Source organism: Podarcis tiliguerta (assembly GCF_965153285.1).
Source record: "Podarcis tiliguerta genome assembly, chromosome: 1".
In the NCBI taxonomy this organism is placed as follows: domain Eukaryota; kingdom Metazoa; phylum Chordata; class Lepidosauria; order Squamata; family Lacertidae; genus Podarcis; species Podarcis tiliguerta.
Window position 1 is genome coordinate 4,608,463 of NC_139534.1, and position 101,493 is coordinate 4,709,955.

At 45.5% G+C, this 101,493-nt stretch overlaps 4 protein-coding genes across 7 annotated transcripts; 3 read left to right on the forward strand and 1 right to left on the reverse strand.

Moving 5' to 3' along the window:
- Positions 1-2,473: 2,473 nt before the first annotated feature.
- SPATC1L (spermatogenesis and centriole associated 1 like) lies at positions 2,474-9,953 on the forward strand. Its single transcript, XM_083402154.1, has 5 exons — positions 2,474-2,913; positions 4,822-5,121; positions 5,756-6,088; positions 7,219-7,370; positions 9,533-9,953. Exons 1-5 carry the CDS (start codon positions 2,718-2,720, stop codon positions 9,857-9,859), a joined length of 1,308 nt encoding a protein of 435 aa, XP_083258280.1. The 5' UTR covers positions 2,474-2,717; the 3' UTR covers positions 9,860-9,953.
- A 1,498-nt stretch (positions 9,954-11,451) lies between these two features.
- FTCD (formimidoyltransferase cyclodeaminase) lies at positions 11,452-33,140 on the forward strand. 3 transcript variants are annotated; one of them, XR_014502599.1, is made up of 15 exons: positions 11,452-11,989; positions 14,012-14,195; positions 17,206-17,334; positions 19,530-19,618; positions 20,699-20,878; positions 21,605-21,742; positions 22,579-22,710; positions 23,694-23,755; positions 24,486-24,615; positions 26,181-26,342; positions 27,575-27,618; positions 28,464-28,602; positions 29,767-29,862; positions 31,319-31,694; positions 32,942-33,140. XR_014502599.1 is itself a non-coding variant. In XM_083401866.1 (14 exons), exons 1-14 carry the CDS (start codon positions 11,936-11,938, stop codon positions 31,403-31,405), a joined length of 1,626 nt encoding a protein of 541 aa, XP_083257992.1. In that variant the 5' UTR covers positions 11,452-11,935; the 3' UTR covers positions 31,406-33,140. The 3 variants fall into 3 exon arrangements, 2 of the variants coding, with proteins under 2 accessions (XP_083257992.1, XP_083257991.1); XM_083401866.1 differs by having other exon boundaries at positions 31,319-33,140; XM_083401865.1 differs by having other exon boundaries at positions 11,849-11,989; positions 13,958-14,195; positions 31,319-33,140.
- A 5,540-nt stretch (positions 33,141-38,680) lies between these two features.
- LOC310659522 (uncharacterized protein) lies at positions 38,681-45,361 on the forward strand. Its single transcript, XM_083403199.1, has 4 exons — positions 38,681-38,800; positions 43,245-43,284; positions 44,110-44,429; positions 45,078-45,361. Exons 2-4 carry the CDS (start codon positions 43,266-43,268, stop codon positions 45,114-45,116), a joined length of 378 nt encoding a protein of 125 aa, XP_083259325.1. The 5' UTR covers positions 38,681-38,800; positions 43,245-43,265; the 3' UTR covers positions 45,117-45,361.
- Positions 45,362-45,567: 206 nt separating this feature from the next.
- COL6A2 (collagen type VI alpha 2 chain) lies at positions 45,568-88,724 on the reverse strand. 2 transcript variants are annotated; one of them, XM_083401258.1, is made up of 28 exons: positions 88,210-88,380; positions 85,137-85,265; positions 83,664-84,283; positions 81,864-81,884; positions 81,020-81,085; positions 76,849-76,902; positions 76,358-76,402; positions 75,405-75,431; positions 74,696-74,722; positions 74,556-74,600; positions 73,599-73,652; positions 72,708-72,770; positions 70,585-70,647; positions 69,062-69,151; positions 67,766-67,828; positions 66,879-66,941; positions 66,417-66,479; positions 65,394-65,456; positions 64,941-64,991; positions 63,655-63,690; positions 62,854-62,916; positions 61,276-61,338; positions 60,313-60,348; positions 59,931-59,976; positions 58,882-59,034; positions 57,570-58,022; positions 56,576-56,614; positions 45,568-47,449 (listed from the first exon to the last, which is right to left on the reverse strand). In XM_083401258.1, exons 2-28 carry the CDS (start codon positions 85,234-85,236, stop codon positions 46,842-46,844), a joined length of 3,075 nt encoding a protein of 1,024 aa, XP_083257384.1. In that variant the 5' UTR covers positions 85,237-85,265; positions 88,210-88,380; the 3' UTR covers positions 45,568-46,841. The 2 variants fall into 2 exon arrangements, with proteins under 2 accessions (XP_083257384.1, XP_083257383.1); XM_083401257.1 differs by lacking the exon at positions 45,568-47,449 and adding an exon at positions 52,125-53,934 and having other exon boundaries at positions 88,210-88,724.
- Between the last annotated feature and the right edge of the window lie 12,769 nt (positions 88,725-101,493).

Genomic DNA, 101,493 nt, shown 5'->3' on the forward strand with positions numbered 1-101,493 from the left:
CAGGGGAAAGGTTTGCACAAGGCCTTAACTTGTGGTTGCTGGAAGGCAAGTAAAACCCTCCACACAATCTGAAGGCTCTACTGAAATTTGGTACTTTTCTCCTGAAAGTCAGGCATACCTCATGTGGGAGGGCATTCTGCAAACAGGGAACCACCACTGAGAAGACCCTGTCATGGTAAACACTAAGCAGCCAGAAGTGGCATCTCCAACAGGACCCGGGTTGCTCCTTTAGGCTCTGGGATCCCAAGACATGTAGGGCTTTGCATGCTGGTACTCACACCTGGATTTGGGCTTGGTAGCTCACTGACAGGCAGTGCAGAGCTTTCTGGATTCGTGACCCTTGGTTCTACCAGGCTGTCCCATTTACCAATCTAGCAGCTGCATTCTGTGTGAGCTGCAGCCTCCAGACTGTTCAAGGGTAGCCCCGTGTGGAGTGCATTGTAGTAATCTATATGGGAGGTCAGTAGAACATGGGCAACTGAGGCCAGGATATCCTGGTCCTGGAATGACTGTGACTGGAATATTAATATTATGCCACAGGGTTACAGTCCCCCCCCCCCACTCCATCCCAATAAAGGGCATCCGTCAGGGCAACACAAGTGCTAAAACAGGGCCTGGAGCCAGATTGAAATGGCTCCAGATAATCTGCTTCCTCCAAGAACACTCTGCAGCTGCTGCCCCCCATCACCTTGCCCAAGAAGTAAATGATAAGAGGCGGGACTAAACTTCTGGATCCAGGGACAGTCTCTTCAAGAGAGGTTTATCGCCACCCCTTTGAAGGCAGAGAACATAACTCACTCTCACAACAAGGCACCAGCTGCTCCTAGACCCATCCAGTCAGTCTTGCTAGTGTTTGTCAGCCTTGATGGGCAGGGAGCAAGGTATGCAGTAGGCCTCAGCACCACAAGGGTGCTGTCTGTCACCAGGCTGCAACAATGGAAACTGACCCCACAGGTTGGAATCTTAACTGTTCTCCCAGGACTCCTAATGAGCCTGGACTGTGATGTTGGGTTTGGCGTGGATCCAATGAATTTTGCCCTCAAAGTGCTTTTGCAGCAGGCTAATAATGGGGAGGCACCGGTCAGCACCAGCCCATTTGTCAGCTCTGCTGCTGGAGACGGTCAGAAATTATTTAGAAGATGGGTCTGCCTTCTGAATGTGCTTAAACTTCTATTGAAAAAGAGCTAGCATGTTCAGAACAATTGGGCTTACTGGGGAAATGGGGAGGCTAAACCTGGAGTGAATTGTGCATTAGACCCGTGGCCTCTTTCTGCTCAGGAATTTCCAGAGACTAGATTCCAATATAGGGGTTTGTGACATTGGAGGCTCCCCATCATTGAAACGTGGCCTTCTCCATGTCCCAGAAGTTATTGCAGTGGGGCTGCTGCATGTAGGAACCAGACCCATGTGCTGAATAGATGCAGAGGGTTCATGGGATGCTGAATAGATGCAGAGGGTTCATGGGATCTGGCAGAGGGTTCATGGGAAAACCATTTCCTACCCGGGCAGCTTGTATCTGTAACTACATTTACCATTAACCACCACCTCCCCCCCGCCAAGCTACTGAAAAACTGGCTGGAGCATTCAAAGGCACAATGGTAAGTAGAAACTGGGTTGTGAGATGGGTGCATGACAGAGCAATGATGTGCCTGCATGTGCCTTGCCTTTTGTGACCAGCAGTGAGCCATGCAGCCGTCAGGGCTGGGAGCAGCTGCTGCTTCAACCCCTCTGACCAGCAGACCTTGCACAGCTCTTGGACTGGCGATGGAAGCAGCGGGGAGGCAGAAAGCACCTTAAGATGCAACCGGGGAGAGAGAAAAGCAAAGCATTCAAAAGGCGGCCTCAAATTAGTGCTGGAATTTAATAAAGTTGTAGAACACCCAACACATATATAACTGAAAATCTTCAGAGGTTTCCCAGTACCATTTTACTGATAAGTTTACTTTTTTAAAAAATAATACTGCTTAATATAGCAACAAAAACAACTTAATAAAAACCATTAAGTGGCTTACATAAAAACAACAATTCACCAACAGCATCCAATAGCATTTGAAAAAACAAAACTACACAAATAAAAATTAGGAGCCAGAATCCAGGAAAAATTGGGTAAGCCTGCATATTTTAAGGAAACATTTAAAGCTAATTGCCACCTCCACATCACAAATTACCTGAGGGAGGTCACTCCAGGGGGTAGCCTGCTGTCCCTGAAGAGGCCCCCTTATGTGCTGTTGCCAAGGGACAATGGTGTGTTCTCAGTAAACCCATCTTCTGACCTGGTGGTCATAAACAGGTGGATGCTTAGGATGGCTGTTCCATCCAGTAGGTAAGCCATGCCATTTTGGTCACATCTATCCTATTCATTTAAAATGCATGGCTTCCCCCAAAGAATCCTGGGAACTGTAGTTTTTAAGGATGCTGGGAGTTGTTAGCTCCGTGCAGGGCAAACTACAGTTCCCAGGATTCTTTGTGAGAAGCCATGTGCTTCAAATGTGGTATGGCTGTGATCTAATTCGGCTGCCCACAGGCCTAGCCAAAATAAATGATTTCAGTGGAGCAACAGGGCGTACTGTTAAGAGGTGGCGACATCATAATGCCGTAGAAACATTCTAAACCTGTTGAGCTTCCTGTGAGCCTTTCAAAGCACTGGGACAAGTGACCTGTCCAGCCAAGGCTGTTCCTTACCAATTAACCCTTCCTCACCAAGGAGGAAGAAGAGGATGACTGAGGAGAGAGAGTGGATGAAAAGGATTCAAGACGAAAATGCGCACCTGAAAAATCAGATTCGGCTGCTCAGGGAAAACTATGAACTCCGTGCTATGTTGGGTCAACAGTGTGACAACGGCAGCCAAGTCCAGTTCTTAACGTCTCCAATTTCTCCTGCGTATACTGATGCTGGTTTATTGGTAAAAGGAGGTAAGGAGCAAGCTCTACAAATTTACTTACCAGACATTTTAGAAATAAACAAGTGATAAGCATATTCCTGCCTATGTGTGCATTTGAATTTATATGTGCAGCTCAGCCAGACCGTGGCCTAGTCTGCCCATCTGCGTAAAACGCTCATTAGAGGAAGAGGCGCTTGTAATAGGAACATGTGAGCTGAATGTCATCTGCACCTTCCTGTTTCAGCTTTTGAGCAGAACTGGGTGAAACTATGTAGGCTTAGCAAGCCCATTAATTTCATTTGTATGAAATTTCGTTTCATTTTACTTTTTATTTGTGTACCACCTTTCTATGTTGCTATTGTTGTTGTTTAGTCGTTCAGTCGTGTCCGACTCTTCGTGACCCCATGGACCAGAGCACGCCAGGCACTCCTGTCTTCATGTTGCTATACACAAGCTGAAGAAACAACAGAATAGACAGCAAAGAGTACGCACAAAATAGAATCTGATCCAATACAAAAAGTCATAATAAAAACATAAGTTTAAAATAAACAATTTATATCAAATAAAACAATATTAAATAATCCATTAGAAATAAAGTATATACATTCATCAGTGCCATTCGTAGCATTAGGCAAAAGTAGACAGGTCTCTATCTTGGGGAGCTGGCAATGTCCTTTCCTGAAATCATGAAAGTGGAGCAAATTCCAGTCTTTGTATGCAACAGTTCCTGACCAGACCCCTGTCATCTGGTTTAGGTACTTAAATATTCAATTGCACCTCTACCCGTGTTTAAGGTGGCTAACAGCAAAGAGTTTTGCACAAAAATGCAATGATAACAATAAAACTAGGTACTGTAATAATTTTTTGGAAAATTAAAAGTTTCCAGGTTTGTGTCTTAACATGCTATTACGCAGTATAAAATTGGGTTTTGTTTTTTAAAAACGAGCTGGAGGCTGATGTGGCTGAAATTTGAGATCTATCTGAGGAAGGACTTAAACACCTGTAGTTGGAGTGGGGGAAGAGTGGACTGGTTGCAAGTCAGAGGAATCGACACTTACCCTGAAGGAACTGGTGCAGGACAGGATGTTATGTCTGCTACGCCTCTGGGGTCTCCCTCCCCCCCCCCCACCTGTCCAGGCATCCATCATTCTCCCCGGCTGCTGCTGCTATAGCAAAAAAGGTGCAACTTACTTGTTGCAAAAAAGGGTGCAACTTAGTTCAAGAGATGGGGAAGAAAGATGGCCCCAGAAAAGACAGAATCACCTGTTGAGAATTGCTTCTGCTGAGTCAGTACTGTTTAAAGGTAAGGGTTGGTTTGGTGTCTGTGTGTATTTGAGGGGGTAGAGAGAGGAGGGTCCAAAACATTTTGCTGCATGTGGCACTGTAGTAACCCCCCCCTCTACAGCCACCCCCTCCTCACCACCAAGGTGCTTCACAGCCAAGGTTGGTCAAGTTGTTTTGATGCCTGAAGCAGAAAAATGCCTCAATTGCCTCTTCTGGGGAAGTAAAAATTCAGCAATAATAAAGGCTGCTTTAATGAAATTCTCTCCCTCCCCCCTCAGATAAGATCCTCCTTGGTGCAGAGGAGCCAATCTATCTCCCTGTCTTTACAATAAGCCTGCATATTGGGCTGTTGCCATCTATTTGGCGGCAATTGTGATTTTCCTCTTCCATATTCTCTCGAGAGGAGTGGTTTGCCTGTTCTATAAAATAACATCTCATCCTCAGACACATAGGAGAAATATTTGGGTACCTTCCAAGCTGCCTTTTTAAATTGCATAGCCCGTCTCTTTAAGGGTGTACGGCACCTCTGGAACTTTAATCTCAAGTTAATTTTCTTCTCTGGAACAGAGACTCGGACACAGATGTCAGTCAACTACAAATACACAAACTGCATTCCTTGCTGTAGTTAACAAAACTGTATGTGTTGTTGTTGTAGCTCAGTATATCGGAAGAGAAGATTTTGGTTACTGCTCACACGTCATCTCCAAGGAGCCCACTGTCCTGCCCAACCCCAGTGCCCAGTCACCGCTGAAGCAGCTCCAAAATGAGCCTCCCCCTTTTCAGCCTAGAAGTGGAGAAAAGAAACCCGGACATTTGTCAAGCATGTCGTGCTCCACCATTGGAGGAAAACAGCTGGAGGAACCCACAGAACTGATGGGACTCAAGAAAGCGTGGCTGATGGACGGCCCTTTTCCTGGCGGCGATAAGGCTCAGACGCCCCTAGCACTAAGCATGGGTAAGAAATGGTCACTAGATATCCACTCTGGGGAGGGCAAGAGGCTGTGGCAGTTTATGGATAATTTAAACAGGTTCCAATTTCAACCCATCAGATCAGACATAGCATTGGTTAGTAGCAGCTATTGCATGTGATAAAGTCCTATCTCTGGGCCTATTTAAATGATAGCCAGCTTCAGGTGAGATGCTTTCCTCCCTGCTGCCACCACACACTGGTGTTAGCCCTGGGCCTCCCTGCGTGTGACTTGTAGGTCATGTCACTGGTTTGCTAGCTGCAGAAGTGGACATTTCTGAATGTCACAGCTATTGGCATGGTTTGTAATGGTGTACAAAACTACATAAATTGTGTTGCCTTCCTGGTTAGGCTGTTAACAGAAATCCATTGGCAGTTGGTCTGAAGAAGAAGGGAGGGGAAGGGGCACATGACGCAGCTCATAGTGCTGTCAGTCGGGAAGGCAAGGGAGACGAAGGGGGAGGGAAGCCACATTGTACTGGGGTTGGAAGGGGCCATCCAAGTGTGTAGTATTGGACCTATTGGATAGGGAAGAGCATGGGAGACTCTCATGCATCATCATTTTGTCTTGATGTTTCTTTGAATTTGGAATAAACCCTTTGCTAAATGTGCTTTGTTGTAGCTCACTACAAGGCTGCAAGACTACTCAGTTCAAAAGACACGGCGAGCCATTCACCATCATGGACAGAAGAATTCGCTTCCTCAAACCCCACACGCCTGGCGAGCAAGGAGGAAGCTCAGACCACATTTTCAGATGACCTCAAAATACGCAAAGGAAGTTCTTCCTTGGGGATTTCTGAAAGGCAGTCCTATCACTTTTTGGGCAGTGCCCAGGACCCAAGCGCAGGCAAAGCACAGCTTGAATCTCAAGAGATGCCCAGGAAGAAGAGAGTCTGGTTTTCTGATGCACCAGACACAGACAAGTTAAGGAAGTCCCATACGTTCTACTTGAATGGTAATACTGAGACATGGCATGGGGCTGGTGTAAAAGACTGGTGTACCCCCTAGCGTACCCCTTTCCCCTTCCTACTTCAGATGTCTTCTAAAAGTCTGGTAGTTGTTTTTTCCTTTGAAATCTGGTGGCAGGGTGTTCCACAGGACGGATGCCACTACCGAGAAGGCCCTCTGCCTGGTTCCCTGTAATTTTGCTTCTCATAGTGAGGGAACTGCCAGAAGGCCCTCGGCACTCCGCCTCAGAGTCCGGGCTGAATGATGGGGGTGGAGACGCTCCTTCAGATATACCAGACTGAGGCTGTTTAGGGCTTTAAAGTTCAACACCAACACTTTGAATTGTGCTCGGAAACGTACTGGGAGCCAATGTAGCTCTTTCTAATCCAGTGTTATGTGGTCTCGGTGAATGCTCCCAATCACCAGTCTAGCTGCCGCATTCTGGATTAATTGCAGTTTCTGAGTCACCTTCAAAGGTAGCCCCACACAGAGCGCAGTGCAGTAGTCCAAGCGGGAGATAACTAGAGCATGCTCCACTCTGGTGAGACAGTCTGTGGGCAGGTAGGGTCTCAGCCTACATACCAGATGGAGCTGGTAGACAGCTGTCCTGGACACGGAATTGACCTGTACCTCCATGGACAGCTTTGAGTCCAAAATGACTCCCAGGCTGCACACCTGGACCTTCATGGGCATAGTTACCCCATTCAGGACCAGGGAGTCCTCCACACCTGCCCGCCTCCTGTCCGCCCAAAACAGTACTTCTGTCTTGTCAGGATTCAACCTCAATCTGTTAGCCGCCATCCATCCTCTAACTGCCTTTGTTCTGATTCAGCAGCAAACAGCGGGTTTCCCCAGGGACAGTGGCAGGTCCAAAAACAAAACAAAAAACCCTGCTCAGACCTTGAGGTGGAAAGCATGGATCCTTTTCTAGGAAGCCTGGTGCAAAAGGAAGTTGGATGAGCCCTCAGATAACAAGTTCACCAACAGAATATAGATGGATGAAAGTGTGATTGGCATCTCAACCACCAAGGAGATATATACATTTCAGACAAGCCTGTTTTTAATATAAGCTCTGGCCTCTTATAGCAAAGGCCCAGTATATCTACGAAGTAGCCTCTTTCTTTCACTTCCTTGTAGATATAGAGCTTACTCAGAACAGCAAGAGGAATGGGCGCATCGTGGGAGAGATTGCCTTCCAGTTAGACAGGCGCATTCTTGCGCATGTGTTTCCTGGCATCACGAGGCTCTACGGGTTCACAGTGTCCAATATTCCTGAGAAAATCAAACAGGTGAGTCCCAGCACTTTGAGGTAAATTTGTCTTTTTGTCAAAACGTTAGTCACTTAGGTCTCAGAGATTTAGTGCAAAGCCTGCTTGGCCATAAAACAACTTCCTAAAGACGTCTATCTATTGGTATCACTCATTATCACTCCATACTCAGTTGTTAACACCATAGTATCACATCCTGTTGAAGAAGCAACCATACCCTGTATTACCAGAGTACCTTAGTACTTTCAGTTAACTCTAATGCAGCTGAAAATTACAGAGCAGAATTGTTCATAGGTCTGGAAAAGATTTACATTTCTGCTAAGTTCCTCCTTAGTTTCTACTAAGTGCAGTTAAGAGCCATATTTAAATTGTTTTAACTGGAATGCATACGAGAATGAGAGGTGAATTATTGGTCCATAAGGTGCCTCCAAATTTATTAATATGGGCAGGCCTGGCCCAAAACATTTTGGCACCTGAGGCAAACCACAAAATGGTGTCCCAAAGTGAAGATCTGCCTTGTTAGGAACAAGGTGGGCAGGAGACCACCAGCCCCCTATTAGCCAAGAGGCTACTGTAGAGGCACTGGCAAGAGGCTGCCCAGGCAATGGCCTCCAAGGAATGTGCCACAACGTTTGCTTGTCTACACTTCCACTTGTCCTGCTTCTTTCCCCCAAAGAAAACCTGCTTTTTACCACTGAATCAGGGCAAACGTCAGTTGGGTTTTCCGTACATTGATGCTTGCAAAGAGCTGGTTTTCCTGGGGAAAGTGGAGGGGCAAACAGAAAGAGTGGATGAGCCTTTTGTAACGAGGCATTGCTCTGACACAGTGATGGGGGGATTCCAGATGGGGGCTTAATCCTGCAGATGGGTCACTGATGTATTGCAAATGGGCCATAGAATTTATTTTGAACCTTATCAGATTTTTTTTTCTGGGAACAGCAAATCCTAATGAATACAGGTGAGTATTTTGATGCCAGTGGCATTATGTGAATCCTGCAAAAAAACTTGCACGCACCGAAGCAACCATTCCATAATAAACACCACTCTGGAAGCAGCCAATAATATCAGTAAACCATGTCTTGTTTAGTTTTTGCATAGCGAAATTCTGCCCAACAATTATCACTTCATTATATTGTTTATCTTTGATTTGCTCTCTTGTCTCCTAAAAGCTGGCAGTAATTAAGTCTATGTTGCCCTGCATCTCTCTGTATCTTTTAAAAAAGCTATTTCAAGAGTCTCAGAGGGAATTCTGGTCTGTTTCTACTTAACCATAAATATACTGAAATCATTCATAGGCAACTAATATTCCCACAGTAACTTTTTACTTACTTGGTGCGTTTATCTTGTTTTTGCAGCTAACTGCAAAACTTGTTTTGCTCCTAACTCAAACTGCGATGCATTATCTGAAATCTGGATAGCACATTGTCTGAGGTGTAAACAACACCAGTGCAATATTTTAAATAAATTGTTTTTCTTTGAGCTGCTGCTTTGGTGGACACTTTCAGTTTAAATTTCCTCAGCTAATTTACTATTTCCAGAAAAATTCTGAATATCTTGTGTGGATTGGGGTATCATTCAATGGGCAGAGCTCACGTCTTGTCAGATTCTGGAGACAATTTCTCACCTAGAGAACTCTGTTTCCCAAAATACACACTTGCTGTTAATATGCCTGCAAATCCTTGCCCACTTTAGTCTTCTGTGGTGGGACCCAAGATAATGATATGATCCACTGATGTGTTTGCACTGGTAAAATGCTTGTGTATCATGGCCACAATCCAACATCAAATTAAGCACTCGCAGGTTTCTTGATTTTAGCAACTAAACTTTCGAAGCACAGACCTTTTTGCTCCCTGTTTTGTTAATAAATTCCATTTCTGCATCCATCACTTTACTCTTTCCCCCCTTCCTCCCCCCTTCAAATATTCAGACCTTGCCCAAATTGCACTGAGCTTCATAGTTAGCCCTATGGCAGGCAGAAACTTGTTACAAACGTCTAAAATTTATTCCCTTACAAAACAATGCAACAAAACTTTTGATTTAACTTGACCCTATTTCTCCTCTGCTCCTATTGATGCTAAATTAAAATTAGGATCTTTAGCCCTTCCATAAAGTGCTAGCAATAGCTTTTAAAAATGTATATATGTATGTGTATATGTGTGTGTATATCTAATGAAAATACCTAGGTCTCCATGAAATCCCTAGATGGCTCTGTGGACGAGAAGAAGTACCGAGCCATGACCCAGCGCTACCTGGACCTGACTGCTCGCCTGGAGAAGATGGGCTACCACGTGGACGTCCACCCGGTGTTCAGTGAATTCCTCATCAACACGTACGGCATCCTGAAGCAAAGGCCAGACCTCAGTTCCAACCCCTTGCACAACAGCCCCGCGGACCTCAGGAAGATGGTGATTGACATTGTCCCATCCAAGTTCCTTGGAGATACCTTGCTGCTCTTGAACTGTTTGTGTGAACTTTCTAAAGAAGACAACAAGGCCCTGTTTGCCTGGTAGTAGTGCACCTGCCGCAGCTCTTGCCCTCAAATCTCTACGGAAAGAACACACAAACAAACATAGCATATATGTAATAAAAGGATATCTGCTGAAAGTGGGCATGGAGTCGTGTGGATGCTTTTTGTATCAGGCTCCTGCTGACTTGAGTTGCTGCTTGTGGAAGGGTTTGTTCATTTGCTTTCGGTTAACTGTTACTCTCTTGTTTTTTTATTGACTCTGTACTTTATATCTGACTTGTTCATAGCTGCTGTGAGAGCCACCTTTGGGCTAAATGGTGCGTAATAAAGTTTAGTAAAAATAAACTATATAAGAAAATAAATGTAGTTGTTGGCACTCAGTTCACAAATGCCAAATTAAAGTGCTGCACTGTTTGTAAGGAAAGACATGCCTGCCAGCTCTATTTTTTCCTCACATTCTGCTTGAGATGCAGCCCTTGTGACAGCCTGAATGAGCTTCTGAAAGGCAGCTGTTCTCTGTAGCTCATACTCTAGGATTTTGCTTATGTCTATTTATCTCCTATATCTGACTAAAGAGCCTTCCCTTGTCTGAATTCTAGCTCTGAATTCTGTCTGGGTATGTGGACATCTGCCACGATCCTAATGAATGATTCTAGTAAAAAATGGTGAAGATCTGTCATAGTTCTTGTTAAGCCGGAAAATCACAAAGAAGCATTAAGGTTGCTGCTTGAACAAAGTCTGCCCTAAAATAGGTCCCTGGAGCAAATTGCATGTATTTGCCTCCTGGTAGAGAGTTGCCAGCCCTGCTCTGGCCTCCTTTGGTCTATTGATCCATCTTTAGCTTTAGCTGAGATTTCTGCATTGCAGGGACTAGATTACCCTTGAGGTCCCTTCCAACTCAACAGTTCTATGATTCTATGATAATTGCAGTTTCAGCTGCTTATAGTTACAATGAAGAGTTCTTTGGCTTTGTATGCTCCTTGCAATTCTGCTTGTTCCTTTAAACCACTTCCTGCCAAAACATTCTGTGGTGATGGCATTCCCAAGGTAAGCAAAGTCTACTTTCCTACAGAAATTCTAGAACTCGCTGTGAGAAAGGGCATATTCTCTTTTAACAGTCTTTCAATCGCTTCTGGATGGAACAGCAAAACCACAAACCATTATAATGAAAAATATTTCGGATGCTATAAATAAACTTAGACAACTTCATCTCAGCGAATGTCGTTTCTTATGAACATATATATCCCACAACCACACATCAGCTTTTCCATCTCTGCTTGCTTCATGGGCAAAAAAATGTGAAGCAACTTTCTTTTGATCCATAGATCTTAAGATGTTTAGCAACACTAGTTGTTTCAATAGCTGTGTAGTTGTGTAGATTTATTTGCCTCCAAACTAGATTTATAGATTCGACATGTGATATCAAATGTATGATCATATTTGCACATATGGTTTGTTAAAAACCAAGAACTGTCATTTTACAACACCTGCACCTTAACCCCAATCTGGATCAGGATGGTTGGGGTGTTAAACTTTTTATTCCCCTCCCCCACTTTCATTCAGATTCACTTGGGGGGGGGCACACACAAAAAGCTTCATTGTTAAAATAAACTTGTTGCCCAATTGTGATTATCTAGATAACCTCCCTCTGGAAGACCCCTTAGCCTGTAAAAGGAAAACAACAACAACATACAAGTATTGTGGCCCCTTGTAGGGAAGGAGACTCATTCAGGTATGAGGTTTCAGAGAATAGTGCCCACCTTGTTAGATGCATGAAAGCAAAATTAGCAGCAACGTTCATGCAGTTTTTATAATTGTGGGGTGAATTCTTGTGAGAATAGTTTGACTGTTTTCGAGGTAGCATTTTCCTTTAAGAGACAATGTGCTGCTGTGGGAGGATGACCAATGATGAAGACAGGCTTCAGAAGCCGAGAGGACAGTCCAAAGTGCCATGGAGGGCTGTTTGGAATAGTTAATGAGAAATCCCGGAGGTAGAGGAAGGTCATTGGCTTTAAGCCAGAGAGTTTCCTGAGCTCATAGTTTTGTCACCCAGAGCAGAAGAGGGGGAAATCATCCAGGACTCCCCACAACTCTTAAGAAAGAAAACATAAACAGAGCAATGTCAAAATTAGTGGAGTGTGTGCCCAATTTTTCTGAAGGCAACAACAAAGAGGTAAGTTCAGAATTGGTTTTTGTATAAAGACAGTTCCTTGTGTGGCAATATGGTGGCAATATAATACTGGTGAAACCACAAAATCTATTTTTCCCCTGTCTAAATTAGTTTTGCAAGTCTGAATTCAAAGCATACTTGAATCACCTGTCCATGAGAAATTAATTTTGAAAACAGTTTTACAGGTGTACTGAAATTCTAACCCCATACATATCAGCTTAAATATACAGAACAAAACTTCAATCTTCTATTAATAAAACCTAAGTTTAATATAACCAACAGCAAAAATCAAATTAAAAGGGAGAGGAGGGGGAAATACTTCTAAGTGTAAATGTTGTAAAAATTGAAAATACAATGTTTGGGGTAAACTTTACTTGCAAATGCCCTGCTTTTGGAGGGAGTTTTCTTCTCAGGGTTTACTGCGTTTTTAAAAAATGAAGTGAATGCATATTACTTTTGCATGTTACTTTACTAGGTTATAAGCCCATCTGCTCTTGCCTGGGTGTGTGGTGGAGAAGCTTCTTAGCAGCTTTGTTTCACTGAAACTCTTTTGCTTTATTCAGAAAAAACACATGATCACACAGAGAGGGAAGAAAAAAGGGAAATGTTTTCCCTCTCTGTGTCCTTCCAACCTCCTGCATAACATCACCACCATGAACCTGTTGTTTTCTCTTGCTGCCCAACGTAGATAGCAAACCAAACCTGCCCTGCCTCTATTATGTAGGGTAGAAAGGGTTGGATTGGATATAATTGTATGCCAGACATTAGACTGAACCTTTCATAACTGCACTGACTTCAAAACTGCATGGATTTTTTGGGGTTTCTTAGAATTCCCATGCAATACCAAGTACAAGGCTGCTGGTCAGTTATAAAATAGAACAAAAATATACAATTTTATATCATGCAGAGAATAACATGTGCTGATAAACCAGAGAGAGGATCTGAGGGAAGTCTGGGGTGGTGGTGGGAGGGTGGGTTTTTCTTTTTTAGGGGTGGAGGGGAAAAATGGGGGGAAATGTGGATGATGTATTTTTGATGAATTGTTATGTTGAAATCCCTAATAAAAATATTTAATAAAATAAAATAGTACAAAAATAGTACAAAGGTGATATAAAATTAACTAACACGCCCAATAAACCCACTAAATATACCGGTACCTTCATATCAGGCAGACTCACTTGAGCTTACAGGGCTTTTTTGTTTCAGCAGCACCATCCCTCGACAGTGCCAGCCCTCCAGTAAGGTAGCCCACTAGCAATAGGTGCCCAGTCTGATTCCCTTTTCTCAGCCTGCTCCCACTGATGTGTCTGTCAACTAGGATAAAGGATATGGGATTTCCACTGGTGGTCTACTTGGAAGCAGGGAAACAGCTGGATCCCAAGTGTCTTCAGCCCCTCCCCCTCCCCTTGCTCTCCCAAGCAGGCATGCATGTGAAAATAAAAATAATGCACCTAATCCCACACAAAGCAAAACTAGCATAACCAAACAGGAAAGAGATCTTTGGATTGTAATGGATATCTCATTTGATGTTGATGTGAACAATGCACCAATTTAATATGCAGCAGGAAAAGGCAAAATCTATGTTAGGGATCACTAGGAATGGGTTTCCTCTTTTTATTTTTTTTAATGTGACATGAGCATTTATTCACTTAAAGAGTTGTCACTTTAAAAGCAAAATCCATTCTGAAAGACCTGCAAAGCTGCTTTAAGTTGCTTGTGATCCCACAACCAGCAGCCAGTCCAAAGAGCACAAATGGCAGAGCTACTTTTCCCTGAGCTCATTGGCAGGGGTGTGTGTGCACTTCAGCCATTATGTATTTTGTGGTTCTTATAATTCCAAGTTGTGAACCACACTGAAGTCTACAGGGTATACAAATGTTCTAAATAATAACCCTGACATGACCACTTGCACAATATCCACACGCATGGACTGCACTCTTTGATCAGTGGATTTGCTTGCTCCCTGAATAGTCTGAAGCCATGAGCATGAGGTCCATGCGCTCTAACAGGCTCTGCTCTGCACAGGTGATAGATGAGATTGCCAAGGCCATCGCTCAGACCGAGGGCTGCATGCTCCTGGATGTGGATGCAGGCCCTTCCACCAATCGGACCGTTTACACCTTCGTAGGAAGTCCTGAAGATATAATTGAAGGTGCACTGAATGCAGCCAGAACAGCTTTTCAACATATTGACATGGCAAAACATAAAGGTAATCAGAGTGAGATAAGTGTTAATCATAGAGAGTAAGACAGCCAAACAAGTTTTTATTTATGGCACCTTGTTCAACTACTTTGCAGCCTTTCTCATACTCTGAGCAGCTTGTTTTGTCCTAGATCCGGAAGAAACTAGAAATAACCTGTGAGAGGCAATGTGTACTTATAAAGGAATGGAATTTGGGATCCCACAGCGCTAGGCATTTCTACATGCGAACTCTCTGGATTCTGATAGTTAAGGTGGGGTCTATGGACCCAGGTTGAAAGATCAACCAGGAAAACCAGGTGGCCTTGGATAAGTTCCTCCTTTTCTCCTTTCAGGATAACCTACCTTGTGAAGTTGCTGTGAGGATACAATTGTCAGACACCAGAGTCAATAGTCAGGGATGCAGGTGGCGCTGTGGGTAAAACCTCAGTGCCTAGGACTTGCTGATCATATGGTCGGCGGTTCGAATCCCCGTGGCGGGGTGAGCTCCCGTCTTTCGGTCCCAGCTCCTGCCCAACTAGCAATTCGAAAGCACCCTTAAGTGCAAGTAGAGAAATAGGGACCGCTTTATAGCGGGAAGGTAAACGGTGTTTCCGTGTGCTGCGCTGGTGCTGGCTTGCCAGCTGCAGCTTCGTCACGCTGGCCACGTGACCCGGAAGTGTCTTCGGACGGCGCCGGCTCACGGCCTCTAGAGAGAGGTGAGCACGCAACCCTAGAGTCAGACACGACTGGCCCGTATGGGCAGGGGTACCTTTACCTTTTAGAGTCAATAGTAGGTCAGCATAAAAACACCAGTGTCAGGGAAATTAACTCTGTGCAATGAAACCAGAAAGCTCAAACCAAGTGAGCCCAATAATTCTCCCCAGTAGATCTTGCTCCAATGAGTCGGTTGCAAGAACTGAAGGTCCCTGTCTTCCCACAGCTCCCGAAGACTCCACCTCCACCACGTCCTTCCCAAACAGCCTGAGACTTCTCTGCCTTGTCTGTCTTCATTCTTCCCTCTGGGAGACCAGGGGCGAGGGGAACTAGTTGTTCTTTTCCAGCCTCCTCTTCAGCCTCTGAATCTAGACTGCCCTCTGCCACAGCCTCTTCCTGCTCACTAAACCCTGTTGTCTCTTCACCTTCCAGCACCACCTCCTCCCAGTCTGCTCCCTCTTCTCCCTCTGACCAGGCATCATCATCCCACTCCCTGGCTCTGAGCCTTCTCCCCCTGGGGGTTCCCTTGGGGGTTCCCTGGATGGTGCCTCCCACCAATCCTCTGCACCCAACCAGTCCATGACAACAATGCAATTACTCTCATGCGTGTTAGCCTGAGCTCCTTGAGCTAGTAACAAATAAACAAATGCAGTAAACAAATGCAATCAATAAATAAGTATTCACATCTGAGCCTCATGAGAATCATTTCCAATTTATTCCAAGGTATACAACCTTACAACAGTCTTACTTACCCAACTGTGGATTCAAGAGGAGAGGTCATGCGTCCCTGGAAGACTGTCACTGAAACCCATAATTAGGAATCTTTAGGAGGAAAATGTAACACAAGTCCACAACAGGCCTCAATACAAATAACTCATCATTAGGTTGCTTTTGATACACAAATTGCTTTACAATTTACCATACACCTCCTGAATCATAGAACTGTAGAATTGGAAGGGAGCCCAATGCAAAAATCTCAGCTAAAGCATCTATGACAGATGACTATCCAACCTCCCTTGCCTCAGTATCATGAAACCAAAGCGGACACGATCACTTATTCCCAAGTTTCTGAGTACTTCTACTTCGTTGATCAGTTCTTCCCTGTTGGTGAGGACCAGGTCCAAGATAGATGACCCCCTTGTTGCTTCTTCCACCTTCTGGGAAATGAAAGTGTCAGTGAGGCAATGGAGGAATTTGTTGGACTTTACATTCTAGGCTGAGTTTGAGTTCCAACAGATAATTGGGTAATTTTAGTCTCCCATGACTACCATATCTCTCCATTTTGAATGTCTGGTAATCTGCTCTCGGAAAGCATCATCCAAGTCTTCAGTCTGGCTTGGAGGTCTATAGCAGACACTTAAGGAGATTATCAGAAGAGATCATAAAGAAAAAAAGAAAAATATACGAACAAGATGAGATGTGAGAACAGCAAGATAGGACTGGATAGAATTATGAACAATATTTGGACAGATTTGTGGATATTAACGCAGCAGCAAGAAGATGATTGGAATCCCCTTCGGAACTTGAAATATGGGTCCCCCCAACAAAAAATTTAAAATTCGGCTTTGTAATTCGGAATTTATGTGATGTGATTTGATTTGATTGGTCGGTTAATAATTTATTTTTTTTAAAAAAAGAATTTGTGGTGAGTAACTTTTTATCCTAAAATATATTCCACTTAACCAGTTACTCTGTCCATGAGGTTCAATGACTCTTTGTATTCAAATGCAGCTTCTTGTAAAGCCCAGGTTTCTCTGTATTTTATATTCTCTTTCCCAAAATTGCTGTTGTGGCGATCACACAGGGCCCCCGGACGTTTCACGGTCTATTGACCCTGTGCCACCACTGCGGTTGCTTTCTTCGCTGCCACGACCCCGCTTCTCACGGGGACACACAGAGTCCAGACAGTTGTTAACATCAATAATCAAGTTTATTTTTAAGTGCAGGAATAAGCGTATGGTTTCGGTTTATTTTTCTCTTGTCAGGTTCTTAAATCTTAGTTCCTGACAACTCCAAACTGAATTATTCCCAACTCTTTATCTAACTCCCTAACAATTCCTCTCACTCTCTCACAATACAACTCTGCCAACCCACACCTAAGCCTCCCTCTTCCTTCTCCAACACCCAAGACTCAACTCCCAAACCTCAACTGTCTTTTCAAATCCTCCCACTCTATCGTTTACTCCCCCCTCGCATTCTCACTGGCCAATCACATCACACCCATTTTTAACTCTTTCCTTGACACATCCTAGGGGCAAACGCCACACTGTTTTCCTTCCTTCTGATTTCCTGCATGTTTCTGAAGGACTGCCTTCATCTCCTAGGTGAACATCCTCGGATGGGAGCCCTGGATGTTTGCCCCTTCATCCCAGTGAGGAATGTTACTATGGAAGAATGTGTCCAGTGTGCCAATCTGTTTGGGAAGCGTTTAGCAGGTGAACTGCATGTGCCAGGTGAGTTGGGTTTGGAAGACAGCACCTGGTCACTCCAGGCCACCAAGTGAAATTCCTTCAAAAATCTCTGTTGGCCACTGTAATGTATGCCTTATCAACTAAATATCTGGCATGTGGCACCTTTAAGGTAAACAGCTGTGACCCATGTGGTCAGCTCCTGGAGAGCTGATTAAGAAGGGTGGTCAACTCTGGAGGCCCCCAGTCCTTGTGAAGAATAATGTTTGATTTGCAATTAACCCAGCTTGTGGTGAATGATTGAACATCAGAAGACCAAATAGCCACCTCTCTCCTCATTTAGTGGGCAGGTTTGTACCCTACATTGCCTTGATGTTTTGGCACATACAATGTGCACAGACATTCCAGATAAAGTGTGCTGGGGAGGTTGGATGGTGTCCACTGGACCTGGTCTCCATGGGGATATCTGCCCAGGGAGCCTATGCACACAGACTCTATATGTGCCATTGGCAGGGAATGTGTGTTATGAACCTATGCATGCTGGTCAATATGTGTGTTGGTTCCCTGTGCTATCACCTTTTCTGGGTAGTCTAACATCACGGCACAATGGAAATATCAGATTCTATCTGTCTGGCGTTACCCTGGAAGTAACTGCAAGGGCGGCAAAGTTTTTATTGCATGGACAGGCGGAGTCCCCCAAACCCTGGGCGGCCCCCCATGTGGAATAACGACTCAAGACAACGTGCTATAGGATTAAAATTGGCCACAACTTTAATATATTTCAGATGTGGGTAGACCTTGGCTCAGGCATTGGGCGTTTATCTCTCCTAGTCCCCCACCAGGGATCTGGGGAACATCTGGGTTATCCAGTGTGTGTGTGTGTGGGGGGGGGAATGGGCTGGCTCTGGAGAACATATGTTCAAGCAGAGAGAGCCTGCCCCCGTTACGCCGCCGTCGCAGGGGAGAGCAATGACGACCTCTAGGCATACGGCCAAAGCTTCCCCTCAAACAACCTATTTAACGGGGAACCCTGGTATCACTGCCGCAAAGTGGAGTGGGCATCTGTCACTGCTGCATGCCCCCCCATTCAGGGAAGATAGACTAAAGGATTCCGCCCAAGGCCTGATACCGCCAAAGTTGTGACGTTTTGCTACGGGAAAGGCAAACCTGCCAATGCAGGGGAATTCCTTTCCGGCCCTTCAACAGCGACCTTGACGTAGCAGCACCCGCATACTTGTGGAGAAAAGGTTAACCTGCAAAAGAAGTCTTAACTGAGGGTGGGTAGGGCGATTCCCAGGTAAGATCCTCCCCCTATTGTGTGGGCAGGTAGTCCCTCCCCCCTACCTGGCCTGATCACCTTGGCAACGCCTCCCCAGGTGGGATTGGGCAACTGACTGAGGTAGGCGGAGACCTCCAGGTATCCCACCTGGGCGAAGGTCATTAACAGTAGTGTCTCTTAGTGGTGCTCTGGAAAGCAGTGAGTCCCATGCACCAGTGTGCGGCTGGAAGCTTCTTGAAATAAATCTGTTGCAAGCCAGCTCCTGGCCAGTGGCCATCTGGCTGTGAGTAGCTTATGTGGATGCAGCGTTTTTTGAATTACACTACAAGCCAGCATTCTCAGTAGGCATGTCTGGCTTATTTGTGTACCCCTAACGGCAATCACACAAAGACCCAGCTAACCCCTGGGATGCAGTACACAACTCACAAGTTTCCTAGCATTCCCTGATTGGTCCCAGCACCATGGGGCAGTGTTATGTACTGAAGTTCTCACCCTGGGCCAGCAGGGGGATACTGTAGATAGTTTTCACTCAGGTCCACATATGCAAATAAGGGATCGAAAGTGACGTTCAGTGATTGGATAGTTACAGAAAGTTGTACAGTTACGTTGTACTGGAGCTCTATATAAGCAGGCTGGCTGAACCCTTCAGTTCTGTTCTGTTCTGACCTGTGAATAAACAAGGGCTGTTTGGAGAATCTCTGTGTCGTCTGATGTGTTCACCCACAACTTAACAGGCAGCAAGCTGGTTGCACCACAGGGTTCGAGAGGTGGGGCTGTCCATGGAAGGGAGCCCCCTGCAGTCTCCTTTCCCCAGGGCCTCCTCAAACCTGGAACCAGGCCTCCTGCTCCCTCCTCTCCTCTGACTCTTGAGTCCTGCAAAACCAGCTTCTTTAGGTTGCAGCCTGGCAACTCCCTGACTGGATCCATGTGCTTTCTCAGTAAATCTGCCCCTCTTTTGCAGTGTATCTCTATGGCAAAGCAGCTCTGAAGGAGAGCAGAATATCCTTGCCAGCCATCCGAGCAGGAGAATATGAAGCCCTCCCTGAGAAAGTAAGACTACGTGCTGCTTGCAACAACAGCTGTACTGCCAAACCTTAGATCAGCGGTCAGTGCCCTAGTCTGGGTAGCAATGGAGGCATTTTAAGAAGGGATGCTCAGATTTTATTGGATGGAGCTGGTTTATGGTTACAGCACAGCTGGCATAATGGAACTACCACAGCTGCTGCTTCAAGCTCCTGCTTACTGTTGTACTAGTTGCTAAAGTGTGAGCAAGTCTCTCCCAATACTTGTGTGTGCACAGGGTGGAGACGCCCTCTCATTCCTGCAATGGTCCATGTGGATTCTGCAATCCAGCTTCATTGTTAGGTGTATTTATCCATGGCATTTGCATCAGATTTGACTTACAGATTCCTTTTAATACAAATGAGAAGAACATTCAAAATACACATGGCCACTTGGGCAAATTTCTAAAGTTTCTAAAGTGGTCGATCGGGTTACAGATGCTTCAGGTTGCAGGCGCTTCAGGTTACAGACTCCGCTAACCCAGAAATAGTACCTCAGGTTAACAACTTTGCTTCAGGATGAGAACAGAAATCATGCTCTGGTGGCAGGGCAGCAGCAGGAGGCCCCATTAGCTAAAGTGGTGCCTCAGGTTAAGAACAGTTTCAGGGTAAGAACGGGCCTCTAGAACGAATTAAGTTCTTAACCCGAGGTACCACTGTATTTTAAAGAGCTACTGTAAATATAAAACTGTGTTGATTTAATCTCAAGAAAAAAAGTTGCATGAATAAATTCCAATGCAGGAATCCCCAGGTGAAAGTGTTCCAAATGATTTTTCTGAGTAGACTGAGGGCCGTGCTGCTTTCCCTTTCACAGTCCTCACCACGGAGCCCATGCTCTCCTGTGCATGCTTAGTCTGTGATAGGGCCCACTGACAAACCAAGAGCAGACAGTAAATACGATAATCATTTGCGTTCATCACCACACATCACAGTTCTCAAGGTAACAAATATCTCTGGAGTGTGACACTGCCCAGCAAGTCCGCTATCTGGCTCTGGGTCTATCTAACAGTGAAATTGTTATTACTACTGGAATATTACAACCCTCTCTTTTTATTTGTTTTGTTTTTAGCTAAAAAACCCAGAATGGGCTCCTGATTTTGGCTCTGCAACCTTTGTTCCAAGATGGGGAGCCACAGTGACAGGCGCACGGACATTCCTCATAGCCTACAACATCAATTTGCTGTGTACAAAGGAGCTGGCGCACCGGATAGCACTGAACATTCGGGAGCAAGGACGTGGAAAGGACCAGGTATTCCTGTGTCCAGGGAAGAATTGGCTTGCAGATTCCCTCCTCCCACAATTCAGAAAAGGGCAAGGAAAGGAGAGATCTCCCCAATTTCCTCCCGTAATCGCTAACCCTGTATTACTCTTCATTTTTATCACACTACATGCATAGAGTTGTGCCTCTCTGCAGGCCACAGATGATGGAAGGGGAACACATGAATTCACTCATTGCTCATTGAAACTGGCAGCTTGTGCCAGAGCTGCCAGGAATCAAGGTCTGACTAGAAGCCTGAGGGTTTTGAATCTTCTTTTCAGGGTCTCCTGGGAAAAGACAAAAGTCCTAGGCTGGGACGATGGAACCAAAGGAGTGAACGATATTCTCCTAAGACTGGTTAGACTTTTGCTGTGGTCTTTTGGCCCCTACAATTTACAGCTCTTTCTTCTGCTTCCTTAAGGGTAGCTGATGAAGCAGACTCCAGTCCATCAACCCTCATGCTGTAATAATCTTTAAAGTGCCACAGGATTCCTTGTTGTCATTTGGATATGTGATGAAGCAAATGTGTGAAGAGTCGCAAAAAAAGAAATATTTTGGGAATGGGGTAGGAACTTTAAAATCTGGTAGGAATATGATAGGAACGTTAGCTTTTGGCTGCTGGGGTTAAGAAGACAGGAAGTGCTTGGCTCCTGTTTGCCAGCTTTCCACCTTATTCTGTAGATGGTTGAAATTCTTGCTCCTTTTTGTGCTTCGTAGCCTGGGCGATTGAAGCAGGTGCAAGGCATGGGCTGGTACTTGGACGAGGAAAATATTGCTCAGGTTTCTGCAAATTTGCTGGACTTTGAGACCACGCCCCTTCACACCGTCTATGAGGAGGTCTGCAAGGATGCCCAGGTGAGATGGACGAGGAGGTTGTGCCAGAGCATCCCAGAGATGACCGGAGCTAAGACCTTTGGGGTGAAATGTGTCGGGAGCAAGGAGTTGCAGCCCAAAGCTTGCGGCTGTGCCTTTGGCTCACTTTTATGGAGCTGCTCTCTGGTTACAGAAGAACTGATTGCAGCACAGCACACAAAGAGAGAGAGAGAGCTTCCAGTTTGCATAGGCATTGGCAGCTGGGCTAAGAGCAGGGGATCTGGGGGCTCCCTGGCCCTTTAGCTCACTTCCTGCCCTCTGCTGCCAACGCTACAGAACAGCAGGGGAAGAGAGGGAAGGGACTGCTGCTCAATTGCATATGTAAGCCAAATATTCCCCAATATGGCACCAGAAGAAAGGGACGTCTCCCCTTTTCACCTGCATGGGGGTTACCCTCCCTTCCCTGTGCCCCAAACACAGTGGGCGAGCTTTGCCTGTCCTCAAAGAGCCCTCACGCAGCAATGACCACCTACGAGTCTGTAAGGGTTAGGGCTGGGGTTTCTGCTCGGCACTAAAGATACCAGACAAATGATCCTACTACCAGCCATGCAAACCTTTCAAAACATGCTTGGCTTCCTATGAACTGGAAAAGCATCGCTTGCAGGCTGAGATTGCATTGGTTATACCTTCTTCTCTGAGTGTTATTTGAGAACATTTCTGTATTGAGAGTCTTGGGTTATTTGGATTATTTTCTAGTCTATGCAGTAGTGGGAACTTGTGGTGGTAGAAGTCATTTGAAGAGACTTGTTGCCTTGAGCGTGTGTCTGGATCCCTGGGGTTGTGCTGGACTGCTGTCAAATTCCTGTTCTTGTTTCTAGGATCTCAATCTGCCAGTGGTGGGATCTCAGCTGGTGGGTCTGGTCCCCAAAAAGGCCATGCTGGATGCAGCAGAATATTATATTAACAAAGAAAATCTATTCATCCTTGAGGAGGAGCATAAAATCAGACTGGTAACCTGCTTCTTCAAAAGAGAAAGGAGTGACATACTTGAGTATCCTATGAAATGTATTACTGTGCAGTGGTACCTCGGGTTACATACGCTTCAGGTTACAGACTTTGCTAACCCAGAAATAGTACCTCAGGTTAAGAACTTTGCTTCAGGGTGAGAACAGAAATTGCGCGGTCCTTGCAGAACCTCACTGCCCAGGGGAGGTTGTGAGACACTGCAGGTGGACTGAGGCTCTGGCCAGCAAGCCACTGCTGTGAGGGACCAGGAGGTGGCAGCAGCCAAGTAAGCTGGCGAGGTTCTGCATGTGACTCCAGCTGCCTCCTTCCTTTCTTCCCCTTAATGGCCCACCACCCAGGCTATCATCTCACCAGGAAACTAGCCTGGCACTTCCAAGAATTAGAAGGGGGCATTCAGCCTGCCCCTGGCAAAAAAACCCCATAACTATATGTATGGTATATTTTAATGTAGTTGTTATTTTTATATTGAAGTGTGGTGTGAACCTAGAAGCCTTTGAGTTGAAGGGCGGACGCAAACGAACAAATAAATAGTTTTTGAAGTCAAAGAAAGAATGGGGGGTTCTGAACAAATCTGAGAATGATTTCATCTGTTCTGCAGGAAGCACATTTTGAATTTTGATAGACACTCAGACTCTTGGGATTGGAAAAGGTGGACATCTAAATAAATAAAAAAAGGGGTGGGGCAAGGGTATGCCTGAGAAGTGGAACAGTTTGAAAGTTCTGTTTAGATTCATGGTGCGGAATGTTGTTACGCTTTTTAAAAGGAGGTACAAACACTTGTACAAAATAAATAGATCACACACACTCTCAAAATGGAGAGACAGTTTGTGGGATGTGGGGTGAACTGCACTGTTTTATCAAGTAATTTTCTTGAAGATCTGAAATACCTCCCCAACAATTTTGTATTCCCCAGATTATTTCAGTTTATGTTTAGTGCAGTGAATCTCTATTCATTTTCCATTCTCAGGTAATCAACCGACTGGGGCTGGACTCTTTGTCTCCTTTCAATCCCAAGGAGCGCATCATTGAGTACGGATGTTTTCATTGTCCTCCTTCCATTTTTTGTTTCTTTGCTGGGCACCGTACATTTGGCAGGCTTGGCTGGGTTGGGTGCAGGCCTCACCACAGGATGCTCCTGGAAGTCCACTAGCTTGCCTTACCTCAGTTTCCATTGCAAACAGGACCATGGGAAGAGCTGGGAAGCTGTGGGCAAGTGAGTCTGGGGTTGGGGTGACCCATGTGCTAGCTTGAAAGGGAGGAAGCAATGGGCCACTGGCTTCCCTACATTTCCTTATTTGTGTCAGGTAAAATTCTGGCACCTGTGCTCTTTGCTTCCAGAGCTGCTCACTGGCAGTTTGAGGGTCACATGCATACCCAGCCCTAATCTGGGGGAGGTTTGTGAGGTTTTGAGTCAGATTTGACAGTTGTTTGCCCCACCTGCTTGAGATGTAATTAAACGGTTTCATGCGCCATCACATTTTCAAGGGAGTGAGTTTTGCTTAGAGAATGCAAGACCAATTCCTAGAAAGAGACAAAGCAATCCTCCCTGCTCTTGGTTCACCAGGGACAATGCTAGTGAAAAGCATCTGGTCATTGGGCTGTATTCTGCCAATATTGTAAGTCCTACTTTGAATCTTTGCAAAAGAGTTACCATCCTACACATGGCAGAGAGATGCCTTCTCCTTCCTTGACTTTAGTTCATTCTGTCCTCTTGATGTACGTGACTGTGCTTTTCCTATGTCCTTCTTGTCTTCCGAAGGGATATGGTGCAGGATGGCAAAGAGAGCGGCTGCCTGATATCCTTGCCTCTTCACACTTTTGTGCAGAAAGTTGGTGCCAGGTCAGCTGCTCCTGGAGGAGGATCCGTAGCAGCAGCAATGTCTTCTTTGGTACATGAGCCGCTTGTTTTTATTATGTTATATAGATTGCTTGTGCACCTTACACATAAATCGGACAGGGCTGGCTTCCAAGTCCAGATCGGAGACTTGAATTTAGTCAAAAGTAGAAGTAGAGTGTAATCTGCATTGAGAGTATTGATATCACCTAAATCAGGGCGTCATTGGACAGTGCCATTTCTTCTTGCCCTATTCCCATTAAAGTTTCTCTTAGCCTCTGGGTTGGGAGGACTGGAAAAATCATTGTGTTTATTAATATTGCACATATGGAAACAGTAAGATGAATTAAAATGGACTCTTATTGAAATAAAAATTGTGCAGTCCAAAAATATGGTTCCAAAGCTTAACTTACAGAATTTGTTCCAAAACAGACACTCCAAATAATAATGTTCCCTAGAGTGGCAGGGGAAACCCAGCCAGATGGATGTGGTATTAATAATAATAATAATAATAATAATAATAATAATAATAATGTTACATCCAAATAGTTGCATAGAATCATGTGCTTGTCTAAGCACAGGTACAGCCTCTTAGAAATATGAAATTACTTCAAACAGAGCAGAACACAGAGCTCTGACTCTCCCACAGCTTTCATTACAGCCTGAGAGAGAGACCATTAGCACATGTCCTTTCTTCTCTGGTGCTTGAGAACAAAGATCCAACTCCCACAAAATGGAGATTTGCAGCTGAATACTTATCATGTGATCTAAAGTTAAACACCTCGTCACAGAGTTGCAGAGATACATTTTAAGTTAATTATCAACCCTTTAGGCTCTCTGCAACTCCTTTGTTTAACTACAGTGGAAGTTTACATGATATGCAGTTAGCAGTACACATACAGAGTTATTTTCCATTTCAGTGTACCATTAAACAATTATACTTTACAAAAAGCCCATGAAGCCGAAGTTGGTTACTGTTTCCAGTTCCTTATTTACACAAAAGCGCAGCTCATTCAGAAACCTTTAGTGACGAATCAAAGCTTACTGTGGGAAGCACCTCTTCCCTGCCAGTTTCTCGTTTGCCCTGCATCAAGCACATTATGCGAGAGGTGAACAGGAGATGTGAAAGAAGGGAGCACTTGTTGTATTTGATTGTTTCCATATCAGGACCCTTTAATACTGCTAAAGCATTGCTTTTCAGGAATCAGCTAGATGCAGAGTTTAAAATGGCGTTTTTTATTCTCCCCATACCACACTCCAAGATCCAGTGGGTTGGAGTGGTTACAGTGGTGGACTAGGATCTGGGAGACCAGGCTTCAAATCCCCCACCCAACCATGGAGCTCAGTGGGGGACGCTGGGCCAGTCACTGCCTCTCAGCTTAACTACACGTGACCATAGCCAAAAGGCTGAGAAGCCATCTCAGAGGGTTGTTGTGAGGATGAAATGGGGAAGGGGAGAGCCACATAAATGCAATAATAAGCAAACAATCAATATATGTTTACTGAGAAGTAAGTTGCATTTGGCAAAGGTCCCACTTCTCCTGGCTTATACAAACCCGTTCATTGTACTGATTAAGGGTGTAAATCTGTTCTTAATTGTTTCATTTATTTTACTTCTAGGGGGCAGCGCTGGGCTGCATGGTGGGGCTGATGACCTACGGGAAGCGTCAGTTTGAGGATCTGGACCCAGTCATGAGGCGGTTGATCCCTCCATTCCATCGGGCCATGAAGGAGCTGCTAGTCCTGGTGGACACAGACTCTCTGGCTTTCAGCAGCTACATGGTGAGTGAGAGCCAGTGTGGTGTAGTGGGTAAGAGCGGTGGACTCGTAATCTGGTGAACCGGGTTTGATTCCCCGCTCCTTCACATGCAGCTGCTGGGTGACCTTGGGCTAGTCACACTTCTCTGAAGTCTCTCAGCCCCACTCACCTCACAGAGTGTTTGTTGTGGGGCAGGAAGGGAAAAAGAGATTGTTAGCCGCTTTGAGACTCCTTCGGGTAGTGATAAAGCGGGATATCAAATCCAAATCCAAACTCCTCTTTTTGACAGCGGAATTCCTCCTGCATTCTTTACCCCCTTGTTATCTTCCGCAACACGTCTCTCCCTCTCTGCATTGAACAGGAAAGGTAATAGTTTGAGGATCGGGAACAATTTTTAATTATTATTGGTGATGTGATTTCATTTCAGTCACCTGGAATGGTGATTGGAATGACAAATGTAGAGAGGTAAATTCCGGGACAGGGAGGGATGGAAATGTGCTGCCGCAAAGAGCAGCCTGGTCTTTACCAGAAGAAAATAACAAATGCAGACAACTGCTGGAGATGTGGGAGTACAGATGCGAACCTAGTACATATGATGATTAACTGCTCGATGATAAGATCATTTTGGTGCGAGGTGAAGATATATATAGCAAGAGTAATAAAAAGAAATTGTTATTTAGAGGAATCGAATTGAATTCTAAATTATATACCGGAAACGTGGGAAATGACAAGGGGTCAAAAAAAATGGATGTACCGTGCAAAAAAACTTGTTTTGATGAATTGGAAGAGCCGCAAAAAGATTCCATTGAGCACATGGATTGATAATAAGGACAGACTAGCGACATACGAACGAATTGGATGTCAATGCAAATTAAGAATGGATAAATATGAAGAAATCTGGAAGGAATATTTAAGTGATAAGGCGGACAGTGGTGGGAAGTAGGGGGAGGAGAGGTGGGGAAATATAGTTAAAAAGGTATATCATAGGTATATCAGTACTCAAATCTGAAATGTTAAATTGTGTTATTAGTGTTATTGTGGTTTTTGTTGTATGTGTTTTTTGTGGCTGTTGTTTGTATTGAAAAAAAAAATTAAATAAATTAAAAAAGGAAAGAGCAGCCTTGTCTGTCTGGGTGCAGCTTGGGCCTTGTTCTGTAAACAGGTGGTTCTACGATGGGCAAAGTGGAAGATAATGGGAAGCCTGAATAACTACTGGACACAGATAACTAAATATATTTTTCTCCCTTCACCTTAGGCTGCTATGAAACTCCCTAAGAACACACCTGAGGAGAAAGAAAGGTATGTATCAATATCTCACTTTCCATCTGTTTAACAATTATGGCTACTAAATAATCTTTTGTATGTACCTGGTTGCTGAATTTCCCTTAGCTCCTCTCATACATCTACAGATACCTGGAATAAGCAATGGCTTCTACACCTGTTCAGAGCCACTGTTAGTCATGCTCAGAAATCAATGGACAATCAATAAAGTCTATATATCACTTAAAGCGTGTGATATATGGACATGTTGGCCTAAATGCTATGAAGAGATTCCTGCAAGTTCTTGCAGTTATTGAAAGAGAGGGTGGAATGTGGATGCAGCTAAATGGACTCATGGCAGCTCATTTTTGATTAAATATTACTTGAATGAGATCATACAGTTTTCATTGATTCTTCGTTCCCTGTGCACACAGCCTGCACCCCTCTCCATCCAAAGGATTTGGGGGAACCTCTGGAACAGATTGTGAGGTGACACGCAATGGTGGCTGCAGGAAAAAGGAGAAAGCCGCCCAGATGGTGGGGTACAAATGACAAAATCATTATTATTATTGAAATGTTAACATCCTCTCTCGCCTCCTTTCTGCTCATGGATCAGAGAGCCTTCCATGCTAACCTTGTGGGGCCTTAATTTAGGGTGGCATTAGCTTAGGGGGCCCAGAGTCCATTGCCTTCTGAGCAACTGTCACCAAAAGGCTTGTCCAAATGTCTCGGTTAATTTTTAAGGTGTTGGAAGACTCTTTGCAGCCGCTGTTCCCCTCTGCGATGTGTCTTTTAGGTATCATTTCCTTGTTTGTGATTTCCAGTTGAATTTACTAGAAATATATTTGGTATATACCTACTTTTGTCTATTTATTCTCTTGCAGGCGGACAGCAGCTATGCAGCTGGGCCTGAAAAGTGCGGTTGGTGTTCCCTTTTCACTGGCAGAAAAAGTTCATTCTTTGTGGCCCCTTTTAAAAGAAATGGCCCAGCAAGGAAATATAGCCTGCAAATCAGATATACAGGTATAGTAAGTATTTGGTGGATGAGAAGCATTCCTTTAAAACGGCTGTGTACCTGTTTTCTCTTTTTAATAGATCTTTTAGATATATGTGAGTAGTTTTCATTCTATTACTGCTTAGTTGTTTTTTAATCCCCCCTCCCATTTTTAAACTGTTCTTATTTTATCTGTAAACCACCTTGAGTCCCTGTGAGGAGAAAAAGTGGGGAATGAATAAATGAATGAATAAAATAATCAAATAATGTCTCTGTTCTGTTTTTTAAAAATCATTTTAATTATATTTAGTCTAAAATTTATATTTAGTCAGGTTTTAATTTTATTTGTTAAAACCAGCCTGGGATTCTGTCAATGAAGGGCAGTTTAAGCTAATAAACAAACAAACAAACAAACAAACAAATAAGATACACTGATTACAAATTTTCTAAAGAAATAATTGTAGATTTTATAAGAATTGCAAAGCATTTTGTATGCTAAAAGGTGCCTTAGACAGGGCAGATAATTACATTTTATCACTGCTGTTTTGAAATTAGTGGTTTAAAACTGCAGTTTTGAAAGGCTCAGTCCACCATCTTGATTCAAAATTGAATCCCATTTTGTCCAAACATAGATGAAAATCTGCTCATTGATTTAAGGAACCATCATGCAAAATTTGGTTACAATATCTTTAAGAGGTGTCCAAACGTAAAGAGAACAAACAAATTTCAAATATATATATTGTATTGTCAGTTATACTGTGTGTGTAGATTTTTTGTAGACCTAAAAAGGAGTCCTTGAGCTGAAATGTGCTACAAGGAGATAGCATCTTCAGGCTACAGATGAAAGTAGTAATGTCTCAGCAAACCATAAAATAGATAAATTACTATTTTTATTACTATAAATATACTATACTATACTATAAAATTACTATTTTATTACTAAAATAGTAATAAAATTACTATTTTATCTTACAAGAGGGTTGTATATAAATGTTACTACATAAATATGTACAAACATGGGCTTGGGTAGTGTAGAGCATAATGGAAGCCTAGCCTTTTAAGTGCTTCCACATGAGCTCCAGAATGCTCTTACCAGTTGCTGGTTCGGGTGGTTTTCAGTGGTTCATAGTGACCTGAATCTTTTACTGATGGTGTCTGAAGTCGCAGGCCTCCTCTGTGTGCTTTGTCTACAGGTGGCAGCTAAAGCTTTAGAAGCTGGTGTGTTTGGTGCCTATTTCAATGTTGTCACCAACCTGAAAGATATAACAGATGAAGGCTTTAAGCAAGAGGTAAGAAATGCTCAGGTTTTCTGCTCCAGGCACTATGTTAACCTCTAGTTAAGTGCCGTGTCTCTGGCATTGTTCATACAGGCAAATCAAATATATTGATTTCAGTTCTTCCGATTTCTATTTTTTCCCAGTCTTAAATTTGCTTTTCCATATTTCCACCAATAGCTTACAATTTATTTCTCCCCCTCCCCCCCCCAAAAAAAAATCCTCATGGAAATTCTTTAGAATTTTAGGACAATTTTATCTGAATATACACATTTTTCAAAAGCAATTTCCCCTAACATATAATGTCTGTGTGTACGTTATTTTTACTAATACACACATACTTTACCCTAATATATGCATTTTGTGCATGCTACTTGACTGGAAAGCTGCATTGCAAAATTCAGAGAGCTGCAAATATCAGAGGGTAACCGGCGTTGGTCTGATGTACTCCCTCCCCTGTAATCAGCTGCAAACAGGCGCTAAACGAGGCATGGCTAAACTTGGCCCTTCAGCTGTTTTGGGACTACAACTCCCATCATCCCTAGCTAACAGGACTAGTGGTCAGGGATGTTGGGAACTGTAGCCCCAAAACAGCTGGAGGGCCAAGTTTGGCCATGCCTGCGCTAAGGGAATTGTCACAGAAGGTCCACCTGACCCTCCTTATCCTTCAAGCCCTGAACATGGGTGGAAGTGGCGACGCAACCTAACTAGCTACACATGGCCTTAAATGTGTTTCTTGTGTGTTGTGTGAGGCTGTTAAATGTAATATTAAACCGGGACGGGGTGGGGGCAGGCATTTTGAATTGGGACCACAGTTTGTGGGGAGAGGAGATTTAACTCTTCCTTTCCTTCCCCCAATCCTGATGAAAATCCTGAGGTCTCTTCCAACTCTATTACTGTGGTCAGGGCCTGCCTGCCAGTGGGGCAGGGTGAAGCAACTGCCTCAGGCAGTAGGATCCACAGGGGCAGAAGATCAGGCCCCAAGGACCCGCTGCCTCCTCTGCAGCACACAAGGTGCCACCACACACGGGCACACCAGTGGCCAGAGTCCCATATCCCTTCCTGGCAGCAAGTCTCTGCCAGGGTTTTTCCTTGAGAAGAAGTCCTTGTGGAGTATCACCCCCCCTTGTGGCAGGGGCCCTTATGGAGTCCCCTCTCCCCACCCAGTTCCAAGGAGAAACCACAACAATGGCACTTCAGAGGCCGGATCTGTGGGGTGGCAGAGGGGGATGTTTGGCCTCAGGTGTCCAAGGGTCTTGGGCTGGCTCTGTCTGTGCCACGAATGAGGTCAGGGACCAGAGTCCCTCGAGTCACATGGCCCACCCCTTGTTTGTACAGGCTTGGGTAATCCAAGGCTGAGTCTGGGGATTGTAGTCCTTACATGGGAAGATTGGGTTATGGCTAGAAGACTCTGGCCCCCTGCTTCATGCATTTGTGCTTCACACAATTTTAACTCTCCTGTTCTGTGTAGGTGCAAGGGAAACTTTCCCACTTTTTAGAGGAAGCCAAACAAAGTACTGCATTTGTGCTACATCATCTGGAGAAGCGGACAATGTGAATGATTCTTCATATCAGGAACTGCTTATCAATGGATGTATAAGAACCAATTGTAGTATTGCCAGGTTGTATGTAGATAGACATGCAGATATTTTGCCGAGTGAAATACCAGAGCAACAGTGCTTGTGATTTCTGTTCTACAGCTGCAAATGCAGAGTTCCATGTGCCCCAATTCTAGTCTTGCACATTGCTTCCTTCGTGGCAGCATGGGGCTTCTTGTTCTTGGTCACCCCCTTGAACCAAAGCAGCCCCACCCACACCACTAGGATAACAGGAGGATGCATTATTCTGTGACGCACAAAATATTTTTGATGACTTTCTGTGGAATGTTTGAGATCTAGAAGAGGGAAGGATGCTATAGCTCAGTTGCTTTCAACAGTGTTCATAATGAAGTTCAGCTTGCTGTTGTGAGGACCAGCGCCAAAGTCTCCAGCCTTGGCTTCTGGTTTCCAGTTGCCTTAATGGCACAGCTCCCACGAAAGCGGAAACTGTTAGTGAAGATAAACAAGGATTATTTGAGGGTAATTGTCCTTGCAACCTCCCCCCCCCCCCGTGCCTGGGGGGAGCGAGCTTCACTCGCAGATTGTATCAGTACCTGGCTTTCGCTCCGACATGGATGTGTGAGGTATCACTTCATTATAAATCCTTTGTTACATAACCCCCCTCCCTTCTTCACTAAAGTAAGTGAAGAAGAAAGGCGATGGGAGTACAGATATAGATTATAATGTTAAACAGGATTGTGTGAGGAAAATATTAATGTTTGGAATAATTATAAAAAGGGCTTGGAGCCTCTGTGGTGTTAATTTTTTACTTGCCCCCTGACTGAGGGGAGGAGGGACTGGATTTTGAAGACTTTGTCGGGGCTCTGGCGGGACACCAGATCATTCTTCTATGAATAATTATAATTAATTGTTTCGAATGGATGTGGAGGGGAGAACTTGGAGGCCTGCCAGGGTTTGGGCAGGACATTGGGTGACTCCCTGCTTGAAATCAAAAGTGAAAATTTGCAGCTGCATCAGAAGAATTGAGAACAAAGAGAGACCTCTCCAGAGTAACTTTGAGTCAACAGAGCTGTAAGGCACAAAGGAGATCAGGAATAACTAATATGGACCTAATATTTGATAAAGAATTAAAGGAACAATTGATGGAAATCAAAACCTCACACAGGAAGAAGAAAGGAGAACTTCACTTGCAAATATACAAATTACTATATGTGTTAATGCGAATTGAAGTTAATTATTTTAGCTGTGGTATAAGGGAGTGGATTGAATTTGGTCTGAGCAACAGTCTGGAGGCAAAATTAAAGGAATAATACCCTGAAGTGCAGCACGTGGGAAGCCACACAAAATTACAATTTGGCTATGTGACTGATTTGTATTTGAATTGGTATTGCTATTTGGTATCAATATAATATGGCACATACTGGGTTTTTGTAACTGAAAGTTAATAAAAATTATTTAACAAAGTCTCCAGCCCTGGGGTGTAATTTGAATGGCTAAGATGCCTTTCTGTAAAGTGGGAATAAATACTTTCAAAGTGCTCTGTGTTCTAGTAAATGCTTGTTATACAAAATATGTCCAATGTATCAATCAGAGCCCAACTTCATTGCATTGTGCTTGCTCTAACTCAGAAGTCGGTAGTATCTGTGTGTTGTATTGATCAGTCTAATGATTGGTTTTGCCTGGATTTACTCACAATGACTTCCTTTCACAATAAAGCTATAAAGAACTGTGTTATATCCCGTGCCTAAAGCGAGTCATTAATAGATCCAGCTAGCATACTGATTTCTGAGCTCTAAAAGGACTTTCTTTCAGCTGGAACCTCTCAGGTGGGCCCCAATGCCATTCTGAAAGAACGAGGGAGGCGTCCAGGATGAGTTCCGGCACCCCTCTTTCCAGAAAAATAGCACTAGTTGCAAGCAAAGATGTTTCCTTGTCCTGTATGTGCAGCAAGGCAGCTGCTCTTCTGTTGAGTGGCAGCCATGAGGGGCAGCTTCACGTATTTATCACACCCAATATCTGCTTTTATTTATTACCCCTCTAATTACAGCAATTAATCTACATTGCATTTATCAAGTGGCATGTGAAAGGACCCTGCTCAGTCCAACATTCAATAACCTCCACGTCATCTGTTGTTGAAATTTTCAGCCCACTCCCTGCTGGGGTGCAAGTGTCAGAAGGCTTGCTCTCTCCCTGTGTGAGGGCTCAGCAGTTATGCCCTTTGGCCTGACTTGCGTCACTCTGTAAACAGGGTGGAAACAAAGATAAGCTCCTTTATCGAGACAATTTGACTCCAGCTCTTGCTTCTGCTCCAAACTCTGGATAATTCTGCTTGTAGAGCTCGCCAGCCTAGAATAAGTTGCTGCTCCTGTATTTCATGTATGATTCCTGTATCATGTGCTTACAGGGAACCTTTAATTCACTCTGCATAAGTAATAAGAATATATTGGCAGTCATCTGCAATATATCTCTTACTGGGCTGAGTTCAAGGTGCTGCTTTTGGTGTCTAAAGCCCTGTATGGGTTGGGTCCAGACCACCTTAAAGATCCTCTCACCCCTTATATGCCCACCTGATCACTGTGCTCTGCAGAGTCCATGTGATCAGGCCTTTAGTGTTGTGGCACCTGTCCTTGGGGATACATCTTCTTCTTTCTGCAGAGCCCTTAAATTTAGCTCTTTCCCAGTCTGCATCTGTACTGGAATTGTTTTAAAGAAGTTTCATGACTTCTTGTTTGATGCTCTTTGGAAAGGTGGGGTATAAATTTAATAAATAAACAGACCTTTGTGCAGCCAGATCAGACAAAAAACAAAGTAAATGGCATTTTAGTGCTATGCTCTCATCCAGTGTAACCCCTTGGAATGCAGGAATCTCAATTAGATCGTCCAGGACAGAGAGTCACCCAACCTCTGCATAAAAGTTTCCAATGAAGTGAAATCCATCACCTTCCGAGGGAGTCTATACCACTGTCAAACACCTCTTACTGTTAGAAAGTTCTTCCTAGTGTTGAGTCCGAATTTCCTTTCTTGTAACTTGGTTCGAGTCCAACCCTCTAGAGCACTAGAAAACAAGATTGTTTCATCTTCCATGTGACAGCCCTTGAGATATTTGAAGATTGCTATCCTATCTTCTCTCTCTCTATTCTTTACCAGGTTAAACATACCCAGATCCTTCAAGCACTCCTCATAAGGCTTCATTTCCAGACTCTTGATTCTCTTGGTTGCCTTCTGCACACATTCCAGCTTCTTAAGAGCCTTCTTAAATTGTGGCACCCAGAACTGGACACGGTATTCTAGGTGTGGTCTGGCCAAGGAAGAACAGAGTGGTACTATTACTTCCCTTGAGTGGTCATTACACTTCTGTTGATGAAGTCTAGAATAGTATTTGCTTTTCTTTCTTGTTTAAGTGCTGCCCGCAACCCAAATCTCCGAGTGCTGAGAGATTCCAGCATTTCCAGGTGCTTACCAAGGATTTGTGTCTCCTTTGGGAATGAGGCACAGCGGAAACTGCATTGTCTTGAGGATATATGGTTTATTTACACATATATACAACCTGAGCCTGCAGTGGGGAGGGGGGATCCACAGCATCAACACCTCAAGAGGGTCTTGTTTCTCCCATGGCCACAGCCATGTTTGATTTCTGGCAGACATCACTGCAACTCAACTCTAAACTCTGGCTTTGTCCTTCTAACTAACCATAAACTGGTGGGGGGCACCCATTTGCTGTCTCTTTCAGAGCCCCTTTCCTTTGTCTCCCTTAATGGCCCATCACCCAGGTGATCACCTCAACACAGGAAGCGAGCCTGTCTTAGATGTTAACACTTGCTGGATCACAGTGTTTCTCAACCTTGGGTCCCCAGATGTTGTTGGACTACAACTCCCATCATCCCTGAGCTCTGGCATTGCTGGCAAGGGATGATGGGAGTTGTAGGCCAAAAACATCTGGGGACCCAAGGTTGAGAAAGGCTGGAGGATCTAACATACAGCCTACTTACTTCTCCACAAATTCCTAGCATTACCTGCTCAAGAACAAGACACCTGTCCCTAGCTCTACAAAGAAACAGCAAGAAGCAGTTTCCTTGTAGGAAAAAAACAGGCAAGTTAGCAAAGGAATTGGGGTGGTGGTGGTAAAAATTGGTTTACCTTGTGCAGAAATGACTTCAAAGCAATCCATTACAATGGCACACATGGCTTACAGTGCTTTATTCAATGAAAAAACAACAACAAAGGCACTATGATTTACAATGGTAAGAAAACTATTGCATATTACATGCATAGCTGGGCTTTGTAATGCTAACTGGTTTGACACAAACCAGCCTGAAACAAAACAACATCTTTGTTTCTGTGGAAAGGGCCAGTCAGCAAGCCCCTCTGTTTTGAGACAGTAGAGTTTCTCTCTCTCTCTCTCTCTCTCTCTCTCTCTCTCTCTCTCTCTCTCTCTCCTTCACCTTCCATGACTACTTTCTGTCACTCCTTGCTGCATTAAGCAGTTGTTTGCCTCCAAATGGAACGGGGAATGGGGTTGGGATTTTGCCACAAGGCAGGGGGAAAATACATATAAGCTAAACAAGCTATAGCTTGTTTAGGGCCCCACTCTCTTGCCCCCCCCCCCAATTTAAAGGATGTACATTTCCAAAATATAAGATTAAAAACAAAATAAAACCTACATACAGCAACAGTGTTTTGTGTTGTGTAGGATCCTATTTGTTCTGTGTGCAAATGGCTTTAGATACCTATTAGGTCCATAAATTACCATATAGCATATAAAAACGGTAAAGGGACCCCCGACCGTTAGGTTGAGTCGCGGACGACTCTGGGGTTGCGGCACTCATCTCACTTTACTGGCTGAGAGAGCCGGCGTATACCGTATTTTTCGTCCTATAGGATGCACCGGCCCATAGGACGCACCGAGATTTTTTTTGGGGGGGGAAATAAAGGAAAAATCCCCCCCCAGGCGCGGGGCTGGGGCGGGGGAAGCCCCCAGAACAAGCAGCTCTCCGCAAGCCGTGGGAGCCCTGCGCGAAGTCACGCCGGGCTCCCACAGCTAGCGGAGAGCTGCGTGAAGCCCGCTCTGGGAGCTTGCGGGGCTGGGGGCGGGGGAAGCCCGAGCTTCCCCCGTCCCCAGCCCCCAGAACGGGTGCCAGAACGGGTGCGCGTAGCTTCGGCATCGCTCTGGGAGCTAGCGGGGCTGGGGGGATAGCTGCCTGAAGCCTGGAGAGCGAGAGGGGTCGGTGTGCGTCCTATAGGGCGGAAAAAGTGCGTCCTATAGGGCGGAAAATACCGTATATTCAACACAAAAAACAGTGACAATTGTTGTTGACAAAGGACAGCTGGACGTGTGAAGGGCCCCCATTACCTTCAGTAGCTTAGGGCCTCATCAAACCTACCGTATTTTTCGCTCTATAAGACGCACCAGACCACAAGACGCACCTAGTTTTTGGAGGAGGAAAACAAGAAAAAAATATTCTGAATCTCAGAAGCCAGAACAGCAAGAGGGATTGCTGCGCAGTGAAAGCAGCAATCCCTCTTGCTGTTCTGGCTTCTGGGATAGCTGCGCAGCCTGCATTCGCTCCATAAGACGCACACACATTTCCCCTTACTTTTTAGGAGGGAAAAAGTGAGTCTTATAGAGCAAAAAATCCGGTAAATCCGGCCCTGATCACATTGCACATTACATGTCTAGGCGTAGCATAGATGGGCTTTGTAAACCTATTTGCAAGGAATTTCACAGCTATACCTGCAAGCCTTCTCAAAACATCAACGTAATAATGCAAAATTAACATCTTCCCATCCATCTGCTTGAGAAGCTGGGCTTTTCACGGACCTTTTCAATGTCTCTGAAGGTGATCTTGCCATCCTGGAGGGAGAGGGGCCGCAGGAAGTAAAGCCAGTTGCTGTTGGAAAAACCAAACCATTATTTTTCAATGTACCTAATGGCAATGTCAATGAATGCAATGAATTCTCTCGTTTTTCCAGGGATGGGTGGCAATCCGACTCCCAACATCTCTGGAGCACTTCATGGGCCGAACAAAGGCAGATAACCCTCCCAGTGGCTCTTACTCCCGAAACTCATGGGACCCTTGCTGCCGGGGCCTTTTTAAGGGCTTCACACATAAGGATTGGCCCCCCACTCCACAAGGCCATCTTAGGGTGCTGTAAACAAATAATCTCCCTTTTTCCCTTATGGGGTATCCAAGAGCCCATATAGAGTCCTTATGTAGGTTCCCTATTGGTAGGAGAAAATAACAGAGGCCAACCAGAGAATATTGAGAAGCAAAGCAGCTAGTAAGCCTGATCTTTATTGATCTGTTGCAACCGGGTGCTCCCCTCACACGCAGGAAAAGAGGAGGAACCCAGAACCAAAGTGTTCCTGCGCTTATATAGACATTTTAAATTCCCTGCCCTAGAGCTCAAGACCACCCCTCCATACATCATACATACATCACAGAAGGGGTGTAACCTAAGACCACCCCCCAGATACATCATACCTACATCACAGAAAAGGCGGTCTACAGCAGAAATCTGAGTGCGTTGTTTATCTTGTCTGACAGGTTACTTATTAATGCTCACTTGATTGGATACCCTGGGGAGCCTGGCCAGTCTTTTGTAATGATAAATACTTAGTTCCGGAGACAGGTCACAGGCTCACCCTATTCAAACACAGGCATAACCTTAAGACAGGATTTGTGAAGGAAAAGACAATGGGGAGGCGTTTCCATTTTCCTTGACCTTGCAGAGAAATCATTTGGTCCGTTTGGGGGTCAAAAATGGTTTCCAGGCTGTTTTGCTGTGCTGCTTCAGACATGTGGTTTATATATTTATGTATGTGTTTGCTTGGTACATTTATGAACATTTAATATATATCTAAGACCTCAAAATTCTTATCACAGGGGCACCCAGGGGGCAAAATCACTGGAGGTTTTTTTTTGTTTTTTTAAAAAATCTCACTCAGTTCTGACGGCCACGGCTGCTCCTCCGGCACATTCACACGTACCTCCAATTCCTGCTGCTCATGCATGCAAAATGTATTTCCCTCTTATCATTGGGCCAGAATAAATATAGCTCACTGAATCAAGGTATTCCCTTTCCATACCACACCTCAGGCAGGTTTGCATTGTCATTGTGTACCTAGTCTCCAACACAAGCAGGTGACCTTAGTGCTGGGGGGTGGAGTTTGCATTTAAAAGAATGTGTGCAAACTGGAAATAATGGAAGGGAAAGTTGAAAAGTGAATAAAATGACCTTTTACTAAGCTTGCTCTCCGACGGTGACACTGGTTCACCGTGCTCTCTGATTGGTAGGAAAGTCTTTAATTGCTGAAGGTGTGGTTATATAAGTGAAGGACGCTTATTGTATGATTCCCTAGGAAAGACTCCGCCAGGACTGCAGGCGTCACTTTGGTACTGTAAGCAGTTTCAGTGTTGAGCTGGGGGAGAAGGCGGTGGAAGACCCCCCCCCCTCTTCTCCCAGGCATTTGAGGGAATATTATTGCACTTGTAGCTACTTTTGTGTTGTAGTCTGGGGGGAGGTATTCTTGTTTTATTGTTAAAACTTTGTGCTTTGAGTTCATATGCCAGTCACCTTTGTAACAGGTGAAAAATAAATCAAATAAATTTTCGGTTGCATGCCTTCTATTTAGGAGAACCAGATATATAAAGATATATAAACCTTTATTTTTTATTCAGTTTAAGTTTGTTGGTGTTACACATATAATTCAAAACCCAGCATACCCCTAAAGACCTACTTGAGCTAGCACCAACTTTTATATTTGGCTCTCCTGACTGGGGAAAATATAGCAACTACTTTGCTTGTCAAAGCAACAATACCTGTTTTAACAAAAGGTGAAAAGCTGGGCCCCACTCACTGGGTAGTTTTCATACGATGCTGTTGTTCTTGGACAGGACTTGTCAATGGATGATTCAAAGTTACGAGGTTTTTCTGAGTTTTGCCCCATAAAAAGCATTGTCAATCTCAGCTCTTGTCTGGAGCTGATTCTTAGGGCTGTTTCATGTGACATTTTCTGTTTCTTTCTCACTGCCTTCCCAGCCGCCCTCGTCCATTTTCTGCGTCGCTCCTCATAGTTGTGATCCGTGTAGGTTGTGACTCTGAGAGTCGAGGGAGTTACGTTGCGTAAAGGAAGCCCTGAAACACTGGCTGAGAAAAAGCAGTAACTTCCTTTCCCTCTTTATCGCCAATTTTGTTGCTTGCTAAATCTTCACAGCCAAGCAACAAAGTCCGCTTTAAAAAACAAAAACAGATGCCCTGTCACATTTTATTGTCAAATTAATAAAGATGGTGGTTCGCCACAGATGTAAAAGCAGGGATTGCTGGGTAATGGCAGTTTTGTGAGAGGTGGGTTGGGGAACAAGGGCTCTCCTGCAGTAAATTGTCAGTAACTACAATTCCTTCCCATTGAATATGTGAATGTTGCCAACTAAATTAACTGTGATAGGAGGTATAGGGGTCTGATTAATGCACGTTGAAGTTCATCCCACAGATCACTGTGGTTGCAAGATCCACTTGAAAATTGCTTAGGGACTTCAGCAGACAGCCTGGTGATTTTTCTGCCTGTTGTAGCAATCATAATGAGCTAGGAGCTGCACAATTTTTAATTGTATTTGTATTGCTTCTTTTGTTTCTTATATATCGTATTTTATTGTATTAATTATCCTAATACAATTAAATATAAAAGAAGGAATAAAAGAAGCAATAAAATATAATTAAAAATCAATATACTTCATGTGATGGATGTGCTGCATGCAAGCACAAACACACCGTCGGCCACCTGAATGAAGCTTGTGCGTGGACCATTTTGGGGGCCCCTGTGACAGATGTGGTACAGAATTCCGTTTGCTTGGGAGATGTCAAAGCACACTTGCCATTTCCCTTTGTGTCAACTTGTTGTTAGGGATGCTTGCTGACTGTGCTTCCTTAAGCTGCTCTTTTGACAGAAATGATAGGGTAGCCCAAGATTTAACGAAAGAATGACTCTCCATCCCTCGGAAGGCGGCAGAAGTGCTTGCACTCCACTTCTCTCAGCTGCGAGAGGTTCCTTCCAGGGCTTCCCTGCTTGCTTAGGTTTTGTTCTCTTTGAATCAATAGGAGTATAGCATCTAGATCAAGGGAAGTAATAGTGCCACTGTATTCTGCTCTGGTCAGACCTCACCTGGAGTACTGTGTCCAGTTCTGGGCACCACAGTTCAAGAAGGACACTGACAAACTGGAACGTGTCCAGAGGAGGGCAACCAAAATGGTCAAAGGCCTGGAAACGATGCCTTATGAGGAACGGCTAAGGGAGCTGGGCATGTTTAGCCTGGAGAAGAGGAGGTTAAGGGGTGATATGATAGCCATGTTCAAATATATAAAAGGATGTCACATAGAGGAGGGAGAAAGGTTGTTTTCTGCTGCTCCAGAGAAGCGGACACGGAGCAATGGATCCAAACTACAAGAAAGAAGATTCCACCTAAACATTAGGAAGAACTTCCTGACAGTAAGAGCTGTTTGACAGTGGAATTTGCTGCCAAGGAGTGTGGTGGAGTCTCCTTCTTTGGAGGTCTTTAAGCAGAGGCTTGACAACCATATGTTAGGAGTGCTCTGATGGTGTTTCCTGCTTGGCAGGGGGTTGGACTCGATGGCCCTTGTGGTCTATTCCAACTCTATGATTCTATGATTCTAAATGAGATCACTGGAGTCTGACTGGTGTTCGTAATATTTGATCTGAAGTGGCGCAAAGGTGAAGGCATAGCGTAAGCATCTTAACAAATTGCCGAAATCTTCCACAACGGTTCTTGAGGGAAATGGTACCCCTCAGACACCATGAGCTTTTCAGAACCTAAAACTTCAGGCATCCCACCTGTCTCAAAACTCTGGTCTTTCTTGTTAGCTTCTTACTCATAGCCCTAGGTTGTCTCCTCTGCCAAAAGGGTGTGTGTGTGTAGGGTTGCCATATTTCAAAAAGTAAAAACCAGGACACCCCGAAAGTTGTTGAGCTTTTCTTTAGGAAGATCCCAACATTGCTGCACTTTTTTTAAGGGAACCCCCAAAGAGTTGCTTCTTCCCCCCATCAGTTCCACCTTTGAAATCCCGGTCATGTCTGGGAAAATCCGGATGTCTTGCAGCCCTAGTGGGGATGGGAGAGAAATAAGGATGAGTCATCTCTGGCTGTCACCTTTGGCCTCTTGGGCCGTTTTAGCTCCCATGGCAACATATCACCAGCCTATTTATCTCACCAGATAATATACGGGACCAGCCCTGGCCATCTAGTTTGACCACTTTAGCAGCCCTGGCCTTGCTTAGACCACGGAAGGAAAGTCCAGCCACCCCACTCCCTTTCCTAAGAGGAACCTAAAGGTAACAATTAGTGGAAGGGCACAGAGAAACAGTTCTGAGCTATACTGGCAGTTTTGGAGACAATTTTCTAGCTGGAGTTAGCTGGATCTGGGGTGCAGCCTTGTGGATTTCTTACATCTGATCTCTGGGAATCTGATGCAGAGTTGGTAGCTGTGCTGCCTGTTGTTGGGGGTGTTGATAGGTACTCACTCTTCACTGCTTGTGTAGCATATACAACACCTTTTAAAAAAGAACTGCAAGTCCGCAAGCCTCTTGTTCAAATGCCACTTCTGCTATGAACTGACAGAGGGGCTTCAGGTAACCCACTCTCGGCTTCATCCCCACATCCAAAACAAGGGAATGCATGTTCTAACTTACCGTGTTTTTCGCTCTATAGGACGCACTTTTTCCCCTCCAAAAATTAAGGGGAAATGTGTGTGCATGCTATGGAGCGAATGCAGGCTCCTTGGCTTCAGCGATAGCAACGCAAAGCCTCCAAAGCACAGAGGGAGCGCTCCCTCCGCGCTCCGGAGGCTTTGCGTTGCTTTTGCTGAAGCCTGGAGAGCGAGAGGGGTCGGTGCGCACCGACCCCTCTCGCTCTCCAGGCTTCAGGATAGCTGCCTGAAGCCTTTGGAGGCAGCGGGAACTAACGCTGCACTCTGAAGGCTTCGGGTTCCTTTTGCTGAAGCCGGGAGAGCAAGACTCTCCTGGCTTCAGCAGAGAGGGAGAGCTGCGCAGCGCCCCTTCAGCGAAGCGGGAGGAGAAATGGAAGGGGCTCTGTTTCTCCTGCCGCCTCGCTGAAGGGGCACTGAGCAGAGAGGGGGAGAATCCCCCCCCCCGTTCTCCCCATCCTATGGTCCGGTGCGTCCTATAGAGTGAAAAATACGGTACCTTACCAAAGCACCGTAAGGATGACCAGTTAATGCATGTGAACCACTGTGAAAATTTGAAAGCAATATACAAATGCCAAGTGCTCTTATTAAATAAAATAAACAGTATAAAAACTGTGTAAGTTTCCAGTGCTCTATCTCATCCAAAGAAAATGAGCCTGCAACATCCTATAATAATCCTCTGCGAACAAATGTCATTGAACTGACTGGGCTCATGTCTGAATGGACTTCCCATATGACTGCAACCATTGATGGCCTGAGCAACTGATCTGAAGCCTGTTGAACTTCATTCATTATAAATGTGCAGCCTAAAACGATGCAAAGTTAGCGATATGTAAGTCATAAAATCATAGAATTGTAGAGTTGGAACAAAAGCCTTTAATAAAAGTAATGCAAGTACCATTTGAATAAATGATAAATGGGCACTGCAAGGGCAAACAGCTTGGATTCACTGAATACATTCTCCTTTTGGAGCTACTGAAGGCATAGCGCTGCCAGAACAGGGTTGGAATCCTTGGGAGAGAGAGAGAGAGAGAGAGAGAGAGAGAGAGAGAGAGAGAAGAGAAGACCAGGTGGGGACAGGACATGACTTTTCAAATAACTAAACAGTATGACTTCATTGCAGGTCGAGACTTTCTCTTCTGACATGTGGAACCCCAATTCAGGTAAACTTTGCCTTGTCAACATATCTGGTGGAGGCAGTTATCGGGCTTCAGTGGCAAGTTGATTCACCACATTGTAGCATATTTAAATGACCTAGACCAGTGCAAACAGCTCACACATGAGATTGTGGCCTACACACACACACACACACACACACACACACAGGGATGGGGGAGCTCTTTTATTTGAAAATAAATCTGGCATATTATTTATAGCACTGTAGATATGTAACAAAATGGACCCTGAAGAAAGTTCACTTTTTGTTCACAAATAAGCACTGACCTTTGCAGTTTCCCAGCTGGGAACCAGCTGCAACTAAGACATCTGCAGGGTCTAATACAGTGGTGCCTCGCAAGATGAAATTAATTCGTTCTGCGAGTTTTTTCGTCTTGTGAATTTTTTCGTCTTGCGAAGCACCGCTGTGTATTGACGGTTTCCCATAGGAATGCATTGGCAGTTTTAAAAAAAAGGCGCAAGACGTTTCGTCTTGCGAAGCAAGCCCATAGGGAAATCCGTCTTGCGAAGCAACTCAGAAAACGAAAAACTCTTTCGTCTTGCGAGTTTTTCGTCTTCCGAGGCATTCGTCTTGCGAGGTACCACTGTACTGACTTACCTTGCAGGTCTGGTGTGAGGAGAAATGGCACACGGGGCATGAAAAATGATCAGAAAAAACCCCCAGGGAGGCAGAGAGTGGGTCATGGTTTCCTGAGAGAAGACCTTCCCAATTTCTGGCTCCAATGCATCAGCTTGATCAAACCTGTTAGTCGGCGAAGGCAGGAACTATACATGGCCCCCAATCCTATGATTTTTGTTTTACTCTCTGGTAGGAATGCCTGGTGGGATGCCGCCGCAGCAGCCTTACCCTCCTGCTCCTCCATACTCTGGACCAGGCATGCAGCCCTGCCCACCCCCAGGGTACCCTGGCCAGCTGCCTCCCCAGCCTGGATTCCCTGGGCCCTGTGGGCCCCCTCATCATGGACCACCCCACCACGGACACCATCCTCCACCTGGAATGGTCCCTGGAGGCTGCCCTCCCCCACCGCCTGGTTGCCATCCTCCTGGAAGCCACCATGGGCATCACAAAAAGCCAAAGCACCACAAGCACGGCCACGAGCACCATGGGCACCATGGGCACCACGGCAAAAAGGTAAGGAGGAGTGACCTGAAGGTGTCTCTCTGAGTCAAGCTGCAGCTTCAGTAGCCATGGGCCTACAGGGCTCCAGTGCAAGGATGACCAGGGAGTCAGTTAAGGCGTGGGAAATGTGAAGTTAAGTCTAAGGAGAAAGCGGATGCCAGAGTTTATCTTTCCATGTAATGGCCCATTAATTACTCAAAATCTTCATCATAACAAGCAGGCAGAAATAAAACTAAAGAGGTGAACTTAGAGCAGTGGCGTAGCGTGGGGGGTGCAGGGGGGCCGGCCGCACCGGGCGCAACATCTGGGGGGGGGGGCGCTCGCACTTGCAGCTCTCTGCCCCTACCTGTCTCACTCACTCTCTCTCACTGCAGTGCTGGCTGTGCGAATCCGATCCGAGCCGCCGGGTTGCAGCCCACTGTGGAGGGGAGGGTGCCAGGTGTGCGGTGCGGTGCGGAGAGAGAGCGAGGGACTATCTGGGGGAGGGACAGTGCAGCGGGGGGGGGGGCGCAAATTACTTGCCTTGTCCCGGGTGCTGACAACCCACGCTACGCCACTGACTTAGAGTGGGTTGAAAATGCAGGAGGGGAAGAAAACACAACAGAAATCAATAAATATGAGCTGAGATAGCAGCAGTGATGGCCTCTGTTTCTCTTTCAGCACCATGGCAGTTCCAGCAGCAGCTCCGATTCAGACTGAGAAAGGTGTCCGCTCCCAGCTGCATACTTGCAATCGATCGAGACCTGTTCTGACATTCCTCCATTGTCTTTCACATGGTCCAGTAATCATGTAATACTTTGTTCAGTTTGTAGCAATTCCAAAAGAAATGTTTAAAAAGCCATGTGATATCAAGATTCCTTTCCATTTTCCATATCCATTCCTATATATCCATTCCTATCCGTTTCCATCTTACCCCTGAAATAAAGGCCTAATTTAGATACCCACCTTGACAAAGACTGAAATCCTTGCATTTTGCAGGAGTAAAACTCCTAGTCACATCTGGAACATGCTTCACACGAATGTTTACATCAAATGCATGTTTGTCCACTGACTCTTCTAGCAGTTTGCTGAATCTTGGGACTGGCTCCTGAAGGGTATTCTATGCTGGCTAACATGAAAGTGTGTTCTAATGCAATGATGAACGACAATATTTTTAAGCTAGTGTGAAAATGAGTTTATTTACCAAGAGTGCAATTTTGGCTCAAGTAAGGATGTTATTGCAGAAACAGCAATCCCAAGAATACACTGAAGTTGCAATTTCATTGCACATCCATCAACATGTTTTGCATGATGTCTGACTTGATGATTCACACTGTGTCTCCAAGGAGGAGGTGCTTTGTGATTAATGCGGGAGAAAGGGTGGTAACAGCAGTTAGAAGGAGGAGAAACAGACTTTCCACAGGAAGGTTGGGTACGTAAGAAAGGCACTCAGAAAGACAAAGTCTAATGCCATCTCATGCCAGCAGTGCTCCTCATTGTGATTGGGGAAAGGGAAACAGAAACCTGAGGCAAGGCAAGGCAGGTGGCTTTTGGCTTCTCCTTAAGTAGGCATGGTGTGAAAACTCATGCTGCAGCAGGGGGAGCCAGAGACAATCCAAAGTGATCCCCATAAAAGGTCTCAATGGCTGTCACCTGGACTGGAACAGGACGGTGTCAGCACAGGATGAGGACCCTCCACGGCTCCTCACCCTTTCTCTGGCTCTTGGTGTTACAAAGCGGACATAGTTAAGCTTGCAAAGTACATTTAATGCATGCAAAGTACATTTAAGTGCCAGAAAATTCTTTTGCTGCAACCATTAAGCAATCGCATGAAAAGCCAGGAAGAAAGACCAGGCATTCACTAATGGAGTGGCCCAAAGCCCAGGACTCAGTGCTGATAATTTCCTGCAGCTGCTTTCACCTGTGAAAAAGGGTGGGATGAAACACAGCTGCCTAGGAAACACTGGAAGGGTTTCCTTGGAAAGAGAATAAGGAGGTTTTAGCACCAGGATCAGGACAAAATTCAAATTATCCCCACCTCCCAGTAAAGGAACCAGTTTCTAGAAACAGATGGTTGGGACGTGAGGTGCTGATGTGTGGGGTGGGGTTGGAAGGACAGTTTACTGGAGACCCTTGTTGGAGATGATTATTCTTTGTGCTGAATGTGAACCCTTTGCTGTTCTTCTGTTTAGCACCTACATGATTACACAGCACAAAAAAATTATGTTTAAACAAAGTTGTAAGACATGACTGTGTAGTTTTGGATCCTTCCTCCACCTTGGTTTTAATTAGCACCATAAAACTGAGTTGAGTTTCATCATGAAATTTAAAATGAGCCTACAGGTTTTGGCTATAAAAATAAATCCACCATTTGCTAAAAACCATATAACAATTTTAGGACATTAATAACTTTGGTGTGTGATGAGAGACTGCACTTCCCTGCAGCTAACAGATCCACCTAATGAATCTATCAAAGAAGCCAGGCTGGGAGAGGCTGGCATAGTCCTTCTCCCGGAAAATGGCTGCCTGGTCCCCCAGACCAATCTTCAGCAGAACATCCATGTCCACATCGCTCCCTAAGGCCACCATGGTGGGCATCACATTCTGCTTCTTCATGGAGTCAACAGCCTCAACCAGGTTTTTGCTGCCTGTAATGCCATCTGTGATGAAGACAAATGACAGCTCGGCGTTGCGCCTGGCTGCTCTCTGCCTGTCTCTTGGGTTGATGACAATGTTGTTGACGGCATGGATGATGCCAGACCCAATGTTGGAAGAAGAGTCCAAGTATTTGATCTGATCTAAGGCATCCGAGATGATAGTGAGATTGTGTGTCAATTCAAAAGCCACCCTATGTTCATTCTCACTTCCGTACTGCACAAGGGCAATGCGCGCATTCATATTGTCATTGTTATTTCTGGCCAGGGTTAGACGTCGGGCCACATCTTCAACAAAACGGTAGGCCCTCTGGAAGTTCAGTTCGCCAATTCTTTCAGAGCCATCCAGGAGGAAGACAATGTCCACAGGGCGCTGTGTGCACTGGGCAACAGCAAGCTCTGTAGGGGGAAAAGAAAACAGACCGTCATCCCTCTGGGGCTGCTCATGAGGGCATGGCTTTCATAGACTCATAGAACTGAAGAGTTGGAAGGGACCCCAAGGGTCACCCAAGCCCTGCAATGTAGGGGGTGCTGCTGTTTTTCTAGACTGTAAGGTCTGAAAACCTATTGACCTATCAGGTTGAGGGAATGTTTCCTCTGCTATAGCCCATGAAACAGATGAGGGCCTCGGTTTGAAACCCATATTCAGCCATAAAGCCCATTGGGGGTTGTTAAGCAAATGATTCAACCTAAAAGGTAAAGTGTAAAGGGACCCCTGACCATTGGATCCAGTCGTGGCCGACTCTGGGGTTGCGGCGCTCATCTCACTTTATTGGCCGAGGGAGCCGGCGTACAGCTTCCGGGTCATGTGGCCAGCATGACTAAGCCGCTTCTGGCGAACCAGAGCAGAGCACGGAAACGCCGTTTACCTTCCCGCCAGAGCGGTACCTATTTATCTACTTGCACTTTGACGTGCTTTCGAACTGCTAGGTTGGCAGGAGCGGGGACTGAGCAACGGGAGCTCACCCCGTCGCGGGGATTCGAACCGCAGACCTTCTGATCGGCAAGTCCTAGGCTCTGTGGTTTAACCACAGCGCCACCTGCATCCCACTTCAAAGGGCTGTTGTGAGGATAAAAGGCTATGAGAGGGAGAACCATGTATGCTGAAACGGGATGCAAAATTTAAAAATACCCAGCATACTTCAAAGGAATATTGACAGTGGCAGATCAGACAAGCAGCTAGTGCTGTGAATCAGTAAATAATCTAAACCAAATAAACCTCTTTCTGAACCCACATCTCTCTATTAACAAGTGAGTTCTTTCTCCACCAAAGAAAGAGTGAACAATACAAAACCTTTCAATGTTTCACATTCACATAACTGATTCATTTCCTCCCCTTGAATCTGGTACAAATATTTTCTACCTGAATGTTTGTAGAAAGTAAGGTTGTCACCTGAGATTGTTAAACACTGGACATGACATTTTGGGCAAAGAAGAGTCATTTATACAATGATCCAGACTTGAAAGAAAACCTGCCATGCATTCAGCAAGGCAACTCAAAGTCAAACACAAAATGCTTAAAGCAGCTCACAAGAACTCCAGACAATAATGACTGAAGAACCAACAATAAAGAAATCTAATATAATATTTGCTCCTAAATTATACAATGAAGGAAAAGAGGGCTGCATACAAAGCCGAACCCCTGTCCATTTCTGTCCCAGGTGTGGTATTGCTTAGTACTTCAGACATCTTAGTTAGTTAAAGGAAGAAAACATATGGTTCAAAGAGCAAACAGCAAACATTTCTATAACTTCATGTCAGATATTTGTGGATTACAGTTCTTCAGCATTCTGAGGAGGCTTTTCTCTTACATCTAAAAAATGATAACACCCCACCCCGACTCCCGCAATTGAGGGGTATTTCATGCAGCAATTGGAAAAGAGTAATGATAAACTCTTTTTGGTGTGAAAGGGAGGAATGGTGCATCTGATGGTCTCGGTGTTGGCCATCTGCTTCACAACCTCTGTGCTTGGGGAAGAACCTGCCCCACAGCCAGGCAAGACCTGGGCACAGAAATCTGTGGTTTCCTACACATACCCCCCCCCCCACCTCAGTGACTTATTCTAAATTTAACCAAGCCAACCTGGGGCAACAGCACTTTGGGCTTGTCCACACTTCCAGCTGCCCCATTCTTTCTAGCCCTGGCCTGAGAGGAGGCTCTTCTTTTATCCGTGGGAAAACCTGCTGTTTCCTGCTGAATCGGAACAAACATCGATGGGGGTTTCTGTGGACTGGCATCTGTCAGAGCAATCCACAATTCAGCGGTAAAAAGCATGGAGCGAACAGAAGAAAAGCTGGACCAAATGAAAGAGCCCTGGCAGTTTGTAAACTAACCTGATTATACACCCAACTGCTTTTGAGTTATGAATATTCTACTTTTAATAATAATAATAATAATAATAATAATAATAATAATAATAATAATAATTTTTTATTTATACCCCGCCCTCCCCAGCCAAGGCCGGGCTCAGAGCGGCTTACAAGCAATAATAAAAACAAGATGAATGATTACAACTTAAAAACAAAAGTAAAATACAACATTAAAATATGGAACATTAAAATATTAAAATGTAGCCTCATCGCAGGAGGAGAAGGAAAAGGAAAAGAAAAAAGAGAGGGAGGGGAGGGAATCAAATTGGCTCCAAGCCAAAGGCCAGGCGGAACAACTCTGTCTTACAGGCCCTGCGGAAAGAAATCAGATCCTGCAGGGCCCTGGTCTCACGAGGCAGAGCGTTCCACCAGGCCGGGGCCAGTGTTGAAAAGGCTCTGGCTCTGGTTGAAGCCAATCTAACTTCCTTAGGGCCTGGGACCACTAGGGTGTTGCTATTTATGGACCTTGAGGCTCTCCGTGGGGCATACCAGGAGAGACGGTCCCGTACGTTTGAGGGTCCTAGGCCATGAAGGGCTTTAAAGGTCAAAAGCAGCACCTTAAATCTGACCCTGTACTCCACCGGGAGCCAGTGCAAAAAAAGTTATACTTTTAAGGATAACTGTAAATGTTATTGCTAGCTCCTTTTTAGTTGTATAGCTTGCGCTGTTAAAAAAACCCAAAATGGACCTAGCAGTTCTTGCCCCACGAAAAGAGGCTGCAAATGCGTAAAAACTCTTCAAATTAAGAGTCAAAAGCTCCAGTCTTGCCTGGTGCCTGCTATGAACTTACTTACTTACAGGTAAGCTTACTTACCTGTATTATTTATGTCCGATAAAGGTTCACATTCTCAGAACTTCCAAAAACTTCCTTGCCAGTGAGGGATATTGGAACAACAACTTTGTATATGCCTAAGCGCAGAACGCCAGGAGGACCCTGGAAAGGGCCTTCCTTCCTTCCTTCCTTCCTTCCTTCCTTCCTTCCTTCCTTCCTTCCTTCCAATGGCCACTTTGCTCCCAGAACCTTCATGACTGTCCCGCCACGGCCACAAATGCAGCCAGAACCCTCACCTGTTGACCATGCTCCTCAAGGGAGGCCATCTGGGCTGCAGGACCAGCCCTGTTACCTGAAAGAACACTCCCCTGAGGACCAGCCCAGATCCTTTCATTTATTTGGTAAATTTCTATAACACCCTTCATCCAAGGATCATAGGGTAGATTACAGTAAACCTAGCAACACTAGGCATTATATAAAAAACCCCCCTCTGCCTTCAGAGCTAACTTGTGAACCTAGAGTACCTCGTCTAACTCACAAGAACCTTGCCGGGTGATGCTTCTGCTTCTTTTAATGATTGGCTCTGCCCCCCCCCCCCGGATTACATTTTCTGTCACTTTAATTGGATTACTTTTTTCTCTCATGTTGCTTTATAGAACACAAGGTGTGGGGTTCACTGTCTGCCCTGTCCTTGACATGCCCACAGCTTTTCACATAATTTATATGATCTACAACAGATCTGCTCTGGGCACCACAGTTCAAGAAGGACACTGACAAACTGGAACGTGTACAGAGGAGGGCAACCAAAATGGTCAAAGGCCTGGAAACAATGCCTTATGAGGATCGGCTAAGGGAGCTGGGCATGTTTAGCCTGGAGAAGAGGAGGTTAAGGGGTGATATGATAGCCATGTTCAAATATATAAAAGGATGTCACATAGAGGAGGGAGAAAGGTTGTTTTCTGCTGCTCCAGAGAAGCGGACACGGAGCAATGGATACAAACTACAAGAAAGAAGATTCCACCTAAACATTAGGAAGAACTTCCTGACAGTAAGAGCTGTTCGACAGTGGAATTTGCTGCCAAGGAGTGTGGTGGAGTCTCCTTCTTTGGAGGTCTTTAAGCAGAGGCTTGACAACCATATGTCAGGAGTGCTCTGATGGTGTTTCCTGCTTGGCAGGGGGTTGGACTCGATGACCCTTGTGGTCTCTTCCAACTCTATGATTCTATGATTCTATGATTCTATGCTCAAAGCATAGCCAATGGCATCCTGCAAGCCAACTCAGCATGGAGCCACAGAAGCAGCTACAACCGTTTTTTAAAAGAAAATGCAGTCGGTGGCCATGTGGGTCTTAGGGGCGGTTCCACATGTGTGCAAAGGTGGAGGCAATATCAGATGAGCAAATTTCATGTATTAGGACAAAAACTGGATTGGCCTGTGATCTCATGTCAGACTACGGTCACAAGACGTACACAGTTTGTATGGGTCAACCTTGCATCAACTGCAAAATTAAAATTAAAGGGGTATGTAAAATGTGTGTGAATTCTGTCTTTATGATAAACCTCTGTTTGCCTCCTGAAGCTGGAATAGCTGAAGGGGGACTTGCACGAAGGTTGAAATGCATTCAGAATTCAGTTCTGCTTGGCTAGGTGTATGCTATCAATAATTACTTGGGATTTAGCCAGTCATTACTGAAGTTTGCAGTGGTGGGAATCAGGTGAAATTAGATTGCTTAAAAGAGTCCAGCAAGCAAGCAATCCCTCCCTCACTGAACCCCTTCAGACAGTCTAGTTCCACCTGCTTTCTAATGCTTGGCGAAGAAAATAATGTTTGCTAGCAAAAATACCATTTGAAGCTATATGGGATTTCCGCCCCACTTGGTCACAACTAATAATGATAAAACACAAATACTGAATTGAATAATTGTTCAGAGTCTTTTAAAAACAGACCAATATATTTGTAGTTTTCCCAAATGTGTATTATAAATGCATTATTTCTTCATGCGGAGACTTTTTTTTTGCTACAGTGTTGGAAATGGTACAACAATAGCTTAAATGCATTACTTCTGTGTTGGACGCCTTATCTAATTCTCTTATTGACTATGGCATTTTGGGCTCAATTATGGGCCCTCATGTATCACAGACATTCGCCCACGCAAAAGGTGGCACGACAGTCATCTCAGAGTCTCAAGATGTAGAATCTTCATACTCACAAACCTAAATTTTCATTTTGCATTACTTTTTACAGTAATAGAATATCCTTCTTAATTTCCATCAGTAATTTTGATGACAGAAGCTCACTAAGGAGGGCAAAAGATGTGCAAAATGGAGAAACACATATATACAAAAACAAACAAATAGACCAGGAATGAAACAAAGCCCACAGAGACCAAGTTCTACCAAGGACAAACCTCAGGTTTCCCTAGGAAGGACCTCTGCTCTTTGCTCCATACCAGTTTTGACCAGTGGATACTGAGCTGGGCAACTGATCTGGCAGACTAAATTATTTCTAGATGGGAGCACCCAAGGCTTTAGGGTGAAGACAGAGACAAGGGCTGCGGTTTGAATACACATTCCAAGCTGTGAAGACAAATGCTCTGGAATGCAGTGAATGTGTGTTCAAAACACTTCGGCCACACTTCAGAATATCTGGCTGCACCCTGGGAATTCAAGAGGGAAAATATATGGGATCAATGTTTCCTTCCGTTACCTAGAGAAGTCCTTTCAGTAAAAAGACAGACAACAATTTATATACAGACAATAGGGAGAGGAACACATATAACTTTACAACACAGGATCAAAATTCCAGCTCATAAGTTTCTGCCATACTGATAGGCTGGCAAACAGACAATTTCCAACCACTTAGGAATGATCTGTGTTTGTAATGGTGTGAAGAAGCAGTCATCTGTTAGTGTGTTGGTAAACCGAGGATTCCTACGCTCCAAAAATCACTTCATAATTAAGGGAAGTGGGGAATCGGAAAGGTAGGGATGCAAGTGTTCATATTTTGCAGCTTTCAGCATGCTCAGAGGCAGCCACCATGTGGTTGGCAAGTGGTCTGTTCTTAGGCTCCCCACCCAAAAAGTCCACGTTGGAATGTTTCAAGAATATGTGAGTTTATCAGCACAGTGTGGTTTTTCAAGTGAGAAACTCAGGAAAGTCTGCTTCGGGGCCATCCTGCCTTGTTTGCTTTATTCTCTACATGATAGCTCCATTTCTCCTCTGGCAAGGGTCAAATGAGCTGGTCTGGCAGCAAAGCTGCGTATAAGCCTTAAGAGCAGATGAGACTGACTTTTTCAGAAGTTCCTATTTCTAGAAGCTTCTCTTGTTGCAATCGCCTAGCACTAATGAGAGCTCCAGCAAGATTTCTACAGATAAAGTGACATTTCTGACTAGCTTTGTGTTTCATAGGCAGAGGTCCTATTCTTTTGGCAGAGGCAGAGCACAGTCTCAGCAAAGGCCTATTACAGTATCTGGATCCCCCACAATCTCGCTGTGCACCATTTTAAAGGTGTCAATGAACAGGTCCATCCACTCCTGCCGCTCGTGTCCAGTGGAAAACTTGGCTTTTTCGGCGGTATAGGCCAAGGTGGCCACGAGCTGGGTGTACATGCTGGGGTCCTGGATCTCCCTCGTGGAGTTCAGGAACTGGGCGATCATAGGTTTGGTGCTGGGGAAAGTTATCTTGTCTCCCTTTTCCATAGGGCGGAAAATAACTGGGTTTTCGATCCCAGGGTTCCTCCCATCTGCAAGTGAGTGTCAAAAGAATATTTTCAGGGCTTTCTGGTATGGCATGGACCTCTGGTTTCTATTCACTTTGATTCTGTATACCACACAGGTGTTGGTCCCCTGGTTTCTATTCTATTCTGGTGATGGGTTCTTAAAAGGGTGCTCTCCTGGGTGGAGTTAGGGTTTAGCCTGGTGCCTTACGGATCTAGCTTGGCATAACCTGGGGGTTACTGGCTTTCCAGACCTCAGTTACCTGACCAAAATGGTTCTCCTAGTTTTAAACTGAGGTGGTAACAACTGCAGTTCTATGTTCCCTCTCATCCTCAAACAGAATTTTAGGTTCAGAAAGGATTTCTCTTCTACTGCATCATAGGAATGTCAACAGTCTATCAAGACCAGTCAGTGCCAGATGCACAAGAAGCAACGGAAAAGGACCCTACTGCATCAAACAAGTTCATTGACAGAGTTGCAACAGGAAAATAAGAAGGATGAAAATGCAATTTACTTTAATTAATTAAAGTCAATGTTAAAGCTAATCAAGAGTGAACCCACTTTTGACAAGTGAAGAGCGTGTTATTCCTTAGCCCTCTCCTTCCTGAACCATAACCACTCCAAAATCCATATCAGAGACTGGCAAACGAAAATATTAGAAAACAGTGTGGGAGCCATTCAGTCTGCATCTGACAAGAGTCTTAAGATGGGATGTGGGGAGAGGTATGAAACTCTTGTAGGTTCTATGCAGGTTTCAGGTTGAGATAAGGCATTTCAGGAAAAAGAAATATACAATGGCTGATTCATCTTCCCTGATAATACAAAAACCAGCTTTCACATAACCTAAAACCTGCACAACACCCATCGCAGTTTCCTTTGGATGCTTGCTGCCTCCTCTCATGTTCCATCTTCAGACCCTCACCAGGTACAGACTGGATGGTTTCAACACCAGCCAAGTCCTCACTCTCATTTGTTTCCCATCTGAACCAATTATTTGGAACAATATGGTTGGCTTAACAAAGGCATTCCCCAACTATGGATTTTGGAATGATTAAATAAGTCATTACTAATATATAGGATACTTACTCAAGACATTCTCAAATCATAGTTTTTATTGTGTATTTCTATGGATAATGGGTGGTATACAAATTTAATAAATAGAAAAAAATGAAATACTGTAATGAAAAAACCCTCTTCTACATGCTTCAACCCCACGAAAAGAATGGAATGGCTTGTTTTGCCACTTTCCCTGGGAAAAGCCACATTTTACCACTGAATCAGAGCAAGTGGCAATCTGCAGAAAACGTGATTGCTGTTGCTCCAATTCAATGGTAAAAAACAGGTTTTCCTGGGGAAAGTGCAGGGACAGAAAAGACCTGCTTGGACACAGAGCTTTTAAGCCAGACCTGTGCCCAGAAACATGGCTCCTGACAGACAGAGACTCCTCAACAATTTGTCCATGAAGTTTGGTTCTAATGAATTAATGCAGCTGAGAAACTCAAAGCAAACCTGCTGAAGCTGATGGCCTGATCAGAAGAGGCTGCACAGTCATATCACTGCGGTGAAGACTACCTGTTCTATGTTCTAGGAGTTTAACTTTCTTTCACACTCATTCCTTCCTTCCTTTCCACTCAATTTATAGAACTACTAAGAACAGAAAAATACAACATGCATTACGGGAGAAGGTCCTTCCATCAAACCACACAGAGCAAGCGTAAGCTATACCATTAAAAAACTCTATTTTTATCAATATACAGGCGGCAACCATTTTAGGCCTGCCCGATTGATGCACAATTGCCAACATCTGCAGAAAAGGACAAAATGGGGGGGGGGGGGGTAAGGGGGGCGCTTATGCTCCACTGACACGAGCGGGGACAAGAACAGAAACCAAATCTAAACTGAAATAATAGTAGGACTTATTAGAACAGCACTAGAAATACTACGCATTGATCAACTACCTTTATCTCTTTTAACTTAAGCAGGCTTTTGCCCTGATCTGGTTCCTCTGTTCTCTGTCAGTTATAGAAAGGGTCTTGCCTGATGTTCATTTGTGGGCTAGGATCAGCTTCTAACAAGCCTCTGATCCAGATTTAAAGGGTTGTGCTCTTTGGAAAAGCAAAGCTCAAAGAGCATTTGGTTTTGTCCTAAACCTGCAGGCCAGCAGTGCCTTAGCATGAGTGTCCATCACACTATGAGGTTTTATCAAGAGCTCATTACACATATGGCCTTGCTGACTAAAACTGGTCTTCCTCACAACTCTGCAAATGTGGAGCATTTCACATTCTTCCTGTCATAAACCTGTCTACTTGTTGTTTGGCTGGAGGGCTGGAGCAGAAATCCCCACAAATGGAGTGTTTCTATCCTCTGACAGACTGTTTCAGAGAAGGCTCCAGAATGGCCGCAATATTGGCGCACATTCTCAGGGCGTAAATGGCTATTCCCAAGATGTAAACTAGCTGTAATGCAAAAATACATTTACTTGGAGATATAGATGATTAAGTGTAATGGAATAATGTTGCAAAGGAGACGTATTGATATTCTGGTCAACATAAGCTCTCCCCCCCCCCCACCTTCTGTTTCCTGGACTAGAACTTTCCATTATTTCTCCCATCAGGTGATACAGTGAACAGGGAGGGGGTGGCAGGGACACAATGACAAATGCTTTACCTGTTTGGCAGGGCAGTTCGGGGCAGACAATCTGAGGATCTGAAATAAGAATGAAGATGTTCGGTTGAAACCATGCAGAACACTATTGGTCTAATAATGGTTAGGCACACAGACGTCAGAGGTTACTGCACCCCAGCCCCCCATGCCCCTCTCCATCCTGACAAGCAAGAGCTCAAGGACACAAATGCCCTTGAGGAGGAAACAGAGCAGGGCCAGAGAGAGACAGTCCCCAGGGCTGCATCCAGCAGGTTCCCCAGAGCACAGGGTTCAACACCACCTATGGGGCAGTTTCCCCAACCGCTGGAGGTAAAAAGAGGGCCTTACACTGTAAATCCTGTAGATCTAGGATTTCAGTCTCAACCAAGAGGCTACAGGGCATGTTAGTGACCTTCAGATGAATACCTGGGGACTGGCAAACATGCCAACAGGCTCTCCACGTTTGACTCCTATGATGTGTCCTCCTCCAACAGTCCGGCTTTGAAATTTATTCAGAGGTTTCTAGTTGGCTCAAAATATGGTGACTGTACAAGATCAGCAGGACTCGCTTGCATCAGGGCTGCTCTATTATTTTCAGGATGAGTTTTAGTTGGCACTGGGAAGTGATGTGGAATTAGTCTGGGATATACGGTATTGATAATACTGGGATTGTGTGGATTTCTCCCAATACAGTTGTACACAATTTATTTTTTTACTTTTCAGTTTTAGTCCTTTTTGAAACATGTTGTGACCAGTCTGAGACCCCTTGGGAAAGGATGGGCCCTAGATCCCATCAGAATGATGTAATGTAGCCTGCTATTGGCTTTGATGTAGCCCATTATGGCCCACTTTGTACATATGGCGCCAGGACAGAGAGAGAGAGAGAGAGAGAGAGAGAGGGAGAAACTGCTTTAAATTGGAGAGGCTGTGACCATAAACCTCAAAGCAAAAGCTGAGGGAGTTAGGATCACATTCCCACTAATTCGTTCCATCCTCAGCGGGGGCAGGACTGACAGACCTGGACAAAGTTCATGCTCCATGCTGTCGATGAACTCATCAGCCACCAGCTCCGAAAACAACTTCATTCTCTGAACTCTCTTGTCGTCATCACAGGCAATCGAGCTCAGGGTCTCGTCCTCCTCCTTCTTGTTGAACATGTCACCAATCCCAATGGCATGGACAGTGACCCCCTTGCTGCAGAGAGCCGGTAAGTTGGACTCGCTATCCCGGGGATCGTGGCGCCCATCTGTAATCACCACAGCAAACACCCGGGCTTTGTCTCTCCGGCTCTCCTTGATGAGGGTGTTGTAGGCGAACTGAAGAGCAGAGGGGGTCCACGTGCCCCCGGCAATCCACTCCAGCTTCTTCACTGCCTCTTTGAAACTGGAGAGGGAGTCAATGCGGTCATCGTTCAGCTGGATGGCTTCAAATGTCCCTTCGTGGCTGTACTGCACCACCCCAACACGGGCACCTGGCAGAGAAAGAAACCATCAGCTCCACCTCCCTGAACCAAGAGAGACCTCATTTCCCCTTAAGGCAGAAATCACATTGCCCTGCAGCCAGAGAGCCTTCTGATAACCAAAGGCTCTGTATATTGGGCTAGTGGTTTAAAATCCTTTGCATTTAGGGGAACAGTTAGGAAAAAGCTGCCCAGATGTAGAACAGACTTATGTAAGGAATACAGCTGCCTGTTCTCTTCTGCCATGTCATCTCAAACACTTATAGAGAGTGTGGCACTCAAAGCAGTTCTAATCAAAGGCATTTCTACACACACACAAGCTTTCCTGTGGCAAATGCAGCACTTGCAGGACACAAAGTCAAAGCTGGATGTTCACAAGTCCTTTCGCTAGGTCCTCCAAGGGGAGGTGGCCCAGTAAGGATGGCTGCCCATGCTATTGTTTGCACTGCAATTTGGAACAGGTAAGAAACAAGAAGAGCCTCTTCTGTGTGTCTGATCTTCTCCACAAAAGAGTTAAGTCCCAGCTCTGCCATTAGACCTTCTGATGCACCTAGAACCACGGATTTCTCTCATTTGTGCTGCTATTTGGAGAAGGAAAGAAACAGCAGAGAGATTCCTGCCATGATTCTCTTCTCCGTTCTTTGCACATGCCTCTTTCCCCAGGCTTCTGCACTTGCCACATGGCCCAGGGAGCCAGGAGCTGGTGGCAAGCGCAGTTAGATGGCGCACACAACACATGCTCAACATGATCAAGGCAAATGGAACACTTCTAGAAACCAAGAGATATTTTAGTTCCCAATATTGGGTTAGGCACAAGCATCTCATCATCACATTTAATGTTCAGCAATAAAATCTTAGCCATACCACTGACCTGTCTCAGATTTTGGATCCTTGGCTATGGAACCAAGTCTGCTCACCACATTTATGACAAAGTTCTTCTCCAGGGTGAAATTGGTGTAGCCAATACTTTCTGAGCTGTCTATAACAAAGACTAAGTCCAAGGGGCCACACCGCTTCTCACAGTCTATGGAAAGCAGAGACAGAGCAGTCAGAAGCTTTGCATCCAAACACCATAAAACCAGCCGACCACAGCACCAACCTAGAGGACCCTGGAACAGATGGCATGCTGTGTTATAAAGCCACGTATCTGAGGGACAACAAGCAGGCTATTAACAGTCCTTCCTTGTGTTTCCCAATGACTGCAGTGCTCTTTCCTAGAGAGAGGCAGGGCAAGGTACGGCTATTTCCAGCTCTTGCCTCCAGGATCAGCAGTGAATACAGAGGAACAGTACCAAAGGGGTTGCTCCCAGCCTGGTTTCTGTATCTGGGCAGCACTGGAAGCCAGAAGCCTTGGCCTGGCAAAATGCAGTGGTGCCATCGCAGCTGAAAGGTCTACATACGAAACACCTGTTCTTCAAGCCTTCTTGTAAGTGCAACCCCATGTAACCCAAATTTATACTTTGATTAACACTGTGATTTAGAAGTTTAAATGAGGAATGGGCATATTCACAAGATGGTGGGCCTGAGTCTGAAGAATGTATGTTCTACCGTACCACCACATCTAAGATGCTTGAGGCATCCCATCCCAAACCCAAAGCATGGTGCAACATTAACTCTCTCTCTCTGTACAAATTCCCCTCTTTCTCAACTTCTGGAGACAGTATTTCCTTTTCTTATACGTGGTTAAACATTTATTGGGAGTACCAAAGGCACAGTAAGATGTCTCTGCCAAACTCATGAAACCTATTTAGTCTCTGACCAAGCAAGGCTCCCACAGAAGGACAGAGGGAAATCATTGCATGACTATGATCTTTGTTTGGGAATAAAATGCATCCTCCTGGGAGAGGCATCCTACTCTAAAGCAAGATTATGCAAACTAATTATTCTTATAAGTCCTCAAGGTGAAGACTCTGAACTAACCACAACAGCCACAGGTCTCTCTGATGTATGCCATCACATCACAGTCCTATCAAGAAAAAGAAAGAATGTAATGAATGTAAGGTCCCAAATTGTTTGATAGCATGGCAAGGAAATCAGTCAGGGCAGTTTGAGTGACGATTCTGCTAGTGTTCATTTGCATCTTGTCATTGTGAAAACTTGACTGAATAATCCACAAGCTTTTCTCCCTCTACTGTGCACAAGAGGACATCACTGCAGATTTCATCAGGAATATCTTCCACATGGTGGGAAGTAACCATTTGAATAGTCTTGCTATATTCCACGGCAAAGTGGAACTGACACTAGATAGGTATCCAGCTCCACAGGTGGAAGAATAAATATAGGTTTTTCTTTATCCACTTACAGTCAGGCCAGGATCTCCAGCAGGGCCAGGGCCACCCTATAAAAAAATAGAGAAGAAGACTTCAGGGGTGTTTCGTTTCTTTCTCTCTTATGCACATTCAGCTATGCTCCATCCATGCTACTGCGCTTGGCTTGGCCACAGGAGCAGGGAAAGGGTAATTTGCAGGGCACACCATTCCCAGCACCTGGAGACCAAGTTCCTTCTTCCCTCACAGAGGCCTCAGAACCAATTGCCTGGTGGGGAAGACGAGCAGCAGCCACAGGGGTGAAATAACGTCATCATCATCACTACTGTTTTAAATAGGCTACCTACAGACCATTTTTACCATCTTAATCATTTGTGAATATTTGTACTGCTTTTACACAAGTCACCCTGGGAGCACTGGCAGCTCAAGAGCATAAGTGGAAAAGTGGATGAGCCTTAAGTTGCTATCACTATCCATAGCTTAACTGTGCTGTCTGAAGAAGGACTTCCTTTTGCCTATCTTTCACCCTCCAACATTCAGCTTTGTTGGCTGTCCATGACTTATGAGAGAGGGATTGCCCCCCCCCCTTCTCTATGGCATGCTGGATTTTATAAACTTCCGCTGCCACCTTTCTTCCTAGGGGAGTTGCTCTCCCCCCCCCCCCCCGGATCACTTTGGTTTCCCCTTTCTGAAACTTTTCCAACTCCACAATATCCCTTTTGAGGTGAGCTGACCACTGAATTCAGATTCAGAATGCTCATCAAGTATAATACATATTTATTTATTTTTAAATCAAAATTCTGAATTCAAGACATATCTGTTTTCTCTTCCTTAAAATGGAAATCTGTATTCAGCAGGCTCAGGCTGTTCATTTCATTTTTTGTGTCTGGTGGCTGCTCATGTTGTGCAACATACAACTGCCCAGGGTCCTGTGATCCAGCTCCAGAATATCAAAGCTGGCAAGATCTAGGGCCCAAGGCAACACTCAGCTGCAGTACCTCAGGGCCTCCTTCGCCTGGAGGTCCTCTGGGTCCAGGCTCACCGGGTGGGCCAGGATCAGCCTAGAAGAAGAGAGAGGGAAAGAAATGCATGCTTATAAGTTAAGCAACACGAATGGGGAAAAAAGTATTTCAATTAACATGAATTCAGTGTCCTAGAGACCAGGAGAACCTCTATTTGCTTACCCATCCTATCTACCCATTACAATGTCTCAAATATTTTTTTACCAATAATTTCTATGAGCAATGGATCCAAACTACAAGAAAGAAGATTCCACCTAAACATTAGGAAGAACTTTCTGACAGTAAGAGCTGTTCGACAGTGGAATTTGCTGCCAAGGAGTGTGGTGGAGTCTCCTTCTTTGGAGGTCTTTAAGCAGAGGCTTGACAACCATATGTCAGGAGTGCTCTGATGGTGTTTCCTGCTTGGCAGGGGGTTGGACTCGATGGCCCCGGTGGCCTCTTCCAACTCTATGATTCTATGATTCTATAGCACACAAAGTGTTTACTTATTCTGAGTACTCTTATCCTCATTGACAGTTGTGAAAAATATATATTTCCTTTCTCTCTGCTATGAGAAGCAAAACATCTCTCAAACCAGTTTCAACCCAGCTTGAGTATTGCCTGTCTCCAGCCTATCACATCCTATTTTTTAATAGACACCAGCAACCTGAAAAGCAGGTGGGAATTACCAGATAGACAGACTGAGAAACCTAAAACCCTTCTTCCTCTCCATAGAGGACAAACCCAGGGGCTAGCTAGAGATGGCAGGGGCCTCCACATTTGTTTAGCCATGTGGTTGAGAGAATTTATGCAGCACCAGGGATCACCAGTATGGGAAACACCAGTGGACACCAGAATTTCTCGCAAATGCAGAGATCAAACCTGCACACATTCATCTACAGACATCCGTGTAAACAGGTCTGGGGAACATAGTACTATCCACATTCCCAGACACATGAACGTTCAGAAGAACACGTGAGGCTCAAACTGTGTGCAGATGGATGTGCCTGCCTTTTGTGCACTGAGCAGAAAGGTCTGCAGGGGGGTTCATGCTGTGTGCAGCAGAACATGGCGAGAATTTTCCAGGCAACTAGTAATCAGGTTCTGGATCAAAGGGAGAATTTAAACTGCATTCAGCTCAGCATGATTAGAATATCCAAAGAGACTTTTGTGTTCAACGCTGTGGGCAGGGGCTGCTCGTGTGCCCCTATGCAGTTTGTGCATTCTTCTGAACAACTGAAGGGGGCTATGTTCACTGGCATTTAAAGACGTCTACACAGCACCAGCTATTTAGAAGTGTGGCGTCCTATATTCAGCTGGTGGTCCTAGAGTATAATTTAAAATTTATCAGGGAGCTCAAAGTTTACGAAAGACAGGCATTATCCCATTGTATCCTAGACTTATCACCCCAAACCCTGACAAGTGAAAGAGCAACACAAATTGAAATTTAGCTCCAATATCTTTTGTGTCCAGAAAATCCACATTGTGAATCTAACTAACTAACTAACTAACTAACTAACTAACTAACTAACTGTTTATGTTCCACACATTTGTTAGTAATAGGAGTCTACTTACAGCTTCACCTCTTTCTCCTTTGCTTCCTGGGGGGCCTTTTAGTCCAAAGTCACCTCTTGCACCCTGTTCCAAAAAAATGTTAGAAGAATAAACATTTTTCTTTTCTCTACTGCCCCCCTTTTCAACCCCCCATTTATCTTTTATTATTCTTTTAAGGGCACTTCTATTATTCCTTTAAAGCAGTTCTCTGTGCTGATGCCTGAAGGCTTAGAGCTAAGCTGGAAGCACAGAGGTAAAGTAACTGAGAGCAGAATGCATTTTTTCAGTAAGCCTGGCTGTACAGAGAAAATAATCCACATCAACACTAGACTGTATACAGTCGTACCTTGGTTGTCGAACGCCCTGGAACTCGTACGTTTTGACTCCTGAACACCGCAAACCCGGAAGTGACTGTTCCGGTTTGCGAATGTTCTTTTGGATCCCGAACGTCCGACAGGGCTTCCACAGTTTCTGTTTGGCTGCAGGAGCTTCCTGCAACTAATCAGAAGCCGCGATTTGGTTTTCTAAAGTTTTGGAAGTCGAATGGACTTCTGGAACAGATTCCGTTCTTCTTCCAAGGCACAACTGTACTTCACAATGGCACCAGGAGTCACAGCACTGAGCCACTTGAGAATTATTTAATTGGACAGAGCTCAACGAGTGCTTTGGTGTTCCACTGATATGAAAAACAAGCCACACAACAGCTTCTGTGTGGACACAGCCTGAGAAGTGGCCCTCCATATCCTCATAAGCATTTCAAAGAAAGAACAGGATCACTAGCTTTGTTGGCAGAATAAGGTGGCAAACGTGATCATACTATACCTCTGGTCCTGGAAGCCCCTTCTCACCTTTCTCACCCTGGAAACAGAGAAGAGCCAGTCAGCTTTCAGTTTCATGGGCTTACCCAGACATAGCAAGGATGGACAAATTCTAAAGTAAAAGACAGTTGTGGCCAACTAGGCATCTAGAGTTGCCAAGCACAGGAATTTTCCAGTGGGTCCAACAGAAAACAGGGGCTCTTAGAACATCTGATTAGCAGCCTCTTGAAGTGACCTCAGTTGATTCCAGACTGGGCAGAAATGGACGACTTGTTCCTCCACCTGGTCTATCCTTCTCCTCAGAGACTGAGGTGTGCAGCGCCCTCACTAAGGGCAAGGCATATTTTCTTAACCTATTTTATTTCACAAAATTTATGTACTGCTTACTCTACAGCAGGGCTTCCCAAACTTGGGTCTCCAGCTGTTTTTGGACTACAACTCCCATCATCCCTAGCTAGCAGGACCAGCGGTCAGGGATGATGGGATTTGTAGTCCAAAAACAGCTGGAGACCCAAGTTTGGGAAACCCTGCTCTACAGAAAACCTCTAGGTGTTTTACATGGCATAATCTAGAATATGCATTAAAAAGCACCAATAAAAGGAAATCAGGACTGATTTGCTCCCAGATTTCTTAGACGTGTCAAGGGGTTCAAAATGAAAAATGAAACTGTAGTGATCTCTTGCAAAGATGTCTTTTTCAATATTTTGCTGTGCATTGGCATAATCTAATGGACTCAGAAAAATACCCTCTTCCTATTGTATGCTTTAAATAATGTGTAATATAACTAAAGCAGAACTAGGTTTTGATTCAGATTTCACCATTTTCCTTCCTTCCTTCCTTTTTTATTTTTAATAGATTCCTATTTCTAGAGGACACTTAAAACAGCAAACTGATTCTGGAGTAGCTTTCACCATAATGATGATGTATATCAAACACATAAGGAAAATAATATTTACTTTTAATAATTTAATTATTAGTTATTTGCTCATTTGTCCATATCAAGCACCTTATTTTGCCCAATCCTAAAAGCTTAAAAACAGTTTAAAATAACAACATCAAGCCCCATTCATATCTCTGGAATGATATTAAAAATGAAACCCTATTTTAATAACATTCAGCAAGTCTAGAAAATGACAGCATTAAACTCACGGCCCCAAATGGCTTGTTGCCAGAGCCGAGTGGCCTACTCCGAAGGAGGCTGGAGACGAAGAATTTCTATAGCAATTCGTGAAGCCTCCTTTCCAACGGAGGCATTTCAATGTGTGAATACTTTACGTGAACAAAACATACCGCAGCTCCTCTTGGACCGGGATAGTTAAAGCCAGGTCTTCCTCTGTCACCCTAGAATGTTGTTTTAAAAAGAGAGAATGATTCTTCAAAGGTTCTATATTTGCAGAAATGGCCACATCTCCCTGCCTTTGGAGTACAGTATGTAATGTCTTGGGGTTAAAAGGTCCGGCAAGCGGATGCGCATTGAGATGCGCACTGAGCCGCCGCAGAACTCCAGTTCCTAATTTAGTCAGCAAGAATCCCCCAACAATAATGACAACAAGTCCTTTATTACATTGAATTACAGATACGAAAAATCTGGAGCTTGGACTGCTTAAGGAAAAAGAGACTTTCTGCGGCTAGAAAATTACCAGCATTAAAAGAGGCCAGTGATGAGGCCTGTGGGATCAGACCAACATTACAATATCAAATGTAAACACAATCCTGTTGATCAAGGTTACACCTATGGCTTACCTTTGGACCTGGCACCCCGGGGTCGCCCCTGACACCAGCATCACCGGGATCCCCTCGTGAGCCCTGAAAAAGAGTGTTGCATAAAGCACATGGTGAGTTGGGGGGGGGTGCTGCTGTTAATCTGTACGAGCGGCAGAGATGCTACTACAGTTGTGATTTTCAACACGACAATGATTCCGTATGACAGGAGGGAAGTCTCAGACGAAACTCTTTTTGCTCACACACAAATGGGGGACAATGTTTCTGATATTAAATCCTGATTGACATGAAATTATTTTTCGCTCTATAAGATGCACCAGACCACAAGCCGCACCTAGTTTTTGGAGGAGGAAAACAAGAAAAAAAATATTCTGAATCTCAGAAGCCAGAACAGCAAGAGGGATTGCTGCGCAGCGAAAGCAGCAATCCCTCTTGCTTTTCTAGCTTCTGGGATAGCTGCGCAGCCTGCATTCGCTCCATAAGACGCACACACATTTCCCCTTACTTTTTAGGAGGGAAAAAGTGAGTCTTATAGAGCAAAAAATACGGTAATCTGTGACCTCAGAAAAGCTGAGACAAAATATTCCTAAAGCCTCCGCAGACTGGATTTTTTTGCAGGTATGTCCTTGATGCTATAATAGTCCATCAATGGAAGATTTATACTAGATTGTCTGCACTCCATTCCACTTTATCAGTTGTTCTGTGAAGCTTCCCAGTGTTTCTGCTTTATTGTCATTTGGCAGGGAACTCCTGCACTATGGAGCGCAAGGGAAGCAGGACAAAAAATAAGGTAGAGCATTTGTGATACAAGGAGTTATGGGATCTCAGCGGGAGGTTATGGGACATGCAATGATGAAGGCTCAAACAGTACTGAAAGTAAGATTGCATATCACCTCCCCAATACTGCCATGAGCACAAATCGTCATGAATGCACAACGAAAAGGATGTCTGCTGGGGGCGGATGGCAGACGGGGCTTCTCTTGCCAGCTGCATGGAGAGCAAGCCAATGCCCACAGGTGGAAGAGGCGTGTGAATGAAACTTACAGGCTTTCCTGGTTCTCCCAAACCACCTTGAATACCTCGTGGGCCAGGCATTCCTCGCTCTCCCTGCGAAACACAGAAATGAGAGGGAGAGTCAGACCTTGCATGAAGTAAACATTTCAGACTGTTCAAGGGAAGAAATATCTAATTAGTTAACAGTTGGCAGCTGAGATGAGGCCACTCTTTCCCTCCCCCACTGTTTTCTTGCTTTTGTCCTCAGGAGTGGAGCAGAGGATGTCCCCCCCCCCCCGATAAGATGTGCTCAACACTCAACATCATTTTGAGCCCCATTTTGCCGGATTCAAATTTGGCACTCCAATCTCATCAGTGTGAACATACACCGGTGGTGAAGTCCTTGATGGACAATTATCTTCAAATGTGCTTTCAAATAAACTGCTTGGGGAGCCCCTGCTGCGTCCTGTGCATGGAGGGAAAATGTTGTGCCATTTTGTCATTCTTTCATACCCTGCCTCCCTTGTTTCCAACTTCTCCTGGTAGCCCTCTCTGGCCCTCAGAACCAGGGTCTCCCTGTGAAAGAAGAAACAAGGCATTAGAGAGCCAATCTGTTCAGTCCAAGTTCAGCATGTTCCTAGACCTTCTCTGGTGACAAGAAGTCTCACAGAAGCTGCAGCCGTAGCTATAGCTACGACCACCATCTCCCTGCTGCTGGAGGTCATGGTGCTTTTAGGTGGAATCTGCTACGGAATGAGTGCTACTTATGCATACAAGTTTGCATCATCCACACCACCAATGATTTCCTCAAAATGCCAGCCTGGAGTTTTTCTTCATTTAATCTGGATTTACCCACAGACAAATCAGATAGCCTGCTCTGGACCTGCAAGCCAATGTTCATTAGCATTTTTTCTTTGGATGGGTGGTTTGTCCCCTGCGTGCTGTTTCAGTGGGTGGCCATGTGCTCCTCCTAGGAGGGCGACCAGTGGAGTGTCTCTTTCTCCATCTTAAGAAAGCAGATCTGAACTTAGGCAACCCAATTCAGAGGAGCTGCTCTCTCAATAACTTGCAAGAGAGTGCATGTGGGGGGTGACTTCTTGGAGGCTAATCACATAGCAGTAGGGTTTAGTCAGTCTTGTGCAAGAGCTTGGTTTTAAAAATGAAGCAACAACAACCTTGCATTGCAGGGGGTTGGGGTCCCTTCCAACACAATTCTATGATTCTATGAAAAACAACAAATGTGCTTTTGTTGTTTTGCAGGCTTATTTTACAATCATTATGACTAGAATCAAAATTAATAAAGAATCTCTCTCTCTCTCTCTCTCTCTCTCTCTGCCCCCACCCCCCAGTTAATTAGGGGTGGATTTCCTTCCATTACTTTGGAAGCCTGATGAACTTACTCTCCCGCCTGGGGGTCCAACACCTCCAGGTCCCCCCTTGGTTCCAGGATCACCACGACGGCCCTTTAAAAAAAAGAAACAATGAAAGCAAACAAAACAAAATGATCTTGAGCAAATGCTCTTCCAGCACACCCCTCGTCCTTTATTTGAGCTGAAAGAACTAGGCGTGTCTGAAGGATGGCTCCAACCTCTGTAGAAAGAGGGGCCACCTTTCCCATCGCCATGACGCCCCCTTTCATGCAATGCTCTTGCCAGAGACGGGGCAGCGTCCCTAGCATTCAGACCCCACCTTGCACCCTTGATGTCATTAGGGATGCAAAAAGGTTCCTGGAATGGGCCCAGAGAAATTGAACTATTTTTCGAGTCACCTGGCAAAATAGCTCACTTCTTCAAGCTTAATTGCAAATCAAGTCCGGGGGGCTCCTCCAAGCGTGATCAGGTGAGGAAAGGCTGCGTAACTTCTCCTCTGTTACTTTTCCAGCTTAAAATAGTCCTTCCCAAGCTGCCTTTTCATCCACAGGGTATGCTATGGGGACTCAGTATCTTTCTTCCCATACATAGGTGAAAAATAGGCTTAGAGAGGAGGACTTTGAGCTGTAAAAGTCCAAGTAGGAGAGGAGCCTTTCTCGGCTTCCCCTATCTCCTTCTGCAAACTTGAAGGACATAATTCTGTGCAACGTGTGGATTGACACTTATTGCAAGAAAGATAAAGAGTGGGTGAAAGTAAAAGCAAGAAACAATGCTTTCAATATTGTGAATATAATCCCATTAAGTGGGGTGTGGGGTTTGTGGGAAAGCTTTGTGTCTGGTCCAGCCAAAGTTAAGCTCTTTCTAAAGCACAATTATTTCAATGAGAGAAATTTCAGGTTAAATTTAACTCTCCAACTGAAACCAAAGCATCTTAAAAGTGCTTTATGTGGGCTGGATCATGCCCTCTGTTAAAAGGACAATCAAATTAAATGTCAGCACATATCCAACTTCCTATTGGATGACATTTGGTTGCTTGCATACTGGAATGCACAGATCTGGCATGAATCTCAACCACTGATTGTGAACAAATCCAGTTTTAATATTGCTCTGGAAGAACCGATGTCACTGAAATCTGTGTCTTGGTGATGCATTTAGGAGTGTAGTCAAGCAGTAGTAGCCTAGAATACTTGCCTGTATGGAAATCTTGCTATTGCGATAGATGATAGATAGGTAGATAGATAGATGATAGATAGATGATAGATAGATGATAGATAGATAGATAGACAGACAGACAGACAGATGAAGTAAGTGGGGTTAGAATCTTACAGGTTCTCCTTTGGGTCCAATAGTTCCAGGGCCACCTTTGGCTCCCTTTGTCCCAGGAGTGCCAGGAGATCCATTGGTGCCTCTTGGTCCCTTTGAAAAATAAAAGGAAACGGCATTAGAAGACCTTTGGGGAGAAGGAAAGGGCAAGGAAGGGCAGTGTCAGAGCACAACCTACGTATAATGGGGCACAGACAGTACAAAGAGTCACATCTTATGCAGGATGGTGAGATCCATCATAATCTTAGGCCCCGTTTTGGCACAGAAACTGCTCTGGTCACACTGTCAGCAGTGGATGTGCTGGGCCGCTTCTTGCATTGCTGTTACCACTCTGAAAGAGTGGGTGCACAGCTTGGGGGTCCTCCTGGATCCTTTGTTGTCACTTGAGGCTCAGGTGGCCTCAGTGGCCCGGAGTGCCTTCCATCAGCTTCAGCTGGTGGTCCAGCTACACCCCTATCTGGACAAGGATAGCCTGACTACTGCTGCCTATGCTCCGATAACCTCAAGGTTAGATTACTGCAATGCGTTATATGTAGGGCTGCCTATGAAGATGCTTTGGAAACCTCAACTGGTGCAGAATTTGGACGCGAGTCTGCTCACTAGGACAAGACAGTTTGAGCATCTTACACTGATCCTGGCCAAACTGCATTGACTGCCAGTTTCCAGGCCCAATTCAAAGTGCTGGTTTTGACCTATAAAGCCTTCAATGACTTGGGACCACAATACCTCAAGGCCTGCCTCTCCCCATATAATCTGACCTGGACTCTGTGATCATCCTCTGAGGACCTTCCTCGTGTGCCACAAGAGGTCCGGAGGGTGGCAACATGAGGATGGGCCTTTTTCTGCCATGGCTCCCCGTCTGTGGAATGCTCTCCCCAGGAAAGTTAGTCTGATGCCTTCATTATACATTTTAGGTGCCAAGCAAAAACCTTCCTCTTCTTCCAGGCCTTGGCCTGATTAACATTTGATGCCCTTTTAAATGTGTTCAGGTGGGTGGGGTGGGTGGGGGTGGAACTAGCCAAGTTCAGCTTATTCAACGCCTAGCATATTGCAGTTGCTATAAATGGAACAGAATCAGATCACTGCATGGAGAGTTTAATGCAATGCTGCCAATTTTCTCAATTCTTGTTCTGACAACTATGATAATAACAGGGTAACTTCTGGACCTACATTTTGGACCTACATTTTGGGGGGCCCTGAAGCGTGAACTGTTATGTTGGTCCCTTCACAACCAGCAATGAGGTCTGGGTAACCCCTGTTACCTTCTTCAATGGGATCACCACTGGTGGGTTTTTCCACAACAGATCACAACACCTTTACAAGATCTGTGCTACTGACTCTCAAACTTTGGGACTGTTGAAATACATAGAAGAAAAAAGCAATCATTTTAAGTCATGTGACTCAAATTGAGTCTACTAGCAATGTGGACTAAAATAGTTTCTGGGGCCCCTCCAGGAGTTTAAGCTTCATTAGTTTCATAGTAGATCTGCCCCTGAGAGCATGTCTAAAATTTTAGGGGTACATACCCGATTTCCTTTCTCTCCAGCCAACCCAGGCGGTCCGCTGCGGCCAGGACGGCCAGGATCACCCTGATACAGAAGGAGGAAGCAGAAACAGAAGTAGTAAGAAACGGTCACACCAGCTCTACATCCACGTAGATCAAAACTGAATTGTATGTACAGCAGTATAAGCAGTCTGAAATTTCCCTCAAACCAATTTTGGGGGAATTCTGGTGCAAAATAGATGGCAACTACTATATATTCAGTGTTTGGTATTTGACAATTGACATTAAATAGCTGATATTTTACACAGCTCCATTCTTACGGGTTCAAGAATTATGCATATACACTAGAAACACACCAAACAGCCACAATAAATACCTGGGCAATTTTTAATAAAGCCTTCCAATCCATTTGTAGCACTTTAAATGCTGTTATGCTGATCTGCCCACAACACCATCTACTTCTGAGTCATTTTCTTCGGAGGGCCAAACCACACCTTTATGCTGTGTGTGTGGTTTTTGTTTCATGTTGACATTTTAGATGGGGGGGGGGGGGTAGGGGTTGAATCAAGAACACCATGTTGCTGTTTTCAGGGCCGAAGGAAGACTAACCAGCACCTGGTGCGGGGTGTTGAGGGGCAGGGCAAACCGCCCTGTGCCGCCACACATGCGCTGCCCGGAGGTTTGCTGATGGCGCCACTCTAGCACCGTATGGACGGTCTCAAGATCCTCCGCACGTGGCTGTGGTGGCACGATGGAGGCAGCTCACGTCGCCGCACCTGGAAGTGGCGGGGCGAGCCCCCCACAGGGTGCCTTCTTGTCACCCCCCCCTCAGAGATGGGGCCCAAGTTGGACCGCCCCCCTGCCCCCTTCCTCCACCACTGGCTCTTTTGAAAAATGCTTTCTCCCTGCAACATTTTCTCAATGACTCCTCTGCGTCCTCTGATTTTTTTGTTTTGCCTTGAGGGAGAAAACATAGGTACTTTTGTACCTGGTTTTTTTGCACCTACAGAGTTTCTGCTTTTTGTGTGTAAAACACTGTGTGTGTGTTTGTGCACATATACATGAAACACTGCCTGAATGTCCCGGTGCCTGCTCTAGTCCTCAATGACACCTAGAGACTGGCAGTAATGATAGCAATTCTGTAACAGAACAGGATTTTCAATTCAAAATCAGAATTGGAAGTCAAATGCATGAATTTCAACCAGTTATAAGACTTATCAATGCAGCCTTTGTTGAGCATTTACATTCTGCACAGAAATGCCAAAACGCTTTGTAATAGCACTATTTTATTTTATTTTTTACAAAAGGTGTGTCCGTTCCAAAAAGCCAGGATTCAATAAAAGAAGAAGATTAGGCCGGATTAGGCCGAAGCTCATCTGCCTAGTCCAGCTCTTGGCTAAAGAGATGTTGCGGGGAAGACCACCTCTGCAGTGTGCTTGCCGTGACTGGCACACCTGAATGGAGAAGCTTCACACAACTATCATGGCTGGTAGCCACTGACAAACCTCTTCCCGGGGGGGTGGGGGTGGGGCTTTTCAACCCCCCCTTTAGAGCCACCTAAGACCATGGTCGTCACCACATCCACGGGTTATGTGAAATACTGCCTTTTTCAAACTGGCTGACCCAGTGGCGTAGCATGGGTTGTCAGCACCCGGGGCAAGGCAAGTAATTTGCGCCCCCTAACCCGGTAGGGACAGAGAGCTGCGAGTGTGAGCGCGCCCCCCCCCGATGTTGCGCCCGGTGCGGCCGGCCCCCCCTGCACCCCCCACGCTATGCCACTGGGCTGACCCAGAGTTGTACTGCTTAAAGAGGGAGGGGGGAACCCCTCTTTACCCACCACCAATGTCTACGTCTTTATCATGTCTCCCCACCCACAACCCCAAGGCCACCTTCCCCCAAAACTAAAGAAACCCAGACACAGGCTTTTCCTTGCAAGGAAGGAGCTCCTAACCAACCCTTCCGCCCAACATTTTGATTGCCCCTTCCTGCCCCTTTCCCATGTCCTTTTGTGATGGGGTGGCCAAATATTCATAGCATGATTGCCCTGGCTGCATATTGGGGCTGCCTGTCTTGCAACACCTCCAGCTTATTCTCACTGAGTCTGTGTCACTGGTGCCTTGAGTGACTTTGAAGAGGGGTACAGACCTTGATCCCTTGGTCCCCAGGCAACCCTTGATCTCCAGCACCTCCAGGATAACCATCAGGGCCCTAGGAAGAAAGGCAGAGGTGAGCTGCTTCTTTTCTGAAAGCTCTGGCTTGTGGTGACATCTGCACATGGAAAGCAGTGGGCCACCTTTTGACAGAGAGGCAATTGCCTCTCCCCCTCCCCCCATGCCCACCTGTGTGGGAACCTCCCTGTCAGCTCCAGGAATGCGTTCAGATGCAAATTAAAATAGGATCTACAGGTCTTCCTCCATTTGTTTTATTTCATAGAATTTATACACCACTTGATTGTAAAAAACCCAAAAAGATAAAACAACAGATTCAAGAAAAATTCACAAACCCTGTTCTTCGGTTAAAAAACAGATTAAAATTCACCTCAGCGTTTCTAAGCATCTGGGTTGACCTGTCTAAACAAGAATGTTTTTAGCAAGGGCCAAAACCCAAGTGCAGGTGTTGCCACACTCAACGATCAATTTCTTACATCTGCAAAATGAGTATTATGTGGCACGTGTAGCAGTGCCAATTCCGCCGATCAAAGTGGTCATACGGAATCACAGAATCTTAAGACTTGGAGGGTACCCGAGGGTCATCTAGTCCAACCCCTGCAATGCAGGAATCTCAGTTAAATCACCCATGCCAGATGGCCACCCAACCTCTGCTTAGAAACCTTAGAAGCAAGGAAGGAAGGTCTGCCAAGTGGGGCACATGTGGCGTGAGGCAATTAAAAAACGCCCTTTTATTACCATTATTTATTTTATATTTGTTACTTGTGTGTTAGCTGCCATGTTACTTTACGCAGCATGCTCCAAGAAACACTGCGCCCCCCACACCACTGCTGGAATGCACAAAGCCAAGATGAGAAAACATTCCTACCCTGTTGCCTGGGTCTCCTTTACAGCCAGGAGGTCCAATGCGCCCCAGTTTGCCCTGGAAAGTTCACATGCAAAAACAAAGAAGTGAGAGACTGTGAACAGTAGAGAGAACTCTATAGACGGTTCATTCTCCTTGGGAAAGATGCAGCCTCTTGACATCCACTGGCTCGGGCAAGATGTAGCCCTGGGGTGTGGGGAGGGGGCTTTCAATTTCTCCCCCCCCCTTGTCTGAAATAGGAGGGAATTAGCTACCATGGGATGTGTCTGGCTTGTTTGGGGTGTTTTGAGGGAACTTAGGATCTTGAAGGTCTTGGGTTCCTATCACATGCCCCCCTCAGAATCCCAGAATGCCATGTCTTAAACCACAGAGCCTAGGACTTGCCGATCAGAAGGTCGGCGGTTCAAATCCCCGCGACGGGGTGAGCTCCCGTTGCTCGGTCCCTGCTCCTGCCAACCTAGCAGTTCAAAAGCACATCAAAGTGCAAGTAGGTACCACTTCAGTGGGAAGGCAAACAGCGTTTCCGTGCGCTGCTCTGGTTCGCCAGAAGCGGCTTAGTCATGCTGGCCACATGACCCAGAAGCTGTATGCCGGCTCCCTCGGCCAATAAAGCGAGATGGGCGCCGCAACCCCAGAGTCGGCCACAAGTGGACCTAATGGTCAGGGGTACCTTTACCTTTAGGATCTTGCAGGTCTTGGGTTCCTATCACATGCCCCCCATATAATCCCAGAATCTTGGTCCACATGGCCACATGGGGAAGGATGCCAGCAGTCCACCAGCACCCATCAGAGCTTTTGGCAGGTGAACCAAGGGGTCTTTTGGTGGGACAAGCCTGTTGGCAGGCTCTACTCTCCATTGGCAGAGCAGCTCTTGCGAGCTGTGGGGTGGCAGCCATAGCGGTTTCCTTTTAAAGGACATAAGCAACCCCTTGACTGTGTCTGATCCTTGAGTAGCCTTACCTTCTGCCCACTTGTGCCGTTCCGTCCAAACAAGCCAAAAGCCCCCTGAAAGAAAAGAAGCAGAGCGTAAGAAAGCTGCTCTCATCAGGAAAGCGGAGCTGGAATAACAGGTAGCAATACAATACAGGATTTGCCTTTACCTTTCGTCCATCTCCTCCAAACTCTCCCTGCAAACACAAGAAAGGGGGGGGGGGGGAGCAAACAATGTTGAGTCAAGCCTATTAAAATCAGCCACGCTGGCAGAACAGAATGGAAAATGTATATATATATAATTCTTTGTTACTGAATTGATTATGATCCAAAAGCTAGCAAACAAGATTACATGCAAAGACCTCCCTAGATATTTAAGCAATCTGAACAAGCAGTTTCCCATCACAGAATGCATTTTGTATACTGTTTACACGAATATATTATACACTAATAATTATGGACACTTTCCCCCAGGAAAGCATTGTTTTGTTGGAAAACGGCATCACGGAATTCAGATAAGTGTGAATTTTAAAGGATAGCTGTGTTCCAGTTCACATATAGTTTCAGAAAGTGCAAATCTGACAGATTCAGATTTAAGTTTCTCCACCATCCTTTGCGGAGATTTAATCTGTCTACAATTTCCACCTTGGAACTGAGGCCGCAGCTGGGCCTCCTGGCTCTGGGCTCCAGCTGGGAAGTCCAATCTCTGTGCTTTTCTTATTTTTCCCCTCCCCTCCTCTTTTGCAAAACATCTCACTAGATGAAGAGTTCTGGAGCACTTGAAAGCTTGCCACTAATCTTGTGACATTTTGGCTGGTTTGAATAAAATCACAATATGCGTCCCATAATTTTCTGAATGTAGTATATAAAATAGCTTACCTTTTCTCCTTTTAGACCATGAATACCCTATAGAAGGAACAAAAAAAATGTACATTGTGTTAATGTTTGTTGATACGTGTGACATCGATTTAGAGTTCTGGCTTTGATATAGTATCATATATTTCATGTATATATGATCATATATTTCCTGAAAAAGTTCTAAGTGGTTTCTAGAGATAGATAGATAGATATAGATAGATGATAGATAGATAGATAGATAGATAGATAGATAGATAGATAGATAAATAAGACATATTTGTTTGCAATGAAGCAGAGCTTTTATTACCCAGAAGCACCATCAAAAGCCTCTAGTCATGCAGGCCCATGTCCCTTTTGCCCGACAGAATTTACAGAAAGAATTTATTTTAGGGACTCTCTGCAAAGTGTAAGGGCATTAAGCCGTCATCGGTTACTTGGAAAACTATGCATCCAAAACATTTTAGACAAGGGCCGGTAGTGACTGGGCAGAATAGTGTTTCACATTAATACAGAAACCAAATGCCCATGCTGACAGCCTCAATATTCATCATTTAAATAATAACACACAACCTATTGGCCTTATTATATTATATTGGACTATATATAACTATATGCTAGCTATATATATAATCCAACAGACAACCAGCCCCAACCAGTGCAGCTGTGGCTAGCCCTGCTTTCCCCAGCCAAGCCAGGCAAGTTGCTTCTGCTTCCGGCACTCGTCCGCGGCAGTCAGTCAGCCTCGTGGTCTGGACGCTTCATCAATGCTGCAGGTGTGCGGTTATCACCACATGGCATTTTCGACCACTAGTCCTTTGCACTAGTAGCTGGTTGCCTTTCCCCTGTCCTCTGAGTGCCTCTGGGTCAAACATTGTGGCCCCAGATGAAGGGTTAATCCGACAACTGGTGAGCCGCTAAAATAGAAAAAGGAAAAAAAAATATGGCAGAAAGATAAACAGACGCAATTCTTTTACCTTGGGACCTGGATATCCAATTGGACCTTCAATTCCTGGGTCACCCTATATTTAAAAAGACAAACAGCATTATTAGTTGCAATAATTTAAACAGTATATTAAGACTGCCATCCTATACACATTTATCCGGGAGTAAGTCCCCCTGAGCTTTGGAAAGGACATGTACAGGATTACCCTGTTAGAGATTTTCAAATCATTATGTCCTTCATTACTGCAAGAGGCAGACACTGAAGTTTTACTGCTTCTGTTTTATAGTGGTGAAATGAAACCGCTAAGATACTTGGACATTGTTTTAAAGAGAGGTTTCAATATGCTGCTTTAGCAGTTTCAAGGATCACAGCCTGATTTGGTTAAATATCAACCCCTAAACAGGTGTTCAAATTGGAATATTACTCCATATGATCCTGAACATTTAAATATTCAATGTCAAAACTCACCCCAGTGGCTAACGGAGTGGGAAGGGAGTCCTCCTATTTTTTTCAGCTACTCACCTGTCGTCCTTTTAGCCCAGGAACACCTGGAACCCCCATGTTGCCCTTTGCACCCTAAAAGCAAATAAAACAATAAAACAAATTAGAGCACCATGTCTTGCATTCCCCCCACTGCAATAGAAGGGCAATTTCAGCAGTTTTCAGGGACAAAAATGTTTGTGCTAGGCAACCCCTCACGGAAATTTGGAAGGAAATAACAATGTCCCTTTAACTTTTTCCATCCCAAAGGGTACTACCTTATATCAGGGTTTTTTTCTCTTCTCCCCCAACTTACAGTGTGTGTGTGTGTGGGGGGGAGTCGAGATCAGGACTGCACTGAGAGTGGAGAGTATATTTAATCTTTTGATCCCCACAAAAATATATAAAGCTGTATTCTGTTTAATTTGGTTGATTAATTGGGTTGTTGATCACTGGATAAAGTGGGAAAATGAATAAATATATTTGTAATTATAAATGAAGTGTGTATTTCATACCTTTTTTGAGCTGATTAATTGGTCTGATCAGTGGGTATATTGGGGAAATGAATGAATGAATATTTAATACTTTTGGAATTAATAAGTTACATGGGGGAAATAAATGAATTTTTGCAGCCTTCTTTGATTTTGGCACATTTGCAGATTCATTTAAAAGCATTGCTGGGTTCATAAACATTTCCCCCCACATCATGTACGGTATTTTCTTAATTAACAGAGACTTAAATTATAACAATTAGCATGTAGGAATCTTCAGAAATATTTGAGGTTAAAAGGAGGTTCCTCACACTTGCAAAGGCACACAATTCTGTCAGCATATGCAAATTTCCTACGGGCTGTTGGAGATTATGCATACTAGCTGGGAAACGTTAAAAATTCCCTGTTCATGGAAGGATTATGGGCACATTCTCCATAAGGCCTAGTGAATGTGCAGAATGGCTAGTTATTACAGACCTCCCCAAGGGTCCCTATTTTCCAGGGACGTCTTTGATTTAGAGAAGCCATCCCGGTTTCTGATTTGATCCCAATTTGTCCCGTTTTTCCTTAGGATGTTCCTATTTTCATCAGAGAAATGTTGGAGAGTATGTGATTATACACACTGACCAGTCAAAGAACAATTGGTCTAATCATTTAACACTCTGCAGCTCAGTAGTACAGTGGTACCTCGCAAGATGAAAAACTCGCAGAACGAAAGATTTTTTCGTTTTCTGAGTTGCTTCACAAGATGGATTTCCCTATGGGCTTGCTTCGCAAGACGAAAACGTCTTGCGCCTTTTTTTTTTAAAACCGCCAATGCATTCCTATGGGAAACCGTCAATACACAGTGGTGCTTCGCAAGACGAAAAAATTCACAAGACGAAAAAACTCGCAGAACGAATTAATTTCGTCTTGCGAGGCACCACTGTAGTCAACTGCACTTTGTCCAAAAGTGGAGTTTTGTCCAGGGGCATTTTATTTGTGGGAGGAGCCGCTGCCTACCTGCTACAAGGAGGGAGCAAGTCTGCTTCAAAGGAAGCTTTTGCTAAGTGCTGGAAGACAGTTTCTGCACTCCAGTCCGGAGTGGGGAGGGCAGAGACTGTTTCTGCCAGGACCCCTTAGGACAGTGGTGGCAAACCTTTTAGAGACCGAATGCCCCAAACCCACTGATTTATTGCAAAGTGCCACTCTGGGGGATAATGTGGGGAGAGTTGTTGAGCTTTTTTTGGGAGGAGTACCCCGGCATTAGGGACACAGGTGGCGCTGTGGGTTAAATGGGATGTGTCTGGCTTGTTTGGGGTGTTTTGAGGGAACTTAGGATCTTGCAGGTCTTGGGTTCCTTTCGCATGCCCCCCTCAGAATCCCAGAATCCCATGTCTTAAACCACAGAGCCTAGGACTTGCTGATCAGAAGGTCGGCGGTTCGAATCCCCACGATGGGGTGAGCTCCTGTTGCTCGGTCCCTGCTCCTGCCCACCTAGCAGTTCGAAAGCACGTCAAAGTGCAAGTAGATAAATAGGTACCGCTCTGGCAGGAAGGTAAATGGCGTTTCCGTGCGCTGCTCTGGTTCTCCAGAAGCGGCTTAGTCATGCTGGCCATATGACCCGGAAGCTGTACGCCAGCTCCCTCAGCCAATAAAGCGAGATGAGAGCCGCAACCCCAGAGTCGGTCACAACTGGACCTAATGTTCAGGGGTCCCTTTACCTTTACCTTTTACCCCGGCCTTGTTGAGCTTATTTCTGCACTTTATGTATGATATTTTCAAAATAAATAGTTACCTTTCTTAAATTACAGATTTACTAAAGTTCAAGAAAACACAAATTGCCTCCAGAAAATGTAGAATTATATACATGTTACTTAAGAAGCAATTCAAAGGCTTGAATAACTTTCAGAAACTTGGAGAGGTTTTAAAAGGTGGTCTTTGCTCTCTGCGGTAGTGCTGAAAGGAAGAATCCTATATTTGCATTATTGGGTGAGAAATACGGTCTTGTGGAACCACTGCTGTATCTTGCGTGTTACCAAGCCAGGAGGGATGGCCGCAATAGCTTTACATCCAGCCTACTTTCCCCCACTCTTGACTATGGCAGGCATCTCAATTTCCTTATGCTCCTCACAACCACGGTCTCGCAGCACAACATAGCACTTTGGGACACAAGGTTCCGCTCTCCTCAGGGTGTTTTAATTTTAATTTTTGCTAAGTGTAAGGCCAAGAGAAGCAACGAAGGCTTACACAATCACAACAGCAACCTGGTTGGGCGCTTGAATGAGCAGCAGAAAAAGGGGAGTTCAAACCCCACCAAGTCTGGAGGGGGAAAGTGCCACCGCTCACCACCTGCAGGGCAATTCGCAACAGGAACTAAAGGAGGGTGACTGCTGGGACTCAAGCCCCCACCTGGCTTGTCCTCATTGCTTTAGAGTACTTTCCAGGTGGAAAGACAGGAGGGCTTAACCTCTTCCTGGAGCACGGGCTGCTTAGCCCTGCCCCAGGAAAGGTATGCTTGGGAGCAGGTGAGCTGCGCGGAATTCAAGCGCAGGTGAGGGAGCAGGTCCTGGAGGAAGAACTGTGAGGGGAGAGACTCCATCAGGCAAGGCCTCTTTCCACCTGTTGAATGTTACTTTTTGGGTGTTGGTTGCCTATTTTAAAGTTTTATTATTGCATCAGATTGTTATAAGATGTACATTTTTTGTTTCTTAAGCTTGTAAACCGCCTTGAGTATTGTAAGATAAAGGTAAAGGTAAAGGTACCCCTGCCCGTACGGGCCAGTCATGTCCGACTCTGGGGTTGCGTGCCCATCTCGCTCTAGAGGCCTTGAGCCGGCGCCGTCCGAAGACACTTCCGGGTCATGTGGCCAGCGTGACGAAGCTGCAGCTGGCGAGCCAGTACCAGCGCAGCACACGGAAACGCCGTTTACCTTCCCGCTATAAAGCGGCCCCTATTTATCTACTTGCACTTAAGGGTGCTTTCGAACTGCTAGGTGGGCAGGAGCTGGGACCGAATGACGGGAGCTCACCCCGCCGCAGGGATTCGAACCGCCGACCATACGATCGGCAAGTCCTAGGCACTGAGGTTTTACCCACAGCGCCACCCACGTCCCGGCATTGTAAGATAGAAAGATGGTATACAAATTAAAAAATGATGATGATGACGACGTGTTTCCGTGTCTTCCACAGCGCAACTGTGCGCAACATTGTGCGGAAACACTCCCAGAGAAACGAGTGAAAGCACCGCTGGGCACTACGAAGGCGCCTTTTTCACCCTCACAGCCCTGTTTGCTGCTTCGTTTCCCCTGGGGATGAGAGAGGGGAGCACCCACCCCACACTCTCTCCCCTCAGGCTCCACCTTCTCGGGAGAGGAGAGCAACGAGTGCCCTATTGCAGCCGCAGCAGCAGCCAACCAGCTGGTGGTGGGCACGAAACTCTGGGGCTCACAGCGGCGTAGGGGTGTGTGTGTGTGTGCTCAACTTCCCCCCTCCCAACGCTGCTGTGGCCGGCGCGCACTATACAGAGCATTTCCAGCCCACGGGGGGGGGGGGGGAGTGGCTGTCACCTTTGCAAACCACAAAAAACGGACCCGATGGGGCGATGTTGCAAGTCTCCACAGAGTGGGCTCTGAGTGCCATAGGTTCGCCAGCACTGCCTTAGGATAACTCTGGACCCCACCAGTGGTTTGTGGCCCCTGGGTTAGGAATCTCTACCAGATTGAACTATGCCATTCAACTTACCTTTTGTCCCCGAAACCCCTTTGGGCCAGGTGGGCCTGCAATTTCTAGGCAGCTCATTTTGTAGCACTGAAATAAATCCAAACAAAAATTAAATGAACTTCCATAGCTGAGAAGTTGATTAAATTTCTACACTGTGATAAAAATAAAGAGACCCTCACCCCAAATCTAATGAATCCCAGCGGTCTACTGAATGACTCTGGGGACTCTGCCCCATTTCCCAGAGGGAAGGCTAAGATCTGCTACCAGAACTTTGTGGTCTCTTGCTAGGTAGGCAAAATGTGTTTCAATCCCCTAGGATTTTGCAATATGAACTGGGCGCCTGCTGAATTTGGCTTTGTGTAATCCTCTCTTTCTCATTCACAGAATAATTTGTTAAGAAGTCTGTAGCAGCAGTTAAAGCAAACAATATGTGCCAGGTATTATTGTGCTCAAAGAGAACCCAGCTAAGCCTCCCTCCAGGCCCCTCATGTGGTAACAGGGAACATTTTCGTATCCACAGAGGCTTCCCGTGCAACTCAGAAGCCTGGGAGCCTCCATGGGCACAAAAAACCCACACCTCCCACTGCAGTTCAGGTGAGGGGCTGGGAGAATTCACACCACCTTAAGGTAGCCTAGGCAGCCTGCTCTCCCCATCTTCGCCTTGTGCATCATAAATGCCTGACGAGGCCTGTGGAATTAGGCAAATTTGCAGCCCACTCCCAATAAGTTAAATAGAATTTGCTCCAGTCCTAAGTAAATATGCCTGGGTACCACTGCCCTTCTACGGAGCTCCAGTTGCTCTCTTGAGCACTCTAATTTTGTCAACAATTGAAATGCTGTTATTCGGGAAAGAACCTGTACTTACCTCTCCATAGGCTTCGTGTTTCTGTTGGGAGGAAAAAGATTTTTAAATATTAACTGAGTTAAATCTAGGAAGAAGAAAACCGAGACAGCGCTTTCCTCTGCATATTCTCTCTGCGTCCTCTGGGCAAACATGGATTTTGGCACCTCACCTGGGCACCTAAGCCCCTCCCTTCTTAAAAGCAGCTCTCCAGTTTTTAGCATTGCAAATAAATGCTTGCGCGCATGTTCTCTGACAAAGGGCCAGAAATCAGGGAGGGACATTTCAGTGATTACGGATGGCTCTCCTTTACCTCCTTGCTTCTGCCCTCTCTTGCTTGCCCCTAGAGGTTGTCTTCCGTCTTTTCCTCACTTTGCCAGCGGCCATTGTGTTTTGAAAGCAAATCCCAGACACTCAAAATGTGAATTCTGAAGGCAGAATGAGCTATACAAAGTAGAAGGGAAGACTTGGCGGAGGGTCACAGCTCAGTGGCAGAGACCATGATTTGCCTGTAGAAGGCCCAGGTTCGATCCCAGGAAAAAGTAATCAGGCAGCAGGGCCAGAGACCTTGGGGAGCCACTGCCAACAGCCTCAGAATAAAACAGGATACATGCAAATCTATTCAGTTTGCACGGCCTGTGCAGAATTTGATTTTTTGGAGATCGGCTCCAAACCAGTGAGTGGGTAGGGCCGGGTTGTGGACAGGTCGCCCAGCCTCCTGCCTCAGCATGGGGGCGGGGCAGCGTCCCGCATCACACTAGGGGAGACCCCAGCCATGTCAGGTTGCCAGGCGGCCAATCAGGTTGCTTGGGGGTGTGGCCAGGGCCAATTTAAGCCGTGGTGCGACTCTGAGGCTTCCCTTTCAGTCTTGCACTGAGGATCTCTCACCCTTTCCCAGGTTGCGTCATTGGCCTTGCTATGGACTTCGGTTGGTTGCTGTTCAGGGGCCCGGTAGGTCTTTTTCCACTTGGCAAATTGGCACCAGCCACTTGGTTTTCGCCTACCTCATAGCAATGGTCACACCTTTGGCGGGTAGGCATTGGAATAGCAATGTGTGGATGAGGAAAGGTGTGCCCCTCCATGAATAAGGGTATTCCATTAAAGGAATCTGGGGGTGTGGATCTCCTCCGAAGCTGGTCGGGAACCCAGGGGTCCTCGAGTCGATCTGCCTCGGTGGGGCTCCCCCTACTGGTAGTTTACCCTTATCAGACTTCCCCCGAATAATATGAGATGGGAAATAAAGGTGGGCTCCTCCTCACCCCTGCCTGTCATTTCAGCAGCACCACTCTAACCCAGAGGCAGGAGGCTTGGCTCATTCCCCAGCCACTGCAACCAAGGGGGACACCAGGCTGGTAGGGACAGGGACACCCCGATGGATGCACAGATCGTGCAACCCCCAAGTGAGGACAGCAGCCTAGAACTCTGGCCGAATGTGGGGCTGTGGAAATCCAGTGATAGTTTTTGCTCCAATTGTGGTTGGCATGGCTTCCAGCTAAAGGACTTGAGCTGAATAATTTTATCACACTACAGGTTTTAAGAATGCTGCATGCTTGGTATTATGCTTAAATTAATGATGGAGCACGCCCACAAATCTAGGAAGCCTCAATGGCTCTTAGTTGGTTACTGGGTGCTTGGAAGGGCATTCCTTGTACTTTGGAGGAGCTAGGCTCCTTTGGGTGGGAGGGCAGGATAGAAATTTAATAAAATTTATAAAGCTTCTGCTTTGATATCCAGCCCGGACAATGCAAACTGCCTGAAGCTAAATAGTATTTCAAGAAATTGCATTATTCCCCCCACCCCCACCCGAGAGAGATCCATTCTTACCATAACTTGGATGATCCTATCAATGGTATTGGTATCTATCTCGGTGGTTGATTCTTTTCTGATAGGATCCATCTTTGTGATGGAGTAATTGCTCCGGTAAAGCTCCAGCGGGGGGTTGGCAATCTCTCGCAGCCCTTGCTCAAAGATGTTGTGGCTGGGGGCCACTGCAAAGAGCCTGATCCCTGCGTCTCGGGCTTTTTCAGCTTGCAGCTTCATCCCTCCACAGGGACTGCCTGTCACATGGCCATCAGTGATCACAATGGCGTAATTGACAGCCCCAGGGGATGGATTGGACAGGATCTGTGCTGTCATGTTGGAGATAGCACAATCTGTGAAGGTGCCCCGACCAATGTACTGAACTTTCTCCAACCGCTCACGGTAGATCGTCTTGCTGTTAGTGAACTCACTGTATATTTTCACCACATCTGAAAAATGGAGTCCTGCAAATTGCCAGTTGATGGACACTTGGCTCTGGTAGAGCTCGTTCTCCAGCTTTGCGATGAATTCAGGGATGAAGCTTTTCATATGGGTCACTATGCTCCCCAAAGGTGCCGTCTGCAGCGCAATACTCTCAGATGTGTCAATCACAAAATACACCCTGATGGGACAGTCAGTTTGATCTGTATAGAAACAGCAAAGAAAAGTGTGCTGATGCAACCACAACAGTCATACCAAGGCTGATTCTCAGAGGTCCCTATGAGGCCTGAACACTTTGGACTTGTGCCCTTAAAAACAACCACATCCTCAGGGCATAGGATGGGAAATACCTGGCTTGGAGCTCAACCTTGAATTCAACTTGGGATCAGGGCTTATTCCCCAGTCAGAACTTGCTGGAACACAGTCCCAGCCCCTCTCAGGTGGGCGCCATTGCCATCACAAGAGAACAAGGGAGGTGCTCTTGGAGAGCTCTGACACCTCTTTTTCGAGAAAAATAGCACTGCTTGGGATTAGTCAGTCACAAACTGAATGTGAGTTAGCAGTGTGCTGTGGCTACAAAAGAGGGCCTGCATTGATTAATTAATAGTTTACAAGTCACAGGAAGTGGCTTCATTCTGCCACCAGAAGGAGACTCCCTGGACTCAGCTGTACAGCTGTGAATAAACATTTTAAATGTGTTGAAAAGTGCAATATACACATGTGGCACTAGATGGCGACAGTGAACTATGCAAAATTCAATGTATTTTTCAAAACCTTTTTTGAAAAAGCATTTTCACAGTGTTTTTTATATGTGTGTAAAGTCCACCACTATCTCTCAGTGAAGCTCCAAATCGAATAAATGGGTGACAACGTGGAAAATGAGGTTCCAAGTAAGTAATAGTGGTGGTCAGTGAGGTGAGATGGAAAGGAATAAGTTAGCCACTGTGAGCCAAGCAAAGAAGAAAAGTCAGCAAGTAATTTTCCACAGGGATAGGAAAGAGGAGGCCAAAAGAAAAGACAAGGGATAAGGCGGAGTTTTAAAGATTGTGCTTTTACCTGCACAGGACGAAGCTGCAGCAACATCATCATCATTTTGAGCATGGAGTGGAGCCAGCGTTGTGCACAGCAGAACAGCTAAAAAGGCTTCTGGGAACATCTTGGCCACTTTATCATACACCTCGAGTCCTGTCAGGACAGAGCCAACATAACAGTCTTAGATTATGAGATGATTAAGGCACTAGACATGAACAGTGTGGCATTTCAAAGATTCTTTTTTCTATCTCCAAAGCAATAGTATTCAGTGCCATGGAGGGGCAACCATAACATGAGGTGATTGAGATTTAGCTTGGCTGGAGCGGGGGAGCCTTTTATTTAATTTAAGTCTGGCAGTGCAACTTTTGCCAGGAAGAAACTACTCAAGCGGCTTGTCTTGGGCAGTGCTTGTTCCATCCAGGTAAGCGGATGAATATGGTGGCAGAGAATTGCACTGCCCAGTATTGGGGGGAGAAACCAAACAGGGGGAGGAGTTTGGGAGTTCAGCAGCCTCTGGGATAACCTGAAGTACCCTCTAGCACCCAAGTGCAATTGAATTCACTATCTGTAGCCTGCCCTGTAATTTTAAATGTGCTGTTATTGTTTTTTCCTTAATTATCTAATCACCCTACAGAATTGTTCCTGCAGAACACTGGTCCTTCAGTGCCTGCCTTACTAGTTTCAAAGAAACTACTCCAGATTCCATTCTGTTTATTAAAAACTAGTACAAACGTACCTTGGAAGTCGAATGGAATCTTTTCCAGAAGTCCATTCAACTTCCAAAACACTTGGAAACCAAAGTGCGGCTTCTGATTGGCTGCAGGAAGCTCCTGCAGCCAATGGGAAGCCACAGGAGTTCTGTTGGATGTTCGGCTTCCAAAAATAGTTCGCAAACCGTAACACTCACTTCCGGTTTTGCGGCGTTCGGGAGCCAAAACATTCGAGAACTAAGCTGGTCGAAAACCACAGTATGGCTGTATACAGTATATTTCCTTTACAAAGGACTTTAGTGAAGTGAATATATTTTGCTGGCTATAAGAGAGAAATACTGGAGGAATTACACCGCAAGCCCAGGGAGAAAATGACTATACGTGTGCAGGATTGCACCACTAGTGAAAACTACCAGATATTCAGCATTGATCCTAAGCATGTTTCTGCTCACAATAAATGTAGATAAATCTTAATGATTTTAGTGACCTGATCAAGATGCATTTTAAACTTCCAGGTTTATATCAGCTCCCTGATTCAGCCTGTCCCTTCCTCCCTGGGGCTGTATAGCTCTGGCCATCTTTGCTGACAGCCTTTGCAGGCCTGAATACTGAAGGCCCACAGTTCTTTGCTTTAGCTCCCTAAAATCACAGTAGCCTTATCACACCAGGTTCCCAGAAGTGCACTGTTTCTGTGTTCTAGGTTTTATTTAAGTTACACCATATTAACAGTGTGACAGAGCAGATTTCAAAGAAATGTGGGTCTTAAAACACGCATTCTCTCTCACACACACACCTGGCAGGCAAACCTAACTAATGCTAATGTAATACATTTCTCTGGTCGATGAAATGTGCATAAAGGCCAACCTTAAACAACTTAGCAAAGTTATTATAAGTGATGGGAAGGGGGGGAAAGGCTTTGTTTAATGATGTAGTTAGAAACACGAGAGAGTTTTCTCACACACCTATTCCATACCCTCCAACGTTTCTCTGATGAAAATAGGGGCATCCCAGACGCGCTCTGGGGGAGACAGGTACTAGTGGGAGATGCTCAGACTACAAGGTGGCCAGTTCAGACACAGAAAGATGCAAAAAGTGAGTTACGGTGGTTGCCTAAAATGGAGATTCTTCACCTGACTTTTCCAGCGAAAATGTCTTTTTCCTTATTACAGAACTGGGCTCTCGAGTGTTTTCTCCAACATTGTACATTAATGGATATTGTACATGAAGATTCAAGTTCCCTTTTAGCTTCCCTCCAATTCTGCTTTCTGTAGGAATGCTGCCTCAGAAAATGCTGCACTCTGATTTAACTGAAAGTTCTGGTGCATTTTTTCCTCTGGCTCCCGGTTTACTTGGTTGTGTGCTCCCAAAACTTGGCAAAGCATCATCTGTTGCAGCACTGGAAGAGTCCAGGCCACAAATCCAGGTAAGGAAGAGAAAACGAAAAGCAGCCAATGCCTCCCTTTCCCCAGACTTGGCTCATGGTCTGTGCATGGAAGAGAAGAGTCACGACTTCATAGCCTCGTCTAAGAGTGAAATTCCCAGACACACAACCAACACAAACTCCTGCTCCTCCTTCATACAACTTTGGGGTGCTGCTCATGTCTCTAAATTACACATCCTACTGAGGAACACAACAGTTCACAGTTAGGCTGCAATCCGAGTAAGTCCTAGTTGACCAAAAAAGGACTTACTGTTGAGCAGACATCTATAGGATAGCACTGTAAGTTAGAGAGAGATGCCAAGAGTCTCTTGCAGCAACGAAGGAGAAAAGTCATTCTTTTCATTAGCAAAGAGTCTTAATTGCCTCCAATCTAGACATGCCATAGACAACAGAAGGAATGCTGTTGCAACTTTCTGCTAAATCTGCCTAATATCTCTGGAGAACAAAATATGCCCGTTAGCCGTTTACTGCGGTGCTCAAGTTCTGGAAAAACACGCCCTGAAACCCGCTGGCCAAAGGCACCAGATCTAAAGTAAAACCAGGGAAGCCACTAAACCCAATTTGTGAATTCCGCCTTATTGGTGCAAAACTATGGAAGCAGATAACGTTGCCGTGCCAATGTTGAAAGGATGTCTGCGCTTTGAAGAGCAACGGCTGTTTTCTAGTAGAAATCAAAGACCAGCACAAGCATTTCATGACATCCATCGCCTATTGTTACTTGAGGTGACAGCACCTCATCCTGCACAGGTGCCTTTGGTCCTGCGCTTGCTGCGCAGAGTCCTGCTGGGGCTGCTTGGATCGGTGCAACCCGCCTAGATTTGCCCGCTATTCCTGGCGCGGCTGCCTTTCCCTGGCGCTCCCTCGCCGCCCCAGCCCCGCCGAGCTTCGCCCGCTCTCCTCCGCGCTTCCCGAGCCAGAGCCGCGGGCGAAGCTGCCGTCCGCTTACCTGGGGAACCGACTGGCGACAGCTCCGCGGGCGCGGACGAAGGAGGGCTTGCGCGCGTTTCACGAGGGGCGCTGCATCTTGGGCGACCGGGGCTCCTTCCCTTCGCCGGACTTGGGAGTGGAGAGAGGGAGCCCTCCGGGCGGGGCGCGGGCGCCTGGCTCCGTCCTGCCTCTTTCTCCTCCCCCCGGAGCGGGCCAGCCAGCGCCACCCGAGGCAGCGGCCACCCGGCGGCGCTGTGGCTCCACCATCCGCGCTCGGGGGCGCGGACCCTGCCCGGGTCTCCCGCCCGAGCGAGCGAGCTCCTGCTCCGGCTGCCTCTTCTTGCGCAAGCGAAGCTTCCGCCCGGAGCCCCTTCTCGCGCCTCTCCACGGCGCCCTTCGCCAACGCGGTGCCCGCCAGGGGCTTGGGACCCCCCCCCCACCCGCCCGACGGCTCTCCCAGCAGCGTTTAGAAAACTCAGGGAAAGGGGAAAGGTTTTCAAACCCGTTACTTGTTCAAAGTACAATCTGTGCCACTGTAAACTAGCCAGTGGCGTAGCGTGGGGGGTGCAGGGGGGGCCGGCCGCACCGGGCGCAACATCTGGGGGTTAGGGGCGCAAATCCGCGGGTTAGGGGGCGCGCATCCACGGGTTAGGGGGCGCAAATTACTTGCCTTGCCCCGGGTGCTGACAACCCACGCTACGCCACTGAAACTAGCAGCCCACCGCCCCCTTCCCAAAGGCCAGCTGGCAGCCCTGCCATCGCGCAAGGAGGGAGGCGAAGTGGGCTTTGGTGAACCTGCTGAAGAACTTGGTACCCAGGTCACCAGTTATTCGAAATTTCTCAGGACGACACTTTTCACGGTGTCTGGAATTGATACTGATTGTATTTTTGAATCAGCTATATATATTTTCCTCTAGCCCAGATTCTCTTTGCAAGGATGTTTGGTGACTCTAGAAAAGGGTAAGAGTGAAATCGGAATATTTTGTTAGGTTTTGCTTTCTCCCTCCCTGCTGCTTGCTTTTCAAATAAGGACGGTTGGCTGAACCATTTCTGAGATTTCCCCTTTTCTCACCCAAAGAGCAGGAGGCCGTTTTGCATAAATTTCTCCAAATATTCTCCATCATTTGTTTGTAGTGACTGCTATTTCTTTCCCCTCCCCCTTTTGACCTGGTTGCAAACACAATTTTTTGGGTGATTGAATAAATATTGTTTTCCAGTGTTCTGGGACTGTGCTAAACTCAAACCGGCTGGATTCTTAAGAACCCCTGGCAGCATTCTTTGCTCCGTCCGGCTGCCACATTTACGGGAAGGGCTTGAAAGAAAAAAGCATGTGGGAAATCATTCCTCAGAACTGAAACTTCTATCATCCTGTGGCCAAGTGCAAATGCTTGTGAGTATTTTAGTGCATATCAATTGTTAGTTCAGAAACACGAGTTAGGAAAAAAGGAAGCTAATTTATACTCATATATAATTTAGGACTTGCCAATCAGAAGGTCGGCGGTTCGAATCCCCGCGACGGGGTAGCTCCCGTTGCTCGGTCCCTGCTCCTGCCAACCTAACAGTTCGAAAGCACGTCAAAGTGTAAGTAGATAAATAGGTACCACTCCGGCGGGAAGGTAAACGGCGTTTCTGTGTGCTGCTCTGGTTCGCCAGGAGCGGCTTAGTCATGCTGGCCACATGACCCGGAAGCTGTACGCCGGCTCCCTCTGCCAATAAAGCGAGATGAGGGCCGCAACCCCAGAGTCAGCCACGACTGGACCTAATGGTCAGGGGTCCCTTTACCTTTATAATTTATAATTATGGTGCTGGAGGAGACTCTTGAGAGTCCCATGGACTGCAAGATCAAACCTATCCATTCTGAAGCCTTGTGTCTAGAGGGAGGTCAACACAAGGTAGAGACTGTTGCCTGGGCGAGATTTCTTCTATGTTGGTTATACATCTACCTCACATTAGACAAAGATCCTCTCCTTAGCAAAGTCTTGTCAGACCCCTTTCTTTCCCCAGGGCTACAACAGTTTAACATAAAGGTACAGTGGTACCTCAGGTTAAGTACTTAATTCATTCTGGAGGTCCGTTCTTAACCTGAAACTGTTCTTAACCTGAAGACCACTTTAGCGAATGGGGCCTCCTGCTGCTGCCGTGCCACCGGAGCACAATTTCTGTTCTCATCCTGAAGCAAAGTTCTTAACCTGAAGCACTATTTCTGGGTTAGCGGAGTCTGTAACCTGAAGCGTATGTAACCTGAAGCATGTGTAACCTGAGGTACCACTGTACAGCAACTTGGACTGTCAATGGAACTTTTGCGATCGATGCCCCCACGATCTGCCAAGGCTATAATAAAAATTAGGTTGAACTCCAGGAACTAACAGCAACAGCAGAGAAAACATATCCCCCTCTTTACTTTCAACTTTCTTGGGCATATGAAACTAATCACAATTATCCTGAATTTCTGCTTATCCCTCAAGAAAGAAGGGCATTTTCGTTGGCCACGTTTAATTCAAATCCATCAAACCTTCTTTGGGGAAGGTTCTTGGGAATAGTGGAAGGAGAAAGAATTTGCCCATGTGAAGACCACCTGCTGGAAACTCTTACACATATGGTTCTTAAATGTAAACTATATGCTGATCTCTGCCAACAGTTTCTAGATCAACTCTGCATCCCCAAATGGAAACCAGAGTTGGAGGTCATACATTTTCTATTACTGGGGAATGTTCAGGAGCTCACCAAGTTAGTGGCTAAATATCTTTATTTGGTTTTTTGTCACAGAAACACATTGCAGACGTCTGATCTCCCTGGAGACCTAGAGATGTAACATTAGACTGTTTTGACTCTTTTCATTTGACAAATGTTTTGTGACATTGGGGAGGTGGTAATTCTGTATTGATTTACTATGGATGTTTGTATGTGATGCCAATAAAAGGTTTGATGATGATGATGATGAAGGAAATCAGCCCTGAGTGCTCACTGGAAGAACAGATCCTGAAGCTGAGGCTCCAATACTTTGGCCACCTCATGAGAAGAGAATACTCACTGGGAAAGACCCTGATGTTGGGAAAGATGGAGGGCACAAGGAGAAGGGGACAACAGAGGACGAGATGGTTGGGCAGTGTTCTCAAAGCGACTAACATGAGTCTGACCAAACTGTGGGAGGCAGTGGAAGACAGGAGTGCCTGGCGTGCTCTGCTCCATGGGGTCACGAAGAGCCGGACACGACTAAACGACTAAACAACCACAACAAATTTATACCGAATCAAACCATCAATCCACCTGGCTTGGGATTGTCTGCACTCCTCACAACGGCGTGATAGAAGAAAATGTCCATGAAAATGGAGGCGCAGGGGAAAATATTCTGTGACGTTCCAATGATTGGGTGGGTTTGGCTCAGGCACAACAACTCTCGGGTGTCTTTGGCCCCCTCAATACTTGTTTGAAGAGCCCCCAGTGCACATCATGCATGTGTGACACATCACAGCTTCACCAGAAATGAAAAGGACATTGCTAACACCTGGCAGAACCTGCCAAAATCTGGGGAGAGGTCTGGGATCCTAATGGAAGGGCTTCTTACTGAAGCTGCAGGTTGCTCACCCAACCTGCGCTATTTCTTGTGCTGTTGCTTGACAATGGCTCTTCCTGTGTAATTGATTCCAATGTTTCCTTAAAAAAAAAAAAAGTACCAGCAGGAGGCAATAAATATTATATCTGGACAGCTTTTGAGACATTGGTTGCATCCAGATTGTCTAATCTAACTCAATAAACCTGTGAACCACCCTGAGACCTGTGGGTATAGGTCACTATATAAATTTAATAAATGATATTTTCTTAAACTGAAAGCATGGGGCAGGCTTGTATTCCCCCTGCCCACCCCCAACCCCACCCCCACCTGGAGTGCTTTCTTCCTGGTATGCCTTGAGCCGGAGTAACCCATTATGTCTGAACACTGGCGAAGATGAAGCCTCAAAGCCAACGGGCAAGGGAGGGACTGAAGGGGCAGGCAGGGAGCGCAAGATCCTGGTATTCATTCTTCCAGTATATAAAACTTGGCTTATCATAGAACCATAGAGTTGGGAGGGACCCAGGAATCTCAGCTAGATCATCCATGGCAGATGGTCAGCCAACTTCTGTTTAAAAACCTCCAAGGAAGCAGAGTCCACAAGCTCCCAAGGGAGACTGTTGAACAGCTATTACCATCAGAAAGTTATTCCTGAAATTTAGTTGGAATCTCCTTTCTTGTAGCTTGAAGCCATGGGTTCAAGTCCTACCCTCCAGAGCAGGAGAAAACAAGCATGTTCTCTCTTCCCTGTGACAGCTGTTAAGATATTTGAAGATGGCCGACATATCTCCTCTCACTCCTCTTTTCCTCTTACCCAACTCCTTCAACTGTTCCTCATAAGGCTTAGTTTCCAGTTCCTTGATGATCTTGGTTACCCTCCTCTGCACGTTCCAGCTTGTTAACATCCTTCTTAAATTGTGGTGCCCAGAATTGGACACAGTATTCCAGGTGTGGTCTGACCAAGGCAGAATACAGTGGGACTATTACTTGCCTTGATCTGGAAATATACTTCCGTTGATGCAGCCGTCGCTGCTGCATCACACTGTTGACTTGACCCCTCGATCCTTTTCACATATGCTACTGGCCAGCCAAGTGTTCCCCATCTAATATTTGTGCAGCTGGTTATCCCTGCTTAACATGTTTATAACTTTGGATGAGAAAACTAACTGATCATTTTGAACTATGGAGCAAACCTCCCTTGACTTTCAGGTGTATCACTCCGAGCCAGTCATTTGGTGACAATTTTTTAGCTTTTGGGGAGGGCAAGGTATTTAAAGTCTGTCCAGTCTCGAGAACAGGGTTGGGCCTGATCCTCCTTCCTCTTTGGCATGTCCACCAATGCTCAGCAAGGTAATGTTAGCTGTGTGCTTGGCTTGTTCTTGTGCCTTTCCGCATGGCACCAGCCTTGCCTGGTTGGCTGTGCTCATCACGACTGGAATGCGTTGCAGTGTTTGCTTTATTTTCTAGTCACCAGAGAAACCAGGAGGGGAATCTTGAAATCAGTTCCCCGAGAAATCCAACTGGACGGATACCACAGGATGGATTTCCTCCTGTTCGCTTTGGCAATGATGCCTTGAAAGAGGAACATTTTTCTTAACTCGCTTTTCCTCCAGGCACCTCCCAACATCGTACCCACACCCACCCAGCCACCCACGGGTAATATTTATCCACTTTCCCCCTTTACACTAAGCTTTTGACTTTGCTCTGCATGACTCAGATGCCACACGCTAGAGAAACCTTTTTTGGCAATGGCTTCAGAGAAAAGACAATATTTCTGCTGTTAGGTTTTTGTTGGTTGAATGAGTAATGCTACCTCTGTGCACAGTGGTGTGTGTGTGTGTGTTTGCGTGTGTGTGTGTGTGTGTGTACCAGAGACCAACTCTTTTGCAACAAGTAAGTGGGCAGTGGGGGTGGTTTTTAATTATTGCATTAGCCAGAATTCAATAGTCTGGGAAAAGAGGGGGCTGCTGTCTACAAAAATAGGTAGCAGGGCACTATTCTGAATGCAGTACAAATATGTGGGTTTCTGAGTGCTGTGGCTGGAAGGAAACCATATGGACTGGAAAGACTGTGAACTTTCCATTGTCCTTTCCATTGTTCCCTGAGGAACAATGTGGTTGTTGTTCCTGAGGTTGTCAATGCAGCTGCAATGAGGAATATAAAATTTAAAAATGCACATTTGAATCATTTTTGCCATCTTGTTTTACCATGTTCTTAATACAGGGTGAATTCAGACACCAAGAGGTGACTTTCAGTAAATCGCACCATGCCATAGATATGTGGAACCTGTGTAAGGTAAAGGTAAAGGGACCTCTGACCATTAGGTCCAGTCGTGACAGACTCTGGAGTTGCGGCGCTCATCTCGCTTTACTGGCCGTGGGAGCCGGCGTACAGCTTCCAGGTCATGTGGCCAGCATGACAAAGCCGCTTCTGGCGAACCAGAGCAGCGCACAGAAACACTGTTTACCTTCCCGCTGGAGCGGTACCTATTTATCTACTTGCACTTTGATGTGCTTTCGAACTGCTAGGTTGGCAGGAGCAGGGACCGAGCAATGGGAGCTCACCCCGTCGCGGGGATCCGAACCACCGACCACCTGATCAGCAAGTCCTAGGCTCTGTGGTTTAACCCACAGTGCCACCCGCGTCCCTTGTGTAAGCAATGCTAAAATTTAGCCCTTCCAGCCAGTTGATGGGTACTCAGTGAAGAATGGATCTTGAACTTCATTCTTCCATGAAGTGTCTGCTTGAAAAGCTATGAATGTGAATGAACCCCTGCATGTGGATCTGAATTGCCCTACACCCTTTATTTTGGCATTCATTGGAATTAAAGGAGTGACAGGAATGAGCAGCATGTTGCTAAGTATTTGTGCTGCCTTGACAGCCCATAGCAGGAACAGGACAGGATGATCACAATGTCTGACTGTCTGTCAGTTTGAAAGTAAAATGGGGTCATCCATAAATAAGGGAGTAGTTTCTATATATGCATATACTGGGCAAAGGAGATGCAGGTGGCACTGTGGTCTAAACCACTGAGCTTTTTGGGCTTGCTGATTGGAAGGTCAGCGGTTGAAATCTGTGTGATAGTTGCTCTGTCCTAGCTTCTGCCAACCTAGCAGTTCGAAAGCATACCAATGCAAGTAGATTCCATATAAACATTCCATTAACTTATTTCTCTAATATGTGGCTCATGCTCTGGACCACCCTTTCTCAACCTTGGGTTCACAGATGTTGTTGGACTACAACTCCCATCATCCCTAGTTAGAAGGACCAGTGGTCAGGGGTGGTGGCAGTTACAGTCCAGCCACACCTGAGGACCAAAGGCTGAGAAAGGCTGCAGTCTAGTGGGGTCAAGTAGGGCTCTTCAGCTGGTGGGTGTTTTTTTTTTTGCTGTATTCAGGAGATTACAAACAATTGTGTCCTGTGCATCTCTTCTAATTGGCCATGTTTCTTTAATCTTGAAAGGAGGGAAATGTTTTTTTTATTATCATCCTGGTTACAAATTTCTACATTCCAGAGCTTTTTGTTGTTCAGCCAAAGAAATAATGATTTCAGCAGTGCTGCAATGATTTAGTAAACCAAAGGAGGAGTTGGCACATGGCTACACAGACCTAAGGTAACACATTGCGGTTCAAATGCTCCCTAGAATTATGCAATTCCTTCAGAATATCAGGGAAATCTTAACAGCCATTTCCAATATTATATTGTACTCCTCACATTTTGAAAATGTTCAGAGAATATTGATCCAAAAATGGCCCTGGCACAAAGTCTTCTTAATGTGAGGGTGTTCAAATGTTACATGTGAAATGTGAGAGGTACAAATTGTCCTGGAAACTCAGACACATGCCTAAAGTCTGGGCACTTTGCTTCCCTACATGAAACTTCCTTTAAAAAAACATAAGAATTCAAAACATGGGTAACAGAATGTGAAAATTTGCCTTGGACTTTCCTTTTGTTGCAAATAAGGTATGACTCCTAATTTCTTCTTTGTTGGCATCTGGTGAAAAGACAGCCTGTAATTATTTCAGAAAGCTCAACATTAGGAAGGATTAAACTGCTTTTTCCTGTCAATGGCATATGAGATCCATTAACAAACCACTACGTGAGTTGTATTTGAATCCTACCAACTGGTGTGGTGATCTGACTCATCAGATGACAGAGACAGAATCAGAAGGTGGTCAAAGTCTATGGTTTCCTTGGTTTTTATTTTATTATCAGTCTTAGGGATGTTGATGCCAGATGCCTTTAAAATAGTTTTGGCTGCCAGAGTGTGTATGGGGTGCTTGCGGACGATGTGATCTGGGGCGCTGAGTGTGTTTTGTTTACATGACCATGCTGTGTTGTGGGATTCATGTGAGAGAATACTAAGAATTTGGGGAGACAAATTTCTTTCCCCTGTAGAGGCAGTTCAGAAGGTAGGGCACTTCTGTAACATTTGGCCCAGCCCTCAGCAGGAGGCAAGCTGTGGCACTCTGCATCCAATCAGATGAAATTGCACACATTGCAGTAATTACAAAACTCCCCCCCACGGGACTTATTTGTTAGCAGATATGGCTAGAAACTGCAGCCATGGATGGCTTTGTGGTGGGTCATTAACTTTGTCTTCAATGTACCAGCCTTGCCTGTCTTAAAATGGCAGAAATATAGTAATAAAGGTGCCTCCAGCTGGGGAAAGAATGCATCTTCTTTGGAAATGTAAACACAGTTTCCCCTCTAATATTTATTCTCCTCTGAAAATCACATGAATTCAGAGCCTTATTTTATTTATGGTTTAGGAAACAGAACAGGAATTATATCCTGCAGCCATTTTGAATATGCATGCGCTATTTCTTTTTATGTAGGAGAGGTCTACGAAACATTGTACTTGAATAAGGATGAGGTTCTAGATGCACATCTGAGAGTTGCCTGGAGCTGCTGCGAGTGAAAGTTTACAGCTGGTAACACTTTTACCAGCTTTCTGTTTTTTCCCCAAGCCCCCCCCCCCCCCCTAAGCTGAGCCCAAGTGCTGGGGACTTATTGAAAAGCAAGATACGACACCACAGTCATTTCTGAAATTGCCATGGCATCATCTGACTCAGCCATTTCAAGCAATGAAAAGTGATTGCATGTGGTGATACTTATACACATGTGACCCACCAGCTGCCCCAAATCATAGCTCAGTTGGTAGAGCATGAGACTCTTCATCTGGGGGTCATGGGTTTGAGCCCCACATTGGGCAAAAGATTCCTAATTGCAGGGAGCTGGACCAGGTGATCTTCAGGGGGCTTCCAACTCAATAGTTCTATGATTCACCTGGAAACATCCTTTGTGCATTAGCAATGCCAGCAGCACTGTGTTCTATTTTGGTGCCAGGGACAGGGAGAATGTGTCTCTGCTCCTTGATCTGTCTGCAGCTTTTGAAACCATTGGCCATACTATCTCCCTGGACCAGCTCTGTGGGATGGGCACTTCCCCTCCCCGGTGGTTCCATTCCAACTGCAAGGCCCTATCTGGAGAAGACAACAGAGAGACTGTGTCAGCCCCACAGCCCTTGTGCTACGGTGTGCCACAGGACAGGACATTGGCACCAGTGCTGTTTAACATCCACCTGAAGCTGTTGAGAGCCAGTGTGGTGTAGTGGTTAAGAGCGGTAGTCTCATAATCTGGGGAACCAGGTTCGAGTCTCCGCTCCTCCACATGCAGCTGCTGGGTGACCTTGGGCTAGTCACACTTCTTTGAAGTCTCTCAGCCCCACTCACCTCACAGAGTGTTTGTTGTGGGGGAGGAAGGGAAAGGAGGTTGTTAGCCGCTTTGAGACTCCTTAAAGGGAGTGAAAGGCGGGATATCAAATCCAAACTCTTCTTCTTCTTCTTGAGAGTGGTCATTAGGAGTCTGGGGGTAAAGTGTCCTCAGTACACAGATGATGCTCTGCTCTTTTTCTCCATAGCATCTAACTCAGAAGAGGCTGAGCATGGTCTGGCTGCAGCTGTGAAATGGATGGGGTTGTGCAGGCTGCCTATACTCTGTGAGACCAGGGTAAAAGCTCTGGTATTAATTTATAAGGCCTCCTTAAGAACTCAGGTCCAGGATACCTTAAGGACTGCCTGGTCCCCAATATCCCTGCCTGATCATTGAGGTCCCCAGGGGAGTTTCTGCTAGTGTTCTTCTGTGGTTCAGATACATGGCTTATAACAACTGGAAGCTGCATGTTCAGTATTGTGGGCCGAATCCTGTGGCACTCCCTCCTGGCTGAGATTAGACAGGCCTCCTCTCTGCTGAGCACCAGGGGCTTGACAGAGACCTTCCTTTTCCAGCAGACATTCCCAAGGTACTTTTCCATTTCTAGGATGAACTTTCATAGTTCTTAGTCTCTATATGGTGGTAAAAATTTTTTTTGTCCCACGCTTAGAAATTCTGATTATTTAGCAGTATATAAATAAATACCTGAAATGAATGAAGGAAGGAATAAATTTAATAATAGGTAGAACGAAAAGTAAAGATATGTTGTCTGAGGCCACAGACCTAAACATCGCCACACAGGAGGCAAATTGCCCACCAAGAAGACTTTGCCAATGACTTTCCACACCAGCAGTGACTGCAGATGTACAGCAGGCTATTTTCACTTATTCTGTTTTCTGCAATAGGGGGAAATCTGGATTCAGTGTGAAAAAGTACAGCCTGGCGCTTCGATGACAAAGAGGTTGTGTGGATGCTGCTAAAAATTTGTGGGCATGAGCAGCACCGATTACACAGTAGACCTCGTGTTGGGAAGAGCCCTTTGCAGGCGCAGGAGGAGCCTCCCTGATTCAGCATCACTTTTCCAAGCAGCTGAAACAGGCTGTGAACTAGGGGTTGCTGTTGTTCTTAAACAGGCTTGGCTCTCAGTAACCTCTTAAGTTTGCGTAAGTGACACCAACATAAATGGTTGTTGATTTACTACTTAGACCGTTTCTTTACCTGCCTCTCACTTAAAGGTAAAGGGTAAAGGGACCCCTGACCATTAGGTCCAGTCGCTGACGACTCTGGGGTTGCGGCGCTCATCTCGCTTTATTGGCCGAGGGAGCCGGCGTACAGCTTCCGGGTCATGTGGCCAGCATGACTAAGCCACTTCTGGTGAACCAGAACAGCGCATGGAAACACTGTTTACCTTCCCGCCGGAGTGGTACCTATTTATCTATTTGCACTGGTGTGCTTTCAAACTGCTAGGTGGGCAGGAGCAACGGGAAACTGCTAGGTGGGACCGAGCAATGGGAACTCACCCTGTTGCGGGGATTCGAACCGCCGACCATCTGATCGGCAAGTCCTAGGCTCTGTGGTTTAACCCACAGCACCACCCGCATCCCATGCCTCTCACTTGTTTTTGTTGTTGTTTAGTCGTGTCTGCCTCTTCGTGACCCCATGGACCAGAGCACGCCAGGCACTTCTGTCTTCCACTGCCTCCCTCAGTTTGGTCAAACTCATGCTGGTAGCTTCGAGAACACTATCCAACCATCTCGTCCTCTGTCATCCCCTTCTCCTTGTGCCTCTCACTTAGACGCACACAAAATATCACATGTTATTTATTATGGCATTATCAAGAGTGAGCTTATTAATAAAAATGCCTACCATCACTCAGGACAGTGCAGGAATAAAAGTAAGATAGCCTTGGCCCCAGGCTTACAATCATCTTCGAACCAGAAGTGGGAGTCAGACATCGGCCTCACACATCTGTTTGTTTCCCTGTTTCCCAGCACTTTTTGGAGAGAGCGGTAAGTCAATCCAGATGTGGCTGATTGAAATGAGTCATCTTCCACTAAGGCCAAAGTGAAGCATTAAACTTGTGGTCAGTTGTTTCCTGTTCTGAAACTGAAGAGGGCTGGGGCTTCTCGGGGGCAGGACAGGCCTTCTCCAAAGGCCAGGGAGGCAAAATAGAGCTCAGGCAACCCTGCCTTTTTCATCAGCAGTGAGCAGCCTGTGCAGATTCTGTCCTGAAAAAATGCCCCTGCCAGACTCAGCTTTTTAATCCATGTCTGTGCACGGTGCCTGCGTTTGTGTGGTTACTCATACTTGGCCCATTTGCAAAGGTACATATAGGACATTTCAGATGCATCCCTAAGAAACTAAGCATGATCCAGCCAAAGCAACTTAAAATAAAAGTCCCATTGATTTCAATGGGAGAAAGTAAACACACGCCCAGCTCTCCCACTGTGTAAATGGGATTTAAGCCTTGAAATGCGAAAGCCCTTCTTCAGGATCTTATTCATCTAGGTACATTTTAGAAAAACAGCTGAACATCCTCATCCATTGCAGACATCACAGGAAGATTTTTTCTGTTCACCTGTCTCTTCTTGTGTAACCAATTACCACTTTCAATGGCCCAACATAATAAAAATCAGCTGGATTACTCAAATGTAAGGAGTTGCTCCTCTCTGTGGACAGAGCAGTCATATTGTTAACTAGAATGGAGCTCTCTGGCTGCTTTTAAGGCCCTCACTAGTTGCCAATTTGTTCCCCAGCTCTACTCAAAATGCTGCTTCTAACTTCAAGGTATAAAAATTAGATGATCGTCACCTGAAGTGGCAGCATTTTGTCCTGTGCTTTGGCCTGCTCAGCACATTCTTTCTGATGCGCCTGTTTAGTGTAAATGGTCTGGGACTAGATTATATGAAGGTTGGCCTATTTCACTCCCAAGGTCTTCCGGGGAGGAGAATGGCTGACTAGTTGTTGACTGTTGATGTGCTGCCAACTGAGATAATTATGCAGTGATTTATGATAGCCATTTATGATAGCCATGTTTTAAAGGCAGTGGAGATGCTACATGTTCTCATTCTTTATTCTCAATACATGATCTGTCTACATTCAGAAGGAGTTATGATTCCTAAAGTACATAGTGGACCAAATTTGGCTTCTGTCACCCACCCCACTGTGCCTGGTGACTTTCCAGTGCAGTGTCCAGCACTCATAGATCACATTCTTTTTGTCTGGTATTACAAAATCTTCCTTCAGCTGGATTTTCATTCAACCTACATATCACAAAGTTCAGCTACTTGGAAGGAAAATGCTAATTTGCAGATTAGCAGTCTTTCCTTGTAAATATTTGTTTCAACAAAATATGAGCTCAGAAATTCTATTCAGCTGGCAACATGTACAAGCAAAATTTGTTATAGACAAATTCTTAGGAAATTGAATGGATCCTTTCCTTATCATGCAGTGATTTAGTAAATTACCGTATTTTTCGCTATATAGGACGCACCTTTTCCCCTCCAAAAATTGAGGGGAAATGTGTGTGCATCCTATGGAGCGAATGCAGGCTCCTTGGCTTCAGCGATAGCAATGGGAAGCCTCCGAAGCACAGAGGGAGCACTCCCTCCGCGCCCCGGAGGCTTCGCGTTGCTTTCGCTGAAGGGAGCTATCCGCAAGCCTTCGGAGCGCAGCAGGAGTTCCCCCCGCGCTCCGAAGGCTTGCGGATAGCAGCCTGCAGCCTGAAGCCCGGGGTGTGCTGCGCCAACTCCCGCTGCGCTCCCTGGGCTTCAGGCAGTTATCCGCAATCCTTTGGAGTGATGTGGGTGGTGCCGAGTCCCAGAATGTATGCAATTGAAGCAGGTGCACCCCAGAACTGACATTGGAGGACTGTAGAACTTCACTGCGTAAGCTGTTTCCTTAGCACAAGGATTCCTAAGATTGAATAGCAGGAGGGATAAAGGAGCCTTCAAGGAGCAGCTGGTAGTGCTCATTTTATTCCCAATAATTAATGCTTCAGGAGTAAGTACTGTATGTTATAAAGGCAGTGGAGATGCT

What these genes read in the sequence shown, in the direction of transcription:
- SPATC1L (XM_083402154.1), top strand. Translation starts at nt 2,718, where the DNA reads ATGACTGAGGAGAGAGAGTGGATGAAAAGGATTCAAGACGAAAATGCG. An exon ending in TGGTTTATTGGTAAAAGGAG is followed by an intron (nt 2,914 to 4,821) that starts GTAAGGAGCAAG and finishes TTGTTGTTGTAG; the next exon opens with CTCAGTATATCGGAAGAGAA. An exon ending in TTCCTGAGAAAATCAAACAG is followed by an intron (nt 7,371 to 9,532) that starts GTGAGTCCCAGC and finishes GAAAATACCTAG; the next exon opens with GTCTCCATGAAATCCCTAGA.
- FTCD (XM_083401865.1), top strand. Translation starts at nt 11,936, where the DNA reads ATGTCAAAATTAGTGGAGTGTGTGCCCAATTTTTCTGAAGGCAACAAC. An exon ending in TGACATGGCAAAACATAAAG is followed by an intron (nt 14,196 to 17,205) that starts GTAATCAGAGTG and finishes TTCATCTCCTAG; the next exon opens with GTGAACATCCTCGGATGGGA. An exon ending in ACACCTGAGGAGAAAGAAAG is followed by an intron (nt 27,619 to 28,463) that starts GTATGTATCAAT and finishes ATTCTCTTGCAG; the next exon opens with GCGGACAGCAGCTATGCAGC.
- LOC310659522 (XM_083403199.1), top strand. An exon ending in ATGGGCACCACGGCAAAAAG is followed by an intron (nt 44,430 to 45,077) that starts GTAAGGAGGAGT and finishes TTTCTCTTTCAG; the next exon opens with CACCATGGCAGTTCCAGCAG.
- COL6A2 (XM_083401258.1), bottom strand. Translation starts at nt 85,236, where the DNA reads ATGTTCCCAGAAGCCTTTTTAGCTGTTCTGCTGTGCACAACGCTGGCT. An exon ending in AAGGAGAAAGAGGTGAAGCT is followed by an intron (nt 61,339 to 62,853) that starts GTAAGTAGACTC and finishes CTCTTCTTCTAG; the next exon opens with GCTGATCCTGGCCCACCCGG. An exon ending in GGAGCATGAACTTTGTCCAG is followed by an intron (nt 56,615 to 57,569) that starts GTCTGTCAGTCC and finishes TTCTTATTTCAG; the next exon opens with ATCCTCAGATTGTCTGCCCC.